At 49.2% G+C, this 121,896-nt stretch overlaps 1 protein-coding gene across 4 annotated transcripts; it reads right to left on the reverse strand.

Moving 5' to 3' along the window:
• Positions 1-9,666: 9,666 nt before the first annotated feature.
• On the reverse strand, positions 9,667-97,236 carry Bcl11b (BCL11 transcription factor B). Of its 4 annotated transcripts, none has more exons than XM_090344810.1 (4): positions 96,590-97,236; positions 83,296-83,661; positions 58,804-59,016; positions 9,667-11,932 (listed from the first exon to the last, which is right to left on the reverse strand). In XM_090344810.1, the coding sequence occupies exons 1-4, from the start codon at positions 96,645-96,647 to the stop codon at positions 9,762-9,764; spliced, it is 2,808 nt and encodes a 935-aa protein (XP_090200936.1). In that variant the 5' UTR covers positions 96,648-97,236; the 3' UTR covers positions 9,667-9,761. The 4 variants fall into 4 exon arrangements, with proteins under 4 accessions (XP_090200936.1, XP_090200935.1, XP_090200938.1 ...); XM_090344809.1 differs by having other exon boundaries at positions 83,296-83,664; XM_090344812.1 differs by lacking the exon at positions 58,804-59,016.
• Between the last annotated feature and the right edge of the window lie 24,660 nt (positions 97,237-121,896).

Raw genomic sequence — 121,896 nt, forward strand, 5'->3', positions numbered from 1 at the left:
TCTGGAAACAAATCACAGTTGGTAATTTAGTTAAGAGCAAAATGCAATTTTTGGAAATTTCAACTCTTGGCTTATATATTGAGCAAAAAAAAGAGTTTTTCAATTTTTTTAATCAAGATATGTCAGAAATCTTAGTCTTACAGGGAACTTAGGCTTTCTGATAAAATGCTAAAATGTCAAGTGCTTTGCAGGCTCTAGGCTCGTGTTAAACTTAATTGATGAGAACTGTATCAGTAACCTTTCATTACTCAGTGATTGTGAGGAGCCATTAGTGATACATGGCAATGTGAATGGCACAGTGTATTCCACCACACAGTGGCCAGATTCTGGACAGGAACGTGGCTTCTGTCTCTGACTATGCAGAGACCACAAGAAACAGCCCCAGGAGCCATGCCTTCAGAATGGGCTTCTGGGAAACAGGAAGCACTCAGTATATGTAAAGGACAATTATGAGAACTTTCCCAACTGACACCTATACTTATTAGATCACTTTTCCCATTGCCAGCTAGGAAGCTCACAGTCAAACTTGCAAGTCAAGCTTTAGAATTCTGGTCCTCTGGTCTTCTATTCTTACTAGTCAGTGTTCTAACTTATGAAACATAACTTCTTTAGACTTTTTTTATTTTATCTCATCAGCACATGGGGATGAAAATGTCTCTAGCCTAACTAAATAAATACATGGCTCTGTCGGAGGGTCCTATCATCCATGAATGCTAAATAGACAAAGAGTCCACCATGACCTCTTCCAAGTGGGCAGCACGCATTACAGGCCTCAACAGCTTTTGAGTGGTGCAGGAAGCAGAGCCATCTTTCCGCCTGGGTTTTCCACATCAGGACTGCTGGGGAAGCCAGAGAAGCCACGCTGGTGGCACAAGGGGACAGAGGAGGTGAGTGCATCACGCCACTCCTCAGCTCAGGGAGCCCAGCTGCCCATTTTGTGAATTTTATTAGAATGCCTACCAGACTGAGGAGAGTCCCAGCAAACATGACGTTGTAATCTCAGTTAGGTTTGATTTATAGGGAGCAGTGCCTTGGCCAGGGTGTGTTAACAAACGGAGATGATTGCTTCTTAGCCACTGTCTCGTCCTGACATAATAAACAGGACATAAGGCACCAGTTGGGGGATTCCAAGAGTCCACAGTCTCTTCCACAGGCAAATGAGCCTCAGTACCCAGCCGAGAGGCCAGGATCTGGAGGAGCAAGGATGCTTCTTATCTTTGGTTAAAGGTGCATCGTTAAAAGGCACTGGCATAAATTATTCTCCCTTTGAAAAAAATCCATACAACATTAAGAAAACTATGGAGTATAAAATGTCAGGGGCAGAGACGTGTGGATTCGTAACTGCTAGTGAAGTAGGCCGGGGGCTCTCTGTGTATTGTGAACAGCATAAATTAAAGATATTGACTGTAACTCAAATAGCATTTGCCATCAGCTCAATATTGCAATGTGTTATACAGACCATTTGCTTTAAAAAAAATTAAAATATGAATCAAACTTGGATGACAAAGAAGTTCAACTTCTGGGGGAAAAATCAGATACATCATCAAAAGGTCACAATTCACAGACAAATTGCTGTTAAAATTTATTACTTGTTTGCAAAAAAATGTACTGTTGATCATTGGTAACTGCTAAATGCTTGGGCACCTCTGAGTAAATAAATAAATATTCAGTACTCTGCATTTTTTTGGTGGAGAATGCAGTAAAGGTACTCAGATTCTAAACCCCAGAGGAGGTTAGGGAACAAGGCTGCCAGTCTAGAGCAGGCAGAAGCAGAGGGACCAGGATGCTCAGATATCACCACTGGCAAATCCCCTTCAGGCTCCTTTGGAAAATCAGGAGTAACTGAGGATCTAAAAAGCACAAATGTCTGAGCATCTTGTCTTTCACCAACCTGGGTCATGAGGTTTCTAAGAGGTCTTGGGAGATTCTGTTCTATTCAACTAACTGTCCTGAGGCCTTGCCCAGAACTTCGTGCATGTCAGGTGTTTTACCTTGTGTGCAGGTAGAGCTGTGAGGATCGAGGTTAGAGGCCAATCTGGGAAAAGCATTCATGAAAGCCCATTTTAAGTGAATTTCAAAGAGGAGGAGGAGGGGGAAGAGGGGGGAGGGGGAGAAATAGGGGGAGGTGGTAGAGGAGGAGAAGGAGGAAGAGGAGGAGAAGGAGGAAGAGGAGGAGAAGGAGGAAGAGGAGGAGAAGAAGGAGGAAGAGGAGGAGAAGAGAAGGAAGAGGAGGAGGAGGAGGAGGAGGAGGAGGAGGAGGAGGAAGAGGAAGAGGCACCATTCTACCATGAGAGCCCTGTATTTTGCAGAGATGCTAACCTAGGGTTTGACAATTGTAGGGTTTGAAAACAGTTCAGTTTGAGCCACATGTAGCTGGTCCACGAGTGTCAAACCAGCATCACTGTTGTCTCTTGGGATTTGGACAGGACATGATAGTGAAATGACAATCTTTATCCTTTAGACAGAACTCTGAGGATCACTTCTAGGATGTGTCCTAAATCAGACATTTCTTTTTAAGTTCTCACTATAAAAGTTTTCAGGAACACAATTTTATTTTCACTATGGCCTATGAGGAATGAATCAGAATCAAGGGAGATAGGGAAAGACATTTACCTTCTCTGAGATGAAGACCATCCTTCTCTGTACTCCTGTTCAGCACACTGAGTCTTGAGTGACTGCTTCCTTCCTGGCTAAGAGAGACAGCCTCCAGGTTGGAGACTGTCTTCCCAGGTCTGCAAGTATGGAGCATCCAGTGAGAGCTCCAGAGAGAGTAAGGAATGACTGAATGGTTAGGTAGATCGCCAATCCTGCCCTCTGAAAAGCAAATTCCAGGAAAGCAGAAGGGATATGACTTACCTTAGGCTTCCCATGAGAGTTTGTGAAACAGCATGAACTTTTGATAAGTGTTTACTAAATTAATGAACTTGTGGGTGGGTAGATGGATGGATGGGTGAATGGATGGATTGGTGTGTGGTTAGATGGTAGATGGATAAATGGGTTGGTAGAAGGATAATTGGATGAATTTGCAGATGGATGGATAGATGGATGGATGTATTGATGGACAGGTAGATAGATGCATGGATGCATAGATGCCTGGATAGATGGTAGATGGATGGACTGGTGGATGGATGGATAGATCGGTAAGAGGAAGTATGGATAACTGGATGGATGATGAGTAGCAGTGAGATGGATAAATGAGTGAATATACAGATGGATGGAGGATTGGATGGATACATGTGTAAATACATTCTAAGTAGCTGTATGTGCTGAACTCCAGGGCTTGAGAGAAGATGCATATGTGAGATGGAATAGTACTAAATGATTTGGAAACATCTCAGTCATTTCTGAGAGTCTGCTTCTCTGTAGGCTTCATTGGTCGCTTCCAATCTGCACAGGTTTTCCCACATCATCCACTCTGCAAGACACATGATTTTCTCCCTCACTTGTACCTCCCCTTCCTGGTGAATCCCCACTCATCGTTCAATCCCCCTCACCTTCCTCCTCCCTGTGTAGACAGCATTCTGTCCATCTGGCTGAAGAATGTTTTCCCCCTTTCAGTTTACAGATAGGGAAAGTGAGGCTGAGAGAAGGGAAGGGATAGACTTGAGCTCACAAAGCTAGTTACCAATGATACTTCTGAGTACTGACCAGAGCCTTTCCTTAGACCCACTGGTGAACTCTACCTGTGAGTGCCGAGCATTCATCAATGCTACGTGACTCTTCGTGAAGCCCTATTGTCACTCAGTGATGAGATGGGACCTCAAGACAATGGGTACTAGACATAGAAGAACATCTCATCCTCAAAAGTATGACCTAGTATATCCACCCTCTGAGGTTTCCTTGTGACTCGGGCTTCTTGCTTGGTTGATGGTCAGTGCTCGTGAGAGCTTGCCAGAGTGGTGTGAGTGAAAGGTTCAGTGTCTCTCTAAGAGTGGGGAAATAGAGAAAGAGAATGGTCAACAATGAAGCAAGGGTTTGTCCCTTTATACTTAGGTGAGCTCTGGCTCTTACTCATATGGAGAAAACCAATGGTACCTTCCCTTCCCACCTGGTTAGCTCTGCATCAAGGAGAAGGACCAAGTTAAAGGACATTTTGTTCTGCAAGTCCTGGCTTTGATTACTCACTTCCTCCTGCCCCTGACTTCAAACTTCCCTGACTTTGCTTGCTAACATCCAGCACAGGGGAAAGGAAGGAAGTTCTTCTGTATGGTTTGCTAAAACTCACGTATGGTTAAAGCACCTGATTTGTTGCTCAGCACCCCATTTCTTACATGGAAAAACTAAGGGCTAGGGCACTGTCCCCAAGTGTACAGAGCTACTGACACTTCTAAGGCAGGGCCTCATTCTCCCCGATTTCTAGATGCTGGATGGTCACTAAAAGTTCAGGAAATGTCCATGGAATAGAGTCATCTCCATCAGGTACTTTTTCTTTTAATCTACCTGTCCTAATCTGACTACACTGAAGAATCCTCTAGATTGAGTTCAAAAATAATGACCCTGGGACTGCTCTCCAGAGATTCTAATAGAGTGGGTTCCCATGCTGTCTGGGTACAGAATTTCTAAGGCCCCTTAGATATCCCAGTATGATCAAACTGACTGGGAATTTGTTCTAAAACACAGTTTCTACCATCATCTCCTCTCCTCCAGGACAAGGGTTTAAGGCTCAGCAGAAAAATGGAGAAAACCCTTTATTTCACCGTTGAAGTGAGCTGTCCACTCCCCACCTTGAAAAAGACACAGAAAAGGACAAGATTTGGAGATCAAGTTAAATGTCCAATTTATTTTTATAACTTGAAACCAGAACAAACTTGGTTTTGAACAAGCGTACAAATGAAATGGCAGACACATGCTCAACTCAACATTGTGACATTAAGGGAAAAAAAGAGGCCCAAAATCTTGTACAGAGAATAAAAGGAACAATAAATATTTTTACTAAGCCATATTGAAATGACTTCTAGTCATCTCAATATTTTATCCATACTTAAAAAAAAAGGTGCCTGTTTTTGAAACAGAGCACAAATACCAAGCAATAATAAATAGTTCCAAACTTGTAGTAAAAGACAAAACCTCTAAGTAAACAACAAAAGCTCATACAATAAGTAATAGAAAAAGGTAATAAAAATATTTCGCCTGGCCAGTACAAATGCAAACAACTGAAATCAATGGGACTTTGCTTTGCAGGGCTGAGATACAAAAAGCACCAAAATCACGGATTTGCCTGTGTTTAACAAAACCTTTTGGACAGAAGGGCGGGATGAAAGGCTGACTTCCTCACTTCACATTTTGCTTAGAGTAATTGTGGTCTTCTCTCCCCGTGAAAGACCCTCCAGTGGCAAATGGCAGGTTCCAGTGGGGGAGGGGCAACTTTGGCCAAAGTCTGTGGCAGTGTGGAACCCAACCTGTGGTAGGCTGGGTTGCCTCGGCTAGAGCCCTTTCGCTGGCTCACCTGCTTCAAGGTGGGGTGGGTTGGTTTGTTTGTTTAAACTCCAAAGAGAAGCAAAATTCTCTTCTCTCTGAAGTTGATAGAGACACACAATCCTTGTGCTTTACGATGGCTTAGTCCTGGCATTCTGGTGACTTGGTGGGAAGCTGGTGAGAGATGGCTAGCTTTGAAGACCACAGGGGGCCCACGGAAAGGCTCCTGAGCAGCTAACAGGGCAGAGGAAAGGCAGGGCAGCAGCACTGGGCCTTGGGGGTGGAAAAGAGCTGTTTCTCCACTCGCTCCTTCCCTTCTCACTGGGTAAAGGGCAGTAACCAGGAAACCATATACAAGCCCCCCAGAGGAAAGATCTCTGTGTTTAGTAAGGGACTTCTCAGAAGGATGCATGGATACATATTTCCAAAACCTGAAATGATGGTTCCTTACATTTCCTGAAACTAAAAAGAAGAAAAGAAAAAGGTTTTCTGATATAGAATTAAACTTCTTGGCTTTATTAAAAAAAAAAAAGGCATTTGGGTGAGTAGATGGATGGTGATTAGGAAAGACAGCAAAGGAGGAAAATGAAATGAAATAAAGATGAAATGCACAGATGAGGGACAGACCCACAGGGGCTGCAGGACAGAGGGAAACAGAGGAAAGAGATATGGAAGGCACCAAATTCATTCATCCCGGGCCCTTGCCATTCGGAAACAGACAGCACGGAGGTTTCAGAGAGAGAAGCAGCAAAGCAGAGAAGAAAACAGGCCAACACTCTCCATGGAACAGACAGTCCTAGTTCCCTGGTGGACGGAGTCTCCTTCCCCAGATCCTGCCTGCACACCCTGGTCTCCGTCTCCTCAAGCACTAAAGCGGCTGGCTGGAGTCATGTTCCTCAGCTCCAAGGTGCGGGAGGGGTCCTGACCACCACTGGAGGAACCACAGAGAAGGGAAGTGACCACACCTCCTCCTGGCTGACAGACACCTGGCCTCTTAGAGGAAGGGGGACTCTGTGGAATGTTACTGACATGGTCACACAAAAAAAGATGTTTCTAATAACACAAATAAAGCAATCCTCATCCAGTCTGCTGTGGCCAGTCCAAGGAGCCCTGGTACAAGACTGAGGGCATTCCGATGACTCGAAGCCCAGCTCAAAACAGTTCTTTGTGTAGGCCAATTCCCGACCAAAAATATATACAACTAAAATGATTTGTGAAACAAAGCATTTAACTACTTCCTTTTGTTTCTTTTTTCTCAAAGGTTGTCAAACAACCCCATTTTTCTTTTCTCCTGTACAATAGGACTTAACATACAAATTTTTTTTGCAATATTTTATCCTGCCAAATTAAAAAAATATATTATGGCAGCCTGTTTGTTTTTGTTTTTTTTTTCTTTTTATTTCCAAATTCACTAACAAAAAGGTACATTAAATCCTTTTAAAAGGACAAGCTTACAGTTAAAAAATTACAAGCTCCAGTAAAAATACAGCAAGTGCCTACATCATGTGAACCAACCAAAATATCCATTCCATAGGGAGGTGGGAGAGAAAAATAAGTACAGGTCAGAAATGTGATTTTTTTTTCTGCAAAGCAATAACAATATTAAGCACTTTTTTTCTACATACTTTTTCTACATGGTGTAGCAATCCCCTTTTAATCCCCAAATACAAGTTTCTATACATTTTTTTTGAAATAAAAATTCAACACCCAAGGCAGAAAAAAATGTACTAAAACTCCGACTTTACAGTTACTGTGACAAGAACAAATTTATAGACCCACCATTTAAATTTTACTGCAACATTTTTCAAGGAAAAGAAAAGGTACTTTTTTTTCTTGTTTTGTAAAATGCCCAGGCATTCTCGATTATTACAAATACTGGTCCACTTTTACAGTAATCAAGAAATTTTAATATATATAATATATACTAAAACCCCGTCACCAAAAGAAAACAATATACACGCAGCCATTGTGGCATTTTTTTAATAATAACCTATGAAGCAAACTTTGAAAAAAAATTATCGCTCCAACACACATACACACAATTATTTTTAACCCTTGTATGTATCCAATACTGTAAACGTATTTTTAAGACAGAGTGCACTAAATTTTACTTTAGAAAAAAATTAGCCGTTGTTCCTGAACGTTTTTTTTTCATTCAACAATATCAACTTGTGTCACTTGAGTTTTAAATCAGCAGTAAAAATCACCTCCACTCCACACCTAAGCAGCGTTGTCCCAAAAGAAAAGAGGCTGAGGAAATTCCAGCTAGTATGGATGTCCATGGTTGTGCTGGGTTTGTTTCTTCATTTGATTGGGTCTCATGGCATTTGCAAGTCCTCTATCTTCAACCAGGAATTTTTTTTTAGAAAGTATTTTTAATTAAATGTGGCTTTGTTTCTAAAGAATGTACTTTTCTCGTTTTTACTTTTTTAGAAAGTCTTTCATTTCCACCAAAAAAAAAAAGAAAGAAAAGAAAAACAAGTTTTGCATTTGTCTCAAGAGACTCAAATAGGAAGATCAGTTTTCAAGGCACTCACGTCAAATTGAATGGCAGTAGAAAAACTGTCCAATAAATTATCGTTTTATTTATTTTTTTCTTTTTTTATAGTGCCAGCATTGTGAATGCCACGCTTAGCAACACTGACACTCAATCTCGGCTGTCCCTTGCAGTGTAACCCACCTCTGGGCCAAAGAGAAAGAATATGCTGCAATTTCTTGTGTAGAAGCCATTTAATTTGAATGCAAACAAAAGCGTTAAAGTGCGGGTCAACAGAATCAAATGTCTAATCTGAAGGATCCAATCTTTTCGTCCCTTCCAAACCGAATCGGACATTTCAAAAAGCAAAACAAAACACGAACGCGGGGAAGCAGCAGCGCAGGGCACCTTGAGCTGGAGCGCTTCCCCCACTCCCCGGGAAAAGGAGCCCTTCCTGCCGGGCTGGACGGGCACCCGCTGCCCATGCGCCCTCGGAGCGCTGGCGCGTGTCCCGGGGATCCGTACCGCCTGGATCAGGACCCGAGGGCGCGGGCTGGGAAGGACAGGAGCTGTCCCGTCAGAAGACCAAGTCCACAGGCTTCTTCCTTTCTGTGTCATTGCAGGCCATGGACACCATGGACCCAGGAAGGAAGCCCTCGGCGCCCTGGACGCAGCCAAACCTACAGCCAAAGGCCCAGAGCGCATCTCCAGGGCGCAGCACGACCGGGGAAGTGGGAAGTGTCCGCTGGTACTACGGGGCTGCGGAATGGTCCAGGGCCCTTCTCAGAGCAGCCTGGAAGATCCTTTCTCTCTGGACACTGGGTTTGTGGGGACCCTCCCCCAACACACACCCCCACTGCCAGTTTCCCTTACAGAGCTTGAAGTCAACACAGACAAGGCCTCGGTGACTGGGGACACCGATCAGTGCTACATCTCCGTTCCAATTCTGACACAAAGTGCTACGATTTGAAAGATTGTTATCCGCTGTACATCCACCCCCTCCCCAATAAAAAAGAAACTAAAAAAAAAATGCCCCCCAAACACATGCCACTTTTTAAATTTCAGGACAAAAATAATAATAATAATGAAGGAATAAAAGAGTAAACAACTCTGAAAGTCATTTAAGTGTTGGCTTCTTCACAAGAAATTACACATGCTTAGCTTAGATTTCAAAAAAGCAGCGCCCCTCCTCCCCACCCCCAAAAAAATTATAATTTAAAAAGACAGGTTTCCCTCTACATTGCTTTTGAGTCATTGTTCAGACTACTGGGTGGAGATTTTTTTTATTAATATTTTTTTTTCTTTTTTGAAATGAAGAAGGGATGGATACCCAACAAAATCTTTTAAAGGAATTTAAACAGAATAATAATTAAAAAGAAAAGTACCTGCACATGCCCAAAAACTTACAAAACCCAATAAATACAGAAATTATTGCACAGTTAAAAGGCTCCACAATTTTTTTTTCTTTTTTTTTCTTTTTTTTTTTTTACTGCCTTCATCAGGCTTCAGGTTTTCCATAGGACTTCGCAGACACAGGTTAGACTGGAGTGCCGCCGCCGCCGCCTCCTGGAGGGGGGGTAACCCCCAAACCCTCACCACCGACCCTGGAGGGGAGGGGGGGTGTGGGGATGACACAGCAGGGGAGATCAGCGGCGGGGACGCGGGGTGGGGCGAGTCAGGTCAGCATTCTCTCGATTGGCAACGGTTCCACTGTACAGGTGTGGGGGCGCTCGAGGGGAGGGATTGGGGGGGAGGAGACACACACCCCCCCCCCCCGCGCGCGTGCGCGAGTGTGCATGCGCGCTGGCGTGTGAGCATGCGCGCGGACGCGTGCGCGCGCCAGACCGCGCACACACGCGCGCGCACGCGCTCAGCTCCTCTCGGCCTGCTCGATTTTGACGTCGTTCGTCAGCAAGTGCTCGCCGTGCCATTTCTTCATGTGTTTCTCCAGGGTGCTGTAGACGCTGAAGGGCATCTGGCAGATGTCGCAGCGGTACACCTCCTTGCCGATCTGCCCGTGCGTCTTCATGTGGCGCGTGAGCTTGCTGCTCTGCGCGCACGCGTAGTTGCACAGCTCGCACTTGTAAGGCCGCTCGCCCGTGTGGCTCCGCCGGTGCACTGTGAGGTTGCTGCAGTTCTTGAACACCTTGCCGCAGTACTCGCACGTGTCGCTGCGCCGGCCCTCCTTGGAGCTGGGCCGGCCGGGCCCGGGCCCACCCAGGTGCGGCGTGCTGCCCCCGCTGGCCGTCCCGCTGCGCCCGGACAGCCCGCCGTCCAGCAGGTCTCCGGGCGGCGTGGAGAAGCGCAGGCTGCCGTTCTCGGACGAGTGCTCGGACGACGTGGCGAAGGGCGACTGGCGCGCGTCCGTGAAGCCCAGGAAGGGGTCCTTCATGAAGTGCCGCGAGGCCGCGTAGCCCACCAGCCACTGCGAGTACACGTTCTCGGAGGGGATGAGCGCGGCGGGCGGCAGCTCCAGGTCCTTCTCCACCTTGATGCGCTTGGCGGCGCTGTTGAGCCCGGGGCTGGGCAGGGGCGCGGGCTTGCGTGGGAAGAGCCCCGGGAAGGGGTCGGCCCCGGGCCCGAAGCCGCCCAGGCCGCCGCCACCCCCGCCGCCGCGCCCGTTCACCGCCCCGCCGCTGACCACGCCCGCCGCGCCCGCGTCGCCCACCACCGCGCCGCAGCCGCCCGCGCCGTCGTCGTCCAGGTCATCGTCGTCGCCGGCGTCCCCGCCGCCGCCGCCGCCGCCCGCCGCGCGCTTCAGGAAGGCGGCGCCGCGCTTCTGTTTGTCGGCCGCCAGCAGGTCACCGTAGGGTGGCAGCGCGCCCAGCCCCACGTTCTCCATGACCTTGCCCAGGACCAGCGCCTTCTCGTCGGCCAGCGCCTTCACCGCCGCCCCGACGCCACCCGCGCCCCCGGGAGCCCCGGCCACGCCGCCACCCACCACGCCGCCGCCGCCGCCGTTCTCGCGGTTGCGGCTGAGCTCCGAATCCATGCTGAAGCTGGACTCGGGGCGGCTCTCGTTCTCCAGCAGCAGCTCCTCCTCCTCTTCGTCCTCCTCCTCGTCCTCCTCCTCGGGCTCGGCGCCCAGCGACGGATCGCTCTCGTGCGGGTGGTGGTGGTGGTGGCGGAAGTCGCCATCCGTCGCCTTGAGGCCCTCGGCCGCCAGCTCGCTGGTGCCGGGCTCCGGGGAGCTGGCGGCCGACAGCCCGTCGTCCGAGCGGCCGGCCAGCGAGCCCGCCTTGTGCATGTGCGTCTTCATGTGGCGCTTGAGCTTGCTGGCCTGCGAGCACGCGTGGTCGCACAGCTGGCACTTGTAGGGCTTCTCGCCCGTGTGGCTGCGCCGGTGCACGATGAGGTTGCTCTGGAACTTGAACGTCTTGCCGCAGAACTCGCACGACTTGCTCTTGGCGGGCGGCTGCGGCGGCGGCGTGCCGGCGCCGGGGGGCATGGCGGGCAGCGGCGGCGTGCTCAGGAACGGGGACTTGGGGCTGGGCTGGAAGGGGTTCAGGAGCCGGTGCATGGGGTTGCCGCGGCCGGGGGACACGGGCGGCGGCGTGGAGCTGTTGCCGGCCAGCTCGCGGAGCCGCCTGGAGAAGTCCATGGCCGGCGAGTCCATGGCCATGGGGTTGAGGCGCATGACTCGGTCGAAGGCACTGGGGTGCTGGGCGACGAGCCCCATCTCCTCGGCGCTGAGGCGGTGCGGGTCCAGGTGGTGGCGCGGCGGCGGGCTGAAGAGCGGCGGCGTGCCGGGCAGGCGGCCCTCCCCGAAGCCCGGGTGCTCCCGCAGGATGGGGCCCGTCATGCGCAGCAGGTTGAAGGGGTTGCTGTCGCCCAGGAAATTCATGAGCGGGGACTGGGCCACGGCCTCGGGCCCCAGGGGCGGCGGGATGGTGAGCCGCGGCGTGAGCGAGCTGCTGGCCGGCCCGGGCTCCAGGTAGATGCGGAAGCCGTGCGTGTTCTGCGCGTGCTGCAGCAGGAACCACGCGCTGTTGAAGGGCTGCTTGCAGGTTGTGCAAATGTAGCTGGAAGGCTCATCTTTACCTGGGGAGACACACGGACAGAAGAAGCAGACGGCGCGGTGAGAAGGGGCGGGAAGGACCAGCGGGCTTGGCCAGGCACACAAAGCAGCCACCAGCCTGCGCAGGAGGCCCTGGCGGGGGGACCCGCGGAGGCCTGGCTTCCCCTCCCTAAAGGTGTTCTTGTCCTCCTCCTCTTAGAGACCAGAAGGCCAGGCGGATGAGAATACCTGGTCCTGGTCCATCCCCCCCACACACACACACACCCCACCCAGTACCAAGGCAGAATCCATAAAACACAGTCAGGGCAAACTTCATCCAGACGGGGTGCTTGCCACACTCCAGCAGGCCCAGGCCTGGGTTTCTCAGACAAAGCACTGTTGCTGTTAAAACTTCCATCATTTTAAGCCCTGCACAGTACCTCACACCTATAACCCAAACCACTCAGGAGGCTGAGATCTGAGGACCAAGGTTCAAAGCCAGCCCAGGCACAATTAATCACTAGAACAGGGGAAGTGGGGCTGTGGCTTCCAGGAATAGGGTGGTAGCCTTGAGCTGAAAAGTTCAAGGACAGCACCGTGGCCCAGAGTTCAAGCCCCATGATCCCCCCCCCAAAAAAAACCCTATCATTTAATACTGGTGTGTGCAGATGGTGGTCTTGGGGGGGGGGTAAATCGGTCACCTCCTCTGCTCCCCTTGGGGACCAGTTCTGGACAATATTTGATGTAAGGGCATTCTACAAATACACAAATCATGTCGCATTGTCCTAGCCTGGTACTGGAGGCTCAAGCCATTGGAGGCTGAGAGCTGAGGATCACAGTTCAAAGCCAGCATGGGCAGACAAATCTGAAACACTATTGCCAGTCAGTCACCAAAAAGAAGTGGGGGGGGGGCAGAAGTGGAGGTGTATTTCAAGTAGTAGAACATCAACCCTGAACAGAAAAGCTGAGACAAGAGTGTCCAGATCCCATAGCACCGTCAGGATGAATGGCTGAAAGCCTTGATTTGTCAGAAACTGGCGCTTGTGACATCAGTAGCAAATTACAGCGGACACTGGTGGCACGGAGCCAAAATGTCACGGTCGTTGTCCATCATCAGGGCAGTCACAAAATGGAGGCCGAACCTTTCATCTCAAGCTGTCTGGCAGCTGCCCTCGACCTCAGGGTGAGGCCACTGCGCTGCCAGCCAGAGCCGTCCTCACGCTTTACATGAGAGTGACAGGCGCGGACAGGCCCTGCCTTCTGTCATCAGCTGCAATAGGAACAGGAACCCAGCCCAGACCCAGCATGAGCTGTGCAAGCTGCGATCTTGAAGAAAAAAAAAGAAAGAAAACCTTTTGTTTTCTCAAGCTTCCCTGTATCTGGAAGATTTTAAGGTGGATGTGAAAGTTAGTAGCTGTAAAGTGCTAGAAGAGGCCAGGCCTGAACACTGTCACCATACATACGTCATCACAGTCGGTAAGGGGCCACAGCCACGGACACAGCCATCCCCCATCCTAGCTGCAGTCAGCCTATGTGAAGTACTTCTGCAAGGCTGGGCACGGGTGGCTCACACACGTGCTCATAGCTAGCTACTCAGGAGGTTGATATCTGAGGTTTGGGGTTCAAAGCCAGCCCAGGCAGGAAAGCCCATGAAACTCTTGTCTCTAATTAACCTGCAAACAGTCAGAAGTATAATAAGTATGGAATAAATGGTAAAACACTAGTCTTGAGCAGAAAAGTCAAGCAAGAGCTTAAGGCTGTAAGTTCAAGCCCCACTACTGGCAAAGAAAGGCAAGAATAAAAACAGGACTTCTGCAATCCTAGGCAGTGTCTTGTTTTCCACCCACTGATAAGGCCTTCACCTTGTGTGATGCTTGCAGCCACATTAGTGGTCCTTTGTCACTTTCTTTAAAAACCACATGGCTCAGGAAACACAGGCCCTCACATCTAGCCCCTCCTGCAGCCAGCAGTGTATATCTCCCTCAGGTTTGGATTGTTCCTCTTCAACAGGACCAGGACTGCTCAGATACCCCATGGGTGTGACATCACCCAAAGGCTTTCTGCCACCTCAGGAGCAGGGCAGAGATTCACCTGGACCACACAGCCAAGAGGACTGGACATCTAGACATGCTTTTACAAGCCCAGGACTATTTACTTTACACAGCACTCTCATAGTGCATCTTGTATGATGGGTGGCATGGGAAGACAGTAACTAAGTAAAGACAGAAAAGCTCAAAGGGCTCTAAGGCTATTTTTTTTCCTTCCTTCCTTCCTTCCTTCCTTCCTTCCTTCCTTCCTTCCTTCCTTCCTTCCTTCCTTCCTTCCTTCACTGGGGCTTTAACTCAGGGCCTAGGCACTGTCCCTAGGCATTTTGCTCAAAGATGGCCCACTACCACTTAAGCCACACCCCCACTTCCAGCTCTTTTGATGGTTAATTGCCTATACAAGTCTTATGGACTTTTTTATGTGGACTGGCTCATGATCCTCAGATCTTAACCTCTTGAGTAGTTAGGATTGTGGGCATGAGCCACCAGTGCCTAGTGAAGGCTATTTTCTTACTGTCATCTTATCTGCCAATTTGGTCCTTCATGCAGAAATGGTGACTCTTCCCCACTTTAACTCAAAAGATCCTGGGCCACCAGAGTACCTACTTCCAAGCCACTAGGTGCACAGAACAGAGGGGATGGGCTTCTGAGTGTACCATGTCCTGCCTGTCACTGTACCTGGGAAACAGAATGTCACACCTCTTAGGCTGCTCCTCACCTTTGGGGGAGAACAAGGCAGAATAAAGAAGTAATAAATAAGAAGATAAATAAAAGTCCTTCTCAGACACAAGAGCTAATATCACAAATGAAATGCCACGTTGTATGAAGTCCTAGATCTTCAAGTTAAAGAGCATGTCTGTACCCTTCACCCAGCTCCAGCCACTCTAATTAATCGATTTATGGCCCACACAGCTGCCATGCCTCTTGGTGGGTTTCAGTCAGAACAATCCCAGCCCCTTCCCGGCTCTTTATCACCTTTGTTTCCTTAAGTAGTTCTGAAGCATTTCTGGATCCTTAATTTGGTGATGCACATATTTTCTAGAAAGTTCTAGGGCCTTCAGAGGCAGAGCTCCAAGCATGTAGGGAATAAAGAAGGCTCCATAGTTGAAATAACCAATTACTTAAAAAAAAAAAAAACTCAGAAAGGCCACTGCTGGGTAGCACGCTGCCCAGGTGCTCTCAGGCTCAGCCAGTCCCACTTGTTGTTACATACGAAGAGAGATGCAGATTTGGAGGACTATACGTAAAATGTTCCTGGTCTATAACTCACCATCTGGGAACTGGATGGAGACCTATATTCACTGGGTCAGATCTCAGGACCCCTGGCATCCTAAGGAAGAGTTTTCTTTCCCTGCACCCCTGAACTGCACTATTGGATGACCCCATCCTGAGACTGGCCCCATTCCTTACCAGCAACAGCTCCCCAGTTTTCAAAACCTCCCATTTCTTAAGGGTCATCCCCAGACAAGTCCTTTCTCCTTTTCTTCTTCTTTTTTAAATAAAATGTTCAGTTCCATATAATGATTTCATAGCTATCTCCCATCTAGAAGGTACCCTGATCATGGGGTTGCTCAGCTTGAAGAACTGGACAGCCAGGTAGCTGGTAGCTCAGACCTATAATTCTAGCTTCTCAGGAGGCTGAGATCTGAGGATCACACTTGGAACCCAGCCCAGGCAGGCAAGTCTACGACACGACCATCTGCAACTGCCCAGCAAAAAGGGGGAAGTGGCTCAAGTGGCTCAGCACCAGTCTTGAGAGGAAAAGCTCAGAGAAAGCATTCAGGCCCACACATGTACACGTACACATATGCTCACATGTGTGCGTGCACATGGACACATGCACAACTGAACACTGTCAGAAAGTCTTGGAAGAACCACTTGGAACAGTATTTGTAAGAAGCAGTGCAGTCAGACTGCTCACTTTCAAATGCAGTACTGGGTGGACTTGGGGCTGGACCAAATGCTGCCTTACCCCCACTCCTCCCACTCAGCAGCACAGGTGGCCCCTTTGTCAGTGACTAGATGCCATCCACATACACCACAGAGCCAGTGTGGGTACTGAGATTCCAAGGACAGGTCGAGGCCTAGGTTATTTAGGAACAATTTATCCAGAAGCATCATCGATCCTGGCCAAGAGACCCAGACATGTCAGCTCCATTTTGCTCATAAATCACGCTGGGCAACTCAGAACTCACCTGTCTCCTCTTTTTCTCCTTCCTTTCTTCCTCAGCTCTTCTTTTGTGTGTCAATTGACAGAAACCCATACTAGATCTTCTTTGCTCTATAGGATCTAAAGAGATCCACGACATCTCCTTCAAAATTACAAGCCTGCTCTGGGATGGCTGGGTGACTTCTACCTCCTTCCCAGCTACGCCAGTCAAGTCCTATTAACCTCTCCCACTTTTCATATGTGTGGGACAGGAATAATACCCCAGTCTCCTTATAAATTACTCACCACCATGCAAATAAGCAGTAGGTTTGTGCATGCTGCTTTTTGTTGCCCAGTCTTAGACCAGGTCATGGATGTTGCAGAAATGCCTATTGGTGTAACTCTGCCAAAGGACCTATAATGCATCCTCATGCCATACAGGTTCCAGGAGGTAGAAACTTGCAGATGGTAAGGATTTTTTTTTTATGACACTCGGGAATGGATAGGAAACTGAACTCCATGAAATACTATTCTCCTTCCGCTACAAGATTTTTTTAATGAATATTAAATAATTGCTCCTCCTCACTATGCTGATGATTCTTAATAATAGCAATAAGGGCATTAGGGGTATTCAATAGAGAAGCACAGCTTTAATTGAGTTATTATCCAATGACAAACACATCATTGATACCAATGGAAGGGCATTCTGGACTGAAAGGGATTTTGTGGCCACAGCTGTCTGAGCAGGGGACCAGTGCCTGAGCTTTGTAGGTCACTCTGCAGGTTATAAAGCCTTTTCCAGCCAATCTGGACTTTTCTCCCGCATTAGCTAGTTTGTCACTGCTCATCATATCTCTGAGAGGCAAGGCTGCACATCCACTGGCTGACAAGAACATGAAGCTTAGAGAAACCAAGTCCCAGGATTGGAAAGTGGTGGGGCCTCACCTTCCACAGGCTTCCCTACCACCATCAGAACCCCAACCTGCCTCCAGACCCGTGTGCCTCCTGCTGCTCGGGAGACCTAATGAAGGGGCTACAAGATGCAGAGGGAGAAGAAGCCAGATCTCAGGGTATCAGGTAGCAAGTCTGTTCTCTACTCTGGACTCTGGGACGTCCACTGGCAATACCCAAGTGGAGGAAAACTGCTTTGTTCTCCTCCAAAACCTTTGCTAGCAATGTTCTCTAGTTCCAAAATGCTAATAGTTGGGCTGGGAGTTTGGCCTGGTGGTAGAGTGCTCGCCTAGCATGCACAAAGACGCGGGTTCGATTCCTCAGTACCACATATATAGAAAAGCCAGAACTGGTGCTGTGGCTCAAGTGGTAGAGCACTAACCTTCAGGAAAGCCCAAGGACAGTGCTCAGGCCCTCAGTTCAGTCCCCAGGACTGGCAAGAAAAAGAAAGAAAGAAAAAAGAGAAAGAAAGTTCAAAATGCTGATAGTTAATATTGTCTCCCCTAGATGGGTGAACCCTTTACTCATTTAAAAACTACCTTCCTCTGGGCCGGGTGTGGCACTCATTGTAGTGTTTGCCTATTGTGTATGAAGGTCTCAGTTCAATCTCCAGGGGGGGAACAAAAAGGAAATAAATAAAAAGCTGCCTTCCCTTTCATCATATCAGAAAGAAAATGCCAACTGGGCACCTGATGGGGAGGGGGTCAACGTAAGTTTCACACGGACAGAATTCCTCACTAGTTCTAAATGTCTCCACAACATCAGAGACAACAATACCAGCTCCATTCCTGGAGTTCCACACCACGAGCCAGGCCTGAGTCTAAAGCGCCCAGGCCTCACACTATGCCCCCAGCCTCTGAAGTGCCAAATGTCATCATGGCCACATCACAGATGAGGAAACTGAGCCCTGGGAGAGAGGAGGGGACCTGCCTAAGGCTACATAGCTGACAAGTGGCAATGCCTGCATTCCTGTGTGCTACACTGTTAGGATGAAATTCAGGTCACGAGAGAACTATGCGGACTCTTCCGGATCCCAGAGCCAAAGCACCAGGAATAGGTTAGAAGTCACTATTTGTGCCTTGGTATTTTTACCTTTCACTCTAGCCCATGTGCTAACAAAATATTGAAATGTTTTGTTTGGACTAGAATTGCAATCACTTGGTGAAATCACACCAATTTGCTCATGGAAATGTAATTCATGTCATTTGTTTAGAAGACAAAAAAAATGTTTCAAAGCAAGTGGTCCACAGAAGAGTAGTGTTTGGTGGTTCTAAGATATTGATCCTGTCAGCCTCATTTCCCTACACCAGGGCTGGGGGAAGACATTGCTAATCAAGCCCTGCACTCTCCCTTCAGGCCTTGGGATCTTCTTTAACCCCATACCCCTGACAACCTTGACCAAATGAAGTGTACCTGGGCCTCTTTGCTGTCCATGGATCTGGGCTCACAATAGCGCAGGAAGGGGGGGATCAGAACAGACAGGGCTGAATAAATTGGGTAATGCTTCATGTCCTGCTGAGAGCAATGACTTCCTCTGCCATTCATTTATTCAGCAAACAAGGGATGGGTACCTTGTATGGGCCCGAGTAACTAGGCTGGTAACTAGGAATATGGTTTAACACCAGGGATGGAGAGCAAGGCGAAGGACAGCACCTAATAACCTGCTCAGTTGTTTCATGAACATTACAAGTGGTGCTAGGAAGACATTTAGGATGCAAGGATCCAGGTGGATTTGGGGGTCTTTAACCTGTCTTATGCCAGCCTCCTTTCCTCCATCACCCCAACAACTCTGTTCCTCATGACATTCTGAAGGAATAAAGAAGACTTGAGAACACATTGGTGGCCTTGGATTGTGTAATGAATATTAAGTTGCCGGATGGATTCTGAGCTCGCTGCCATCAGGGCAGAGGTGGTCCTATGGACTGTGCCCATGCCCCATCACTGCCTGTGGTCATGAGGGATGCCATGGCCTGGCGTGTTTTCTCAGCCTTTTCCAGCTGCAGCCGATGGTCCTCTGGCCTCACTCTGGAGTCTCTGTTCAAACCTCTGGATTTCTCTGGGCATCACACATGTTAGAGAGGGCAGCCCCTTCCTCCCTGGGGTTATTTGCTGTGAGATAAGGGACTGTGCTTGAGATGGGGGTCCCCCACAAAGAGGGCACTAAGAACATAAGGAAGAGATGGAAAATACACCCCCTCTGCCATCACTCTGTGTGTGATGTGTTTCCACAGTTGGTGTTCTAGAAGCCACCTCTACCAGGACAAGGGCATCTACACAGGCCTTGAACATCTCCTGGCTCCATGTCTGAGCTCTTCCCACTGTGCAAGCTCCCCACCCAGGCATGGACTAACTCAGGGCTCTCAGCTAACTGCCTTTCCCTGGGCATGCTGGGTGCAGGCCCTTCCCCACACTGCCTGAGCACATGCCACCATCAGAGCACAGGACAGAACACTTACAACCCCTGCCACTACCAACTGCACAATGCAGGAGTGATCTTCCCATACCACAGAGCTGACAACCGCCCTCACAGCCCCATTCTTTACCACCCACCATCTACCGTGCACAGTTGGCCCTGGCCACCTGCCCCTCCATTGTCTCTTCAGACCAAATGTTTTCACACCTCCAAGCCTGCCATTCTTAGGCCCAGAATACCTAACTCCAATTCTCTACCAGGAAGACATCCATCAGGTCCAGATCCAGCTCATAACCCTGTGTTCCCACACCACAATGCTGGATCACTGCTCCTTCATCTTGATCTGTGTTCTCCCTGCCTACAGCTCCCACGTGCCAGTCAGTACTGGGTTTTTTGCAATGTTCTAGGCATCAGATAGATGCTGAGTCCTCCTTAGGAAAAAAATTTCCACCCAGACCTTCTAGGAAAAGGAAACTAAGTCTCATCACAGGTGAGCAGAGCCTTAAGGTCTCACAGCTTGTTAGGTGGAAGCCAGAATTTGCACTCGGGTCTGCCTGGTCCAAAGGTAATGGCTTCATTATCTCTGCTTCTGAGGACCATCAGGCTGTGTGCAGCACCATCCTCCTTCCCTCCTTGTAATCTACAGATGTTCCTTCCACACATAGCCCTGGACCAGGCCCTGGGAGTCAGAGGACCCAATAAAGAAGGGCTGACCTCATGTCCAGAGTCCTCAAGACATGGAGACATCTACAAACTGTTCAAGCTATGTCCTCTACAGAACTGTGTGCTACTGGCTGGACCAAGAGAGAAAGGAACATGAGGTCAGAGGAAGAGACCAAAAAAAAAAAAAAAAGACTCCACAGTACAGAGTAGAAAGAAAAGGGATGTACCTGGCAGGAAAAATCTTCCACAAGAAAACATGGAAGAAATGAAGGACTCTACAGTCAAAAGAGGAGAAACTGAAAAGGGACTTGGAATCTATTTGAGGAAGATCTAAAATCAAGTTATGAAACTTACTGGCTAGAGAGCAAATCCCAGGAGAAACGTTCACATTGCAAAATGGAGGCTGCTTTATCTAAGACCACACCAGAGACCCATTCACATCAGGAACTATTGGGTTTAACAGAAATCTCTGTACAGCTAAAAACAACAGCAACAACACAGGCCAACCTGCACCTAACTTTGCTTCCCACCAAACTCACCTTGCCAAACTGTGAAACTGTGAGACACAAACAAATAAAATTAAAATGAAATCCATAGGCTCAATACAGAAGAGTTACTCTTTGAAACTGGAGTTTCAATCAATCTGGCAAGTCTGAATTCTCTAGGACCCTGTGAATCCACCTTCAGGAACAGGGTGGTCTAGGCTCTTGGTAGAAAAGGAAGGTCTTCAGACAACACACAATGGCTGCAGGCACCATGCACTCACACTTTCCCAAAACAGTCTTTACTTCAACCGTTCAATTTTGTGGTCAGGCCAGGTGTGCAGTCTCAGGCTCAGGAAACTGTCACCCAGCCCCAAACCAGCAAAATCGCTGACCGCCGGGCATCTCGGAGTGAGGTGAAATGGTGGTGTTTGTCAAAAAGATGGAAGAGTGGGGGCAGGACGCACGGCCCAAGGGGAAACCCCACTTGGCAGCTTGTGGGCAGTACTTACAAAAAGCTGCCACAATGCTGTAGATGTTACAAAAACGGCCGCAACATCGTCATCTCTAGAGCTGCCCTCTCTGCGTAATGCTCCAATTCACCAGAAAGAGTTACCAGTCTTCTTTGAAGAAGACGAACATGCAGACAGACTCCCTTGAAATCTTTCTTTAACTTGCCCTGGCAGGGGCCTAGTTAGACTTTTCTAGTAGGGTGACAGTGAGGATGAGGGTGAGGAGGCTGTTCATATAGCTAAAGGCCCCAAAGGAGGGAATTCAGAGGGGTAAATAGAGGCAGTGGCTCATGCTTGTAATCACAGCTACTCAAGAGGCTGAGATCTGAGGATCATGGTTCAAAGCCAACCCACGCAGGAAAGCCCAGTAGATTTGTATTTCCAATCAACCAGCAACAAGTCAGAAATAGAACTGAAGTGGTAGAGTACCAACCTCGAGTGAAAACAACTAAGGGAGGCTCCGTGCCCAGGCCCTGAGTTCAAGCCCCAGAAATAGCATTTGAAAAACAAACAAAACAGAAAGGTCTGAGCTCTCTCTCCGGTGGGACTCGGAGCCTCTCCTGGTGACACAGGAAGTCTGTGTTCTTCCTAAGTCACTACTTCCGTCACAGGCAAGTCTGCACCCATCCTTTTCTTAAATCCACAAAAAAATCTCCACTTTCTACCTCAAGAAGTATGGCAGACGCAGTAAATCTCATTTTAATGGAGTGAACGTTTAGTTCCTCGGAGCTAATTGGCATTATGGAGAGCTTCGACGCCCGGTTATATAGGTTAGCCAATGCAGAGGGGACTCGTTACCCACACACTACAAACAAGTAGTAATATATGTATATTGTTCAGAGTAGTGTTATAGCAAAAGTGTTCTGGTCCACAGGGATTGATAAAGCACAAGAAAACAGCAGATATGCACTTGTAAATTTGTCTCATTTGTCTCTGAAGTTAAAGGTTATTCCCTTGTTCTGAATTTGTAATAAAAACATGCTAGCCCAGGGTTTGTGGAGAATGTTTGAATATTTAAATTGTGTATAATGATAGGCAATTATAGGGTAAAAACTGGACCTTCTGAAGGGGGGAGTGCTGCTCGGATCACCCAGTGTTTACCCCTGACGGCTCATTTATCTCCATTGCATTTTGTAAGAACCTTCTCCAGACGCTCTCCCAAAGGGTTCCCTGAGCCACTCCAGGTCCCAAAGCCTCTATGCAGGGACCTGCCAAGCTTGACTTCGCCTAGCTGGTGGCTTCTTTTCCTTTCTTTCATTGTTGTTATATTGCTTTAGTTTTGGTTTTTGTGTTTGTGCCAGTACTAAGGCTTGAACTCAGGGCCTAAGCACTGTCCCTGAGCTTTTCTGCTCTACCACTTGAGCCACAGCTCCACTTCTGGCTTTTGGTGGTTTATTGGAAATAAGAGTCTCACAGACTAGTCTGCCTGGGCTGGCTTTAAACCATGATTCAGATATCAGACTCCTGAGTAGATAAGAATATAGATAGGCAAAAAACACTGACTTCTGTCTTTTCCTTTTTTCTCTTTCTTTCCATTTTTCTTTCTTTCTCTTCCTTTTTCTTTCTGTTTGTCTTTCTGTCTCCTCTTTGTCTCTGTCACTGTCTTTCTCTCCCTCCATCCTTCTTTCCTTCCCCCCCTCCCTTCCTTCCTTCCTTCCTTCTTCTCCCCTTTCAGTTATAAGAGTGGGTACTAAGACTGTAGTCCTCCTTTCTACAGCCAGCCAGTGCTTGTGTGTGGAGGTGAAGAGGCTGGGTGAAGGAGAATCAGGGTCCCTTCCTCTGCCCTCCCTTTCCCCAGGAGGTGAGGAGCTGGCAGGGAGCCCCAGCTGTGCCCCTCGCCTGGGGCAGGGGCAGGGGCAGGAGCTGGCGCTGGAGCTCCCACACTGGAGCCCAGGTGCCTACGAGGTCCCGGCCGCCTGTCTGCCCAGGTTAACCAACTGCAGTGTTAGAGAAACTCCAGCCAGCTTGTCACGGAGCACAAAAGTCATCAGCCAGTGAATGTTCTTTTCTGTACCACAATTAAGACGAATCAATACGACGTGCCACAAATGGTATTTTACTCTCAATAAGAACTCGAGCTGAGTTTATTCAGAATATTTTAGCGCTTCCCCGGGGGATTTTGGGCCGACGCAGATGGCAAATAAAGTACTCAGCCTAAGGCTACAGCACATTATGGTAATTCTAATGTCAGATGTACTTTAATATACAGCTCTATTTAATCACCCCATTATTCCACATTTCCATATGAAAAACCTGCGGCTCTTCTGCAGCGCTTTGCCTCTACCATGGTGCCAAGCTTCCTCTAGCCCGCTGCCGGCAGCCGCGACGTGGTCATCATCATCGCCAGCCACAGCCTGACAGTGTCGGAGTTTCCGGGTACCCGGATGCACAATTAGAAAAATCAGAGAATTCGGAGACGGGCCAACACTACCACCACAGAAAAGAGATGCTGTGTGTTCACACAAAAATGCAGGGTATGTTTCACACACACACACACACACACACACACACACACACACACACACACCCCACAGGAGAGAAAATGAATATCAGCAAGCAATTCCAACCACACTCAACATACCTCTCTCTAAACACTAATAGCCCCAGCAAAGTGGCTAGGTGGCTGGATCTAGCTGTGGTTCTGGCTCTGGACAATGACCCACAGTGGCTGTGCAAATTCATCTTCTCATCACCAACCACCACCCCATGAAGGCAACATGAACATACCATGGACGGATGTCAAGAGGCAGGAGGGAGTGTGTACTCATAGAGAAGGCTACGCTGGTGACAAAGGAGGTAGAGGATGGATGGGGTGGGGCTAGGGAAACTACAGCCCCAAACTGTACAATCTGCAGCTACAGATTCCTGGATAGTCCTGCCAGACTGCACCCAGAGAGCCTGAAATCTAGACGCTTAGGACCTGGGGGAAGGGTATCTCATGGGTTTGAAATGTCTGCAATACCTCCAGGCAGGCTTGGCCAGCAGAAGCCTGGGTTTTAGCCAAGTCCAGAAAAATCACTCTTGTGCAGTCACACAGCATTCCAAGAAAGCCCAGCATGAAACCCACTGACCATCAGATTCTAGATTTCTCAAAGATGGCTCCACTGATGGAGGCAATGGCACCTGGCACCTGATCGTACTTGGCACTCAACCATTTAAAGCCACAGAGCATGATTCTTGTAAATGGTGACAGTGTATGCCATTAGAATGAGGCACCTGCTGAGGAGTGGGTTGGGCCCAGTTCCTACCCTTGGGCCAAAAGATCTCAAAGAAAGGAGGAGAGTAGAGGGAAAGGAGAAAAGCAGGAGGGAAGGAGAAGAAAACCCAAGAGGTGCTAGAGAACATTCAAGAAACACTGCCAAAGCACCGCAAACTGTCCCTTTTTATCAGGAAAATTCCCATAACTAATTCTAGGAGAGCTGTCTTCAAGCTTAGCATAGAAAAAATGTTTCTAGAATAATCATACAATCATTTGCTGGTACTGACATCTGGTCTACCTAGCCATACATATCTGGCAGGAAAGTCTTTAAGGACCAGCTGGCCATTCAACCTCTACCACCACACGGCACATCATAGTTACCCTCAAACCAGAGGTATCCTACAACAACTTTTGTATGCATGTGTATTTGCCAATGCTGGGGCTTGAACTCATATTTTTTGCTCAAGGCTAGCACTCTACCACTTGAGCCACAGTTTCACTCCCAGCTTGTTCATAGTTAATTGTAGAGAATTTTATGAACTTTCCTTCCTGGGTAGCTTTGAACTTTAACGTTCAGATATTAGCCTCCAGAGTGGATAGGATTACAACCATGAGCCATTGGCACCCACCCAGCTTAATCATTTCTTAAAATATATACTTTGGGGGTGAATTCCACCCTGTTACTGTGCGTGCGTGCGTGTGTGTGTGTGTGTGTGTGTGTGTGTGTGTGTGTGTGTGTGTGCACACGTGCATGTGCACATGTGTGTGTGCCTCAGATTTGAAGTCAGGGTCTGGGCACTATCCCTGAGCATTTTTTCTCAAGGCCAGCTATCTGCCACTTGAGCCACAACTCCACCTCCAGTTTTTTTGATGCTTAATTGGATATGAGTTTTATTGACTTTTCTGTCAAGGCTAGTTTTAAGCCTTAATCCTCAGATCTCAGCCTCCCGAGTAGCTAGGATTACAGGCATGAGCCTTTTTGATACCAAGCTCACTACTATTTATTTTTAAACACAAAAGCAGAGAAAAATATTCTCCAGGACCTTTTCTGCTGTTGCTGGTATAGAAAGCCAGTGATTCTCTGCTTTACCTCTCTTGAGGACTTTGAACAATGTCTGAGAAATTTTTTTTGATGATCATAAAACTAAAAGAGTTGGGGTGCTTCTGGCATCTAGGATAGTAGAGGCTGTCAAACATCTTACAAAGCACAGGACTGCCCCCCGCCACGAAGAGTGTCCATGCTCATGTTCCCGCAGCCTCAAGCATAAGCAGCCTGGGGCTGGACCCACAGCTTCAACACTGGCCTCTTGTGGGCACTTTCCCTGAGCCTAACAGAACAGACTGCAAGAAAGAAGCCAGGAGAGGGAGTGAGGAAGCGTGTGCAGGGGAGGAGTGAGAGGGGAATGATGCTGAGAAGGTCCAACAGAGTGTGTGTGGGGGGGAGAGGATGGGGGGGTCCCACATCATTTCCTTTTGGCAATGAATTAACTGTGAAAGCCCAGTCCATTTCATCACTACAGAAAGCATTGGAATTCCAGAGTTGCCTACAGCCATGAATCTAGGGCTCCTGGGGAACCCTGTGCCTTGGACAGGAGATGGCAGCCTAAACTGGCAGACAGAGCGGTCCTCTGCCTCTGGCCTGCCACCAAGAAGCGCTCTGCACAAGGGCTGCCTCCCTCCAGAGCTTCACTGGGCCACTGGCGCAGGCAGGGGCAGCAGGGCTGCCCTAGATTCCACCGCTCAGCTCAGCTGTGAGCCGTGCAACTGCGAGCGGCTGCAGGAGATGAAAACCCAAATATACTTCCTGAAGTCAATGAGATAAAAATATCATTTCTGCTGCATACGCCACTTTCCCACTGCAGCAATGGATGGAGGATGGAGGATGGGGGATGGAGGGGCACAGGGGGACACATGAGGGAGGAGGAGAAGGAATGACCACACAAGCTTCACTGATTTAAAAAAAAAAAAAAACATGATCCAGAGAGATTAAATATAAAGTACAATTAAGAGACGCTTGCATCCCGAGGCCTTCCAGAACGTGCTGCCTCTGGAATATTTTTAGAACCATCACTAGAGTGATTTTTCTTAGTTGTAGAACCACTCCAAATTAGAAAGTCAATTTTCCCCCCTCTATTTGCAGAAGTGAGCTGGCCGCTCTGGCCCGGGTGCATGTGTTTGGCTTGGCAGCTGTTCACAATACGGTCTTGGCAGCTTTTCTCTGGAGCGGCGCACCGTGAACCTGCATCTCGGATACAGTAGCGCTTTCATTTGAAGCGTCCCGGCCACGCTTCCCTAATAACTGCCTGGGAACTAAAAAAAAAAGTCCTGTAAGCCCAGTCCAGCCCTTTAAATGGAGAACAGGGCTCACCACAATGGAACTGTAACCCCAGCCTGGGGATTTCGATCCACAAGCGTGGCTCTTGTTAAAAGCGGAAAACGAAACAATGCCACCGGCACATTCTGGAGCACAACAGAATGCTACCCCTTTCACCTTGTCCCTGCCAACCACCCTCCCTCCAACCACCCCATCTCTCTCTCTCTCTCTCTCTCTCTCTCTCTCTCTCTCTCTCTCTCTCTCTCTCTCTCTCTCTCTCTCTCTCTCTCTCTCTCTCCCCCTCCCCCCCAGCTTCTTCCCTCTGCCTGCTGCATTTCTTGATGGCATGATACTCTGCCACTTGCCAGATGTCTCCAAATCATTGATGTTCCATGGGAAGAAACCTGGGGGCTTGAGGGCCCCACTGGGCAGAGCTGCAGGCCCCACTGATGGCGTTCTCCTACTTCTTCTAGTCCTAGAACTCAAATGACTAAGCTCCACTGGGAGTTCTTAGTTAGTCTCCTCATCTGCAGATAGGGATAAAAACTAACCCAAGGATGGAGGGAAGAGGCCAGAACAGGCCTTGCATCCTGTCAGAGCTCAATGGAAAAAGCTATTCAAGGGTAGGGATGTAAACAAACAAATGTAAACAAGAGAACAGACCACAATGGTCCCACCTTAGGACCCCTCGGCCTCCCTTATCGGGAGCTCTGTTCCTCCTTAGGGGGAAGGAAGCTGTTCAAAACCGAGGACAAAATCTCCTTCTCCCTGGCATCAAGAAATGTAGCAATTTTGGCCTCTTAGAACTGGCTCAGCACTAAGTGTCCGATTCACACATTCTCTTTTCTTTCTCTCTGTGTTGTTTACAAAGGTTTCATTATGTTTTCAACTAATCAGAAAGGCCCCGCTAAAACACAATTAACATGTGATTATAAAAAAAAATTAAAATAGCTTCCAGAAGAAGGAAATGTAATTAAGTAGAGAATGCTTTTCAATAAGTGCTTGCTTTAACCCATTGTCAGAACACAGTCTCCGTGCGTCCACAATGCCTGGAACAGATGCCAAGGGCAGAATGTTAAAAGCGAGTGAAGAGGAGAGAGAGGGGGGAAAAAAAAGGACATTATTTTTTTTTCAAGGGGAAATAACCATTACTTGGCACAATGTGCTGAAGAACTCAGATTCCGGCTACAGAGTGACCTCCACAATACTCCCGCACTGCGAAAACATTCCCTTTCCACTCACATAAAATGAATGATTATAACCAAACCCGAAACAATAGTGAGAGGATAAGTGGCCAAAGAAACAACAGTCAGACTCAAACAGCTCCAAGGACCACAATGAACGCACATTCTTGTCCTGAATCATTACTTTCTAATTCTTTATGTTTTATTTTCTTCTTAATGATTTCAACCAAATTTTACAAGTGATCTGTCTTTTAAAAGTCCCACAGGCCAGGTGTCTGTGACATGGCTCATGCCTGTCCTCTTAGATACTTGAGAGGGATGTGGCAATTGGGAAAACTGCAGTTTGAGTCAACAAGATCCCATCTCAATAAACAAGTCAGGTGTAATGGTGGTGGCATGCACCTGCCACGCCAGCTACACGGGATGGATCTTAGTTTGAGGCTGATCCCCATGAAATGGACGTGAACCTATCTGAAAAATTACTAAAGCAAAGGGGCCAGGAACATGGCTCTGGTGGTAGAGTGCCTGCCTAGCAAAACTCAAGGCCCTGAGTTCAAACTTCAGCATTGAAAAAAAAATGGTCTCCCAATTCAAAATGGATCATTAATCACTCATCCTAGGAGTCAGTGGACACGTCGGAGAATTTTGTTGTTTCCCCTTTCCTGAGGTCACACCTCAGACCCTTTTTGATTCCCTGGGATCCAGCTGACTTGCTATTCTGGAAGCTGGACAGAGTGAATTGAAGCACCGGGCTTTGTGATGGTTTCTGCCCATCAACACGGCTCTAAAGTCAAGGGAAAAGTCAAGGATTAAAAAAGAAAGAAAGAAGGAAGGAAAAGGTGGGGGGAGGTATTATGAGAATGTGCACCAATCACCACAAAACCCGGTCCTCCCACCATCCTCCCAAACAAGATGGAGAAGAACCAAAATGTGGGAGTTCTGGGGACATGTCCTGAGCAGAGGCCAGCAGCTCAGATGCAGACCCTCCAGGACCCCTAGGCCGTGCTAGCAATTGGAGGGGCTGCCACAGAGCTACAGCTCAAGTATCCATGGCTGCTCGACCAGGAGGCCTGGGTGCAGCAGGGGAGGGGGGTCGGGCAAATCCAGGATGCCTCTGCCCTCTCTCCCCCCAGACCACTCAGAATCCCATCTAGTGTGGCTCCCTGTGCCTTGGACCAAGGACCATATAGAGCATATGCCAGTTATTAGCTGGGTGACCTAGGCAAGGAGCTGCATGGGTCTATAAAGTAGCTTGTGACACAGAGGAGAGAATGAGGGATAAAGGGGGTTCCATGGCTGATCCTACGCTAGGGCTATCACTCTCTAAGCACAGGGTGCATCTCCCCATCCCCCTCTACCCCCAGACCTCTTCACAGGCCCTAAAGGAGGAACTGAGGAACAGGAATATGACCCATTCCCCATAACCCCCAACCATGGAGGAGGCTGCCACAGGGCCGGGCTGACTGGTGGGCTCTGGTCTTCCCACCAACAGGTAGCTCACAGAGACCTCCTTCCAGAATGCACAGAAGGGGAAACCAAGACTGCCCAAGGAGAGATAAGACTTCCAAGTTCTGACCTATCAAAGCTCCCTGGGTCTGGACAGGTGACCGGACAGGAATGATCAGAAACAAAGCCAGGCAGGACTCCCAGAAAGTGAGCAGGGGAGCTTGAGGGAAAGGGAGAAACACTACTGATGGCTCCCCAAGTTCCTCAGACCTCATCTACCTGACTCCCCCTACTGCTGCTCCACAGGGCAAGCCATAATAGCGACTCCACAGCCCCAAGGACCAGATTGCTTCCCTGGACACAGCACTCCCAAAGCTATGGCCTACCACCCTCCACTCCCATCCCAGTACTTCCTGAAAATCCCAGTGTGTTCACAGGATTCCCTCTAAGGCTCAGCTACCTTGCATTCGAGATGGAGAAAGTGAGGCTCAGAGACATAATACAACCTGCCTGAGGCCGCACAGCTGACAGAGCCTGTTACACAGTGGCAGTAAACATTTAAGAAAAGGAAAGAAAGAAAAAACAATAAGGCTCCTTAAGCCCCCAAACAGGGGCCTTGCCAGAAGTGAAGCTATTTCTTCCCCATGCAGTGCTATCTGACACCTAGTAGGTGGTCAGTCAACACCTCTGGGCACAGCTGGGTGGCCCTTCTGCCTCCTGCCCAGAAGAGCCGTTAAAATTCTGCAGCCGGTGCCTGCCCTGTGCGTCTGCCCAGCGCAGCAAGAACTGACAATTCTTCCTAGATAAATATCTGGAAAGAAGTCGGGAAACAATTAAAACTAGAAGCTAATAAATGATGAAGAAGCCCAGACGCCAAGTCCTGGCCGCTTCCCAGCATTCATTCATGCCTCAGAAAAGCCCCAGCGGTCCAAGGCTTCGAGAGGGCAGCTGGGCAGTGGGGCTGTCCGGCGTAATATAAATGGGAATTTGATATGATCAAAGGTACTCAGCGCATTCCCACAGCAGACGCCATCTCCCAGCGACCCCACCCCCCAAGCCCCCTTTCTCGAGGATCACGTGACAGAACATCTCGTAACCAGGCAACCAGGAAAGGAAAGGTTCCCAAGTTCTTCCACGTGAGCCAGGACGGCAGCACTCTGCTCAAGGTGGCTACTGGCCATGACACCCTCTGCTAGACCTTAAAAAATAAGGTAGAAGGCCCAGGAGCGTGGCCTAGTGGTAGAGTGCTCACCTAGCATGCATGAAGCCCAAGGTTCGATTCCTCAGTACCACATACCCAGAAAAAGCCAGAAGTGGTGCTGTGGCTCAAGTGGTAGAACATTAGCCTTGAGCAAAACATGTTCAAGGACAGTGTCCAAGCCCTGAATTCCAGCCCCAGGACTGGCCAAAAATAAAAAAATAGAAAAAAAAATAGGGTAGGAGTTGGGCACTGGCCAGAGGCTGAGATCTGAGGATCACAGTTCAAAAACCTGCCCGGGGAAGAAAAGTCCACGAGACAGTTATCTCCAATGAGCCACCAGAAAATTGCAAGTGGTAGAGTACAAACCTTGAGCAAAACAGCTAAGGGTCAGCAGCCAGGCCCTGAGTTCAAGCCCCAGGACAGGCATAAATAAGTAAGCAAACAAATAAAATAAGGGCAGAGGCATACTAGCCATATCTCCAACAAGGAGGCCTAAATGTCCCGGCTTCCTCCTTCCTGGTCCATGCCACACAGACTAGCCCACGTTACAGGACAGCCCACGTGGACTCCATCTGCCACCATGGTCAAAGCTCCCTCCCAGCAGGCTTCTGCCCAAAGGCACAGGTCACAGCACTTGCTCGCTTCTTAGACCACACCATGCCTCGACGGTACTGGTAGATAGGTGTTCTTAAGTCCCTGGAGGGTCAGCAGCCGTCGAAAGTGCCTGGCATAGGGCAAGCCTTGTATCCAGGGATAGGGCAGGTAGCCAGGAGGTACTGAGCCGTGAGCATGTGCCCACATAAGGCTTTCTGAGGCCCCGTAAGTCTTGTTAAGACTCAACGCCTCGACTGGCTTGTGCACCTCTCAGTCCAGCCATTTTCTCAGAAAGGCTACACAAGTTGCTCCCCAAAGGAAAGCTCTGATGCTCTCACAGACCATGAAACACTGAGGGGTGGAAGAGCTACTACAGAATCTACTCCAGAACCAGCACTGGTAGCTCACACCTGCAATCCCAGCTCTTCTGGAGGCTGGGATCTGAGGATGAAGGGTTGAAGTCAGCTCAGGCACACAAATCCAAAAGGACTCTCATTTCTAATGAACCATCAAAAAGCCTGAAGTAGAGGTGTGGCTCAAGTGGTAGAGCAGCAACCTTGAGATAAGAAAAAGTTCAAGATCTTGATCCCAGTACCAAAAAAAACCCACAAACTACTATGTGCCGAGAAGGTAGCCTGACAGTGTCGCATGCATAACCTTGAAAAGTTATTCTGTTATTTTTATTTTTTCCTGTGGTTCTGTTTATCTTGCCTGGTTTAAAGCAGAGCCTTTTGCTCCGTCCATCAAGCTTAAGGGCACCAAGGAGACACTTGGTTGCAGGAAGTCAATGCAAAAGCAGGTGAGAGAGAAGAGAAAGGTCCATGGGCAGAAGGGCATGACTGCCCAGAATGCCAGGAGCTGGAAGACCCCCCCCCCATGACCCAGCTCTTCCCGGTCAGCAGGAGCTGGTATGAAAGGCACAGCCCCATGCTCTGAATTCAAGGCAGAACTGTCATTTTATGTCTTCTTCTCCATTATCTATGGCACACTGAGTAAAGAAAATGAGTGAAGATGGAAAATTGAAAACTAGAAAGAGAATACACACACACACACACACACACACACACACACACACACACACACACGCATTTCCCATGAGGCAAGCCTCCAGGAGTATGGTGGAGGGGCACGCCTGGGAGGGAATGAAGTACCCGTGTATCTAATGAAGTTCTCATGACTGCTCTACTAGCGGCCTGAACAGAATCTGACTGCTCCAAACATCTCTATCTGCATGGAAATGACTCCAGCCAGAGGCTAAGGAACAATTGAAGATCCACATGAGAGAGGCTACCTTTAGCAAGACCCACTCTTGAACCACACATCCTGGGCCTCAGGAGAAAAGGGTCTTGGCCTCCCATTCAGAGACCTCAGGTGGGCATCGAAGCAATACCCATCAGCAGAAGGTACCCCCAAAGTACCCGGGTGTGGTCCGGCTAGGAAGCCATCCATCAACACTGCCGAGACAAGAACCTCCAGCACACATCCCCTGTTACAGCTGAGGCCTGAATGGGTTTCTGGGAAGAGGAAGGCAGTGCTAATGAAACCACAGGCTTGGCAAAAGGCTGCAAGCACAGGAAAACTTCTCCCCAATCAATCAGCCAAAGTCACTGAAACTTTTGAGGTGGAGATTTTTCAAGGATCCCTTTTTTGTTGTTTCCTTGTAGAAACAGCAGGATAACAGAGAAGTTGGGTATAGTGGATTATGCCTGTCATGCCAGATACTTGAGAGGCGACAGAAGATTGTGAGCAGATCACAATCCATGGATAGTGCAAACCAAAGGTAGATCCAAGGCTCACTTAAGAGAAAAAAAAGCACAAGATCCTATCTGAAATATAATTAAGAAGAAAAAAAGGGAGGCTGGGATATAGCTCAGTGGCTAGCAAGTGCAACATCCTGGGTTCGATCCCCAATACCGAAGAAGAAGGAGGAGGAGGAGGGGGAGGAGGAGGAGGTAGGGAGAGTAGCTCACGTGCTGAAGCATCTACTTAGCCCTGAATTCAGTATAATAAAAAACAGAAAAAAAAAATGGCGTGGAGGAGGGTGGCTAGAAGGGATACAGAGGAAGATGTAAACTACCAACGTAACTTCCACTGAGCTGGTTCTTTCCATGTCCTTTCCCCTCTGGAGTAGACAGGCACACTCAGACCTCTGCCACTTGTGCCCTTGCTGTACACAGTTCTGATCTCTGCCTGGCATTTCTCCTCACATCGCTGGAGATGTGGGGATAACACTAGCTTTCATCACCGTGTAATGTTCCCTTCTGTGGCTGATGGCTTTGGACCCTGCCTCCATTTTTCTTCCTAGCGAACGGAACTGACTTCCAGTGTTCCACTACTGTAAGGAAAGCAAGGGCTCACGTGTGTCGCATCTCAGTCGGTTTTCATGGAGTCTAGAAGTAGCATTCCTAGGTTCCAGCCATGACCTCCACACCCCCCGCCCCCAGATTTTATGAATACACCCCAACAGCCTGAAGAGAGACACCTGCTTCTGCCTACTAGGGTCAGTATAGCAGAAGTTCCCAAGCCAACAGTGGGCAAGCCTTGCCCAGCTGGAGTTAGCAGGCTGTGGCCTTCCACTGCTTCCCAGGTTGTCCTGGGTGCAGTGCGAACACACCCACCCCAGAGACCGGCCGGCCGCCTCCTCACGCTCCCCAGGCAGACAACCATGCTCTATCCACAAACAATCATCTAGAAAACAAACAAACACAGAGAGAACATCACTGATACTTTGGTGATACTTGTCCGCTTCCTGAAAATGTGAGATAATGAATAAAAATGTTCATGACTGAATTATTCACTTTTCCTCTCCGATTCACATCCTGGTAATTACCGTGACCAGCCTAATAAAAACTGCTACAAACCGAAGGTCAACTGGCAGTTGGAAGCGTTCATTTTCATTTCAATGTATTCATCTTTGGCTCCTAATGGCCTCATTTTCTCCCATGCTCCTTAATAAATACCACTGAATTACAGGTTAAATAGCTAAATTAAATTATTGCAATTATAGCATGCAGAGCCCTGAATCTGGGTTTACCTTTCCCAGTTCAATTAGAGGCGAAGTTTCAACAGCAAAGGAATTCTCAGAGCTGTCAATATTCTCAATGGCTGAGAGTCACGCCCAGATATTTGGTGAGGGGCTTTGCTTCCTCCTTCTCAGGGCTCAGGGGCTGATTGGAGAACTCTCCAGTGAAACAAAATCACACACTTAAAAGTGGTTTTGAGAAATCGACCACAAGGCATTACAGATTCTTTTTCCCACGAAAAGAAGAGAAGACTTAGCAGGGTTCTGGCTAAAGGCTGTGTACACATGTACATATGTATACACACGCACACATGCACGTTCACGTGTGCTCATGCACACACACACACACACACACGCGAAAAGCCCATTTTCTGAAGGAGGGGAAGGACATTATAATAAATACAGACCCTCTCTTCCTTGTGCTACAAGCCCACCATTATTTTACAGCTACACATTAAAGAACTTCCTCATTATTTAAATATATTCCAAGGCTTGTTGCTTTTGCAACACCATAGGATTAATTATCCAACATCTCCTGTAAGACAGAGTGTCTTAATAATACCGAGTGCCTGGGAAGGAAAAAAAAAAAGAAGAAGAAGAAAAAAGAAAAGAAAACCTCTTTGCCAGTTCTGTTTCCCCAAATCCCAAGATAGGCAAGCCTATTTCTTGTGGAAGAGCTCCCCCTGACTTTCTCCATCCTCTGCTTAAAAGGAGAGAAACTCCACCAGGGACTGGACCTCTTGTGTCTGGAAGGACGGCGGCAGCCACGCACAGCGTGGTGACCAGCAAAGCCCTGCGAGCCGTCTCGGGGCCTGTGGTACAGCATAGAGTCACAGGCTTGGCACCAACTGAAAGCCAGGTCAGGTCAGCCCGTGACAAGAGCTCTCACAGTGACCGGAGTCTGGTTCCCCAAAGAGAAGGGGGAACCTGCACCAAGTCCCAGGGAAGCCAAGGTGATGGAGCCCTACCTGGGCAGGCCTACATCTAGAGCACATGCCTGTTTCAAGGCCCATGCCATGGCCCCCACGGCCACAGGTCCCTGGTCTGGGGTGGGAGACAGGCACAACCACTCCTTGGCTAACCCCAAATGCACCAGAATCAACCAACCAGTCTCACTGGGACAAAGCGCTTCCAGAGGGCTGGCCCTGCAGCCGGCTCACCTCAGGACCTTGCCAAGGCCGGGCACAGGGCAGTCTCTCGTCGATATTTGCTGACCCGCGTTGCTGAAGCAACACCTTGTGGCTCCTCCGCTGCCAGAGGGCTGCACGATTCCTGTCCTTCCTCCTGACACCTTCTGGCTGTCCAGAGGTAAGGACTCGGCCGTACCCAGCCCTTCAGGAAATGCCACAGAGAGCCAGCACGAAGCTATCCAAGTGCTCTAGGTCCCTAGCATTTTCCCAACAGCAAGGTAGAGCCAGATAGCAACCAGGCTGCAGAGGCAAAGGCCAGGGGCCAGCGCCAACATTGCAGCTGGTATCAAAACAACACCAGGCAGGAATTTCCACCCTAAAACAACATCCAGACTTGCTGTGAAAGAGGCCTAAGACAACGCTGACCTTGTCCACTACAACCGGCCCATACTGAAAACCCCATCCACCCACGGCCACTGCACAGCAGGGAGGGGCTGAATGGTGACAGGGCACCCACACTGCACATGCCCCAACCTTGCCACCATCATCAGCCACATCTGCATGAGCTGCTCCCTCCCCATTGTCAGCTGAGATTTCTAAGGGTCAGAGAGGTGAGGTGACCAGCCCAGGGCCACACAGTACCCCCACTCCAATGTGTGCTCCTGGTCTTTGCACCCCTTCATCTGTGCAGCCACTTGGCCTTCTCTCTGCACCCCATCCCAGGTCCCCTGAGTCACTCACAGGTCACAGATGCCCTCTCCTCACACGCCCATGCCTCCTCTGCCTTCATGGTCTCCCATCCACCATATCTAGGGTGTCTTTGCCTCCCAGAGCATGGGCATAGACTCCCTGGCAGAGCCTGTGGCCTCCTTGACCCCTGCTCCCCTGGAGCCACGCACTGTGGCTTGGCTCCTTAGCCAAGGAACAGTCACTGGAAAGCCATTCCCCTGTGGAAGTATGCCGGTGTTCACACCTGTAATCCTAGCTACCCAACAGGCTGAGAATTGAGGATCCAGGTTCAAAGCCAGCTCAGGCAAGAAAATCTGTGGGACTTATCTCCAACAAACCATCAAAAATCCAAAAGTGGAGCTATGGCTCAAGTAGTAGAACATCAGCTCTGATGAAAAAAGCTAAGTGAGAGAGCATGAGGCCCTGAGTTCAAGCCCCAACACAGTCATACACATACACACACACACACACACACACACACACACACACACACACACACACACACACACACACAAACTACTCCAGCCCCTGTCATCAAATTCCCCACCATATAACCCAGCAACCCATGCAAACAGAATGAAAGGAAGCTATCTGTTCCCAGTAACCAGTATCCGGCCCCAAGGCCCGTCCTTCCACATATCAACCTTACTTCCTGGAAGAGAAAAGCAAGAGTAGAGACAGGAAGGAGCGTGGACACAGAGCAGGACTGCAGCAGCTATCCTCCACCCTACCTGTCAGGGCCTTAATTCTCTGAAAACTCAATGGGCAGAACATGCCTCAGTGGCCACAGGAGCCTCCACCAAATAGAGGGTCCTGCTGGCTCAGGACGAAGACCAGAAAGGCCTCTTGCTGCATAGCCAGGAGAGAGAGAAGCTTCCAAGCCCTGACCCTCTCCCTCATCTCTCAAACAGCAGATGATGGCACTGGTCTGAGGCGGGCAGAAGGCTGAACCCATAACTTTCACGTCTCAATGTCTGGTTCCAGTCAGTTAAACACCACATACGTTCTGTGAGTGAGGCGGGGACTTCAGGGATTCGCTTGGTGAATGAGCACTTCCTAAGTACCTAACCTTCGCTGGACGCAGGGAAATCACACCTGCCCGCAAGGATCTCACTCCACTCCTTCACCCTTCCATCATTCCATCTTTCATTATACAACCGAGTCTGTGCTGGGCAGGGAAAGGTAGCCTAGATCCTTCCAACCCAGCACAGCCTTTAACTCAGAGCCTGACAGCTGAGGAAGCAACTACCCTGCCCCACTGCCACACCTCAAGCCCTTCTCCACTCAGTGAAGGAGAGAGCCAGCAATGCAGGTACTCAGAGCATCTGATGTGCTGCGTCCTGCACAGGTGCAGTCAGGGCATCCAGTGCTCCAGATCGCGCCCAGCCTCAGGCTGCCACGGACAGGATTTCCTCCTGGTGGTCTTCTTCCTGTCACTGCCCCTGACCCAAGTCTCCAGGCTCGCCAGGTCTCATCAGAGCCTTGCTTTAGACTGGAAGTGGCTGTGACTGGTGTGATGAGCTGGGGTGCAGCCAAGGGAGCATCATCCATCACCAGCAAGTTGCTTTGGATCAGATCCATGGACCAGCTGCCTCGTGAGCCTGGCGACCTCTGTGGGGGCTTCTCAGGGGTCTGGAAAGAACCTGAGAGATAGGGAGGCTAGAGGCTCCAGTAACCCTGACCCCAAATTGGCCTGGACCATCACACACACACCCCACTAGTCCCTGCTTCACAGATGTTCTGACAACACTGGACACCTCCTCCAGGCCAGGGGCACTGCTGGGTGTCTGGGAGTTTCTAGCTCTTTCTCCTTTTCCTCACTCCCAGCAGAGTGGCAGCTGGAGCCCACGCAGAGGGAGGAATAGTGGAGACCATCCCAGCTCCATCATCCTCATCCTAGCCGTGAGTTGCCTGATGGTAACCACGGATGGCTGCTTGAGCTCCTGGCTCAAAAAAAAAAATGGGCAAAGACACTCGTGAACTTACCCACCACAAAGCCACACGAACAAAGCACAGCACAGCTTCCTGGGGACACCTCGCTGAAGTCCTCAGAGTGTGACCACAGCCTCCGGCTTGCACCTGGACTCCCAGATCACGTGCAGGCAGGTGTTCAGAGCAAGTACCTCCAGTTTACTGCTGGCTATCTCACAGCAATACAATCTTTCATGGCAGGAAGAAGGGAAATTAAAATGGGGGCAGGTCCTTAAAAAGGCAGCAGGACCCTCTGATTCTGAAGCTGGCGGGGTGGACAGAGGGTCTCAGACCCTAGAGACTAGCCAAGCCCATGCCAGTGGGGCTACTCTATGCCCTAGAGTTGGAGAAATTCTGGGTTCTCCACTTCTGACAAGTGTCAGTAAAATCCAGCCAACAGTCAGGCACTGGCCACGCCTCCACCCAGAGAATGCAGATGATGGATGTGGGGTCCTTCCCAAGGACACTGGGGGTGGCCTCTCCCTCCCCAGGCGTGTGAAGAGAGGTCAGGAGTCTGTAGACAGACAAACTAGGAGTGAGGGGTGAAGATCAGAATACCAGCAACTTCTGAACTTCCCTGAGCAGTTCACTCTCGGCCACCACCAGGCCGCCATGACACAGCCAATCTCAAGAATGCAGCCCTGAAACCTTGCCTCCCCAGACATGGCTATGAACGGAAGATCAAACCCAAATGGGGCTGCCCCATCTCACACAGGGCCCCATAGGAAGGGAGCCAGGCAGCCCCCTTTGGTTCCTCGGGGGCTTGAAGACAGGAATGCATAGGCTGAGGCCATTGGCCTCTTGGATCACCAGAATCATGCTCCCTGGGCCTAGAATGAGATGCACACTCCACACTTGAGGTTGGGTCTGTGCAGCTTTCAGTGTCACTATAAGATGACAACTGAATTTTCCCCGTGACAGTGTCTGCACCATCCTAAGTACTGCGATTTTTCACCTTGGCATCCACAAACTATGGGCCACAGACTGGCTGCTTGTTTTTGTCAGTGAAGTATTTGGCTTCATGCCAGTACTAGGACTTGAACTCGGGGCCTGGGTACCATTCCTTAGCTTTTTCATTCAAGGCTGGTGCTCTACCAGTTGAGCTATACCCCTATGTCCAGCTTTCTGGTGGTTCACCGGAGATAAGGAGTCTCATAGACTTTTCTGCCCAGGCTGGCTTTAAATTGTAGTCCTCAGATCTCAGCCTCCTGCTGAGGCATGAGCCACCAGTACCTGACTTACAAATTAAGTTTTACTAAAATACCAGTCATGCTCCTTTTTCAATCCCTAATAGATGCTCTTATCCACAATGAAAAGAGCTGAATACATTCCAGAGACCATTTGACCCACAGAGCCATTCACTAGCTGGTTCTTATCTTCAAGAAAGCATCACCCTCCCCTAAAAGATCCACAGGATGAAATCTCCAGGCTTGAGATTGACCTATAAGCTCTCCATCCTCAAGTATTACTAGAACTCATGCTTTGCTTTTGACCGGGGCCTATCAGCAAGCTCAGAACTAAATCCTACATTCCCTTCCTATAGTTTCCAGGGACAGTTTTCCTGCATGACCTCTGTTCCTTCACCATTAAATCCTTCTGTAAAGCTGGACACCAGTGGCTCATGCCTATAATCCTAGCTACTCAGGAGGCTGAGATCTGAGGATTGCAGTTCAAAGCCAACTAGTTGGAGCAGATATGTTTATGAGACTCTTAGCTCCAATTAACCAACTAAAAGCCAGAAGTAAAGCTGTGGTTCAAGTGGTAGAATACTAGCCTAGAGTGGAACAGTTAAGGGTCAACATTTAGGTATTGAGTTCAAGTCCTAGTACTGGCACCAAGAAAAAAACAAAACAACAGCAACACTTAAGCTGGGTTCATTTCCATACCTTCATCCTTTCACCTTCTAGAAATCCCAAGGACATCCACCCAGACCAAAGCCACAGGCCCGGGTTTTCACAGGGACCTAGACTTCAGATGGCAAGAGGAGCTTCCTGAGACAACGCTGGCGCCTCAGTACTATGGTCCTGCTCAACGCTACTGTTCACATAGTGTTGGTTAAATGGTCACTGCCCAGGCCATCCAACAGCCTCTCATACTCATATACCCTTCTGAAAGGCAGAGGAAGGAAGACAGGGGAAGGAAGGAAGGAAGGAAGGAAGGAAGGAAGGAAGGAAGGAAGGAAGGAAGGAAGGAAGGAAGGAAGGAAGGAAGGAAGGAAGGAAGGAAAGGAGGGAGGGAGGGCAGGAGGGAGGTGGGGAGAGGGGAGAGGGGAGAGGGGGCGGGAAGAGAAGGGAAGGGAAGGCATTCCTGCTCTTCTCAGACCGACTCTAACCCATGCAAGTCCAGAAGCACAGCTATGTTTACCTAAAATAACAGGGGTTTCCTACGGCTTAGCACTTCACAGTGCTTCATAAGCTCACCTCAGAGGTGACGCTCACAGTCACCTCAGTCGTGTCTTGGGAAACTGAAGGACGGGTCATCCATACCCTAATTGAGTCAGTATTTTGGTTACCCATCCATCCACCCACCAGCAGGCATTCTCAGGCCTTTTATGAGCTGGGCATAGAGCTGATGTTAGGATACAGAACCACAGCCAGGGTCAGGTCTGGAATATGGACATGCATATACTACAAGAGGCTGGGTGGACCAAGGCCTGTGTCATTTCCTTGGGAACCCAGAGTCCCTACAGAAAGGAGAGAGCAGCTCCCAATGAGGTTCTGATCAACATCATGAGTCTACGAGAGAGAGAGGGGGCCAGAGTCAGCCTGGCCACAGCCAGCGGCCTCCCAGACCCGAACCCCTACGTAAAGTCTTATCCTTCTGAGCCTTGGTTTTCTCAGCTGTAAGATGGGATGGCTGTCTGCCTCCGATAACCCTGATAGGGATTCAGGGCAGGAAAGAGAGAGGTGGAGTCTTTGTTGATCAAAACACACAGGCTCTGCTTTCATCAGCGGGGAATTCTTGGGCGAGCAAAGAGCAGGCCCTGGCTCTGGGGTGGAAACCCATGGAGACCATGTGACGAAAACGAGCTGAGCCAGGAGCAGGTCAGTGAGAGGCCAACGCTGCCCAGGGTTGTCTGGGCAAAGACGCTGCTGGTGACCTGCAGAGCAGCCAGAGCACAGCACGGGCCAGGCCACAGTCTCACTGGGTTCCAACAGATGACCAGGTCAAGTTGAGGGATGGAGGAGTGTGTGTGTGTTGGGTGGGAGGGAGAGGGATGGCTCAGTCACAATAGGGCGGTGTCAACTCTCCAGGCAGCCTGGCACGGGGAGACTAGGAACAGAACCCCAGTCACACAGCATGAATGAAAGGTGCTCCCTGGGGCTGGCCTGCAGATCACCTGCCCTTGCCTCTTTCTAAGTCTAGGACCTTAAACTAAAGCCTTCCCTTCTCTGAACTCTGTCTGCCAAACCACAAAACTGTGCTCTTCTTTGCCACAGTCAGGCTGGGCTGAGCACACATCGGCTGTCAACAGGAAAGACTTTATCTCTACAATAGCAACACTTAAACCAGTGGCCTCCCCTCTACAATTCCATGACCCATAAAGAGCCCCAAGTCCCGAGTTCTTCCCAAGGAAAGTCCTGCCAGGATGAAACGAAGTACCAACTTATGGCCAGCAAGATCCATTAGTAATGGCTGCCTGCCTATCATGTTGGAGCATCAGAGCCAGTGCTCAAGGAGTAGAGTTGCTGTGATCACCAAGTGATGTCTGCCCTAGGGTGACAGGAAAACACCCTGAGGTGCGTGCTATGTGTCTGTCAGATCCTAAATCTCCTCTTCCTTCAGGAGAAACAAAAAGAGACAGGACAAGGACTGGAAAAGAAGGAGGCTTGAGAGCTGTCCCCAAAGAATGCCCGAAACCAGGGCAGGGAGGAAGGGAAAGCCAAGATTTCCCTGAATCACATGAGGCCACAGGTCTCCTGGCCATCTTGCTGCAGAAGTGTTTACTGAGTAGGTCTTCTCCAGGGAGAACCCACCACAAATAGAGCTCTACTCGCACCGAGGGCTGGCCCTTTCATCTGGCTTGAACAAGCTACCAAAGGACCCCGAGGGATTCATACCAAGGAGCCAACTAGTCCTGGAGGCCACTAGTTTTCCCATCACCCCTCGGTGGAGGAGGGAAGGTGAGCAGACCCTCAGGTCACAATGGACAAGACACTTCCCCCAGCTTCACCTTGAGTGCTAAACACATGCAGGCCTGGGTAATGCAAAGAAGGAAACGAAAGCTAGAAGATGGAGGTGAGGACAGGGCAGAGAAGAAGAAGGGCCAGGCCAAGTCCAGGTCGGTCCTGACCCGCTGCCAACTCTCTACCAAAGAGCACAGAGAACAGCAGCAGTTGGGTCCTACCCCAGACCCAGCAGCTGGACTCCATGTGCTCAGGCCAATCCTGTACCTGGGTGGTTTCTGCCCCTTTCCCCTTCCTGATCACAAAGCCATGTCCACAGTGGAGGGAAGAGTAAGGAAGAGCCTTCCGTGTATACGTGTGTATACTCCTGCAAATGCCTGCACGCCATCTCATGTAGGTATGTGCATATGCACCTAGATTCTATGTACACAGGCTATGCACATTCATATACATGTATGCGCTTGCACTGAGTAGACAGGCCCGCTTCCACATGTTTGCACATGCACACACACCCTGGCTACTTGAGCCCATTGTCTGTACTTCACAGGGCTCCACGTGGCCTCTCTAACGTGAATGTCTGTCCCTGACTTGCTGGCCCGTTTCCCATCCTCAGGTTGCTGTCACTCTCCCCAGCACGTGGGAGCCCCCACATTGGCTCTTCCATTCTAAATCTTTGTTTATTTTATGGGAAATTTAATGTGTAAACAAACTGCCTGTGTTTCTCATCATCTCCATGGGCTTTTTTTCCCCCTTCTTACTCATAAAAAGAGGAAATTTCAACTTAATACAAGCAAATGAACTTGAACCCCTGCCCAGCCCCACTCCCCCACACATCCCAAAAGAGAGGCATTAGCTCCAAACTCAGAAACCACACTTTGCGACCCATTCCAAACCCCAAAGCCTGCCCCATCCTGGAGGCCAGCTTCTGCTTGTTCTCATCGTCCTGGGGAGGTTCTACAGACCCCGGATCCGGAACTGCTCACCTGAGCAGCAGGTAGCCTGCAACAACTTCTCAAATTTACAGAAGCAAAACCAAAATGCAACCCCCCAGGCCACCCCCCCCAAAAGCTCCAAAAACTAAATAACATGCCCAAAGTCGCAGTTAATCTGACCATGGCATTTCACTAGTGCTGTGTTTCTCAACTATATCATCCTTCACTTTTCCAGGGCTCAGGCAGTCAGCAGAGACTACTCGGAGAAGATTCCAAATGTACTACCCTAGGGCCTCTGCCACACTGGCTTCTATTTCTCCTGGGCTCAATAGGCCGAGAGACAACCTGCTAGGAGCCAGGTCTGGGCATGTGGGAATAAGTGAAATCCAGGCCAGCCCACTGTGTGGTCTCTTGGGGCAGGGGCTGTGGACCCCAATTTCCATGACTGGTGTCACCTAGAGAAAGTACAAGGGGAGGGCAGAGGGGACACCAGCCCCAGCCCCAAGGGTCATGGCAACTCCAGCCACTGAGTTTGGGGCCGGAGCCAGCTGTCCCTGTGGACCTGACCTTGCAGCTGTGAGAGCCACGGGGGGGGGGGGGGGCACTAGACTGGCAAAAGAGACTGACACAGGGCCACAAAAGTCCCCATCTCCTCCCTCTGCCTTGGCCATGTTTCTCCAAAGCAGGCAGTCTGCAGAGGACGCCCCCTTCTCCAAGCAGCCCCCTCCCTGCCTGGGTCTCTGTGTTATCCTAGGCTGCTCTGGGAATGGTAAACACAACTCTACAGAGCGACAGTTCACTGAGGGATTCAAGGTGGGTCCTGACCCTCATCCATTACTGAAGTGAAAAACTCACCCAGATTCAGGTTAGAGCAGGGCTCAGAGTAGGAGACCCATTTCAATGGGTTCACAAGGCCGGCCACACACCCCAGAAGGCCTGGACAGCACAGAGACATGGCAGCAAAAACAAAAAATGAAAGCCAGAGATTTCTCCTTCTCAGGTGCCATGTGCAAAGCCCTAACCATAATCAGATGGCAGAGGGCTGCGATACCAAACTCCCATCAGATTATCACCAACGTGGTCTAATCGGAAGGAGCGCATGAATGCGATGTTTCTCTTCCAACAACTCGAGGAACAACAAAAATGATTCTCATCGGGGTTGGTATGACTCATGTTTTTAATAGAAGAATTTAATTTTCACTTGTGAGGAATTTGGGCTTCAGGAAACATTGTCTAAGCAGCACTCATTTTACTCCAGGGACAACAGGAAGTGCCACCACCCCAAAAGTTAAAAAAAAAAAAAGGTCCCCAACCAGTGCAGTGCCTGCCACCCCAAGCTGTGCACCACAGGGTGTGTCCCTCAGACCGTGCTGGGTTCCCAGGAGTCAAAAGTCAGCAAGGCCTGAGGTCAGGCAGTAAAGGAAACACAGCGAGGAGGAAGGGGGCCCTGGCAGAGCCCCGGAGGGTCAATGGGTGCCTTCTCCTGGTCCCAAGGACCCAAGTGCAACTCCCAGTGAAAGGCAAGCCCAGCGCTCTGGGCCTGGAGGCTGGCAAAGCCAGCCAGGCTGGGAACGGGACCAAGAGGTGGAGCCCAGAAAATGGTCTCCGCCCCTCACTCTAAGCCCAGGTTCCAGCTCCTGGTTCTGCAGAGACCCCACTTTCCAGCAACTTCTAGCCCGCCCGCCCACCCTTTCCTGATGGTCCCAACCCACCAAGCTTTATAAGACTCAGCCCCCCTGGGCAAGCCTCTGGGGACCAGCAGGACTCCAGACTGCAGACTAGGCAAGAGGCTGGCTTCCCACTTGGCTTTCCCCCCTGAGTATTCTGATTGACACAAGCCCCCTGTGGTAAATCGTGGGCTCCAAGAAGCAAGAGCTGCCCAGAGCCCTACGGGACCCTCTCCGGACACAGAGAGCAGGAAGAGCTTGGCAGGTGAGTGGACCACCGATGGTACTCGGGGGAGAATGGCCTCAGGTGCTCAGCTCCAGGCAGCCCAACGGGACTCAGCATTGGGAGCACTGTGGGTCCTTGACGAGGGCCTCCATCCAACCCTCAGCGCCTGTCACCCTCTCACCCCCACCCTGCAATTAACAACAGAAATCCAGATTTTCCCCTCCCAACTCGTCCCCACCCCTGGCCCGGCCAAGGGAGAGGCACTAATTTATAAGTTGAAGATAATGTCACCCACCATTCATTCAAATGTGTCACTAACATCCCATTAGACTGTAATTATTTTTTAATTAAAACTAAGAAAACTGGCATGCCTGGGCCGACTTTATGCATCTGTTATGGGTTAAAATAGCTTTTAAAAAATGTTTCAGAGACCGCAGTCTATTGTGGCCGCGGCCTCTGCCAAAGAAAACGCAAGCTTGCTTATTTTCTCCATGGGGCGCAACAGTGCCTATGTGTGCCGGCACAGAATAGGCTGGCCGTGAAAAGAATTCTAAATAAAACACAAACATGGAATTTGGCAACGCCACAGAAGCAAGCTTAAGACTAATTCCAGCATGCGGACGACTCTCACATAGTAAGTCTGGCTCCAGCATAAATGAAACCAGGCACTGTAAAATACCACAGCAAGTCAGAGTTTCGACTTAAAGAGACAGGACACTGATTCCGGGTATCAAAGCTTATTAAGCCAGCTCGTGCTGGCTCTATAAATCCATAGGTTATTAGCTGTGAGCTTTCAGCCAATCCCTTCCTAAGGAAGAGGGAGAGAAGGAAGAAGGGAAGAAGGGAAGGAGGGAGATACAGAAGCAATCAGACATCTAGAAACAGAGAGGGAGAGACAGAGAAGGAAAAGGAGAGAGAGAGAGAGAGAGAGAGAGAGAGAGAGAGAGAGAGAGAGAGAGAGAGAGGAGGAGGAGGAGGAAGAAGAGAAGAGGAGGATGAAAACCATTGCTCTGCACATTAACTTTCAGGGTGGTGATGGGGGCAGGGGAACTGCATTCTTTAGCTTAATCAGAGGAGAAAGACTTGAGACCCTAGCTCTGGACAAACCCAAAATGGAGGAGAGACAATGGGGGCCAGGAGGTGGAAGGCGGACCCACCAAATGAAGCATAAGCTGGGGCCCCCAAAGCTGGGACAGTCACACCCTGAGAGGCCCCAATGCTGATGAAGTCACAATGACAACAGGACTTACTAGTAAGGCCTGCAGCTGTGCACAAGCAGCTGCTGCCGAAGGCAACTCGTAAAGAAAACACAGCAGTTCAGGAGGAACTCTCGGATGGCCTGGTCTCAGTTTCCTCACCTGTGAAGTGGGAGATGTTTCCCCCACAAAGTCGACTGCAAGCATTTAGGATCGTGTCCATTATCCTGGCTGACCTGAGCCAAAACACCTGCTCAGGGTCAAAGAACCCATAAATGCCACCGTTCAGGGGTGAGCCCCGCTGTCCCCCCCCCACAATTCTCACCCTCCCTGCACAAACTGCTGAGTAGGTGAGGTCCCCTGAGAAGTGGCAGGAGTGGAGGGGTGGCCTCCTCTGGCAGGTACTGGGGAGGGAATTCTTCTCTAAAGACAGACTTGCCCCGAAGCCCTCTGCAGGCCATAGGCTGTGACACATCAACACCTGCTGCAGGCCAGGAAGAAGGAGCAAGGCCAGGGGGTAAGTAACCAAAATACACACTAGCACCAAGGTAGAGGTACATGCAGGATCACACCACACACATGCACACTCCCAAGGCATGCACAGTCACCAGGAAAATGCACAGACATGCCACACACACACAATCTCACAGTAAAGCACATATACTCACATACACACAACACACAGATACTAGCATAAACACATGGATGGGCAACACACAACACAACGCACCAACAAAGACACACAATACCTACATAACACCATGCATCTGCACATACAGACATATGAATACATTCATACTCACATATTCATACACAAACACCTGCCTGCAAACATGAATACCCAATTCAGGCACATATACAAACATCCACGTGTGCACTCACACACACACACACCTGCCTACATACACAGACACCTTCATATACGCTCACTTATGGAGTACATAAACTCACACGTGTACACACACACACACACACACACACACGGTCTTTTAGTACATAGATTGTGCCAGACCAAGGACCCTAGCAGAAGCCATGGGAGAACTCGGAGAAAAATGAGTAAAGAAATGGCTCCAAGGCAGTTGCGGTGGCTCATGCTATAATCCAAGTTACTCAGGAGGCAGAGATCTAAGGATTGTGGTTCAAAGCCAAGCCGAGGCACTTATCTCCAGGGGTAGGGCCACAGCCCCAGGGGTAGGGTGGTAGCCCTGAGCTAAAGAGCTCAGGGACAGTGCCAGGTTCAAGCCCCATGACCCACAAAAAAAAAAAAAAGAAAGAAAGAAAGAAAGAAAGAAAGAAAGAAAGAAAGAAAGAAAGAAAAGAAAAGAAATGGCTCCAAGGGAAAACACCATGGAAGCCTCTTCCTGGAGCCGTGGTGAGCCCTGCAAGCCTGCTCAGACTGGATCATCTGGGATAGCCTCTCAAGCTGGACCTCACCCCCAGGGGACCCCACCCTGGCCCGGACTGAGCCAGCTACCACTCTGCCGATGACCAGGCCATCCCAGCCCGCCAGCATCCCCCTCAACAAACAGAGATCCTTAACCTGGAGCCCCATCACCGGTGGGCCCTGCCCCCAGCCCTCTGGTGGGCTCTGTTCCCCTCGGTGCGGTGACATCATCACACTGGTTGTCTCCAGAGATAGTGCAACAACATCTTAGAAAACACAGACTAAAAATACTCCTGACATCGCAGAGTCAGTTTACAAAAATAATTATGTTTTCCTTAAAAAAAAAAAATTAAAAAAAGATTACAGGCAAGTATGTGTCCAGCTATTTTTAGCTTCTACTCAGTTCAGCTAATTTTCTCATAATAGTCATTACCGACATATATATATATGTGCATATATATATATATATATATATATATATCCTTCTCTTGTTGGTAAGTGGGCTCTGACTGGACCTGGGACCTTGTTGGAATGGCAGCGGGGGGTGGGGGGGGAAGCACAGGCAGCTGTGCTGAGACCTGAATGGGAGTTTCTTCCCTGAAGGGACCTAGAATCTAGCCAGGGGCAGGTGAGGGGCTGCTGGGTGGCCCCTGAAATGTATGTCTACCACTAAATCAGTAGAAGCAGTGAATGAGACTTTATTTAGGAAAAAGGTCCTCATGGATATAATTAAGTTAAGGACCTAAAGATATGATAATCCTGGATTATCAAAGAGGGTCCTAAATCCAGCACCCAAAGAGGAGACAGAGCCTGCCAAGGAGGCCACGAATGTGACCGTGGAAGCAGAGATTAGGCTGACATGGCCATAAGCCAAGAACACCTGGAGTCACCAGAAACTAGAAGAGGCAAGACAGATTCCTTAGCTAGGGCTTCAGAAGGAAGCCAACGCCCTGATTGCAAACTTCAGCTCTGAACTGTGAGAGAAGAAAATTCTGTAGAGACAGAAACCATCGATTGTGGCCATTTCCTATAGGCTGGTCTGGAACATTCACCCAGGATAACAGAGAAATAGCTCAATTAATATTCCTTCTATCAGCTCCAGAATTACTACCACAATCTACAAAGGACCCAAGGCTCCCTCCTCTCTCCAATCCCTCCCAGCCTAGCCAAGGAAGCAAGACCAGCAGAAAGAGCAGTGAGGTAGGGATACCCTTGAAAGGCTCATGGAAGGACACAGTATGGCCCAGGACACAGAGGGAGCCTTCTCTCTTCCCAAGAGTTTTGGCTCTTTCTGCTAAATCGCCCTCAAACCAATGCCTGCAATCCTGGAAACTCAGGAAACTGAGATCTGAGGATGAAAGTTCAAAGCCAACCCAGGAAGACAAATCTGAGAGATGAATCTCCAGTTAACCATCAAAATGCCAGATGTGGAGGTGTGACTCAAGTGGTAGAGCTCCAGACTTGAGCCAATACAAAATCCCAAGTTCAAACCCCATTGCTGGCGATCTCACTTCTGGATAAACAACCAAAAGAAATGAAAGCAAAGCACGGAAGAAGTATGCGTTCCTGCACAAAGCAGCACTGTTTGTAGGTAATCAAAAGGCAAGCTGGGTGCTAGTGGCTCGCACCTGTAATTCTAGCCACTCAGGAGTCTGAGATCTGAAGAAAAGTCCCTGAGACTCATCTTCAATTAACCACCAAAATGTAGGACGTGAAGATGTGGCTCAAGTGATACAGCACCCACCTTGAGTAAAAAAGCTCAGGGACAGTACCCAGGCCCTAAGTTCAAGCCCTAGGATTAACACAAAAATAAACAAGTGAATAACTTCTTTGGTAAAAAAAAAAAAAACCTCCCAAGGCCTTGTCTTTGCATGGTTGTAGGAGCCCCGCGGCTTATGATGGGTCAAAACTCATGGTTCCCCTTACAATTAAATCAAGAGTAACGGAGCTGGTTAATAAGCCATAAAGAAATTCAGAGCAAAAGAACCCAAGTCAGGAAAAATGGGTGATATACAGCCCCAAGAGCAGACTCGTGTACCCCTGGCAGGGCAGGCCTCACCCCATCAGCCATTCCTTACCTCTTATTAACAAAGGCAATAATTAAAAACGTCAAGTTTTATGAAAATCTCCCAACGGCCTGTTTCTGCAGATAGTAACTCTGTTTTTGCATTAACCTTCTTGGAGAGGCCCCAAGCCCTCTGACCCTGCTGCTAAAAGCATAAAATATAGATACTGTTAGCAGCCAGGGCTTAGGCCAGCCAGCAGCAGCTCTCTGATTCCTGAGCTCAGGCCTCTTCTGCAGCCTGCTGCTCCCTCACTCCTGCCAGGTGAAGGTACAGCGGAAAGAACAGCTGACTCGGGAGGCCTGGGTTCAAATCCCATCCTTGCCACCTACCAATGGCTGTGGTTTTGTTTGTTGGGCTCGTGTGTGTGTGTGTGTGTGTGTGTGTGTGTGTGTGTGTGTGTGTGTGTGTCTTAGGGCTTGAACTCAGGGTCTGACCACTGTCCCCAAGCTTTTTTTTGCTCAAGGCTGCTCTACCACTTGAGTCACAGCTCCACTTCAGGCTTTTTTGGTGGTTAATTGGAGATAAGAGTCTCCAAGATTTTCCTGCCCAAGCTGACTTTCAACCACATTTCTCAGATCTCAACCTCTTCAGTAGCTAGGATTACTGATGTAAGCCACCGTCGCCTGGCCGGGATGCACAGTTTGAACATGTCATATGTCCCCGCACTCTTCACCTGTGAAGTAAATGAGAGACTTTAAGAGTAGCCACCTGGATCCTCAAGCCAGAGCTGTGAAGGCACGTGGGTGCGACAGGTCTGAGATTACAGACATGTTACCACTGTAACCTGACAATCCCTCTGCTTCAGGGAAGAAGGCCCTGATGGGAGAAGGAAATGGAGGTTGTCGCTTCCACAGCCTCAGAGCCCACACCAGGGTGTTATACACCATCCCTGGCTCCTGGAGAAACTAGTGACAGACAGGCCGTGACTCGTCTAAGGTCTCCTGAGGGCTGCAGACCCCAATGTGGAGACCGACCCCTGCCCACCAACGCCTTTTCCCACTGCTCTGTGGGTTAAATTGGCCTGCCTTGAAGAAACCAACCTAGTTTCCCCCAAGCACAGAGAACTTGATGGTGCAGGGCTAACGCAGGCCCCTTGATAGAAAACCTAACTGCAGTGCCTCTGTGTAGCTCCTCTCTCTTCTAATTGCCCTGAAGGGACATCCTCTGCCAGGGGCCCAGCATCGTCTGAACCATGTCCTGGCCACCTCCAGGCCCAATCCTGGCCACAGGCACTAGAGAGAGATGGGTACACAGAGCTGACCCTTTCCATGTCTGTGGTCTCTGGGTCCCCATAAGCCCAGTCAGTGACAGAGGCAGCTTCTAGAACCCGAGGGAGCCTTTCTGGAAAATGGCCACATCCCAGCTTTCATTGCATCAACCCCTCAGGGCCAGCAGAACCACCCTTCCTTGCCCTGGGCCTCACCTTGGAAGTATAACCCATGGATCTCCTGGGCCTTTCCAGCTCCAGCAAGATTTCATTATTTTAAATGGCGGAAGATACTCAAAAGTGTGCAACTCACACCCACTGTATGAGGACATCAATGAGTGCCCGGCCCACCGTTGGCCCCATTTGGCTTATTTCTGCACCCTACTTCCAGTCCAGATCATGCCCAGGGAACCCAGTTGGCTGGTTGGCAGGGGGAGTGGAGGGATTGGCCTAGTGGTAGAGTGCTTGCCTAGCATGCATGAAGACCCCGGTTCTATTCCTCGGTACCACATACACAGAAAAAAAGCTGGAAGTGGTGGTGCTATGGCTCAAGTGGTAGAGCTTAGCCTTGAGAAAGCCCAAGGACAGTGCTCAGGCCTTGAGTCCAAGCCCCAAACAAAGAGGGGGACCTAGGGATCTCCCCACAGACAAGGTGTCCCACCATCCCTTGTTCCACCTCCCATCGGGGACCAACACCAACACAACCTCCAGGCAAGCAAACCTGAACCCGACTCTTCTGTCCTGGGCTACGTGTAGACCATGTGACCACAAGCGGGTTGTTTGGCCTCTTGAAGCCCAGCATCCTCCTAGACAAACTGGGGGGGGGGGGGGGAGGGATGGGAAGGTTGGCCTAAGAAAGGTACAGTGATGGGCTGTAGTATCTAAGGAACACCAGTGATAGCTCCTCTTCTTCCTGTTCATCTAACAACATGTCACAGGGCAGTCATGACCTGCCCCTCCCCTGTTGGGGAGGCCCACTGAGACCACACCCCATCTCTGGCAGCTGTTCCATCCATGGACCACTGGAAGGAGGGAATGGTAACCATACGCTTGTGGTCCCTCTCCTCCCCATCTCATGGCAAGCAAGCAAGAAAATAGGGCTTGGAGAAATAGCTCCCCTGGAGCCACAGTTTCACAGCCATTTGCTCTGAGAACAGAACCAAAGATGGCCAGCTCTGGGGCTTCCTACTGCCTGCAGCATTTCCACTGACACACGAGTAGTGCGACATTTCATTTAAACACAAATCATCCACACCGTGGAGCCCTGGAGCAGACAGGGCAGCCAGTGATCAAGAATGAGGCATCGGAGGTCACAAAATGAGGACAGGTGCTGGAGAATGACCCGCTGCAGGTGGCCAACACTGAGGGTCTAAGGTTCACACAGAAGGCCTGCATCTTCAAAACTCTTACCCGCTATCACATCTAACCACAGGTTTCACGCAAGTCTGGTAGTGACACAGAAATCAGTATGTACGCCTGGTGCGCACAGAGACTCAAGCCTGTAATCCTAGCTACTTGGGAGATAGAGATCAGAAAATTAAGGTTCAAGACCAGCACAGGCCATCTCAGCTAATGCCTAGGCCAGCTAGAACATACAGCAAGATGCTCCTCAAAATAACTGATAGAAAAGGAGGCTAAAAGCAGGGTTCAAGTGGTAGAGCCCCCACCTAATAAGGGCAGGAACTTGAATTCAATCCAATATATGGAAAGAATCCCAGGTATTCACCAAGCTTCTGCTATTGGTATCTTGTGTGGTTTTCAAGAGGGCCAGTACAAACCAACTACCAGTAGCTCACACCTAGAATCCTGGCTCACACCTGCAATGGCTGGGTGCAGTGATACATGCCTGTTATCAGGAGACTGAAATCTGAAGGTCACAATTTGAAGCCAACTTGGGCAGAAAAGACTGTGCGACTCTTATCTCCAGAAGCAGCAAAAAGCTGGGAATGGAACTGTGACTCACATGACAGAGCACCAGCCTTGAGCAAAAAAAAAAAAAAAAAAGCTAAGGGATAACACACCCAGATCCTAAGTTCAAGCTCCAGTGCTGGCACAGAAACAAGAACAAGAACAAAACCATGTCGGCACTGACCAGCAGGCAGAAACTAAGGGGCACAGGTCTGAGTTGGCTCTCTCATACACCTCTGCCTTGGGTCTCTTTCTTGCTGCCTACCTCAGTTTACCCATCTCTATCACAAAAGGGTCAGAGAAGAAGTTCTAATGATTCTGGATCCTAACAGATTTGGAGGCTCAAGTCATCCAATATGAATCTATTTCCGACCCTGTTGCCCCGCCCCCACCTGCTCAGCCAGGTTCAAACCCCTTGAAAGGAGACAAGAAGGCCTCGGCTGCCTGCCCTGAGGTGTCTGATGTCAATGACCAGTGCTAGTGCTCGCATCTAACTGCTTGAAAGCGCTGTATCCAGTGCTGCATTAAAAATTAATTACACATGCTATTTTATTGCCAGTGCATAATGTAATGAGCGCCAGCTGTGCTAAACAGCCAACCTCCTTTTTAAGACAGCTATAAAAAATTTTTTTAAAAAAAAATTTTTAAGGGAAGAAAAGAAAGAAACTGCACTTTCAAATGCCTCTCCTGTCAGAGCAGAAAAACAGCAACATCTTGTGTGGACTGGAAGAGAATTCTTTGATTTAACTCTGCCTTCAGAAATGTCTGCAGAGGCTGCTCAGGACAGGGGGTGGCGGGGGGGGGGGTGGCGGTGGAGGCATCTCTACGGTGAGGGAGCACTGATGACCAGTCTGGTGCACTGCTGGGATCTTTCATCTGAGGCCACTCGTGCCTGGCAGGGCCTCACCTTCACACCTTCACTGCATCGATGGGGTCTTTCCTCTGACCCCATGGCTGCTTTGGGCCCTGTTGCTGCTGAAGATTGGACATTCCTGACACAGGGGCAGGGGTCTTTTCCAGTGACCAGCAAACCCCCACCACCCTCAGCTTCCGGCACTCAGGGGCCTCAGGTCTCTCGATGGCTCCATGCATGGAAGGCAGCATGCAGGCCCCGGACAGGACCACCTGTGCAGGGGGTGTCTTCTCCAGACACCGACGCAGAGCTGGCATACAGAACAGCAAAGAGGTCCAAATGCCGGCTGTGAAAGCGAGCCGGGACCCACCAGCCCCTTGGGCAACATAGACACGGTGAGGAGAACAGATGACTTCTCTAAATGTTTAATAACTTCCCTGAAAGGCCTTTTTTTCTGCAGTAAGCCAACCATTGGCACTGGCACCTGGTGAGTCCCAGAAAGTCCAGAACAACAAATGGGACTACAAAGGGACAACTCCTACCTCCTCCTGTAGGGGTCTCCCGCCCCTGCATGCCTGGCCCACTCACAGACCTTTTCTTCTTCAGCCCCACCTCCACCTCTCCCTCCAGCGTCTCAATGGACGTTCTAACACCCCATGGCCATGCTTCTGGCACCCCTTGGACTAGAACCCACACAGTGCAAGGGTGGGGCCCCGTGAGGGCTGCCCACTGATCTTCGACTGCTAACCAAACCCAGTCCAGAAAAGTGACTCCAGCTTCCTTCTCATTCTGGTATGAAATATGCAGAGCGCAGACCCTATCAGTAACATAAAACTTTCCGAAATAAGGCCACTTTCCAGACAGACTGTATTAATTGCACCACATCTCACAGCTAGGGTGGTCTAATCCATGATATCCCACTGAACCACTCCACTTACAAAAGCAACACCCAACGAACACTGTGATATAATTGAAGAAGCAGAAGAATGGCAGATTCCACTGTTAAAACCCTACTATTTACTTACAGGTAATTCTTTTATCTTTATTGTCCCTTCAACCGATGCCAAGAAGCCCCAGACTAGTTAAATAACACAGCAAGCACAATTTCAGTAGAAAAGTAAATTGAATTTAACTTTACAAGATTGCCCTGTGCTTTCAGCATATACTAATGAGTGCCACTGACTCTCTCTATTAAATCCAAACACTCCACTTCCCCGAGCTGGGATCCTGTGTGTTCTTGCGTGAGACCTTGAACTTCACCAAGCACATGTACTAATCACTCCGGCCGATGAACATTTGCAGCTTTTAAATATGCAATGAAGTGGCTCAGTTCCTTTTCCACCTCTAATGCTGGTGCACGAGCTAAGCCAGCCAAGAGGGTAAATGCCTTTAAGCATGGAAAGCGAGGATGCAGCTTGAAGGAAGAGGCTACACAGTGCCAGACAAGTCACGCTGTCTTCTTGTGAAACTCGTTCTACTCATGAATCATAGCCTCTGTGGAGCTGGCTCAGGACAGGGCAGTGTTCCCAGCACCTGGCCTATATGACCTCATGTAAAATCCTCAGGAACAACCTTCTCATCGTTCCACTCATTTTACAGATCGCTAAATGAGGAACTGAGTGGGAAAATGACTTTCTGGATCCACACTGCCTCATGCTTTACTCCCGACCGGTCTGATGACCAATCTCAGAAGCCTCAGAACAGAGAAGTGCTGGAGGCAGTGATTTTAGCTGCCTCCAGAGCCTGGGGAACTCTGGCTAGAGTTGCCTGTCCAGGAATGTCCACAGGAGACTCACATTGATCTGTGTCAGGGATCAGTATATGGTATATGAAGTGGCTCATTTTTAAATGCTATATGCACATACCGAATATGAATCCTTTCCAAAAAAAAAGAAGCAGAGGCTCCGAGGGGAATGCTGCATTCCAGGCCATTGACCAGGTGGGCGTATGGGCCAGGATCACAGGTTGAGACTTTTCCACCACCACTTGGCAAATCCTCTAAATGGAATTTCTCAGGGAAGATCTTTTGCTACCCAGACACATCCTGACTCAAAGACCCACAGGATTTGAATCCAGTCCAAAGCCCATGGGTGCTGTGTCTCCCTTCCCACTGTGAGTCTCAGGGGAGGCCTGGAGTGGACAGCAGAGCTGTTCAACATGTTGCCAGCCTAGAGTGGACACAAACAGGCACACCTGTATGGTCTTCTTGCCTGTAAAATCATACCTTCCTAATAATAGCCCCAAATGCCTTCGTGCGTATGCAATTAACCCGTATGAAGCACATTTGCACCAGAGATTTCTGTATTCATGGGAAGCCATAGGTTCAAGGCATTCTGATCAGAAAAGGGGACAAAGCAAAGTATGGATGGCAGTCCTGCTTTATGGTAGACCACTTCCCCCTAATGGGTTAGTGGGGACTTAATGAGTCCATTCCAGCTACTAATTAAACAGGCACTAAAAACACTTAAGCAAACAGCCCAGTGTCAGGGACGGAAACCACAGAGGGACAAAAATAAAAAACAAACCACTGGAATGGGAGACTTTCAGGTACTGAAAGTGATCAGAGAAGAGAGTGACACAGCCTGGTGCCAGCTAATTAAGAAAGTCCAACAATGAGTGCGTGCGGTCCTGGGTAGGTGGCCGAGGGCAGAAGTTAGAACCAGTCCCTCCAGAGGGGGTCCTGCAACAGGAAATGGTCCTTCCTCACCCTCTCTCTGCACAGAGAGGGGGCTATGTGTGGACCCAGCCCTTGGGGCTTATCAGCCATTGTACCCGCTATGCGGAAGCCAAAACCAAAAGCAAAGCCAGCCCGGTACTACAGACAAGCCCCTGCTTTCTCTCCACCTGACCTTTGTGCCCCTTCAATCACCCTGACCCCAGGTTCCCAAGGCTCCTCCTTCCAGACTGACAGGTGCAGGTGGAGAGGGACCCCATACCACCCTCTGCCTGAACCGCACAGTGCAAAAGTGTTGTGAGCCGTGAGGCCTCAGGATCCCTGGGGCGCATTTGGAAAGCTAGGGAAGTGAGAAGTACAGATAAGAGTGCCCGCCAGCACCCAGGACCAGGCAGGGCACGATAGGCCCTGGACACTCAAGTTATTGTAAGGACCTGGTAGAATGGACGGATAGCTACCATCCCTGGGCGCCCTGTTTGTCCTCTGCTGGACACAGGCAGACACAGTGGGGCTCAATGTCCAGAAGCTTGCCCAGAACAGACCCCTGCACCTCATCCTTGGCCTAGCCCTCACCCTCCCTGAGCCTCTCCCACCCTCTTGTTTGCAAAAGGAGGACAGAAATGGCTCCTGCCTGGTGCTCCACAAAGATATGTCAGGAGAGTCCAGCCACAGTGAGAAGACACTCAGGCCCCTCTCTTCTAACTCTGACAGCTTCTCAGGAGAGCCAGAGCCAACAGAGGGTTAAGTAAAACCCTGGTGGTATGCTCTGGTAAAGAGATCATGTTTCTACATGTAGAACTTGACCGAGTCCAGTCATAAACACTTGGGCTGATCTTGGATAGCACAGTACCCCACCCCCAGGGGCTGCAGGGCTACAGCACTAATTACAGGAAGCCAGGAGAGCAGGGAAGCCCTGAGACAAGTAGGCCCACCTCACTCATCAAACAGAGTCTTCTGCAGACCCCCAGAACAGACCTACCGCACCAGGATGCAAGCTAGCCCCAATCACCCCACAGGCCAGGCAGACCAGCCTCTAAATCCTTCCAGGGTGATTTGGGTTTTGCTTTATGTATTTCAGAGACCCAGGAAGAAACCAGAGCTCCACCCTGGAAGCCAGACTCTGTGATGTCAGCATCGGTCACAACAGCCAGGGATATTGACAGCTACAGGATACTCCAGTAGCTGAATGGTCATTGAGGCCTGGAGCAGAGGTTACTTGTGGCCTTTGACAGACCCCCAGGCTCCAACCAGAACTGTCCCTTGAGGCAGCAGCAGTGAAAGGCAAAACTTGCCCAATAAATAATTTTCCTTCACAGTCTGAATCAAGACAAAGCCTGCAACATGCCTGGTGAACTGAATCTACGAGCAAGCGCGCTCTCTCTCTCTCTCTCTCTCTCTCTCTCTCTCTCTCTCTCTCTCTCTCTCTCTCTCTCTCTCTCTCTCTCTCTTCCTCCTCTTCCTGGCCCCTGCCACAGAAACCAGGCCACAGCTGTCTGCCACGTGAGTCTGTGTCAGCATCCTGGCTCCAGCGGCCACAGCATCTGTACACACCAGGCCCTGCCAGGAGACTGCAAGGGGCCTTCTGCCCATAAACTCCCAGATAACCCAGGCCACAACACTTTGGTTTTGTCTGGAAAACAGAGGTAGGTGATATGGGCTGTGTATCACTGCCTCACCCTCCTGGCTCCTCAGTAAAATGACAAACTCCTGGCTATCCCAGGAGAGCAGCAGGAAGCGTGCAGGCATAGGTGTGTGGGTCTGGGGTCTTCCCAGAGCTAGGCATACCATGGGGTGCTGCCCACCCCACCTACAGCGTTTCACTCCCTCCCATTCATAGCCAAAGCTCCTCTCTCTCTCCCTCTTCCTCTCCTTCTCCCTCTCCCTCTCCCTTCCCCCTCCTTTTCTTTCTTTTTTCTTTCTTTTTTTGTGTGCCATTCTTGGGCTTGAACTCCAGGTCTGGGTGCTACTCCTTAGCTTTTTCACCCAAGGCTGGTACTCTACCATTGGAGCCATAGCTCCACTTCTGGCATTTGGCTGGTTCATTGAGCCTAAGAGTCTCATGGACTTTCCTGCCTGGGTTGGCTGGGAGCCTCAGTCTTCAGATCTCAGCCTCCTAAGTAGCCAGCATTTACAGACATGAGCCACTGGCGCCTGGCAACCACAACTCTAGAAAAGGCTCCTTTGCAGCAACTAATTCTTTTTCCCTCCTCCAAGTTAATGGGCAACACATTGTCCTAAAGAGAAACTCAGCATTTTGGATGGCTCCAGCGATGTACACAGACAACCAAGGAATCCTTTCTAACCTTGTCTGAGGGTGGCGGGCAGAGGCAAGGGCAGGGAAAAAACCTCAGATGTTAAGCGTTATCCAATTAAGATTTAGCTAAACAGCCCAAAGAGATGAAATCTGAAGGATGGGCAATGCATTCTGGGAGTGAGACTCTCAGAAGCAGGGAGGAATTGAAATGCACCCTGACCTCGGGGAACTAGGCACTGTACTTAACAGTTCAGTTGACATCCTTCATCTGGCACCCACTCCCCCCCCCCCAAAAAAATGCCTTTGGGGTATGGATTGCACTTCTTCCCTGGGTCCCCATCTCCGGGCCCCAGATCTGTCCCAGGGCACACCCCACCATCCCGGGACCCCACCCCCCACCGCGGCGGCTGTGTTACCTGACAACTGACACTGGCATCCAAAGGGACCCTCCGTCTGACCCTCACCCTGAGTCCCGTCGCCCGACATCGGGCGCGCGCTGCAGCAGGGCAGCGGGAAGCAGGGCGGGAGAGCGCCCAGGGCACGCAGAGGTGAAGTAATCACAGATGTGTGAGGGTGGGAGGAGGCAGCTATGGGGGCCACCGCTGGCAGCTGGGCAGGCCTGCACGGCCCTGGAGAAAAAACAATAGAAAAGACTGGTCAGTCGGGCCCTGGACCGCACAAGAGGCTCAGGGGCACAGGAGGGGCCCGGGGTGCAGGGCTTTGGGCCAGCTTTTAAGAGGGAGAGGTCCAAGAGGGTGCTGGCCCTGCAGGCATGGCCACCCAAACATGGACAGGGAAGAGGGCTCAGGACATGGGCGTGCACTGGGGCACTGGGGAAAGTCTTCTATGTTCAGCTGCCAGGAGGGGTTGTTGTAGGGCAGGGACCCCTGTCTCTGGGGCCTCGTGCAGTGGGTGAGGACACAGAGGACCTGTCAGGGCCCCATTCCCAGAAAAAAAAAATCCTCCCATGAAGGACTTCCGGAGTGAACCAGGACAGGCTCCCACTGAGCATCTGCTCCCACCGATTCTGGAGCACCCATCTCTGGAGGAGTTGAAAAGTTGGGAGCCACAGTCCCTTGCTCCATCAGAATGGCTCTTTGAACAGGCCTGGGCCACCAAGACCACCTCCAAGGGTTTGGGCTCTAGTTATCCTCCTGCTCAGCTGACCAGCGGAGGTCTCTCTCCAGCGTTTCCTCACCCCAGGTCCCCCCCCCCCGCACCTTCCCTCCACAGCAAGCAGCACCCCAGCCCTAGCACTGTTCACAAGGCTTTGTTCCCTCCGCCACCCCAAGAATGCCCGATACTGCCCTGACCCATCTTAATGACTGTGTCCCAGCTTGGACGTACCCTCTTCTTAACAAAGACAGAAAAGACCTGGGCTTTTGCCGGGCTGCCTCTCCTGCACCCAGCCCTGCAGTTTGTCTCAGCTGCCGGCAAGGAGAGGCAAGGCCTGCATTTGATTTGGCCGTTTATCTTACATGGCTAAGAGACCACCAGGGCAAAACATTTGTGTGAAGCACTTGCCAAAACCACAAGTGGAGAAGCCCAAATTCCCTGGGTAAATAATTGAGCAAAGAAGCATCAGAGAGACAAAAAAGAAAACATCAACAAGATGACGGGCAGTAGATCCGCACCAGCTCTGCCAGGGAGGGCGCCCAGCCTCACCTCCTGGGGAAGTTGGCACAGGTGGAAGTCTGCCCATGCATAGCCACCACACAGGATGCCCCCTCCCAGGTGAGCCATACGGCTCTGCCAACGAACTGTAAGCCAGGCGCCTGTCAAGTCTGCACCTAGTCTTCCTAACTGCCCTGAGCAACCGAAACCTAGAAAACCCATTATACCGACCAGGAAACAGAGGCTGAGACTGGAGAAAGCCACAGCCTCATTAAAACCCCTCTGCCTAACTCCCAAATTACAGCATTCTCTCCCTCCCCCCTGCCACCCCTTCCCCTCTGCCCTACTTCTCTAAAACACAAATCTAGGTGCAAGGGAATCAGGGCACTGGAGAAGACCCCAAGCTCTGAGCTTGGGGACTGCCAAGGCTCCAGGCAGAGGGAGTGGCCAGGAAATCCAGACCATGTGGGGCTGTGGGAGATGGAGGCCTACTTGACCTCAGCCTTCTCACTGGTGGCTGACTCTAGTTCTGGCTCCATTTCTGAAGGAAGTCACAGCTCAGCCAGCTGAGAAGTCAACGGGAGCCCCAAGTGGCCTGATGACAGTCATCCCAAATGGGAAAGGAAATGGCTTTGATGGGAAGAGGACAAAGGGACGGGAAGGAAGTGATCCTCCAACCACAGGGCAACGATACAGCCAAGCTAGGGTCTGAGGCCAGGATTTGTCAAAGTGACCACGCTCAGGGTAGTGATGCTGTAGGAACCAAGGCCTCTTCAGGAAGTCTGATCTCACCCACACCAGCCTCTTCAGGGGCAGAAGGGCTGCAGGGTCTGGGACCTTTCTGGGACTCTCTTAGGCCCTGCAGGAGGTTCCCTAAAAAACAGCTCAAACCAGAAGTCTTCCCACAGCTAGAGCACAAGAAATCCAGGTACTGAAAAGCCATAAGCAAGGAAAGAAGTATTGGTTGTTTGCTTCCCTGGATGGGATCCTGCGCTGGAGAATCCATGGGGACAGAGTGGTCATTTCTAAATCTAGGAGACAGCTAGAAGGTGAGAACTGGGGAACCTAAGGTAATTTTAGGAGGTGATGGCTTTGCTGGCCTGGACTTAAGACATTGGTGATGGCTACAAAAAGTAGTGAATACACGCAAAACCACTGTTGGTACAAAATGGATTTTACATATGTGAATCTTAAACGCGCGCATGCACACACACACACACACACACACACACACAAACACACACACAAATCAGGCTGGCACAGTGGCTGATATCTACAATCCCAGCTACTTGTAAAAAGTTAGTGAACACCCCCCTCCCCATCTCAATCGATAAACCATACATGGTGGTTTATGGGCTCAGCTGCAAAGGAAATTATAGGTAGAAGGGTTCTGGTCCAAGGCCTGCCCCAGGCAAACCTCAAGGCCCTATCCACAAAATAACTCAAGGGGGGAAGGGAGGAAGGCTCTAAACATGGCTTAAGTGGTAGCATTGCTTTCTATTAACTATGAGGCCCTGATTCCAAACCCATAAAAAAAAAAAAAAATCAAAGGTGAGTCCACCTCCCAAACTTTTTTTTTCCACAAAGATAGGAGTATCTGCCTTTCCAAGCTCAGCCAGAAAGCACTTGTGATCATCTGTGACCCAGGACAGTCAGGAAGGAAGCCAACAGGGTTCAGAGAAGGGGCTGGATTCAGATTCTTCCTCTACTGTCTACTGATCACACACCCTAAGGTGGTCCCGAACTCAAACCTCAGGTCCCTCCTCTGTAAAAGGGAGGGTCAGAGGTCTTGATCACCATCCTTCATTTCCTTTCAACTCTGAGCTCTTCCTGCTCTCTGTGAACACTCTGCACAACACTGCCATCGGCTTGAGAGTATGCAAAAGCTTCCTGGGTTCCTGGGTGGGGTACTGCCCTAACATGTGCAAGGCAAGGCCTTAGGCTCCACAACACAACAACTTTATTTTTAAATACTTTCTTTTGGCCGGTGTCAGTCCAAACAGACCTGTGTACGTGGAGATGGGTGGCAGGACAAAGCCAAACAACCAACTCACCTTTATGTGAGATCTGGTGACTTACATCATTTAAAGTCGGCAACCAATATATATGTATTATCTCATGTTAAGCTCAGAGCCTTCCAATGGGGTAGGGGTCATGTTCCCACTCTGACAAGTAAGGAAACTGAGGCTGAAGAAGGTACCCTGGCCCAGTGGGTTTAGAAGGGTCCGACTCCCTTTTTGCTCTCAGCTCCCCAGAAAAGTCTCCAGATCAGACCCCTGGAATGTGTTTAGAGGTCCAGAATAAGAGACAGGATCTCTGGTGTGGGGCCTCCAGAAGAAGGCCTGAAGACCACCGCCCTCCAGCAGGGCCTGAATGATGCTAGGTTCTAGCCTCAGTCATGCGCACTGGCTGGGGACACACCCACCGCCAGGAGCCTGCACACACACACACACACACACACACACACACACACCATGCCTAGAGCAGCCCAGCTTCCGTTGGAGAGGGACAAGAAACTCCCTCTGCACAGGGGGGAGGGGGGATGGGGTTGCAGATTGCGTGTTCCCAGCTACAGAGGTGGCCAGGAATACACTGTGCCGAGAGGTCTATTTTTCTCCCCACTGGTGTCTTTCAACGGATGCATTTTTTTTAAGGCGAGAACTCCTACTGATAGTGCAGAAATGAGTCACAGATCAAGGAAGGAGACAGACAGAGAGCCAACGTCTGTGAGCAAGGGACACAGGCGAGGGAACCTGACAGTCCCCGCGCCCCCTCCCCCCCATGCCAAGACATTAATTCTCACAAGTCGGAGAAAATTACTATGCATGAATGCAAAAAGCATGATCAGGAGTAATTAACATGGCTTCATATGCAAATTTTATTAATGCAGAAGTACAAAGTCATTATGCAAATGAAACTTACGTCAACTCTCTTGACAAATATTCATCTCAGAGGCTCAAGTTTCTCCCTTTTTATTTATTTATTTAATTTTTTCCTTTCTCTCTCCTTCCTCCTCCTTGCTTTTCTTTTTTTTTTCAGGGGAAGAGGGTTTGAAGAACACAGTCCTGGTGCTGGCAGCCACTAAGACACCAGAGCCACAAGGACTGTTTGACAAGTTTGCAAAGTTGTGTTTCAACCAGAGAAATTTATTCCTGCATTGTTGATTTTTTTTTTAAGTTGTTGGCAGGTACACGATAGCTCATAGGAGAAGAGGAGGAGGGGATTTAAAAAAAAAAATAAAAAACGCTGTGGGCAGCAGGCAGCCAATCAAAACGCCAGAGCCGGTAATGAGGGCGATTGATGGCTGTTTGGCTTTTACCGCAGGGTAATGAACTAGAATCTAGTCTGGGGAGGGGGGGAGGAATATGAATATTCATGAGACTGTTCTCCTGCCTTTGATGATTAAAGAAATTTTTAATATTCAAATAAGCGCTTGCCAACTGACTAACAAAGAACAAGCACGCAGAAATATGGAAATGGAGCCCGGAAAGATTTGAGAGGCGAACATAGTATTTGGGAAAGGCAGCCCAAATTTCCTAAACAAGATAGGCAGATAACCCAATTCACACACAGGCAAATACAAACATTTCTTTCTCATCACTTAAATATTTTGCCAGCTACTTTGTCTTAAGGGATGATAAAGAGAAAAATAAAATAAAAAGCTGTGTATTAAGAAGAGGAGGGAGAGGAAACAGGCAGGCAAATGCACTGCTCATATTTAAGAATCATTTTCCTCACCCTAGACTGCCTCCTCCCACCCCCGACAGGAAATCACCGTTTGTTTTCCGGTGTGCTAGAGAAAATGGAGGTAAAATCAGCAATGCCTTGAAAAGCCAGTGCTCCAGGCAGGCTGCCTGCCTGCTTGCGGCACCACATTCTGCTGGTAGGACCTAATCAACACATTCCATTCCATCATTCCATTCCACTCCCGGGCTGGTCCAGTGGTTCAGAGCCCGGGGGTCTGTGCCCTGCAATGAGGCATGTGACCACTGCTACCCACAGTCTGGAATCTCCAGGCACTGAGGCCTTGATCTTCATACTCAGAGAGCGGGGATGGGAAGAACTAGGGGTTCGTTTTCAGAAAGTGGAAAGATTTAGACCTTTAACACAAGGGTATCCAGCTTTGGCATCTTGAAAGCCCCCAAAGGCCCATGTGACCAGATGCCACAGAGGGGAAGTGCCTCACCCAATCCCACCGTGTCTACTAGCGTCTACTAACTGTCGGCTAAGTCCGAGTGCCCAGAGTGTTAAGCTCTATTGTAGACTCACCCTGAAGCACATAATAACAGTACTGGCTGGTAAAACGATCCTGCAGTTAAAATATATCTAATTAGCGACTGATGACATCCATTTTGGCAATTTCCTATTTCAAAGGAGTGGAGTGCCACCTTAAATGAGACGGGCATGTGTGCTCACCAATTCCCTATCCGTTGTCTCTTTCTCCCTCTCCTTTTTTTGGGGGGGAAAGAACAAATGGAAGGAGTGGCTGAGAGAGCAGGAATAGGGAATAATTCTAAGGAACCTTCATTGTGTTTTATTTCCAGAGCCACCCAAGCCCTAGGGGAACTGCTGAAAATATAAATTCCGTCGTTCCACGGGTACAATTTCACTTCTTAGTTTTTAGCTGTCGAGTGTTAAGCCAAGAAGGCAACCGTCAGATACTGGAACTTGGCTTTCATTTCATTATAAGAAATAAATTAATAATAATAATAATAATAATGATAATAATAGGAAATCTAAGCCTTGTTGCCATCAAAACCAGAGCTCACGCTACCAATGGGAAATTCTATGCAGGAAGCCAGGATTCCTCCAGTCCCACCATTAACCCCTCTACTGGATTCTCATTCTCAGTCCTGAGTTGTTTTGTCTGAGTGCAGAAGTCCTGTTACAAGTCTCTAGTCCCCTGAAGTCTAGGTGGGCTTGGAGACCTGAGGGGGGTGACTGTTACGTGTCTTTGGGGTAAAAGCAATGAAAGGGAAAATGAGGTCTTGTGAGGGGACAGTGTTTCAGAGCCCTTTAGGGTTATTGCATGGGAAATATAAAGCCAGAGTTCATATCCATGCTTGGCCTTCCATCAGCTGGCTTCCTGCTCAACGTTGACAGCCCTGCAGTGTCTGGGGACGATGAAAATTCAGAATTCCCACCCAGTGAAAGGCCTGCTTCAGCTTCCTCATCTATCACCTGGGCCTGAGATGGACTTAAAAGAGGGCCACTGTGAGAGCTGGACAGCAGGAAAAGAGGTGGGCTGGCTGCAGCCTTCAGGAACACAAGCAACAGCCTATCTCTACTGCCTCGTCCCCAAGTGACCACTCAGAGATGCCACTCACTGTCCACAGCCTGTGTGGACAACCCAGGCATCCTCCGGGACCCACCATAAGAAGACTGAGCCACCCATCCGGGCAAGGTAAGTAACACAGCTTTTGGTCCTTGAGCCAGGCCTTCCTCCTCACTCCTCTGGCATTCATAAATCAGTCTCAGAGAATTTCCACCCCCCCGCCCCCGCCAGCATGGTGCCCATTTCATGTAGCCCCTGGAAAAGGGGACAAGAAAGAAAGCTGAAGGCTCACTACACACACACACACACACACACACACACACACACACACACACACACACACACACACCAAAACCTCTTGTTCCCCTTCCCCTGTGGCTTGGTGTAGCAACCACAGCAGGGGGAGGAGAGAAGGGACATACACCCCCTTCTGTGTCCAGAAGCACTTATTTCAATGACAGGCAACCCCAATTTCCTACAGAGGCAGGCTACCACAGACCCTGGAGACGGCAGATGCCCTGTCTGTCCTCTAAGCTGAGATAGGACAATTCATATCCGCTGGCCCCATCCCTTCTGTGGCCTTTCCTGAAAAAACTGCTGGTACTGCTGGGGAGGATAGGAACCCTTGACACATCTGTGAATCACTGGGACAAAATGGAGACAGTAGACCGAGAGTTTGGTATCCCCCATTCCAATTCTCAGGCCCATACCTGCAGGGCAACACTCACAGCTTAGACTGTCTACTTTTGCTTCACTTTGGGGAATGCCCCTGGAACTCTCTGAATATCTTGAATATAAATTAGCACCTCTACTTGACGCCTATGTATCCAGCTTAGTATGTGCACAGAAAAGCAAACAGGACTCCTCTAGGGTAAACTTACAGGCCAATCCACCAAACTGGGGCCCTTAACAGAGAAGGTGAGACTACATGTTTGACTAGGTAGAAAAATATATGCATAAGCACCTATAATATAGAGATGATATAGATATAAGCAGACACATTCACACACACCACACACACACACACACACACACACACACACACACACACACACATCTATAACATTAAACTGTCTGCATGCATCACCAAAAAATCTGGGGTTGACAGATTCCCAATGACCCCGGCAAATGTATCTAGCTAATCCCTAGCAGAGGAAATTCTCCCTAATTTAGGTCTTCTGATCAGAAGTGGGGCAGCTGTGTGGCTGTGTCAACCGGCAGCAACTTCTGCCCCCAAATAGGACTCCCAGATCCTTTAGGAATTCCATCTTCTATTGTATCCCGAGCAACAAGCAGTGGTCTACACCTATCTGCAGGAAGCAGAATTAGATGAAAAGTACAATCTATGAACTGAAGTAGGAAGCAAGCCAGATTAATCTTTAGCATTCCTAAACACGAAAAATCTGAGAATTGGGGATTAAAACCCTGAACCCTTCGCCAGACAGGACTCAGTGACCAGACCTGCTAGGACAAGCTTGGCCAACCATCCCTTAGACATATGCCCGTGTTTCTGTTCATTTGCAGCTGGATGGGGAAAAATTGCTCAGTGAAGACAGAAGCCACATGTCTGATGAGCGAAATCATCCAGGGAAAATGAATCTTTAGATTTGATGTCTACAGTGAATTTAAAAGCAGAGACCCCTTTTTCTTAGCCAAACCCCTCCTCCCAGCAATCACTGAGCTTGACTTGACGTCAATATCTGGGAAACACTGAACCTGCTTTCTTATCAAAAATCTGGTCCTCCATAAAACACATCTAAAAGCTGGTGAGCTTAGGAAGTCGCTGTGATTCAGAGGTCCCACTAAGTCCAACGCAGGCTTGTGCTCAAGCGCCACACACAGAGAGCCCACGAGAAGAGGAGGAGGAAGGAAGTCTCAACTGAGAAGCCTAGGGAATTTTGAATGAAAAGAACATAGCCCAGCCAATATAAAGATAAAAGGGAAAACGGAATGTCCAGCAAGGACTCCAGTCCAGTGCAGGGAGGAAAGAAGACTGAAATTACAGGTGCCATGGAGTTGTACAGTTTAAAGAATATAAGCACCTCTTAAGATCGGACCATAAAATTCAACCTGAGCAGGAAGAAACAACCACAGCACCAGTGAGATCTCTTTGTTTTCCACGGGGGCATGGGGAGGGGTGGGGAGGAAACTTGGTTAATAGAAAGTTTAAGAGAAAGCAAGGGGAAACAAATCAAATTGTAAGAATTAGGGTACCTGCTATCGTTCAAGTGCATATTTTATTTTTTAACACGTGCTTATTAGCTCCTCTATTAGAATTTCTTTTTTAAAAATCTAGCTATCCCTTGAATGTTGTTGATAAGGATTGAGTCTTTTTTTTTTATTTCTTTTCTTTCTTTCCTTTCCTTACCTTTTTTAAAGTGGACACATAGAATATAGAGGGCTCAATGCTTTGTCTCACATTAAGAACAAAATCTTTCTGGGGCCTCTTTATGTTTCCAAAGCCATGTCTGAAATGTCACTGACTAAAAAATTGAACAGGCCTGTAATTACTTTCAACCAAATAGTTCCTTTAACTGAGTTTTCCGTATGTAGATGGCATTTAATATACATATTGTGAGTCTCCTTTTCAGCCCGGTAGCATTTGATGGCAAAAAAAAAAAGAAAATCACAAATTTCCTTCTAAGGAAGCAGTCTGACAGCCACCTTCTTACTTATTTTTTTTTACATGAAATCCATTTTCATCTCCTAACACACTAGAGGTGATGTGTGGTATGTACACAACAAAATTTGTAAAAATTAACACTTCGCTGGATTAATTTAATAAAGCTGGTTAGCACATTAACACTGGTAACATCGCTGCTTACGATTCAACCCAGGCTGCTACGATGCGGCTGCTACAGAGGTTTACGTCAGTGGAGGTTTATGCCGCTATTTAATGTAATTAAAGAAACCGGTACTGCAGTCCTCAGTGGAAATATCATTTCTATTGTGGCATATTCCCATTAGAAATTGGGGAAATCAGAGCACGCCGACTTTGATTTTGTTATAAATTCTAACCCCCACTTGGGCTGTCTTTGAAATAGATCAGAGATCCAGGACCTCATGCAGAAAGAACCATTGCTGAAATCTTACAAAATAGATTCCATGATAAGCCAACTCTCACCTCCCTACAGGAGCCTGCAAGTGTTTATTTGGCAATACTTGATCTTGGAAACATTTTTAATCTTTTTTCAAGCTGGATGCCTTTATTTGGCTGTCATTACCCAGGAAGTTCTCTGTCTAGCACACCCATCACGAAAACGACTTTTCAGATGCACCCCCCCCCCACACACACACACACAACAAAACAACATGACCAATAAAACCCAGAGGCAGGGACGCCTCCATGACTGATCTATATAAACAATGACTGTTGCTGGATGCCACAAGCTCCAGACCCCGAGCAGGACAAGATCACTGCAGGGATACTGCAAGCATTGCTCAGGAGACCTCAGAAACTAAACAGACACAAAACCAAACAGAAAAAGGAGGGGGTTAAAAAAAAAAAAAACCCGTGCACCATCCCATCATCAAACCAGCAAGGGAAAAATAAATAAATAATAAAGTCTTGAGACTGAGACTGAGGCAGGGAACCTGACTCAGCTCTCGAGATCCACAGCTCAGCCTCTGGGCCTTCATGGGCAGCCTGCTCCCCTTACAACAACCAGAAATGAGACCTTTCTTTTCGGAGCCACCCCACCCCCACCCGAGCAGTAGAAGGTAGTGTTTTTTGCATCCCCTCACCCTTTCCTAGCTACATTTTATACCCTTAGTCTATATTCTAATTTCTCCTGGGGGAGAAAAGAAAAAAAAAAAAACAACACACACACACACACACACACGCACACACACACATAACAACATCAGTGTCACCAAAAAAAAAAAAAACACGTCACTGTTTTGCAAAATCCCGCAGCTTCCTTGGCAGAAGGAAAGGCTGGCTGGCATTCTCCCCTCATTTGACAAAACCACTCTTTCTGGGCATGTACTCAAAAACAGGTAGGAAGCAAATGCTGAGAAATAAGGAAGTCAGAACAGCCAACAGATTTTTCACTACCAAGAACGCCAAGCGTAAACATGATTTATTTAGCTGTGTTTTGCATGTCTGTCCTGCACTCCGCGACAAGCCCACTTGGGTTGAAGGGAAGGGTGGAGAAGAGGGTACAGGAAGGGGGAGGCAGGATGACAACCGGGAGAGAAAAGGCGGCCGTGGGAAGGCTTCCTGAATGGTTCAGGTTGGAGTTTGGGAAGACAGGAGAATGTGTCAGAAGCAAGCGAGCACTGATCTGCTCCTCAGTTAACTGTCACTGACAAAAGCTCGGAAGAGCCAGTTCCTGAAAACAAAATTCACACAGAGCTTGGCGTGATCTTGCCGGTTTCCTCCTTTTTTTTTTTTTAACCCGATGGGCTCAATAGAGGTATGAGCTGGGACGTTATCCACCTCCAGACCCAGAAACAAGAAGACAGGGACATATCACATGGGTCTATTCAGATCTGCGTTCAATTAGAGAGGAATGCACACCTCCTGGCTGTGAGCCTGCACCCAGGCAGACTCAAGGTGTCAGTGGTCCCTACCCTACTCCAGCCCAGATGCTGGGAACCAGAGCTCTTCCAGGCCCCTGTGGGGAAAGGAGAAAGTACACACTCACCAGCCCAAACTCCAACCAGAGCTGGGGGAACAAGCCAAATATGTAACAACAACAACATCTGTACTTCTATAGACAAGACTGAGCCAGAGGTTTGGGATCCTGCCAGAGGTTATCCTTATTAAAAACAAATTCAGGTCATCCAGCATTTGCTAGAAAAAGGAGGAAAAAAAAAAAAGAAGAAGAAATGAAAGGAAGAACGACTCTTTGCAAGAAAAATAACAACAACAAAAAAAGTGAACCGTAGTCCCAGCAGGCTATTCGGAGAAGGTACCTTTTCGTGAAGAGCCAGCTGTGTATTCGGTGGGTATAAATGCCAATGTTGGTTTGCTTTGAGAGGCAGCAACAAAAGGAAACGGAGAATTTCCTTACCAGGGCATACTGAGAGCATTCCTCACCTGCTCCTAAGCAAGACTGAACACTTAAAGTCATCTTGCTGTATACCACCACCATCACTGCCACCCCCCGCGTCTCCCCTCCCCACACACACTTAAAATGAAGCAGAGAGGAGGTACTAGTCTGGCGGGGACAGTCCTCCACGTGGTATTGAGTTACTAAATTGAAAATCCAAAATTCTCCCTCGCTTCCTCCACCTAAGCCCCAAATGCTTCCACTCCACATTAAAAATAACGCCCCAAAACAAGCAGCTATTTGACTCCTTCTCAGAGTTGCAAATTAAGACACTCCACCCAGACAACCCACCGACCCAACAATAACAGTCTCCACGTGGATGATATCTTTGCCTCCACTCTACAGACCGGGGGGCAGTGTCCCTGTGGGGAGGGTGACAGAAAAGTAAGCAAGGGTGCATGGCCATTTTACAGACAGATACTGGTGTGCCCAGGGCTGTGCAGAGCAACGTGCCAACATCTCTGTTTTAGTGCCTTCATCCTGAGGGTGGCCCTTAACGTTCCAGCAATAACAAACATTTATCAACCACCTAACCAAGACTCAGGTGCCACCCAGGGAAACCACACTAGTAGGAAAATCTGTCATTTCTCCGAGCAGTAAAAGAGACCATGGTTAACAGCACTTCAGAAGCAGCTTCCCTCTGGTCCCTTTGCCTACCAATCTCCCTGGTTGAATTTCAACAGGATCCTGCTGACAAATCATCACATTTCTAAGTACACACCTCCTACAGGGCACTCCTGAACAAAGACAGGCAAAGCCACCTGTGCCTGGTCAACATAGCCCAGGGGTCAGACCAACACACAGCATGGCAGGCCCTGTCCCTCCAGCAGTGAAGGGACTTAGCTTCCTCCCTACCGCTTCCAAGGACAGCAAGTATGGATTAGGGATGGGGGTGAGAGAGGATCAGAGCCCTCCATCATAAGAATCTCCCATTTTTGTAACCTTCAGCCCTAAACCATCTCTAAAAAGATGAATCAGACCTAATTTTTTAATAACTGTTGAACAAACTAAGGAAAGGAGACAAAATGGACCTCAATGAAATGCCTATTAAGTCAGACAACGACAGGGTACCTGCCTTTTGAGAACAATTCCCCTCTCACAGACACACCTGGTCTCCAAAAATGCAAAAATCTGCATCTTCAAATGAACTGCAGGGGCCAAGGTCCCTAAACACAACACAACACACACACACACACACACACACAGTGTTTCATCTTCCTGTAAAGGAATCTGGTAACATAAATATTAATCAAACAGAAGAATCTGCCTTTTCGTCTTGGCCCATTATGGGTACTGGATTGTGATCTTTGCCCATATTTACAGATATTCAAAGGCAGATTCTATCTTGTTGGAACTGTCATAAATGGACGTCTGAGAAATCAGCAAGCAAGTTCAGGCAGATATGTCCAGGACTGGCAGCTTTGAGTTCTCAAGCATTGACTCAGTTGCCTTTCCCCAAGGCCTATCAACAAGTACACTGACAGATAGATACCTTCAGACTCCTCCACCAGAAGAGCCAGCTGCTCAAAGTTTGGATGCCTACCCCCAAGATCTGCTCTTACTCAAAATGTCAAGCAGGCACGTGGAGAGGGCAGAACATGCTAGATGCTGTGCCTGACCCAAATCCTAAATTGATAGGTATACATGTATATTCTTAAAGCTACTTGGCCTGGTACTAGAGCAGAAGTGTTGTCTCCTTCAGACTTATTTCTGAACAATGAAGAATTGAAGTGCAGATCCCATCATAGACAAGAAACCCTGTCAAAGGGAAGGTGAACTTTTTATCTTCCCCAGGCAAATGGTATACATTCTTATTTCCCTAATCACAGCACTGAGAAAATGGTTGAACATTTCCTTCAGCTTTGTTTTGTTTTTGGTGGATACACAGGAGGTCCCAACACAGGAGGTCCCACTGGCATCTCCCAATTTAAGGACTGCTAGGAACAACAGAGGCTCTTAGTAAGATGACCATTTGCATACAAATTCTCTTGGGGAGAGGAAATTGAGGCTAAGACCACCTGGCTTGCAAGAAGAACTGCTAGGAATTCCCCACTCCAGGGGAGGGCTTTTTTGTCCCGTTTTTTTAACAACCCAGCCCCAAGATTTTCCTCTAAGAAAATTCCCAAAGAAAATCACCTTGGGACCCTCCTGTTTGCCCTTCACAAACACAAATGGTGAAAGGGAAGTCTCGAGTCTCCTTCCTTCTAGGCCTCACTTGGATCTGTCCCACCAAGGTGAGAGGAAGACCCTGAGACCCTTCTCAACCACAGTGCCGGGGTGGAATGGGTTCCCGCAGGCGCCTCAAGAATCCAGAACAAACCTGCCCGTCCCGGGTGGCAGGAAGTGTAGGGGAAAAGACCCCTCCACCCCCCAGCCTCCAAAAGAACCAGAAATGCCAATCACTCGTGGGGTCCAGCAAGGTCATTCCACGGGGCCCCCGCGCCCCAGAGGAATGGAGGCTGGCGAGGAGAGCAGCCCCCAGCGCACAAAGGCGCCAGGGGCAGGCAGCCTCCCCGCCCTTGACCTTGGGTCTCCGCCTCCATCCCCGGCAAGTCTGCAGGGCAGCCCGGGAAAGGGGTTGGCCGGTGGCCAAGGGCGTGCTCGGAGGGTGGAGGCTGGGCGGGAGGCCTGGTGGGGGGGCTGTCAGGGCGGAGAAGCGGGGCAGAGGGGGAGGGAGACGGAGGAGCTGAGCTGCACTGGGCTCCCGGTCCTGCTCTCCTCCAAGGAAGCCTGCATTCCAACTCCTAAAGGAGCCCGAGTGGAGTCCGCTGCTCCAATTCACTGCACGTCTGTTCCCCTCCCCCAAAGCAAAAGTTGCTGGGCTGCAGGGAAAGTCGCCCCACCTCCCCAGACCAGCCAGAGACTGCCCACCTCCCCCACCCCTTCCTCGGACCCTGGCCCAGGGGGAGGGGCGCTGTCAGGGAGGAAGAAGAAAGACGCGCGCCTTCCCGATAGGGCGATAGGGCGGGCGCAGGCTGGGTCAGCAGCCCGCCTCTCCCTGCCCCGCTCCGGCAGCTGGCCCATTAAGCCCCCAAATTATGCATGGCCCTCCCGCCCAGGCAGGCACAATCAAGGCGCGTGGGGCCCCAGTCAAGTAGGGAAAAGCTGGAAGGTTTTGGCCCATGGCGTATGCGTGCGCCCTGGGCGCAAGCTGAAGTCTGAACCAGTTACCAGGCCCGCTGCTGAGTGAGGACCAGGGGTGCCCTAAGACCTGGATCTGATCTGCATCTTGGAGCCCACCCACCCACCCACCCACAGAATTCGGCCCGCCGGGCACCACCTGCCAGCTGTCACAAGTGTCCTCTCCACACTCCCCCTCCCCCCCCACAAACGGGAAGGTGCGGGCCATCCACGAGCCCTAGCCAGAGCTCAGCAGTCGACAGCCTCCGGAAAAGGCTTTGTCCTCCCAGTTAGGTGAGGATGGGGTGCTAAGGGACCCGAAAGCGTCCCCCCCCCCCCCCAAGGCGGGATCCAAAGTCCCACACCATCAGCCTGGAGGAGACAGATCCACCCCTCTCCAGTGCAGCAGCTGGGGGTGGGGGGCGGGGATGGGTTACTAGAGGTTGAAAGCAGGAGCTGCCCGTTGGGGACAAAGGTGGTGGGGCCTGGTGTGCTGAGAGCAGGAGCGAAGGTTCAGTCTCATAGCCGAGATTTTGAGGTTCATCCCTAGCACCCGGATCACAAGAGCCACCCACAGCCCCAGGTCAACATCCAGCATGCATCCCAAAGGGCCCCGAGACCCCTGTCAGCTTTCCCGTTCCAGCCCTCCGCTCAGGATCCAGACAGACCCCCGGAAGTGTGGGCACCCTTGGCGGCCTCCCATTGTCTGTTTACAGGCAAGAGTTTTTCCCCCTTTGCCTTTCTCAAAGCAGAGGCCAGGACGGGAAAATTATATAGTTCTCCTTCGCAGCAAGGAAGGAAAGTGGCCTGGTTTGCAGGGAAAGTTTTCCGAGCCACAACGCAGAGAGAAGACGCACTGTTTGGGTTTCCGAATTGGCCAGCTTTGAACTCAAGGCGGGAGGAACCGGCACAGACCCGGAGGGAAGAAGGGAATGTTGTTTTGCGGGTCCACAGCCCCCCTGTTGTTTAACCACTTGCTGGAGGTGAGGAGAGGTCACGGGGAGAGTGTGTCTTAATTCCTCCTGAATCCAGCCTCCTGCTGGCTGGAGAAGCCCCAGAGAGGAGCCCTGGATCCGTGGTTGGGAGGCTACACTGGAGTCACTGCCACCACCCTTCCTTTGGCTTCTGAATCCCCAGGGTGGCCTTGGGTCTCCTGGACAGCGGGATAGGGCAGGAACCCTGCCTTGCACCCCACCACATACGCCCTAATCCCGGAGCTGGGGTACAGTGCTCCCTGCTTGTGGACTCTTGTGCTACCTGAACCCACAGAGCTGATATCCATACCTACAACCCAAAAGCCACTGAGGGTACCTGGGCCTTTCAGGAGGTGTGGACTGTGTCCTGGGCTGTGGGCAGCAGCATGGGAGCAACCAACCAACCAACTGCCGTCCTTCTGTGCCACCAATGGGGAAGCTGGTGGACCTTTTAGCACTGACAAAGGGTCATTGCATTGCTCTTCTTCCACCTAGAGGAGCCTGGTCCCAGTTCCCTGGCTGCCTGCAGAGCTAGGGACAGAGCTGTCCCCACATCTGGGACTCACCCTAGCACCACCCCCCTCGCCCCTCCTCCACCCTCCCACACTCTTCTCTCTCAGCCAGCCTAACAGGTGCACTTGCAGGGGCTCAAAGAAACCCACTGACAAGCAAAAAGGCCCTGAAGGCTGCCTGTGTCCCCATGGGTCCTGTGCCCCAGGCCTCGCCATCCTGACTATTCCCTGCTATCCCATAGGTCGTGGCCAATGCCTAGCAGAGTTTAGGACAAGAAGGGTCCAGAGTATGTGAGGCTTGAGTTTAAACAATCCAGAGATCTTTTCTGTGCAAGTGTGCATGGGTGTACACACACACCCTAAAATCCATGCAGTGCAACTTCTGGTCCAGCCCTGAGCTGCAAACATTAGTCTGGCTGAGTACAGAAATCTTCAGGAGTCCTCACTGTGTATCTTTTCATATAATTGTTATCATCAGCTACAGACTCTTCAAAGAAAACCTACTGGCCGGTCAAGTCAAGTCCAGAGTGCTGGCTAGAAGGGGCAGGCGGCCCCTGGTCTGACTCTCACAGCTAATGGAGACCACTGGTGCTGAGTCCTTATCACATTTCAGCTCAGGAGGCTCAGAGAAGGAGAGGGTCTGCTCAAGGCCACACAGCACTTGGGTCACAGCATGCATGTGCCATCCCAGGCTCAACGCGAGAGCCTCGTGCATCCCTGTTCCTCTCCTCTTGGCGAAGGTGGGTAGCCAAGGCCATATCCTCATGGTGTCACCCTCCATGGACAGCTAGGAGGAAGGGGGCCTCACACCCATCACAGCATGGGCCTGTTCAGTCCCTGGAAACAGCACAATGCACAGCCAGTTTGTGGGACCCACTGTGACACAGGCTCTCAGGCACTGAACAACCTCCCAATGACTCAGTTGCCTGCCCTACAAAATGAAAGTGTCATCACCTACGGCCTCTGAAAAGGGCGGAGGTAGTGATGGGAACAGGATGAAATGTGACCATAGGTGGCCTCCGGCAGCCACAGTGTGCAGGAGCTGACACCCGGAGCCCCTCCTCATGGCTGAACATCTCTGTGTCGCTTCCCTTCCTGTGAGGTGGGATTCACAGTAGACCTAGCTCATACCGCTGTGGGGAAGAATGAGCACTGGCATCACGCAAGAAACCTGGACGCCAATGGCTCGTCCCCTCAGCCGCACGGAACCCACTCCTATAGGTTGTAGACCTCGTGGCTATGCACTAGCCAAGCATGAAAACTAGCAACAACAACAAACAAAAAACTCTTAAATGAACTGCTATTTACTGTCAAATGAAAAAATAAAAACAATTATAATGAGGCTAAATATGCTGGGCGCTTGGTTTATTTGTTCTCTCTCTCTCTCCCTCCCCCCCCCAGACCTTTCTGTCTCTCCCTCACCCCTTCCTCCTTTCCCAAATTTCTGCTACAAGTGTGGGACCGGTACAAATGGAAAATAAGATAGCTTGGGAATCTACACTTAGTACATGAAGCCCTGGGTTCAATGTCAAACACTGCAAATAATAAATACAATTTTAAAAAAGGAAATATTGCTCAACATGAAATAAATGAATAAGATCTCACAGCTCATAAGGAAATGAATTTCTCTCCTAGCTGACCAGTGCTTTCTTCCCCGTGATTGAAGGTGTTTAACTACAGCTCAGTAAGCCTCAGTTAGCGGTGAAGACATGGCTGGCCCCAAGCCCCAGGGCTGTGCAGCCAGAGCTGGCCAACAGCCACCTGTCCTGAGCTCAGCTCTGCAGGTAGCAGGTTATGCACATCAGACAAGTACCTGAGCAGGAGACAGCAGAGGTCAGCACAGATGCTTCCAGCCCAGAGACCAGACCTTCATCTGGAACCCACCCTGCAACACCTGCCCCCAAGACAACAGCTAACCAGCCACAAGTCCTGATGCACGCATGTGACCTAACTCCTACTTTACAGTAAACCCAGAAGGCACAAAAAAAAACTTTGTCTTATAGGACGTGGACAATTGGCTGGCAGTCACACAAGTCTCCGGCAAAACACAAAATTCCACAGAATAAAACAAATAACAAATATTTTGCATTTATGGCAGGGGGGTAGGAAGCTATGCAGCAATGAATATCGAATCATTTGTATGTATCAAGAAATATCCATTCCATCTGCTTTCTCAGCTGCCACCGGCCTCACCAAAACCTCCACGCACACACTATGGGTCTACCATTCTTGGTAGCCTGAGGATTCCTGGCTGTGACCCCCAGCCAGAGTCATGTCTGAGATGGGCTTCCAAGCCGGTAGTAGCACTGGTACCAATTCTCTTTCCAAAAGCCTCCTACTCCTTGCTAGCCAAGGAAGCCAGTTAGACTCCCCTTTGCAGTGTGACTTTAGGCAGGTTCCTTAACCACTCTGAGCTAAAATCAAACTGAAGGCGAGAACTAGCTATTTCAAGGTTTAAAAAAAAAAATGAAGTGAATTCATTCAAGAAATGCATCCGATGGCCTAGTGGTAGAGTGCTTGTCTAGCATGCACAAAGCCCTGGGTTCGATTCCTCGGTATCACACACATAGAAAAAAGCCGGAAGTGGTGCTGTGACTAAAGTGGTAGGGCTCTAGCCTTGAGAAGACACAAGGACAGTGATCAGACCCTGAGCTCAAGCCCAGAACTAGCAAAAAGAAAGAAAGGAAGGAAGGAAGGAAGAAAGAAGGAAAGAAAGAAAGAAAGAAAGAAAGAAAGAAAGAAAGAAAGAAAGAAAGAAAGAAAGGCAGGCCTCTGACAAGATGAGAAGTCACCGGTAGAGCCCCTCTTCTGGACCATTCACCAGCCTCACTTAAGCAATCTCCTCCTAGATCAACCTCCCAACAACACCCAACCTGCTCCAGGGGCCACATTCATCAGACAAAACCCTGCTGCGCTCCTCCATGTAGACAGAACTAATCATTAGCTGTCACCATTTAATAATAAAAAGAGATAATCCATGCACAACACACATGGATTTAACTAGTCTTAATGCGGAAGGAAAAATAAGAACTTCAAATAGATCAGATGACGTTTCTTAACACAGCCTGAAGCAGGGGGCTATCTATCTCCCCCACTCCCTAGCATATGCAAGGTATTTCCTTTCTCTCACTGGCCAAGCTAACACTGTGTTTCCCCACATTTATTGTATTTATTTATTTTAAGTCTGAGGGGAACAGTCTCAGAGCAGACTGGTCTTAGCCCTGGCCCCAGTCCAAAGCCCCTTTCCTTTAACACATCATACTTAGCAAGGGGTCGCTGGGACCCCATACAAGCCCTCTGCCTGTCACTGGCTGCCTGCCTGTCTCTGTGCTTCAGAAAACTGACACCAAGACTTGTGCGGAGAGACAAAAGCAAGACATTAGAGCTGAAAGCTAGCTTCTTCCCCTTATGGTAACTTTGGTTATGGAAGGGGGTGATAAGATGTAAAACCAAACAGCCAGTGGGTGGGCATCACCCCTGGTGGGCAAATCAATGGCAAGTGGCAAGAGCAGCCTGGGAAAAGCCACTTACAGACAGAGAGTGGTCCCTGGTGTGTGGAGTTCTTGGGTGTGGCTCAGAAAAGCAAATGTCCCAATAATGCCCAGCAGGGATCCACCCTTTCTTCATCTCAACTTTCTAGAAGCGTCCTCATCGCCTCTGCCTACTTGTGGCACAGCCCATGCTAGCTGGTGCCTCCCACACGTCATCCCAGGGGGCTCTGGGCATGATATGAAAAGTGGGTGCCATTAAGGACACTGAGGTGGAAAAAGTGAGCAAGTAGCCACAGGACACAGCAATGTGATTTGCCCCAAGCAAGTCAGGGCTGGGGCCCTCCTTAGCCTGAGAAGTTACAGTGTGACAAAAGACACACATCAGCCTGGAGTTTGGCCTAGTGGTAGAGTGCTTGCCTAGCATGTAGGAAGACCAGGGTTCGATTCCTCAGTGCCACATACATAGAAAAAAAAAAAAAAAAGGCCAGAAGTGGTGCTGTGGCTCAAGTGGCAGAGCGCTAGCCTTGAGAAAGCCCAAGGACAGTGCTCAGCCCCTGAGTTCAAGCCCAGGACTGCCCCCCTCCCCAAAAAAAGACACAAATCATCCAGTCTCCCTATGATGCCATGGATGTCTTGAGTTCTAGAAGCCAACAGGTCTAGCCCTCGCAGGACACCTGTCCCAAGACTACCTGAACTGCTCTCTGTAAGCACTGAAGTGTGTGAGCCCCTGGAGGAAGGAGGAAGAGAAGCTTGTGTGTGCAGTGCACCAGCGACTTGTCACACATCCCAGGCTTCATCAGGTACGTGCGAAGATTAGGAAGCTGAGCCAGTACAGGTCTAGTCACGTGTCCAGGATGGCTGAGAGCAAAGTAGCTCAGATTCAAGATAGATTTGCATCCAGCCCCAAACCTCAAAAAAAAAAAAAAAAAAAAAAACCTTCCTCAGTTTCCCAGGTAATAGCTCTGGATTCTGCTCTCTATAGATCCCTGAGCTCTTAACCAACCCCTCACCAGGATTTAGAAGTTTCCTGCCCGCCTTCAATGCATGGATGGATGGATGGCAAATGGATGGATGGATAGTAGATGGGTGGATGGATGGGTAGATGGATGGATGGATGGATGATGAATGGATGAATGGATGGTGAGTAGATGGATGGTGAATGGATAGATGGATGGTAGATGGTGAATAGATGGATGATGAATGAATGAATGGATGATGATTGGATGGGGAGATGGATGGATGGATGGATGGATGATGAATGGATGGGTGGGTGGATGGGATGATGGATAGATAGATGGTGGATGGATAGATAGATGGGTAGATGGATAATGAATGGATGCTGAATGGATGGATGAATGATGAGTAGATGGGTGGGTAGAGAGATACATGGTACAGCCCTTGGTGTTCCGGCAGAACACCCACCAACGCAGGGAGAGGCCACAGAGAGGGAGTGTAAGTACACAAGGCCTGCATGTGAGCAAATGTCATCAGAAGCATGCTTCTGCCCCTGAGCCAGGAATCCAAACCAAAGTCCCAACCTCTGACCAACTCCAACAACTTTGGTCCCAGAACCTCCTCTGCACATCAGCTGGGACCAAGTCCAGGATCAACACGCCCATACCCAGGGCAGAGCTCCGCCACAGGGGATGCTCCTCAAAAGAAGCACCCTCTTCTGGGGCTCCTGGTTTATAAGCTTGGATGCCCAGGATGAGGGAAGGGCTTAGTCTCTGAATGAATAAGTGAATGAATGAGTAAATGAGTAAATGAATACCCTCCAAGAGACAAAGCTTCAGAAACTTCCTTCTACCACTCACTAAAAATAACAGTAATGGCAATAATATAAAAAGGAATAAATGATAAGTATTTGTATACCCATCTCCAGATGACCACAGTGAGAAAAGGGCTGAGTCAGGGCCTATGTACAATTGTGCCAGTCAGGGTCTGGCACAATGCCCAGCAAAATTTCAACTCTGCCCTCCCTCTGGGGACATACTGAAGGGTGGAGAGAGCCCACCTATTTCCAGGCCAGCCTTTAGACCCATCTGTGAAGCTTCACTTCTAGGAAGTCCCCAGCAGAGAAGAGAGGCTAAGGCCTCCAAGACAAAGCTCTATCAGCTGGCTACAGGACAGACAGAACCTCTAAGCCACCTCATCAGAGGAGGCAGGCAGTCCAACCCAGAGCCGGTCCCCCCAAATCACCAGCCACCCAACGCCAGCTACTGCCAAGACCAGTGAGGCCTTAGGGGCAGCAGAGGCTGGAAGATCCCCTGGGACGCCAAGCCAGGAGGTAGGAGTTCAAGGCCCACAAGGGGTATGTACAACAGCTGTGTAGATTTCCGAAAGCCTAGGCAGAGAAGCGTCCGTGATTCCTAGCTCCCCCTCTTAAAATATAAAGACTCAATTATCTTTGAGCAGCTTGCTTTACACATGAATTGACACATTTATTTTACAATAAATAACTGAAAGTTATCGGTATTTCCTTTACTGTTAATCTACACAGAGAAATAATAAACAGGGCTTGTCTACGAAACTGTAAAGACTGCAGTCCTCAGAATTCAATTAAGCTAAAATAATTAATGCTCCTACCCTATTAAATTACTTTATACATTTGAGCCACTGAAGTTTTATTCTTTAATCTTCCGCCTTTTATTAATTTTTTTTAAAAGGAAAGAAAAGTTGGTACCAAAAGTAGGCAGGGAAACAGAACAGGGACTAGAAAGTAAGGCGGTAATGGTTGTTAGAAATGTTCTTCTGTAGCTGACACAGCATGGAGACTGTTTTCTGTGCCTTTGATTAAAACAACATTTTAAATGCTTTGAACAAACATATCTCTTTAGAGTTGTAAGGGATTCTTTTACATATGTCTTCTGGGCTGAAAAAAAAAATCCATTTGTCCAATTGCTGAATAGAAAGACCAAGGAGATTTCTCATCACACATAAAATAGAAATACCCTGGGTTGTACCACATTGCTGCCCAAAATGGGGAGAAAAAAAATGGAGGAAGGAGGGGGTAACCAGAGAATGCGGACAAAGCCACTTCGAGATTGCCTGTCTTTTGTGAAATCCCATCTAGTGGTTTTCTTAAACAGATCTCATGGAGATCGACGTTCTGTCGTTGGGGAATGGCTTCTGTGTAAAATATGGATTTGGGATTTGGTGGCACATTCCTCAGCACTTATCCCTTCAGAACTCTACCCCTGTATTAGACAACACAGGCTGGGAACCCAGAAGCCTGCTTCCCTGACTGACCCAGGTGATGCTGGGAGAAATGCTAGGGATCTTTCTGTATGCTGCCATCATGGAAGGAGAGATTTCACCCCAGGGCAGCCATCAGAAGAGAAGGGGCTCAAATCTATAATCCTGGACACTCAGAAAGCTGAGATGTGAGGATTGAGGTTAAAAGCCATTCTAGGCAGAAAAGACGGTGAGACTCTTATCTCCAATTAACCAACAAAAAGCTGGAAGTGTAGGTGTGTCCTGGAGGGTAGAGTGCCAGCCTCGAGCAAAAAAAGCTGAGAAAAGTTGTAAGGCCCTGAGTTTAAGTTCTAGTACCAGCAGGAGAAAAACACAGAAGCTAGTATAAGGCATAAGAATTTGCAGTCTCATTAATCTCAGTGGGCAACAAGTCTGGAAGTTATAACGCCACCCCAGGGTGCAGACAGGCCTCGGTGCCTGATACCAGGCCTTCAGACTCCCAAGTAGCGGAGATCCCTAGCCATGACTTCAAACCTCACATCCTAGCTATGCCTCACCTCAGTCTATTCCAGAGCCCTTGACAGCCTCCATGACCCAAATACCACAGGATCAGCCACTCACTTGCCCACTACAGAGACGGAGGCAGCCCTGAGGGCAAAGCATTAGGAAATTCCTATTTAATCCCCATGCCAGGGCTACTGGGATTATTATACCCTGTTGACAGGTGGGGAAACTGAGGCTCACCCAAAGTGAACCAGCAGGATTTAAACTCTGATGCCTGTCTCACTCTAGAACAGTCTGCCAGTCCCTTCCCGGCTTGCCGCTCCCCCCCTCCATTTCTCCATCCTGTACGACTCAGAAGCATAAAGCAAAGGCACACACTCACAGTAGTTCCCAGGGGAGATGCCAGCCTGCCATGTGTGGGACCTGACACAATGTCCCTGGCATGAACATATCCTGCTGGGTGACACAGGAGCAAAGGCCCCGCACCTGTTCTTCAGGTAGTGAAACCATCTGTCCCCATCAGCCAAGTGGGCATGTCAAAGAGCATGTCCAGCTTCCCCCCAAGGGGCACTGAGCACTGGCAAGTCCTCATGACCCCTCCCAGGGTCCACCCACAGAGGCAGGCAGCATGAGAAGTGGCCTCTGAGGTGGAGGGGCCCAATCCCTCTATCATAGAGAAAGGTAGGGCTGGGGGAAGCTAAGTGGGCCTGGCTATAAGTGTCTCCCAGGAGCTGTCACACACAGCCTGTCCTTAAATCGCACCACAACCCTCTCCAGGTAGATGCCCTCAGTTCTATTTTACAGATCAGAATCTGACATTTCCGAGCTGTGAAGCAGGGACTCCAGCCCGACACTGCCAGACTCCCAAGCCAGGGACTGGGTCGTGATCACTAGCAAAAAAATAGGGCCTCGCTGCTGAACGTTTCCACGCTGTGCCCCAGGCCACCTCTGCATTTGGCCCTAAAACAGCCCCTTGCCAAAAGCAAAACCCCAGCATGGGCCAAAAGGACCTCCCTGAGCCCCAGGCCTGGGTCCTCTGGAGGACTGCCTGGATAGAGACCATTCTGCAAGTCCTCAGACCTGCCCGCACCAATGCGAGCACTCGGGTGGAAGGCATGAGCTCGCTGTGGTGCCAGCAGTGCGCAGGTAAGCAAGGCGGTCCATACCTGTGATATTCTCCTGCTTGGGGCAGATGCCTTTCGTGGGCGAGAGCAGGTGTTCATCTTCATCGGGAGTCACCTGGATCCCAATCTCTACAGGCTCAGAGACTCTCCTGAGCTCAGCACGCGAGGAAGGGGGCGGGCTGCCCTTATCCAGGCCTTTGTCATAGCAGACACCCAGGCTGCCACCACACTGCTTCTTCTTGTGCTCTATAAAAACCAGGATATCCCCCAAGGGGAAGTTCATCTGACACTGGCCACAGGTGAGCAGGTCAGGGTCGGGGCCACCGACCACCAGCCCCAGGCTGCTTGGCTCTTCTATCTCCAGACCCTCGTCTTCATCGAGAATAGCCTCTTCCACATGGTCAGCCTCTGCTGGAGACAGAAAAGAAAGAGGGAGGGGCAGAGAAGACAGAGATGGGCTTAGGCAATCACAGGCATGAAAGCGCCCTGCACCCCTCCCCGCCCAGCAGAGCAGGCCCCTCTGTTCACCACGCTGCCAGAGGCCGGGGCGCGCCATCAGTGGTCCATGGGGCACAGTGCAACCCTGACGGCGCCATCATGACACAACCAGGAGTTCTCCCTCAAACAATGTCAGCCCGGTTCCCCCCCAGCCCCAGTGCCTGCTCTGGCAACAGGTGCCCCACCCATGGTGGGATCAGGACACACTGAGGAGCTAGAGGCAGGTCTAACTTCAGCGCACCCCAGGGGAAGCCCAGATACAGCAGCAAAGTAGCCCCATCACGTTTGGAAACCTGAACATCTGTATGTCTTTCAAAGCCTTCCCAGTTGAGTGACTTCAATGTCTTCTGGGGGGGGGGCAGGATGGGGAAGCAGCGAACCAGAATAGTCCTGAGTCTCCCTGCTCTCTCTGGCTGAAGCTACCAACCCTCTCCCTACTGTACCCCCCCACCCCCCACACACACACTTCTCATGCTTTCATTCATGGTTTTGTCCTCACCATTCATGGGCGTCCTACTGGCATTCTTCTACCTGAGCCCTGGCCCTGCCCCAAACTGGAAAACAGAAACCGAGACAGGCCGGTCCTTCCCAAGGGAAAAAAAGTCCACATGCTCAGGGACAAGTGTCAGGTTCCAAAAAAGAATATACAAAAGCACAGGAAGCTTCTACTGTCAGACGTGCTGTCCTAGTCAGACTTTATACCTAGCCAGCTTCAGCCAGCGCTCAGCAACTCCCTACCCTCTTTTTTTTTTTTTGCTTGTTTATTTGTTGGTTGGTTTTATTTTTGTCTCCCAGAGGTGGCAGGGTAGAGAATCCTTCAGAATCCAAAAGCATTTCTTGGCAGATTTCAAACCACACTTGCAATAGGCAATCAGTATATTTGCTTTATTTCTTTTCCTTTTTGCCGCCATTGCAAGGGGCATAAGACCCAAGTTTTCTGAAGCTAATTAATGTCTCAAAAATCAGCCACCTCCTCCAGGGGAAATTGAGAAAACAGGCGGACAGACTGTCATAAATAAAGGGAAACAGCAGCCCTATTCCCCTATTCCAGCCAAGGCTAGAGTATTTTTTAGTTTAGTTTTAGGGCGAATGTCGGAAGTCACACTCAGTGGGGTCACCAGAGAAGCAAAGAGCAGCCAGAGGGCCAACATGGGAACAGACAGGTAAATTTGAAGCTGTATGAGCTTTAGCAGAGGACATGAAAACCACTGGAAGAGCAGGGAGAGGAATGGAAGGGAGGAAAATGCATTCCCAGGCGGTGAAGTTACTGAAGGGTTGGAGCCAAAGAACAGATAATTTAGGGAAAAAATCCTGTGGCGTCTCCCATCCTACATATAAATCATTGCTCTGTGTTTTCTGAACACAGACTTGCTCAGGGCCTGCAGGAATCCAGGCAGGAAACCGAAGCAACGGCTGATGACGTACAATGTGCACTTCCACGGAGCGTGATCCGAAAGGAAAAGGCCCAGGTACTTGCTAAGCAGAGAAGCAACGAGTGGAGGGCCTCTTCCTGTACTTAATAAATAGGCAGAGCTCTCCGTGAGTTAAATGTAGAAAAAATAAATCCCAGAGATGAGGAAAAACCTAAGTCTGCAGTCTGCCCATCTTTAACAACCACAAAAAGACCCGACAAGGTAAAGAACAGTCCTCTGAAAAGCCAGAAACCATTCATTATACTTTAAAAAAGAAACCAGAATTTACTTAAAGGAGGAGTTTGAAGACAATGCTACATAATTAATTTACCAATTTATTGCATGAAAAGATGCTTTACAATGGTTAAAATGTAATCACAACCTTCAAAACTGCACAGCGGTTGGAAAGAAGAGACTGGATTCTCCGTGAACAGTTTGTCAGAACGTAAAAGGTAATTATTCGGTGCCTCTCTTCCCTTTAATGATCTAACATTGAGCAATACTGTTTATATTGAAAAGCTAGCACCTTTAATTACCAATTACATATACATAATTCCAGAGCCAAAAGGAGAAGGCTCTGAAAAAGTTCTTTAGAAATATAAAGGTGTATTGTGCACCACTTCCAGAGAAGGTGAGCTAATAAATGGGAGGAGGATGTCAAAATATTGTTTTGCTTTAAAAAAAAGGGGGGGTACAAAGGAAATGAGCTAAAAAGAAAAAAAAAGGAGAGAGAAAAGAGAGAGAATGGGGGGGCAATTACAAAATGAAATTGAGAATTCAATCCAAGCAAGGCTGAGAGACTGTACCTGGTAGTCTTAAATACCAGCCCTGAGCAGGCCTGGCAGAGTGCCTCACAAAGATTTGGTTAAAATAAAATGAAAATGAAAAAGTAACAAATCCACATTCCCAACCCACCCACTGTCCCTTCTTGAGGGCGGCGGGGGGTGGGGTGAAGAGTAGAAGGAGGAAGAGTGTCATTGAACCTAAGGATGACTTTTAAATTTTTTTTTAATTAACTTTCTCAGCCCCATCCATCCTCCCTCCCAGCAGGTCTGATCGCAAGCGTGAGTAATTCCTCCTTCTGCGAGGAGATTTTTAAGCTACAAAATTCCAAATTCATTTTCTAATTCAAAAGGAATCGCAGACTCATTTAAAAAATTAGCAAAGGTCACAGATGCCAGCTCACAAGCAACCTCATTCCTCCATGCCGAGACTCCAAACCAGCACTTTCCCCCTATATTCTTTTTTTTCTCTTCCTTTTCTTTTTGCAGCATTTGTTCTTCTCTTCCTGGCAGCCTCTATCTTTTAGCTCTCCCCACGCCCTATGCACCCCAGTAATTGAAGTTCCCTGTGCCTCAGTTTCCCTCATGGCCAGCAAACCAGGGGATAGACAAATCAATAACCAGCAGCACCAGGACTCTACATTCTAAATCTCTACCTTTCACTCATAAACCAAGATAGCACGAACTGGAAGGTAAAGGAAGGGGGACACCTCCTTCCGCTCCCATTTCCAGTACTGGCAATAAAATTCCCTAAGCGGTGAAGCACCTGGCCTGCCACATCCAAAGAATGGCATTTGTACCCTCTACCCCAGGCCGCAGGGCTCTGAGCTGCAGCCTAGTACAAGAGACAGGGCCAAAGATGCTAGCCAGGTCTCTCTCTTATTCTCTCTCTCTCTCTCTCTCTCTCTCTCTCTCTCTCTCTCTCTCTCTCTCTCTCTCATTCACACACACACACACACACACACACACACACAGCATTCAGGCAGCAGAGTCCTCCTGAGTCCCAAAGTCACTCAAGTTCTGGGTCACAGAGGGGTAGACTGAGGGAGTGGAGTAGGCCTCAAAGCTGAGGCATGAGGTCTTCAGAGACACCCCCGAAGATTGTGGTTTCATTTCCGCTGGCAGGCGGATACTGGGCTGGGCATGTAGGGTGTGTGTGTGTGTGTGTGTGTGTGTGTGTGTGTGTGTTCTTAGAACTGTATCAATAACGAAAGAAAGAAAACGAGAAGAGCCCCTTGGCCCAGCCCAGGGCGGGAAGGTGTGTGGTCCTGTCAGCCTCCTTCTGCAGGCCCGGGAGAACAATCCCGCAGCTCTGGGCCACGCCGCCCCCAGTCAGGCCTCTGCTCCCACAGGCATAGGGTCCCAACTGCCACTCAGCAAGGAAAGAGGAGGCAAATCAAGCAATTCTCCATGCCGCGAGTCAGCCTCCCCCACCAGCCTCACCCCCACACTCAGATCTTCCTCTGAGAAACGGGCTTTCATGATAAAGCTCCTCAAGTGCCAGGCGAGCCTAGCAAAATCTTACTGCTCACCAGCTACGCGGGCAAACGTGGAGGAGAAGCTTGACTCATTAAGAGGGAAAGTGAATGGATACAGCCAGCCGCCAGCTCAAATGTCAGAGGACCAGGGAGGGTTCTGAAATATTAAATCCTAAAGTGCATGAGCAAATATATATTTACACACCACACACACACACACACACACACACACACACACGAGTTAGATTTTTTTCTTTTACAACAAAACCACATTTTATTTACAAGGCTGGCCTCCTCCCAGCTGGTAAACGCCTTGAGAAGCAATGAAATCAGCTTCCCAAGTAATAATGCACATCCTTGTTGCGTGCAGGGGGAGGCACTTGATCTCAATACAAACTTGCCCGTGTCTCTCAGTGGCTAGAGAGGAAATGGAGGCAGGAGACAGACATGGGAGGGCTTGGTGAGCATGAGCCCCGCTGAGCAGTCCTCAAACCCCATCAGCCATCAGGGCTTAAGAAGTCTCATCTGGCCAGCAAAGGCCCCACTTACAGTCTTGCAGGGCCCTGCCCACCCAGGTCCGTCTTCATCCCCTCCCTGTCCCTGCCCTTCTTTGGGAAGCTCCGGCCGAAAGGTCAGCCACCTGCTGCCTCAAGTGCAGAGCATATTTACAGGACTGGCACGCAGAGACACACACATGCACACACAGAGCCATACTTGCACACACACACAGGTGGGTGTGCATCCAGCAGGAGTGCTCTCATTCTCCTTTACCAGGCATCCATCCCACTGCAGTTCTCTGCCATTATGATTAACCCAGAGTCCATACGCAGAATTAGTAGTTCAGTGATGGGGGTGGGGAAAGTGGAGGGAAGGACGCCAGGCTCTTAAAAATGGTGTGCCACCCACGTCACGGCCACCATCGCGACGTGTGTGTGTGTGTGTGTGTGTGTGTGTGTGTGTGTGTGCATGTGTGTGTGCTTACAAGGCGCACAAGCATCAATCCACCGGAGTGCTGCCTGCACGGGAGACCGCACCTGCTCCTCACGAAGACACGCATTTGCACCAGCAAGTCCTGGCTTCCCAGAGACCCACAGAGGGATTTTTCCAGTCCTCCTGCTGGAGAACATGCGGGAGGGGCCGAGACTCTGGGCGACATAGAAACACACACGTCCGCCACACGCACACTGCTTCCGGAGCCACCATCAATTTTTAATTTATTGGATCCAAGGGAAAATAACCATCGCGAGGAGAGTGGGGTGGAGATGGACGGAGGGGAGAAAACAAGAATCAATGCTTGGGAGAGAAAATAATCTATGACTAGGTGACACTTAAAGGCACGACGAGGTATTTTTATGAAGCTCCCCTAACTGAAGGAATAATGAAGTACATGGCACAGGAGACGGGGAGGAGAGGGAGGTGGGGGTCAGGGGCTGGGGGGCCTGTGACCCATCACAGAGACAAATTACCCGTCCTCCAGGTGTACCTGCAAGTCCATTCCAGGCCTCACAGCCCTGCTCCTCCTGAGACCCTCCCAAGGTCACCTCCGCAAAGAGACAGAAGGCGCACACGAAGGCCACTGGCCTGTCTGCCTGGTGCCAACCACATGCCTCGAACTGAAATGTCTACCATGTTTGATATGTGGGAGGAAGAACTTGTGGGGAGGGGGAAGACGCAGGAGGGATGATCAGCCTCCAGTAAATGTGTCTTGGACAGTAAAATCTTAGGGCCTGGCCTGTGAAGAGGTTCTGGCTATAGGGGGTCCCCGCACCTGCACAGCCCTGGTCTGGAAACCCTGAGTGAGGAAGTCAGACGCCCTGGCCTGGTTCTGGCAAACTTGGGGAGATTCAGAACAACTCCCCATGAGGTTCCTACATTTTTTTATGGAGTTAGTCACCTCCCTCCCCTTCCCAACACCCACTCCTCTCTAGAGCTAAAAGAACAGAGCTCAGGAGGCTGAATCCCCCCCAACCCCAAATCAGGGGGAAAGCAAACAAAAACAACAATAACAAGATCCACGAGAGCAACAGATGACTAAGAAAATCCACACTCCAGTGCATCCCACAGATCCCGGCCATCCCTACAAACTTACCAAGGAAAAGGTAAGTCCACAAACTCAAAAAACAAAATAACCTAGATTCTGATGAATAAAATTGTCTACTGAAAGGGGAGGTCTAATTATTTAAATGTTTTCTGTGACAGAAAACCTTCTACACCTATTCTGTAAAATAGCAACTGCCAGAAATCTTCGGAGCCACAAGGGGACTCATAAAAATTGGACATAAAAGTATTCTTTGTGGCCAAATGAAAAGACTTTTTAAATTTAAGAGTATGATTTTTCAAAGGTGCGGAGAGGAAGAACGTCCACGGGAAAACCTGGTCCAAGAAAGCCCACGAGGTAGTCTCGATTCTGAGGTAGATTTTTAAACAGTGCTCTTTATTTGTTTTTCCTTATTCTTAGCAGTGCATCCATTGTGAAGCACGTGTTAATCATAATAACGTTCGCATTTGACTTTCTTGAGTCATTACTGCATGTTATTTAGAGGATTCGTCAGGATGGTTCACAAATGCATTTTGTATTTTAGCAGTTCTGTGAACAAGGGTCATAAAAATGTTATGTAAAAACAGAACACTCTTTTCCCCCTCCTTTGTACTTTGAAGTTCCTTCATTTTGTGTGGTCTGGGATTTCATGACAGTTAAAATAATTCGGGTTAGCTCATTCAACACCCAAGCAAAATTATCAGCTGCCTCAGAGGGAAAAAAAAAAAGGAATGAATTTTGTGAATTCAAAACTACACAAAGACTCGCCAGTGTCAAAATACAGGAGGAAGGTGAAGGCACCGGTCAGCAAACGAGGATCTTGTGTCACTTTTGCCAGTAAGAACCACACTTTCCTCACCACTGCTAAAGAAAACACAAGATGCGTGCCCCCTATTTCCGTCGGGAAGCTGTGTATACACATCCTGGCAAAAACCAGCCACTCAGGGGAGGCAGTCAAGCGCTGGAGGAATGGAGAACAAAAACGTGAGCGACTCTCACCAGCAAACAGCTCCTGGGACTGAGCCATGGGAGAAGCTGAGAGAGGGCAGACAACAGAAGACCTCCCCCAGACCCGTTCATGAGAGAGCCTAGAGTAACGTGGAATGACAGAGCCAGCCATGGCAGTTGAGTGTGGCTGGCCTTCAGAACCCCGGGCCCACTCAGGAACTGTATGCCTGTGCCGTGAGCATCAGGCTGCTTCGGTCCAGCAGGCATCAATATAACTTGACCACGCAGTGCAGACCAGTCCCCAGAATCCCTTGTCGTCACCAGATGTGGTGCCAGCATTCATTTGGAAGCTTGGAAAGTTTCAGCTCAAGGTGGAGCAGAACAGGGCAGGCAAAGGATCCTTCCTTTAACCACAGGAGACAGAAAGAAGAGAAGTCCGAAGGATAAGACGTAGACCCTGCCCCCCAGATTTTTATTCATGCATTATCATCCCTGCGGGCTGTGTCATCTGACCACAGCTCAGCTTGCAAACTACCCAAGTTCTATGACAAATGACTGAGGAGTACTACATTGAATTTTTTAAAATGGATTTTGGACAGGCCAGAGGCCACTGGCCCGAGTAAGCCCTAGAACTGACCATGTCTCTTTATCTCTGAGTTGCCCAATGAGCTCAGCCCCTAGCTCGACTCGAACATAAAACGACGTAGAGAAATCATCAAATAAATGGCCAGCCCTGTCCCTCTGCAGCTGATGACAGCGAAAGCGCTTGTCTGACCTAATTTATTTCTCTTTCAGGTTAGAATAAAGCACTTCTTCCTGTCACAGGCAAACCTGTTCTGCTCATCTACTTGAGCTCCGCAGAAGATTCAGGCTTCCTGGGCTGTCTGTAGATTTCTTGAACTCAGAAGAGATGACATTAGAGATCTAGCAATCCTGTGATCAAAGTACACTTAGTCCCCGGCACTAAATTACATGTTTAGGGAGAAACGGGTCTCATTAAATACCATCCACAGGGTGCTGTCTAGGGCGAAAGGTGTTACCAGGGCTGACTTCTGGCAGGCATATACTTCTTCCAAACAAAGTTTTACACATTATTTGAGTTGGCATTTTATAGCTTTAGAGAACAGAGCTACTGCCCTTCATCCCACAGGAACATTACCTAATAGAAGGAATCGGGAGTCTAAAGGCTATAAAATCTGAGCTAAAAGGATTTCCATTCACCGAGCTTTTTCAGGTACCCAGCTGCCACAAGCAGTGATTCTTGGGGATTCATGGGGGGGTCTGGGGCTTGCACAGAAAGAGGCAATATGTACTCTACCCCAGCACCCCCAGCTGGACCGCCAGTGCATTCATAGAACAAACATCCACATCACAGACAAAGCCAGGGAAACACATACACACACTCAAGACTAATAATTCTAATTGGATGGAGGGGAAGGGAGGAGGGAGGGAAAAAAAAAACATTAAAAAAAAAAGAAAGAAAACAGCCCCCTTCTCTGCCAAGTGAAGAATTATAAATCAATGATGATAGCTTGAAAATAGATTTCTCAAACTTATATTCTCATTCTGTCCTGCAAGACTCTCCGCAGGAAAATCAATATTACAACTTCACACTTAAGACATTTTGCAGCAAGGCCCAGCTAGCTCCCAGCCATTGTAGCGGAGGCGCCAGGCACAGGGATGACACAGACACAGAGCGCCCCCTAGCGCCAAGCGCAGCCAGGCTCGCCTCCGAGACGCAGGTATGCCATGCAGCAAAAGCCAAATTTCCACTGAAAGTTTATTTTGAAAAGTATTTTATCACAACAAGCAACAGAGAAGGCAACGCGATCGGCAGAAGAGATGCACTGGGGGTAAGTAGAGGCGGGTCCAAGCCATGTTCTGTGCTTATAAGACCGTGCAGGAGTCGAATTTGAATAAGGTACTAGAAACTAGTGTATGCTACAGTTGGAAACTAGGATCTTGTCATCCAACTATAGTGTGGCTTCCAATGAACCTGAGATAACGTTCTAATTATTGTCACATGCACCCTCCACCTAAGGAAGACCCAGAGTCCCGCAGTGGTCAGCTGAGCATCTTCTCCAACAACCTACCCTCAGCTCCCTCCAGGTTTTTAAGGCCAGATCCCAGAGGGGCTGTATGCGCCCTCGCCCTGGAGAAATGACTCCTTTCTGTTACGAAAGATTTGCAAGACCGGAGAGAAAAAAAATCACCAAGGGTACAGCGAAACCAGCTATCAACCTCCACCCTTCTCTCCTCAAAGACAAACACAGATTAGGCACAAAATCTTTGGGGGGGGGAAATACCCTTTAAAAATATTAGGGGTTGTTAAAATATGGTCACGGCTGTTTTCTCTCAGGTGTGAATTACAAATGAGTAAAATCAGCCTGGCATAACACCTCTGATGAACACATGTTTATTCTCCCGTGGAATCAGAGCAGCTGACATATCACACTTCTAACGATATGGGGCTCCCTTCTGCGCGGAGGAAGGCAAACTTCACGGCCCCCAACAACTACCCCAAAAAGAAAATGTGGGGAAAGGGACAAAAGAGTACCTCCCTGTATTATGAGATTTGTGGCCCGATTTTGAAAGACAAGTGGGTCTCCCCCTGGAGAGTTCAGATCATCATGAGCGAATGCAAAACCTCTAAAACACACGCTACGGCAAAAAAAAAAAAAAATTAAATTAAATTAAAAAATTTTAAAGGCAAGCATTAGCCTAACTTCCGTGTCAAATCTTAGGCTGGTTGTGCTCAGAAAAAAAAAAAAAGCATGAATTCATAAGGAAAATGACTAATCATCCCAGGAAACCTGTTGGTGGGCTGTTGAAAAATAGCCTGCAGTAATTTCACCTGGACATTTTATTTCCTGACATTTCTTTGTACAACCTGAAGCTTCTCCAGAGACTGGAGACACATTTCCTTCTCCTCTAGCCTGTGTGGCATCTTTGGCTCTTGGTCCTCTCCCCTCTGCTTGCTCACAGACTACCCCTCACCTTCTTTCACTATTGTCCCCAGGTTGTGTTTGTTTTTATTAATGCTTGGGCCTGGGTTCGGCTATGTCATCTCTGCAAAGCCATCTCCATCTGGGTCAACCCTTTTGAAACCAGAAGCCCAGGTTTTTTCCTCCGGCTGCCTCTTCTCTCTCTTTAACCTCACTCCTCTTCTCACCAGCCCTGTCTGTACACTGTGCCAGCTCAAGGCTCCCTGCTCCCTGGACCTTCATCACAGGATGCTGTTTTGGTGCTCTTCTGGTTTCCCAGGCATCAGTTATTCTACATTACATCACCCCTAAAAATAATAATAATAACAACAACAAAACAAAGCTTGGCCTCACAGGCCTGCAAGGCTGCCACACAAGTGATAACGCCGAGCCACATTTTTCGGTGGTCTCTCTCATATATGAAATCTCAAACGTGAGCTCCCGCCCCCACTGGAGGCTGTGACAGCACCTGCTTTGCTAAGCAGGCCCCCCCAGGCACCCCTAAATCCGGGGGCTACAGTATTGTTGGCAAACCACCATGTCCCCAGGCCATGTAGCTTCAAGTGTGTTATATTCCTTCCTTTGCTTTGCTTGCTCCCACCTCCTGGGTGACACAGGACAGACAGAAAAGCCAGCTGCTTTTTTTTTTTTTTTAAATAATAAGTAGCCTTGTCTAAGAACTGGTTGGACCACTCTCCCTGCTTAAACCCCTGCACAAAGCCAGGCTCCCACCTTCCCTGGAAGGCAGGCAGGATTGCTTTGGCCCCTTATCCTCTCCTTTCCCTCTTTGCCACTATTCCAGTGTCCACTGGCTTTCCCCAAGCAGCTCTGAGCAAGGCCGAGGCAGTGAACAAGTGCAAGGATAGAAGGATGTGGCCTCAGGCCGACGCTCGGCTGCCACCAGTCCTGCTGGCTAGGGCTTCCTCCTGATGCTGGAAGTGTGTGGGGCGGCGGGGGGGAAGGAAATGCCAGGACATGGAAGCAACAGCAAAGAATACCTACCTGCCTTCTTCCCCATACACACAACTGCACAACTGCAATCTCCTGGTTCTTGTCACCGCTGCCAGCCTGGATGCACGCCCCAAACATCTCCCTCTTTGCAGACCCCCAAAACACACACACACACACTCACCTCCCCTCCTCAAAAACAACCCTTGCAGTTATACAGAAGCTCCATGGGACAAGCTGCATCCTGTAGAAACTAGACATCTTCAAGAAGAGAGAAGAGAGATTGCAAGGACTACCCCAAGCTGAAGCGATGTCTATGGCTCGGTAAGAGGATGGAAGAAAAAAAAAAATGTCAACTGGTGGAAAAACACCTTGATCACACCGGGCTCAAATAGCATTGCAAAAATAAATTAAACATCTTATTGTAAATGCAGCCCAGCAAGTCTTCTTTGATATTACAAAAGCAAGTAATCATAGAGAGCCTCTTCCCATCTCCAAATGCTATCTCCCCTCTCCCCATAATCCTGTTAAAATATCTATCCCTTCCCTCCCCAGCCCCGAAAAATAATAATAATAAACCCACAAATTCTTACTACTAGGTTTGAGTAACAAAGGAGAGACGCAAAGGCAGCCCTGCTCCGAGCAGATGGCTCCTCTGCAGAGTTTCCAGGGGAGGGGAGAACCCCTTTATATATTTATTTATTTATTTAAATTTTTTAAAATATAACATAAATATTCGGCTCTCGGCCGCCTCCGGGCAGCCAGTCCTCTGCAGCGGCTGGACGCTCAGCCCTCTGCAGCCGCCAGCCCGGGCCCGGGCGCCAGGAGGCAGGAGGACAACCGCCCCGAATGCACAACCTGCCCGTGGCCACGATGGCACCCAAAGGATGTTTTATTTCCATTGCAATAAAACAAATAAATAAAAGCCGCGGAGATGAAGCAGCTACGGCCGGGGGAGAATGGTGAGGCTCCGGTGGGGAAGCAGCTCCGTAGGCCGGCTGGCTGCCTGCCTGCCTGCCTGCCGCGGGCGGGTGGAGGGACCGGGAGCGCGGAAGCGACCTGGCCGGTGCCACCGCGCGGGGACCCCGGCTGGCTCGGCGGCCAGCACGGGGACCGGGGCCGCTCGGGCTCCGTGGTGGGGTTTGATTTTGTTTTTTTCTTTTCTACATAAACCCAGCCTGGGCTCTGCAAGCCGCCGCCGCCGCCGCGCTGCTGCGTGTCTGCCCCGCTGCCTGGAATGTGCATGCCCCGCCGCGGGCTGGGAACCCGCAGGATGCCACGGGTGGATTTCCACCGCGGCCGTGGGTTTAGACCGGGGTGGGGAGGACGAAAGATGCTGAGACGGAAGGGTGAGCCGGAGAGCTCTCCCGGTCCCCTTCATCGTGGTTTTTTTTTTTTTTTTTTTACTATTTTACAAGTGCATGCCTCCCTTCCCACTCCCGCCAGCATTTCTTTGCGCGTGGCGGGGATTTGACACCAGCCCCGATCCCCACTATATCCTTCTTATTTTTATGGTTTGGAGTGGTGGAAGAAGCCGTAGCGGCCCCAGGAGACGGAGGTGGGGAGCGGGGAGGGGGCGCCGGGCCCCTCGCTCCGCCGCGCAGCTGGATTCTTTTGCAAATAGCAGGGAAAGGGGAGGGAAAGGCGGCTCCGGAATCCCCGAACGAGCGGGGGCCGGCGCCCTGCCGGGCGGGGCGCAGCAACCGGGAACCGGGAATCGGGCGCCGGCTCCCTGCCGATTCTCGCCCCGAGCGCACGGCTCCCCAAGTCCGGAGCGCACCCGGGGCTCCGCAGCCCCGGCCGCCAGCGCGGACCCACGCGCTCGCCAACTTTTCCCGGCTCCCCCTCCCCCTCCGCGCCAGCCCCCTCCCCCTCCCTCCCTCCAAACCCCGCCGCCGCCACCGCCGCCGCACACGCCGCCGCTCCGAGGGACGAGCGCCGGGCCGGGCTCCGCGCGCGCGCGCTCGCCTCGTCCGGCCCGGCCGCCCCCCACCACCACCACCTCCATCCTGGGCTCGGGGAGCGTCTGGCTGCGCCGCAGCGCCGGTTCTCCCGGGCCGCAGAAAAACTTTCCACCGCCCCCCCCCCCCCCGCCCGCTCCCGCTCCCGGCTGACCCCGCTGCTCTTCCAGTCCGCGGGCGGCAGCGGCGCCCGGGCCCGTCCGGCTGCCACCCAGCTCGGGCCGCTCAGCTCCGGACCCCGGGAGCCCCGTCCTCCGGCCCCCCGCGCGCACGCCGCAGACACTTACGAGTGATGAGCTCCCTCTGGGACAAGTGCTGCGGGTTGCCCTGTTTGCGGCGGGACATGGCCCTGCATCTATTCCGGCATCGCCCGGAGAGCCGCTCTGATGGGTCCGGGGAGGGGTCCGAGCCGCCGCGCCGCCTCCTCCGCCCCGGCTGCTGCTGCTGCGGCGGCGGCGGCCGCTGGAGCTGCTGCTGGTGCTGGTGGTGGTGGGTTGTTGGTTGCTGTTGTTTTGGGGTTTTTTTTCCCCCTCCTTTCTTCTCTTGCTCCTCTCTCTTCTTCCTCTTCTTCTTTATTTTGTTCTTTCTTCTATGCGGTTGTTTTTGTTTTGTTTGCAAAAAAGCAAAAAGAAAAAAAGAGGAAGGGGGGAAAGGCTCGATCTAAAAATAAAAGGCAACAAAAAATAAATAAATAAAACTGCTGCTGCTTGCCCGCGGACTGGCTGGTTTCTTTTACAAAAGGAAAAAATATTTATATATATATATATATCTTTTGAAGTGGGGAAAAAATCTCTTACACTTCTTCAGCCTGCTTGGCCTCCTGGACTTCTCAGTGTCTTCCTGAACTTAAATTGGGATTTGCACCCGTCTCTGACACTTTTCTTGCAGGGTCTGCGAGGTGGAACGCAGCGCTCGGCCAACCGCGGGGCGGGGATGGGATGGGATGGGAGGGGGGGGAGAGGGAAAAAATGCAAACAAATTTCAAAATAATAAAAAAAATAAAAAAGAGAAAGAAAGAAAAAGAAGGGGGAAAGCACAAGAAGGAAGCGCAAAGGGGGGGGGGAGCAAAGAAAACTTGGGGACTTGTCTCGTACCCCTCACCCCGCCCCCTCAAAAATCCCCGAGCAATGTAAAACTGTCGCGGCTCGGCTGTCGCTGGCTCTCCGCGGGCCGCCCCGGGTTCTCCCGCAGGCTGACCCCGCCGAGGCTGGGGGGACCCCGGCTGCGGCTGCTTCCCGCTCCACCTGGCGGGCCGGCGCCGGCCGAGGGGCCGCCGGGTCCCCGCGAGCGGAGGCTCCCCAGCGCTCCCCGGGCGCCGTGGGCCCAGGGGGAGCGGGGCGGAGGGGCGGCTCGCCCAGGGCGCCTGGGTCGGTGCGGGTGCGGACGCGGACTGGGAGCTATAGATTGCAACGTGAAGATGGCGGAGTCCGGGTTCTCTGGGAGCTCTCGGTCTCTCTATGGCTGGGGCTGCCTCTGTACAATGGGATAAAATTCAAGTTCAAGTGCGGACGTGACGTTTAATCTGCACCAGAGACAAAAAGACCCAGAGAGTCGGAGCACTGGGGGCGACTAGCGGTGGCTTTTTAACATTGTACCCTGCAAGAGAACAAGAAAGCACACCCGGAGACACGCGCGCGCGCTCACACGCACACCCGCCGGGGCGCACACCCGCGGCCCCGGCCCGCCACGCGTTCAAACCGCGCTCTCCGTCAGCGCCCGCCGCGCGAGGGGGGGAGGGGGCGGGGGAGGGCTCACTTTTTAGAGAAAAGAAAACCCCCCGGGCCCCTCCTCCCCCCCCCGCGGGAGCAGGACCCCCTGAGCAGAGGGCTTTTGTGAGGGAAGTAAATTGGATCAAATGCAACCCCACACCCACCTCCCCAAATGCGCCTGGAAGCGGAGGGGGGAGGGGGCCGACCTGGTCACCGGAGGACGTGAGCCACGGCTTCGCCTCCCTGGAAAAGTAGCTCGGTTGCTATTACTTTTGTTTGATGGGGCGGGAAGGGGGTCGAGGCTAAACTTTCTTTAGAAAGTGTCTCCATATAAATTCCGGTGTTACAGACGGGGAGACAACCAGGTGGACAAAATTTAAAAAGAAGAAAAAAAGAAAAAAGCCCTAAGAGATACAATCAAAAGCACATGGGAGCCCTTGGGGGCGGGGAGCTGAGACCCTGGAAGGGATTTTCACCCAAAGCTTTGCCTACCCTCACTCCATTACCTCCTGGGAGGGGGTCAAACTCGGTCCCCTCATCCCCCCCCCCGCCCCACACCACCGTCGCCAGGGCCTGGGGGCAGTGTAGAGGGAAGGGGGGAGCGTGCGCTCCGGAGCGCGCCGGAGGGGGCTCAGACGTGCTGACCCAGGAGTGCGGCCAGGTCTCTGGACAGGAGGGCGAGTCCCGGCGCCCCCCTGACAATCACGGAAACCTTGGAGTCGCCCCCACCCCCACCCCACCCCATCGCCTCCCTGGAGAGGACTTGAAATTGCCTGTCAGACTGGCAATCACACCACTGCCTTCTGGCCGTTTGATCTTCTGCCGACGAGGAGACGGGAGCTGCGAGGGCCTGCCCATGGCCCATGGCCCGGGGACCAGGCCAGGCCGCGGTCCCCGTGGACAGCGCCCTTTCCCGCCGCCCTACCCCAAGCCTGGCCCAGGTTCTATCCGATGACCTGGCCTCCGTCCTGGGCTCACCAAACGTCTGGACCCCTCGCCCTTGCCCAGACTTCTGGGGTCGGGCGGGGCGGCCCGCCTGGGGCTGGGCTCCGTGGGAGGCGGGGGAGAACCCGACTGCACCCACCCCACCCCGCCCTAGGTCGACCCAGCGCCTGGCCAGGGCCGAGTGTCCAGGCGCGCCGCCTCTCGGGGCCTGTTCCTGGGGGAGGGCGGGGGCACCTGGGCTTCCTTTCCGTCCCGAAGGACGGGGTGGGGCCTACGGCACCAACACCTTGGCGCGCACTGCCAGCGAGCCAGGACAGAAAGAACTCTCTTCCTGTCCCACCTGCCCCCAAATGAATACTAGAATGTGCCCCAGCATGCCGCTTTCGCGCGCTGCGGGCCGCTGGGTCGGCGGGCGCGAGGCTGAGCGGGTGGAGACGGGGACCGAGGGCGGACTGGTACCTCCGGTGCCCGGCCAGGCAGCCGGCGCGGCTACCCACCACCAACACACACCTCCACGTGGTCCAAAGTCTGGAGGCGCCTCCTTCGCTCCCTCCCTCCCTCCATCCGCCCTACCGAGAAAATCTTTCCAGGAAAGTAGCCAAAATAACAAGAGGGAAAGAAGTGGGGGGGGAGTCCGATGCCCACACCCACCTCTGATAAACTTAAGAGATCCGCCAACTGGCCATTTCCACCCCCAAACTGAAATCTGAAAGCTCCACTAGCCCTCACTGTCTGCGGCCAGGCGAGGTCTGGTCCAGAGAGGGTCTGCGCGGTGCCCAAGGACACACAGCGCGCGGGGACAGCTCTCGACTCAAAACGCACGGCGCGCCAGCTGCCCGGCGCCGCCCGAGCCCGGGGCGCGAACCCCCGCACGTGGTCCTCATCCTCTCGGGTTGATTGCTCCAAACAAGGGCCCAGCCCGCGGCGGGCTGGGCATGGAGGGGGGGGGAGCTCCCCCACGAGCCAGGGCGCCCAGGCCGGAGGCGCGAGGGGGCTGGAGAGGGGACTCCCGGGCCCCAGACTCCGCAGGAGGCGCGGCGCGGGCCCGGGCCGGGGCTGACTCCGGGACCACTTCCTCCCCGACCCCGCGCTGCCCCGACGGCGGCGGGAAGACGGACGCAGGGCCGGACACGCCGCTGCCCGCCTGCGCGCCCCACCTCGCGGCCGCCCGGGAGGCTGCCCGGCCGGCCCGGCCCCGCGCCGGCCCCTTGGCCCTCCGCCTCCGCCCCGCCGGCCTCTCCCTCCCCCTCCCGCCCGCCCCCTCTCCCGGGAGGCGGCCTGGCGCAGGCAGCGCGCGATCCCAGCTGCCGCTCCAGTCTCCTCCTTTTCCCTCTGCCCGTCTGGCACGGGCATGGTTAGCGCGGAAAGCTGTGGATGTCTGGTCTCACAGCTCCCCCTTTAGTCTCCCTGCGCTCCCAGCCTCCCGCTCCACGCCGGATCCATAGCCGCCTCTCGGCTGACCTTGACCTCGCCCTCCGCCCCGCCCTGCTCTGGCCGCCGGCCATCGGTGAGGTCTCCATCTCCATTGCGGGGTGCGGGGGGGGGGGGCGAGGAGCCCCAGGCCCACCCGCCCCTCAGGACCCTGGCTGGCCAGGTGGGGTCCACACCTGTGTGAGGTTACTGCCACACCCTATCCCCTGAATTTAGCCAGCTTTTATTAGAAAACAAGGTCAATACTGCGCCCCCATTCCCACCCCCGTCCCCCCCCAAAAAGGTGCAAGTTAGCTAACCTGGGGGGAAAAAAATTGCAAGGAGAACACACAGTTCAAAGACGGCCTTAATTAGCCATCAAGAAAGTTCAGATCCGTTTCTCTGGCAGCTGCTGCGGGCCTACTGTGTGCTGGGACCAAAGCTGGGGCTTTGCGTGGACCAGATGGAAATAGGTGTCACATTTTCTGCTCCTTCCCTGAACACATATACACACAAAACAGATGTCAAAATCTTTTTTAACTCCCGGTGCATCCTTGCTATTTTCTTCTAGCTTCACAGTGCATTGGGGTAGATAATTTCCTATAGCCTCTGTCCCTTTAAGAAGAGAAGAGTCATTTCTGAAAGCAAAAATCACTTCATTAAATCAGAGTACATTTTTTTACTACCACGTGTGGGATTTTTGTTCCCCGCTGTGCAGCATGGAACTCAGCACACCCTGAGGGCTGGTCACCCCCAAATCAGGCTTTTTGTTTAGAATTCTTTGAATGGTACTTCACACTGGGATGCAGGTTGGGCCCTTTAGGAAGTTCAGCAGTGCTCTCCCTTGCCTCTGAGCTGCTGTGGTTTATCTTGTCTGTACCAAAAAAAAAAAAAAATTGGAAAGAATCAAGAAGTGTCCATAGAAATGGGAACTCCTCCTGTCTCTTCAGGAAGAAAATTGACATTTCATCTGTTTTTGTTTTCTTTCTAGCCAGGATCCTCCCTCTGAAATGTAGTCAGATGACTGGTAACAACAGGGGGGGGGGGAAACCCTTCCCAAATTACTCTGAGTTTCATTTCTGTTGCTTTTAAAAAAAAAAAATCCATGCAAAGAGAAGGGAAACCTTTGCATTTTTCACAAGTGTTCTGGCAGAGTCAGAAGAAAGCTCGGGCCTGCTGAATTTTGTTTCTCCAGATGTATGAACACTACCTCCACAAGGGTGGCTCTAAGTCTCTAACTAGCTGAGAAATAGCATGGGGGTTAAGCCAATTGTATTTATTTACCTATTAGTAATATTCCCAAGACAGTCTTTATTTCCTTTCTTACATTTCTAGATCTTTCAGAGCTATCAAATCCAGAAGTAGTAAAGAGACGAGAGAGGCCTTTTGAGCTTCCTGGCATATCTCCGTGCATTATTTCATGTCATGAAAATTACAGGAAATTTCTGGGTGCCATAAGAATGCAATTATGGCTTTGCTAGGTTTGGAGAGGTTTGGGGAAAGTTATCATCTGATAGCAAAGCACAACCACAAAAGTTGCTTTTCAACAATTGCTTGGCTGAGTCTTTCCATGTACTGAATTTAAGAATCAAGCTTTTGTTAAAACATGAGTCACTGGCATTTTATTATGGTTTTTTCTTTTCCTCCAAGTAAATACTTGGGCTTGATACAGTGGTGAATCTTCTTTTTTTTAACTCTTATTTAATTATATGAAATATAGGTATCTAAGAAAATGCAAAAGCATCATTGCCCACTGTCTTTAAATCTGCAGCCTTCGAGAGGGTAAAACCAAACTCAGAATCATGTATTATTTTCCTTCAAACAATTCTTCCCCAGCTCTCTGTATATGAAAAAGACTCACACCCACAGCCATCACCGATGATATTGAATGGCTCAGATACGAGGGGATCTGAAACGATTTCTGCAGCTTTCTTTACCTCATTTGCAAATTTTCTTGCCTTGCTAATTTTAATTCTTTCGTTGAGTCATCAATTCAAATTTGGTGGAGATTGGCATCATCCAGTTAGTTGGTCGACTGGGGAGAAATATTGCTCATGAAGATGAGCAGAGCCTCTAAATCCCACCTTTATCCCTTCCCCTCCACGCCCCCCCCACAAGAGATCAGAGCAGCTGTAGTATGTATGTACATGTGTGGTAAGCAAAAGGCTCTCCCTGCTACCTTCCTTGAGTTGTGTAACTGAAAGTACAAACACTTCCCATGTGCAAATGTGTCCCAACACACTCACACGTAAAACTCAATGTAAGTTGAAATTCGACCCTCTGGTGACTGTGAACCTGTGCTCTGTTTAGATCCTAGAAGAGGACAAGAGGGCAAGCTCAAATGCTTCCTTTAAGATAAGCTCTGAGATTCAGAAGTGAATTTGGGGTCTGGGGGATTTGGGCTGTCCTGTCAGCTTTTGTCTCTGAGAACCAGAGGGTAAGAGCTGAGGACCGACCCAGGTAACAGAAAAGCTTCCTAAATACCCCCCCTAACAGGGTCTTGTGGACTGTGAGAAGTCTTTATTTGTGTCCTTAAGCAGGGGCTGAGAAAGAGAGTTTCAGGCAAATGCTAAAGTGGAGTTGTAGACAAATCTGACTCAGTTGAAAGCCCCCTCCCAACTCCCAGACCCCAGGTTTTGAAAACTCCTATCTATACTGGGTACACTAGAAAGGACATGAGGGAGGACAGAGAGGGACATGACTCAGGCTACCAGTTTAATGGGAGTGCTGTAAGGAGCACTTACTAAAAAAATCAAATCAAATCAAAATCAAAGCCAGCCAACACCTGGCTGTGGAGAGCATGCCTTCTAGAGCTAGAAAAGCAAAAGGGCTCCGGGAGCTCTCAGCCATGATTTCCAGTGGATTCAACAAAGTGGCTTCTCGCCCTGTTTAATAGGAGATCAGCTAAGGCTGCAACCTAAGTACAGTACTCACTGTCGGCAAATTATTGAAGATAGAATAATACTTCCAGAGTATGTGGAAGTTAAAAACAAAACGTTGTTCCATTATGTTCCTATTAAAGCATGCATTGGCTTGAAGATGCACTTTTGGCTTGATTTACAAGGCAGACAATTTGCTACAACAAAAGATAATTAATGCCACCCAGGGAAAACTGAGACACTGGATGGCTGTGCATTCTGATATTAGTTTAATCTGGGTCTTTAAAAAAAAAGATTTTGCTGTGATTTTAAGCCTTGGGGATCTTTGAAACAACAATAGCTTCTCAAATATGAATGTCACGATAATATGCTCTATTGGAACTTGCAACAAAGACTCTTATCTCTCCCTCTCTCCTTCTCTCTCTTCCTATCTGTCTCTGTCTGTCTGTGTCTTTCTCTCCCTCTTTCTGTCTGTTTCCCTTTATGTGTGTTTTTCCCTCTCTCTGTACTTGTCTCTCTGTCTTTGTCTCTGTCTCTGTCTCTGCCTGTCTGTCTCTTCCTCTCTCCTTCCCTCCTTTCCTGCCTCCCTCCTTCCTTTCTCACACAGATGTAGTGTGAAATAAAATACTGAAAAACAGCAAATAACACCCACCCCTGACCTGTGTCCAAGCCACCCTGAAGATCTGGATGCTAAATAGGGCAGATTTATGGTCAGTTATTAAAACATCTCCATTTGGACCTCCAGATTCAGACATTTGGATCCATCCACTGCTGGGACTTTGTACAGGCATCTGCAGTTTCATTATTTGTATCTGCTTAACAGGAACAATTACAGAACCGAATGAGTGAGGACGCCTGTTTGGGGACCAGTTCCGTATTGTACCCAGACCACACATTCGGGCCGGGAAGGAACACAGTAACGTATAAGGCATTAGTGGATTTAGCATTCTGCCTTGTGCTTGGGGAATCGAATTGTTGATGCTACTGGCAAGAACTCATACTCCAACTGAAATCTATCAAACACCTTAATTAGCTCCGGGTACCTTAAAGGCACCCAACCCAGAGGCAAATCAGAAAGGAGGAAAAGGAAAAGGCAAGAGCTGGCACAGAGGCATCACGGACTCTTGCTCACCCCCAGGGTCCCATGGCCCCTGCATTCCAGGCCAGGGTACAGGGACCACAGAGCAGAGAGACACACGTGGCTCTCCCATGGCAGTCCTGGAACATGAGTAAGCGTTTGGATGGCTCCAGGGGCCTTTACCAAGGGGATGAGACAAGGCCGTGGTGACACAGAGCTGTTGCCGACAGTAACTGGAGCTTTTCCTGAGCCAACCGTTCCACCTGGACCTTGGTACAAATTATTGTTTTCAATTACCACCTGTGTATTACTTCCCATGCAACTTATTGATGTAAAATTACAGCTACACCGGTATAAATAAGTTATGCTGCAGTTGTAAAATGGAAGAAATTTTGTTGTAGCAATTATGTTCAGCAAGATGACAAAATAAATTTCCAGAGCTGTGCCTGCAGTAACCTGGGGAATTTAAACCTCATAATTTCCATTCATTTCAGATAATTTGGAGTAATTTCTATATGTAATAACTTGGTAATGAAAAACACAGCGGTACTGAAGTGATTTCGCTCTGGTTTTTTTTTTCTTCCTATGGTATACATGACACAAAATAAATGATAAAAATAATATTTCCTTTTTATATGTGTGTGTGTTGAGTAATTTCTCCAGTAAAAAAAAATCATAAACTAATACCCAGACTAAATCTCTGTCCACAAAATGAAAAATAAATTGAGTTAAAGAAAGTGAGAAAGTATGAACAGCTTTGGATGTGTTATTGTGACTTTATTGAGTTGTCAGATTCTCAGTTTCCCTGATCTCCAAGGGTTATGGTTCTCAAGTAAGGGGCAAATGCAGGCAAGCCCCAGATTGCCAGAGGGGGGTGGGGTAGAAGAGGCTGCACCCCTAGAAGCATGCTCTTCTGCCTCCTGAAGTGAGCCAGCTCTGCTGAGTTTCTAGTTCACATCATAGTCTAACAGCAACGTTCACTGCTGCTAGAAAGGGCTGTTAGGTTGGACAGTGGTCATGTAGGCACTGACGTATTTCCTTCTTTAATTAAAGACTTGGCGAGGTAGCGCTACATTCGTGGCTGCCTCGCTGCCCTACCCGACCTCTGCCGGTGACATATTCGACTGATGTACGCAGCACACCGTGTTATTCAGCCAAAGCTCCCACTGAGCCGTGAGGAGGTGACAAGAATTACAGCAGCTGCGTTAGCTCCCGGCTCCGTGCAATTAGCCTTCGCCACCGCCACTGTGCCATCACAGTTTCCCACGAAATGAAAAATAGATACTGAGTCCAAAGGAGGGGTATTGGGGCCCTCTTCCCAGCAGCCCCAAGGGCCACACAGGCTCACATCAGACTCAGCTGTGAGATTTGATCCTTGAGCTCCCACGGATGCAAGGCCTGTAAGGTGCCAGGGAGGCTAAGCACCAGAGATGGCGGCTTGAAGACTGGTTAGTTCCTACTTCCAGTGAACCTAAACTTGACCTGTCACTCCAGCGACGTAAAACAAACAGTCAAGGTTATTGTTCTCTGCAGAGATACAACAGACACCCCATGCACACCCCAGCCCTCCCCCCAGATCACTCATGGCTGTTTGATCCCATGCTGGGAAAGAAGCAGTAGAGGCTGAGGTTCCGATCACAGATTCTGGATCCCCCAAGACCCTTGAGGCCTCTGGGGTCAAAGAGAGACAGTTTAATTATACTGACGGGTGATTGTATCAGCTCCTCCTAAGAAAGGAAGACCTTCCCCCAGCTTGAGTGCATCCTGGGACGCAAAGCACCTTGAGGCACCGTGAAAGGGCTGGGTTTCAAGCTGGGCCTGCTTACCAGCTCAGCATCCCAAGCTCTAGGAAGCTGGGTACAGGGTTCAAGCCCATCATCCTAGTTATCTGAAGATGGGGGAATCACAATCTCAAGACCAGCTTGGGCAAAAACTAAATAAAAAGGAAAAGGGTTCACAAGACTTCATCTCTCACCGGGGGAAGAACCAAGGGGAGGGTCACAGTCCAGGCTAGCCTGGACATAAATGAGACCTTATCTCAAAAATAATCATCCACAGAAAGGGCTGGTAGAGATGAGTCTCTTGAGTTCAAACTTCAGTACTCCAATTTTAAAAAAGAAAAAGAAACCCCTCCACAGAGTCTGGCATTTAATAATGTCTAGATGTTACATAGAGGCTTATGCTCATGTTAAAGGAAGACTTAGACTAAGCTCGAGCCATAGTAAACACCTCCACGTTCTATTTCAGAAGGAGGAATTTACCTGTGGGTCTATCCAAAGACTACGGTTGAAGGCAGGGGGAGGTGACCAACAGCCCTTTTATAAGGCACAAAACATTTCATGAGAATAGAGTCCCCAACACCTAGCCATGTCCCACCTGTTAGAATCACCGCAATCAGGACTAGTTCCAGTAGGAATTTTGTAGGGGACACAGGCAAGCACCCCCCCCCCAGCCACACACACACACACACACACACACACACACACACACACACACACATCTGCTTTGCGCTAGGGACCAGGCCAACATTTGAGATAACCAGAAGAAAATCAACAATTTGGCATGCACTTGCAGGTGCCAACTCTGAGCATCTCATAGCAGCCATCCCAGGCTTTGTCTCTGAGATCAATCAAGACCTTTGCAAAGTAGGAAATCAACGTCGTGGGCCATCACCAGCAGCGTCCTCTCAGAGTTGGGGACCAAGCTGTGACATCACAGCTCATTTTCTTCTCTTTGTCTCCAAAATAGGTTATAGGCTACATTTGTGATTCTTTTTCTTTATAACCAGCTTCCAAAATTGAAATTTAAAAACACACTGCAGCTGAGCCATTTGGCTAGTTATTCAAAAGGTGGGACAAGAAACAAACTACCTGGCTGGGGGGTGGGAGTACCTCCACTAGAGAGGTACTGAGACCTTTCTTTCTTTCTTTCTTTCTTTCTTTCTTTCTTTCTTTCTTTCTTTCTTTCTCTTTCTTTCTTTCTTTCCGGACCTCTATCACTGCAGAGGCCTCAGGCTGACAGTGTCCAGATAAGCTGATTTCCATGCCACCTCCCTTGCCACGCTGGTGACCTGAGGGCTCAGCATTCCACACTCGGCACCAGGACTCGGCCTTCCCCCCTGGGCTGGAAAGCAGACTCAGTGGGCCGCCGGCCGTCTGCTGGGTCTGTGCTTGCACACACAGTGAAGAATGTCCTCGGGAAGTTCCCTCCTCCTCCACCCTCTGTCATCCGGGGAGACAACTCATTTATGCAGCTTTCACAGAAGACTGACATTTTCAACTTTTTTAACAGAATAAATTTATAAGGTAAATTAGGGGGTGGGAGTCCCAGTGTCCTAGGCAGATTCAAACTGGTAATTACAGAGGGCCTAATTATGCATTCACAATGGAACCTTCTGGAAGGGGGAAGGCTACAGAATGGCTCCTTTTCTTCCTGCAGAGGAGGATCCGGCAGAACCTTCTGGAACCCTCACACCCAGCTTGAGAGGCACTTTTGCTTCCAGCCTGAGCCACGGCAAGGAAGTTTTTTGTCAGCCCTAATACTCTGAGATTAGAGGAAATCCTGACTCTCCAGCCTCCAAATGTTCTCCAGCTCCAGGAAGGGTCTTGGCTTGGCTAAAATCACAGCCAAAGAAACAAGGTAGGGTTTGAAAAACCTTTGCTGTGCTCCACTTTCCCCTAATTCTACCCTTGAGTTCTAGATCCACTGTGCTAGCCCCAGACTGCAGTACTAACAGGGCAGGATCTGGGACTGTATGTCTCCCTCTCCTCAAGACTGGGCTGGCAATCTGGCCCCATTATAACCAGGGAAGGAAAAAAGGAAGGAAGGAAAGAAGGAAGGAAGGAAGGAAGGAAGGAAGGAAGGAAGGAAGGAAGGAAGGAAGGAAGGAAGGAAGGGAGAGAGAAAAAGAAAGAGTAGGAAAGGGACAGCAAAAATGCACAGTGGCCCAGTGCTATGCCTGATGCTTATAATCCTAGCTACTTAGGGGCTGGGGCGAGGAAGTACTTAATTTTTTTTAAATGGTAGTGAATTAGCACATAGAGTTGGATAAAAAGACTTACTTAACTCTGGGCTTTTTTTTTTTTCCTTCTGGGAACTATTCTGGATGTTATAACATGAAGAAGCATTCTCTTTCCCTCTGAATCTCTGAAGTCATTCAAGCATGTCCTCCTTGAACCCTGAGCCAATCCTGAGAAAGGCTTTGTCCTTGTGCCTGGTGTATGAGTGGCCAATGGACACCATACTTCACACCCAGGCAAAGCCTTCTGCAACTCTGACCAAGCATGAGAAAGACAGGTTGGCACACCTTGGCTGTGGAATTGTGAACCTACACAGGAAGTGGCGATAAGAGACACAGACAGCAGGCAGGGACCATGTCTTTGCTGTGCATTGGTCCCTGAATGGAGGTTGGCATGACTCCTCCGATGCACCTCCCCATCCTCGCCAGACAGCAACACCCCACCCAACAGGAAGAAAGCCAAGGCAGGTGACCTTCTAGAGCTGCACAGCCAGCAGAGGCAGAGCTAATGAAAATGAGATGTCCTAGCACCACAAGCCCTCTCCCTGTCTGCATCCTCACGTTGGTCAGGATAAGTGAGACTGTGCTGCTGCAACAAGTCAGCCTGTATATCTAACAGAGATGTGCATGGAAAGCTTATGTTTTGGCTTGTGCCTCTGCTTGTTGGCTGCTCTTAAGACTTATTAGCCATAACTGGCACCCTCTGGGGCCACTATGCCCTGGGAAGGAGCTAAGAGAATCACATTGGGCCTTCCCTCTTCGAGTCAGAGCCTATTGGCCCAGAACTAGACACATGACCCAACCTAACTACAATTGAAGCTGGGAAATGTAGACACCACTTAAACATTGCCTATGTCTATGCCATATGCAGGTAGGCATATTTCTTAGATGATCATTGAAGGTACTAATTAGCCTCTGCTGTCAACCAGATAACAGGACTGTGGCTAAAGGGAAGTGGTGTCATGACTGAATTTATCACCTAACTGAGCTTAAGATTTACATTCTGGAAAAAAAAAAGATTTACATTCTGAGCCAATTGTGGGGTTCCCCCTTTATATCTTTTTCTATTCCTTTATTCTTCATTTGTTGTGCTGTTTCCTGTTGCCAGGGAGAAGTCTGCGGCCTTCCCAGAAATATGGAGGCCTTGGACAGGAACTTCTATGTCTTCTGTCATCTACCATCAGGACCTGCACCTGCAGGACTTAGGTTGACCAGTTAGCATTTTGGGGAAGAATAAGAAGATATTGGGGAAGGGGGAGAGAAGGAGGGGAAGGAGGAGGGGGAGGAAGAAGGGGAGGAAGAGGAGAAGGAGCAGGAGGGGGAGGAGGAGGAGGAAGAGAAGGCAACTTATAGATGGGGCCACTCTATTCCAAAAACTAAGTCCATTTGACATCCTTATCAAGAACTTTGGAAGGTGTGAAGCAGGTGTGTGGGATCATGCAAAAAAAAACACCTAGGCTTCAACTTTAAAGCCCTCAAAATAGTATTTGATGGATGGATTTAGAACAGGGAAATTTTAAGCTGGAAGGAACCAAGTGATAATGCAGTCCACCTACCTGAGGAGGGAGTCTAAGGCCAAGAGGAGGCAGGGGTGGTGCGTGCCAAAGGGCAGCACCTGAGCTATGGGGGTGGTCTCCTGCCCTGAGTTCCAGGCCTATGACGTGGCCCCCAACCCTCTCCCACCCCTTCTCAATCTGTCAAGTGACAAGAGAGAGGCACACTGTTGGAAAGCCATACTACCTTGTCTGTGATCCGCCTGACAGAAGACTCTGGTAAAGCCTCATCACCCAGAATGGCTCTGGGTAGTGAGAAGCAGGTGGGCCTTGGGGGAGTCCAGTCATCAGAGAAGAGGCATGGAGTGATCCAGGGCTTCTGCTCGGCCTGACCCCCATGGCTGAGTGGTTTAAACAATGGGCATTTGGACAGTCATTTCCTAACTGCAGAGGCTCGCTGTCCAAGGTCGGGGTGGTAGTGGACCTGGATTCCAGTGAGCACCCACCTTCTGGTTCGTGGACTTCCTTCTTGCCGTGTCCTCACATAGTAGAGAGAGATCAACTCTCTAATGTCTTCTTAAAAGGGCGTCGATCCATTCCTCGGTACTCCACCCTTGTAACTTAATCTATGTCTTACTTGATATTGACGGTAAGGCACGAACATGCAATAAAATCCAGCCAAGGGTTTTATTCCACAACCATTGCTTCGATTCACCCTCATGATGATCGAGTGAGCATGGCTCCCTCGGCCTGCTTAGGACCCAACAGTCCAGCCCTAACCTGGACAAGGGGGCTCTTGTCCTCCCAAAGATCCTAGAGACTTGCCCTATTGGAGGGAGCGTCCAGGCAGCAGGGAGCATGTGCAGTTCCACCCGGGCACCAAATGGCTGCATGGTAGGATCTCATTTGAGAGAGGGGACTCCCTGCCTGGCAGGCCTAACATGGACATCAGAGACTTGATATCTCTCTCTCTCTCCCTCTCTCCTCTGAGCTGCCACAGCTGTTCTCTGTTGAGTATGGGAAAAGCTGAAACACTCCAAAGTGCCAAGGACCTTGCCACGGGCCTACACATTGCTTCTCCACATACGTGTTGTCAAATGGGCTAGAATGACTGCTACTCAACAGTGCTCATTTAGATTTAAAGGACTCTTGGGGATTGGTGAAGGAAGGCTGCAGGGTAGAGCAGATAGGGCCATGGGTGGTACAGGGAGAGGCAGGGCAGGGTTGCTGCCTGCCCCTTACCTGCCTGTAGCTCCCTGTGGGTCCTTCCATCTGTGACTGAGACAGGAACAGGAATCATAGCAGAGATTGATGAATGCGGGGGGTGGGGGGGACAGAGGGCCTGGGCACATGGCCACCTAGAAACCCAGGAAGAAAAAAGCGACCAATCGTGCTGCAGGCTGCTGATGGACACAGGAAATGAGGGCCGGGGGATGGGCATCTAGCCAGGACATGGGAGCCCTGGGCCGTGGAGAGCAAGCACTCGGGTGGGTGTGGGAGGAGGGGATCTGCGGACTTCAGAGCTCCTCATTGGACTTCCTCCTATTTACCCTCACCACCTAGGTAACGTCAGGCTTCCAAGGCCGGCTGCCTGCCAGGGCTTCGGTAACACAGCCGTCCGTCAGCCCCCGCAGGGGTCTCATTCTTAGCTCCCAAGATGGACTTCTGAAATCCCCACATAAAACCCTTGTTTCCATGATCTTCTCTACCTTGGGAGCCATTGCTCAGCCAGACCCATGGGGTAATGCTAGACTTTCTTTTCTCCCACACCCAGCACCCAATCCGCTATTACCACCTGTTGGTTCTACTTTCCAAGTCTTTCCAGAGCATGAGCATCCTGAGGGCCTCCAGACCTTAGCTGACCCCTGAGTCCACTGTCCATGCGCAGTCTACTTTTTAAAAATATAAAACAGACATCAGGCCACAGCACTGTTCTGCTTAAAACTGCACGCACCTCGCTGGTCTCCAGTCATGCTGCCGTTCTCATCTCTAACACTCTGTCCAGCTGTCCCTCCATCTGTTCGTCTGTCTGTCTGTCTGTCTCTCTCCCTCTCTCCCCTTCCTCATTCCTTACCATTACTACTCTACCCTCCTGCTTACTGTTCTGCAATAAACCAGGCCTGTTCATACTCAAGGCCTTTGTACCTTCTGTACCTTGTCCTGGCTACACGTATCTTTTCTCCAGTATATACTCTTCCTTGGGTCAGTCTAGTTTTCACTGAAATGTTGACAATTTAGATGAAGTGGAAGAATTCCTTAAAATACATTACTTACAAAAACTGACAGAAGAACCCGAAATTTTCAAGTCATGGCTTTTAAAAATTCTACCTGCAGGGCCGGGAGTCTGGCCTAGTGGTAGAGTGCTTGCCTAGCAGGCACAAAGACTCCGGCAATTTCTCAGTACCACATACATAGAAAAAAAGCCGGAAGTGGTGCTGAGGCTCAAGTGGTAGAGCTCTAGCCTTGAGAAAGTCCAAGGACAGTGCTCAGGCCCTGAGCTCACGCCCAGGAATGGCAAAAAAAAGAAAAAAAAGATTATGTCTGCAATTCAAAAATCTTCCTCTCTTCCCATCTCTTTCCCTGCACTCTGGCGCAGGGAGGATTAGGCTTAACTACCTTTACTGTTAAGTTCTTACAAACATTCAAGAAAGAAATTCCAGTTTTACTTACTTTTCCAGAAAATACAAATCATTTTGTGAGAATAGATAACTATGGTAGTGAAACTTGACAAGGGCATTGTAAGCAAGGAAAGTCCAGGCTTCTATCTCTCGTGAACAGAGATGTGAAAGTCATAAGCAACCTATTAGAAAATCGAGTCTTATCCTAGGAAGGCTTAGGGACTTACTCCTTGGCAACAAGATTGCCTATCTATACAGAGATATAGTCTAGAAATATTCTATTTCTAGATAGATAGAATAGATGGAGAGATAAATATTTCTAGCTAGATAATAAATGATATATACATAGACACACTGATGATCAACATAGATGGTAGATAAAATGATAGATACAGAGATAATTATAAACAGATGATTGAATATTCTATTTCTAGATTATGATGTTGAATGAGAAATGTAAGAGTATACATAATGAATGGAAATCCAATTGTTTACAGATAATAAAAATATAATTAGAAAAGAATGTCCACATTATATACATCATTTGGCCTAAGAGGAAAGAACATATAGGAGAATATAGAATACATAGATATTATAGACTATAAAAGAATATGGAATACAGAACATAAAAGGATATATACATACATATATAATATATATGTAATTGTATCTTCTCATTCAAGCAAAAAGAAACCAGAAGATAAGCAAGGGCTGGCGGCTGTGTGAGTTTGCTGGAACTGACACAAGCACATCTCTCTGGCTGAGTGGCCTAAGTCACACAGCACATTTCCTCACAGTGCCTGAGGCTGATGGCGTGATGGAAGTATCACAGGTTGGTTACTCTGAGGCCTCCCTCGTTGACCTCTAGACTGTGTCCTCTCTGCATCCTCCCACAGGCTTCCTGTGTGATGGGTCCTAACTCTCTTCTCAGGACATTAGTGAGACTGGATCCAGGACCACCCACCTGACCTCACTGTACCTCCATCTTTTCTTTGAAAGCTGTGTCTCCAAAGGCAGACACACCTTGCAGTGCTGGGGGCTGGCACTTCAGCAGGAGTTTGGAAAGAATGCGCTCAGATCTTACGGGAAACAGCAGGGCTTGGCAAGAGAGAGAGGCCGAGAGGAAGGACGGGATGACTTGAGTTCACACTTCTCTGATGCTATCTTTGTGGTGCTGACCCTGGGTGTGTCCACACATTCAGAAGAAAAGAAAAAGCAACGAGGAAGAGGGACCTACACTACCATACATCACTAAGCAAAGGGGAAGAGCTAAGTCATTCGTGAACCATAGGCCTTTGAGACAATAGCTTAACTCCAAGCAAGTGATCAACTCTAGGCTTCCTTTTGCAGAACTCTAGGTTAGCAATTCTTTATTTTTTATTTTATTTTCTTTGCCAGTCCTGGGCTTGAGCTCAGGGCCTGAGCACTGTCCTTGGACTTTCTCAAGGCTAGTGCTCTACTACTTGAGCCTCAGCACCACTTCTGGCTTTTTTCTATGTATGTGGTACCAAGGAATTTAACCCAGGTCTTTGTGCATGCTAGGCAAACACTCTACCACTAGGCCAAACTCCAGGCCCAGAACTCTAGGTTAGCAATTCTGAAATGACTCTGCCCATCCTAGGACTGAACAAATAAGTGAATATATTGTCAGTGTTGAAGACAGCTTTGCAGAGTTGAGGAGGGAATTACAAGTGCAAAAAAGGAAAACAATAAAATGAACCATGTGTTACTGCTTGGAATTGACGATATCAGTGTGGACAATATAGATAAATGGTTGATATATGTAGACAGACAGCTATAGAAAAACACCCAGATGATAGATAGATGATAGATAACAGAGAGAGGAATGGAGGATAGATGGACAATAGAGAGGTAGATCATAGATAGATATAGATAGATGATGGAAATATAGGCAGAGGGGCTAGGAGTTGGGCCTAGTGGTAGAATGCTTGTCTAACATGCACGACGACCTGGGTTTGATTCCTCAATACCATATACATAAAAAAAAAAAAGTGGAAGTGGTGCTGTGGTTCAAGTGGTAGAGCTCTAACCTTGAGAAAGCCCAAGGACAGTGCTCAGGCCCGGAGTTCAAGCCAGAAAAATAAAAAAGAAGAAGAAGAAGAAGAAGAAGAAGAAGAAGAAGAAGAAGAAGAAGAAGAAGAAGAAGAAGAAGAAGAAGAAGAAGAAGAAGAACAAGAAGAAGAAGAACAAGAAGAAGAAGAACAAGAAGAAGAAGAACAAGAAGAAGAAGAACAAGAACAAGAAGAACAAGAAGAAGAAGAACAAGAACAAGAAGAACAAGAACAAGAAGAACAAGAACACGAAGAAGAACAAGAACACGAAGAAGAACAAGAAGAAGAACAAGAACAAGAAGGAGGAGGCAGTTTTCTGGAGTACAATAGACACCAAGGGGAGATCTAAATGAGGATCAGAGTCTAAGGGACCGTTTTGTGTGGACAGTTAAGTCCAGATTTTCAGCACTCTACCTAGGAGAAATCTTTGTTTTTGAGAAGTATTCGCACTGAAATAACTTGGTGGATTGAGAGGCATCCTTCATTCCATAGTTTGGGCAGGGAAGGAAGAGAAGGATCCAGCAACTAGAGGGATAGAGTAGTATTTGGGGGAGTGTGGATGAAATTTATCTGATAATTATTTGGCCTGCTCTCACAACTTTACTGTAAGTCTGAAATTATGTCTGAAAAGTAATCCATCGTTGTGATACGGGTTAGAAAAGCTGACAGGGTAATTGTGTATTAGTTTAGATTTCTTTTTCTTTTTTTCTTTTTTTTTTTTTTTACTAGCAATCCTGCTAAGCCTATGTGCTATTCTAATCCATTGTGGATTAGAATTTTTACATATGCTATTGTCTGTGAAATGATCGTTTCATTTCAGCATTTCCAATTTTATTCACTAGAACCTTGTTTATTACCGCCATTGCTGCTTTCTTATGTGTGGGGGGAAAAACTTGCTGGAAACTATCCGTGCCTGGATATTTCCTTGGAAAAAGAATATCAAAACACAAACTAATTTTAAAAATTTAAATTTATAAACTAGCCAGATTTTCTACATTACTTTGCGTTCATTTGGCAAGGGCTTTCTAGGACCTCAAACACACCATATTTAATGTGTGAATGTTTTGCAATATAATTGTAATGTGTTTTGTAGGGTCTGTAGTGATGCTCACATTTCTAACTTTAGAAGTTTGTTTTGCTCTGTCTTAATTTTTTTCTGAATGTTTATCATTTTGATCAGCTTTTCCATGGAATAACTTTTACCTTTGCTAATTTCTCTGTTGAATGCTTGTTTTCTGCTCACCTCATTCATTTCTGCTCTTTTCCTTACTATTTCTTATTGTTGTACTGATGTCCAATTTGTGCTCTAACTTGACTTGGATACTTATCTCAGGAAGCTCTAGCTTTTCTTCTTCTGTAATATCTGATTGAAGGCTTCACATTTCCCTCTATTCATAGCTGTAGCTCTATACCATGCTTTTTTATGTTGTATTTTTAGCTTCGTTTCATGCAAGGTATTTTCTACTCCAACGAAGATACAGTTTCCTGCTAAAAGCAAGACATCTGGGATGTCCAGAAAAGGTACAAGCACAGCCTCAATGACACAATTCAAGTACAGAGGTTCAGGCACAAGTGATTCCAGCTACTCAAGAAGGGGAGACCAGCAGGGTTATAGTTCCAGGGAAGCTTGGACAAAAAGATCTCAAGATCACATTATATCCAAAAAACTATGCTGGGATTGGTGATGTGCCCCTGTCATCTCAGCTACATGGCGGGGGGTGGGGGGCAAATAGGAGCATCAGGGTCCAAGCAAACCTAGGCAAACCTAACCAAAGCCAGAGGGGCTAGAGGTACATTAGAGTGTCTGCTACACACGTGCAAGACCTTGTGTTCAAACCCCAGTGCTGCCAAGAAAGAGGGGAAGAAAATCAATAAACCAAAGTGTAAGAATTAGAAACAATGAGATGAAATTGTCATTTTCACAGACAATATAATAGCATATGTAAAAATTTAAATAATCCACAAAGGGCTAGAATAACAAGTAGAGTTAGCGGGATTGCTAGATAGTGCATCAACATAAAAATGGCATTCTTATTTTTATATAACAGCTGCAATCAGAAATGAAATTTTAAATGATACCATTTAGATGTCTAACTTATTGTAATGGCTGAGTTGGTGAGGCGAATACTCTCAAAAGATAACAATTATAAAACCAAGGCAAAACTTATCAAAAGAAAAGGTATTTGGAGCATTGCAAAGCAATCAGAAGACAGAAACCAAAGGGAACATTTGTCATAAGATGGCTGTTTTGATGAAAAACAATTATGAGTTTGAGGCTTTTTCTTTGAAGTGACAGAAGATAGTCTCAAATCTTTAAAAAAAGATCCTATGATATAAAACTTTTTCCTTACTGCCTCAAGGAAGTGAAAGGGATAGTTTGAGATTAGCAGAATAGCTAGTAATTTGGCAGCCCAGAGGACAATGGAACAAGAAAAATACCTAATTGAAATTGAAGAAGTACCAGTAGAGGGTGGGGTAGGGGGCGGGACCTGAGTGGAAGATCTGCTTACTTCACTGGCCGAATGCTAATTTGCTCCAGCATCAAAGATAACCCCAGAAGCCCAAAGAAAACCAGGCAGAAGTCAGACAAAAGTCCAGCCTTGCAAGGTGGAAAATGAGTGGGAGTAATTTGCCAAATTGCTACATTTCTTATTTAAAAAAAAAAAATCATCCCCTCGCAGGCAAATCACAGACAGAAAAAAAGCTGAGTCCTTCTGGTCTATAAAGATCAAGGCTCAACATTAGCCAAGCATCATAAACTGGAAAGAAACCAGAGGACTGAGGAAGTTGCCACAATGTATGCACACCACAGTGGCCAAATCCTGGGCTGACCACCAAGGTTAGAAGAGACAAGGAAGCACATCGGAAAGTTGGCAGGAAGAAGTTGGACTAACTCAGCAAGGAGAGGGTAGCACCTAGAGACTGTGTGCTGGAAAATTAACTGATTTCTAAGAGCATCACAGAACCCAGAGTCACTACAATATATCATCTAGGGTACCTAGTTCACGACAACATGAGGTCTGTCAATCAATAGGAAAATGTGACACATATTCAAGGAAACACGGCAGTTTTTAGACACTTAGCTACCCGTAAGTCACATACATACAACACAGTCCCACCAGATCACATCTCTTGGTGACCTTAGAGTGGACTCAGCTTGTGCAAGCACACTGAAGATGAGGGATGTGGCTGGTACACACCTCCCATCCCAGTGGTGACAAAGACACTGTACTAGGCAGATGAAGGTTCAGGTGAGCATTTGGACAAAAAACCAGACCCAATCCCAAAAATAACTGGTGAAAAGCTGGGCTGGAGGTCTGGTTCAGTACCAGAGCACCTGCCTGACAAGCCTGAGTTCCTGAACTCCCCCAGTCCTACCAGAAGAAAACAAGAAGGAAAAGAAAATGCATATAGATGTCAAGGTCTGGAGTATAGCAGATGTTCCTTAGCTTCCAGAAATAACTGGACCCTCCACACTTGACCCTCAGTTTCCAGGCTTTATCTGACACACTTCACAGACATGCAATATTTATCATCTCTCTTTCATAAGAAATCCAGGGACACTACCTTATCCCCTACTAATGCATCATAAAAGTATGCTCAAATTCTTTTGGGTAGTAACTAGAAGTTTTATATCCAACCTAATTCTCATAGTAAAGCTGTGCGTCGTCGTCATCATCATCATCTAGTTTCCACTCATGGGCATCTACTACCTATGCACCCAGCAGACTTCCTCACTGTTCTACGTGTTCAACATAAAACGACCTCACACACAAAGTTCATGTTTCCTTGGGTCTTCCTTTGCTCCTGCACCTCAGATCTTTCCTTTGGTGTCACATCCAGGAAAAAAAACACGTTAGAGCTCCTTCAACAAGGGCCGCTGGCTCATCTCAACATGACTCTACTCAGTCTTCCTCGTTGAGTGACGCTTTCTTTCTATTGGCAGAATCCCGTGTTGATAATTCTTCTTAACGTATGTTTCTGCTAAGAGGCCAAATGTCAGCCATCTCTCTTGTGGGTGAACTCCATCTTTTCTCTCCTAATGAAGTCCCGTCTTTGCTTTTGGTGTCCTGAAGGTTCAAGGTATTGTGTGTCTCCTTTCACTTAACTTACGCAGAATTCAATGGCTTCCCAGGATTGCTTCAGTCTCTATTCTAGAGACTTCTCACTGAACCTCTTCACATGATTGGGTTTGCCCCTCAGCACCACCATCCTTTTTTCTCCCTTCCTTCAACTCTCTCTTTTTTCCCTTCACTTCTATGCTTCTTTCCTTTTGGAGTTTAGGTTTTAAACCATTGGAATTTCTCAGTTGAGGCCTAAGTCTCTTAGCCTCTTGTCAATATTGCCCATAGTTCTGTATCTCTGGTCTGAGTGTCAAGTCTCCTTACTTTTATCTTCAAATTCACTAATTCTCTTTTAAGCTTAGTCTAAAGAGCCATTAAATCTGTCTGCTGAATTTCTAAAGCAGTGCACATCTTTCCTATGTGATTTTTCTAATCTACTTCTTTCTTACCCATTTTAAACTTCCCTTACTTCTTAAATGTATTAAACATAACATTTTCCATTAGTGGTATAATAATCCTAAAATCTGATATGTACTCTCTCCTTCTGCTTCCTCCTTCCTCCCTCACACCCACGCTGTTCCCGTGTTTGTCTAGTGATTTTCGAATAGGAATTGTTCATTTTCCATGAAATTTAACTGTGGAAAGCTTTCAGAGCCTGTCATGGAAGTACCCCCTCCAGAGAAAATATGTGCTTTCTGGCCTTTTCCTGCCATCACCGCCACTGGGCAGCCACTTTAAGTTAAGTCCCAGCTTCAAGTTCTTTAGACACCCAGGTTGTGTGAATTCGGTCTCTGAAGTGGACTTCCTTACAAAATCTTGGTCTTGTTTTGTCTTTCCTCCAAGCACCAGACTTTAACAGAGTCTGCTTCCCTTGTACTCTTGGTAAAGGGGCATTGGTTTCTGGCTCATCCTTGCAACAAGAGTTCCCCACTTTTTACCTCTAGCTCTATATTTCCCACCCCTCACATCCCCTTAGTCGAGCCCTGGGCTGCATCCTTTTCTTGCTCTCCTAACCCCAGCATGGCTAAAATCATCCAGGCAGAGGTGGCTCATGCCTGTAATTCTAGCCACGCAAGAGACTGATATCCGAGGTTTGCGATTTGAAGCCAACCTGGGCAGAAAAGTCCATGTGACTCTTATCTGCAATTAATCACTAGAAAATTGGAAGTGGCACTGTTGCTCAAGGGGTAGAGTGGTAGCCTTGAGCTGAAGAGCTCAGGGACAGCACGCAGACCCAGAGTTCAAGTCCCACTACCAACAACAACAACAACAACAAAGCAGAGTTGTGGATTTAAGTTGTGAAGCACTAGCCTTGAGTGAAAAGTTGAAGGACAGCACCCAGGCCCCGAGTTCAAGCCCCAGTAAATTCTCAAGTGTATCCATTGAAAGCCAGGCTCAGGTATCTGCTAGCCTTACTGAGTTTGTTTTCCCTCCTTTCTCGGCCTGAATGTGGCCCATTGTAGACACACTTAGAGACGTTTTCAGTTCGAGATTTGCTGTTGTTCCCAGGTAAGATGATCGACCCCTCCATCTACAATGCTGCCTGGCCCCAAAGATTCGTGGCTCGGGCTTGGATATCTTCAAATGTCTGTCCCTTTCCCCAAAGCTACTAGAGAAACCAAGTGAACTAGCAAGTTCTAGACGAAGCAGGAAACCAATGCTTCTGTCATGAGAGATAGGGTTCTCACCTCTTCAAAAAGCAGGCAGGACAGAGCCAAAGGCTCACATTCAGGTGCAAGCAAAGGCTCTCCCTGGTGGTATCTGCACAACTTGGTCTTTCCTACCAGGAGACCCATTTCCTACAGCAGGGAGCTGGAGGGGCACAGACTTCAGAAATGAAGCGAGGTGACATAGAAGGACCCAACGTTAGTTTTCTGCAGGTGCTTAACCAGTTCTGCCTGCATCACTTGTTGAAGAGGCTGTCTTTCTTCCATTCTATTTTTTTGGTTCCCTTATCAAAGAATAAGTGACCATAGATCTATGGATTGATTTCTGGGTCTTCAGTTTTATTCCATTGGTCCTCAGGCCTGTTCTTGTGCCAGTACTCAGCTATTTTGGTTACCATAGCTCTGTGATAGAGTCTAAAGTTTGGTATTGAAATTCCTCCCGTGCTGTTCTTTCTGCTAAAAATTGTTTTTGCTATACGGGGTCTTTTATTATTCCATATGAAAGTTTGGATTCATTCTTCTATTTCCTTAAAGAATGACATTGGGATATGGATGGGTATTGCATTGAATTTGTAGATAGCCCTTGGCAAGATTGCCATTTTCACAATGTTACATCTTCCAATCCAGGAGCATGGGAGGTTTTTCCATTTCCTCAGTTCTGCTTTAATTTCCTTTTTCAGGTTTTTAAAGTTTTCATCATAAAGGTCATTTACATTCTTAGTTAAATTAATTCCTAGGTACTTTATTTTCTTTGAGTCTATTGCAAAAGGAGTTGCTTTCCTGATTGCTGCCTCAATCCTCTTGCTGTTGGCATAAAAGAAGGTGGTTGATTTTTTAGGGTTAATTTTATATCCTGCTACCTTGCCAAAGTTTCGAATCAGCTCAAGCAACTATACACTAGGTCTTCTTGGCTCAGGTGGAAACTTTTTAATAAAGACCCAGAAACACAACAAATTAAAGAAAGTTTGGACAAATGGGACTACATTAAACTGCAGAGCTTCTGTATGGCAAAGGCCATAGCTAGCAAGTTAAATAGAAAGTCCACAGAGTAGGAAAAGATCTTCACTAACCGTACAACAGACACAGGCCTCATATCTGAAATATATCTACAGCTAAAAAAAAATTGAATCTCTCCAAAACAAATCTTCAAAGAAACAGCCATCCCATTAAAAGATGGGCCAAAGACTTAAAGAGAGACTTTGCTGAAGAAGAAATTAAAATGGCCTATAGACACATGAAGAAATGTTTGACATCGCTGGCCATAATGCAAATCAAAACAACTCTAAGATTCCACCTCACTCCAGTTAGAATGGCCAGGATCAAGAAATCTGATAACAACAGATGCTGGAGGGGATGTGGCCAGGGGGGATCACTACTACACTGTTGGTGGGAGTGCAAACTCATTCAACCACTATGGAAAGCAGTATGGCAGTCCCTCAAAAGACTAAACATAGAACTCCCCTATGACCCAGCAATTCCACTACTTGGCATTTACCCAATCATCCAGAAACAAGGACATACTAAAGCCACTAGCACAACATTATTCATTGCAGCACTATTTACCATAGCAAAGATAGGGAACCAACCCAGATGCCCCTCAGTAGATGATTGGATCAAGAAGATGTGGTATTTATCCACAAT

The sequence above is a fragment of the Megascapheus bottae genome, chromosome 14 (genome assembly GCF_031878675.1).
Source record: "Megascapheus bottae isolate mThoBot1 chromosome 14, mThoBot2.hap1, whole genome shotgun sequence".
NCBI lineage: Eukaryota > Metazoa > Chordata > Mammalia > Rodentia > Geomyidae > Megascapheus > Megascapheus bottae.

What these genes read in the sequence shown, in the direction of transcription:
- Bcl11b (XM_090344809.1), bottom strand. Translation starts at nt 96,647, where the DNA reads ATGTCCCGCCGCAAACAGGGCAACCCGCAGCACTTGTCCCAGAGGGAG. An exon ending in CCAGAGGGAGCTCATCACTC is followed by an intron (nt 83,665 to 96,589) that starts GTAAGTGTCTGC and finishes TTCTGTCTCCAG; the next exon opens with CAGAGGCTGACCATGTGGAA. An exon ending in CAAGCAGGAGAATATCACAG is followed by an intron (nt 59,017 to 83,295) that starts GTATGGACCGCC and finishes TTTTTTCTCCAG; the next exon opens with GGCCGTGCAGGCCTGCCCAG.